The sequence below is a fragment of the Cavia porcellus genome, unplaced genomic scaffold (genome assembly GCF_034190915.1).
Source record: "Cavia porcellus strain 051 isolate PalLab524CR breed Dunkin Hartley unplaced genomic scaffold, mCavPor4.1 scaffold_23, whole genome shotgun sequence".
NCBI classification, from domain to species: Eukaryota; Metazoa; Chordata; class Mammalia; order Rodentia; family Caviidae; genus Cavia; species Cavia porcellus.
In genome coordinates this window covers 14,291,364-14,409,290 of record NW_026947506.1, presented here as the reverse complement: position 1 = coordinate 14,409,290, position 117,927 = coordinate 14,291,364, and the positions used below count along the sequence as shown (strand labels likewise).

General features: G+C 36.6%; 1 protein-coding gene across 1 annotated transcript; it reads left to right on the top strand.

The window, feature by feature from the left end:
* The first annotated feature begins 47,863 nt into the window (after positions 1-47,863).
* On the top strand, positions 47,864-93,768 carry LOC100725074 (zinc finger protein 709-like). The gene is made up of 4 exons (XM_003462349.4): positions 47,864-48,010; positions 86,430-86,556; positions 86,758-86,818; positions 87,436-93,768. The coding sequence occupies exons 1-4, from the start codon at positions 48,008-48,010 to the stop codon at positions 89,333-89,335; spliced, it is 2,091 nt and encodes a 696-aa protein (XP_003462397.3). The 5' UTR covers positions 47,864-48,007; the 3' UTR covers positions 89,336-93,768.
* The last annotated feature ends 24,159 nt before the right edge of the window (positions 93,769-117,927 follow it).

Below are 117,927 nucleotides of genomic sequence, written 5' to 3'. Positions count from 1 at the left end.
TTTTATTGCCCTTTCATTGATTTCTTCTTTTCTCTGAGTTATTTTCCCCCTTTGAGCATTTTCTTACCACTTCACACTCTTTACTGAAGAATTTTTTTATTTAGAGAAAAATAGCAAAACAGAAAATTGATGAATTAAATAATGTTATCTTTTTTATTAAAAAATTAAAAGAAAGAAGGAGTTTAAGATAAAAGAGGACATAACAACATAGTAAGACAGGTCAGAACAGAACAATTTAAGCAACATAGTGCTTCACCACAAGGTAACCTGACATAACAGGAGCTGCAATAGTGTCTCTTTCCTTGAAATATTTGAATATAACTTCATATATTATAGCTTCAAACACAACATGACAGTGTAAAACCATTCAAGAGAATGAAAGTATTACAGGGTATTTAGAACCAAATAACAGAAAATGAACAATGGTTTCTATATTATCTCGTCTATAAAATTTTTTGTTTATAATATCATGTATAATAAAATCCAGTAAGATATAACATAATGAGCCAATGGAGACAGAAGAACAAAAGTTTCATGGGACTTCAAAATAAGATGATATTATATCAGCACTAGCTATTATATTGTCTTGTTTTCTCCAAAATAGCTGTTCATAACTTCACAGACAATAAAATCAAACAACCCAGAATAGAACCATTCCAATTAATGAAAACATTATAAGGCTTCAAAGGAATATAATGGGTAATCATATTTACCACATATGTTTATGTATTCTTACTATTTCTTACACTAGAAAACTACTTGGTATTTTTATATGTGAGTTTGATTTATTTCACCTATGAGTATGATCTCAAGCTGCACCCATTTATTAATAAATATCTCAGTGTGATCATTCTTTATAGCTGAGTAGTACTCCATTGTATAAAAATACAACATTTTTATCATTCCCCTGTTGATGGACACAAATATTGTTATCTTAGAAGTAGTTGTTCAAGTTATGAAATCAATGCATAAAATGGACAAAAAAATCAATGACTGTACATGCTATTCTATTTCATAAACTAACAAAAACTTAGTAGTATGGTTATCTATCTTGCACACTTAAACATGCATATATGTATACATGGATGCAGTTGTATCCTTTAGAACACTTTCTTTCCCTTTCATTATTACAGTATCTATTATGCAGTTTTTGTTTTTGTTTTTTGTTTTTTGTATTTTCCTTTTTATCAGTACCAGGGATCGAACTCACAACTGCCTGTTTTCAAGGCAGGCGCTTATGCCGCTGAGCTAAACCCCCAGCACCTATTATGCAGTTTTTATTAATATTTTTATACTAGAGAGACAATATACTTACAAATGTGAGTCTGATTTATTTCACTCATGAGAGTAGTCTCATGTTGAATCCATTTCACTATAAAGGCCTAAAGATCATCTTTTTTATATTGGAGTAATATTCCATTGCATACAAATAACACATTTTGTCTTCCATTTGGTGGTTGAAGGATATTTTGGTTGTTTTCAAGATTTAGCTCTTACAAATTGCTATAAACATGGGTACACATATAGTTCCATGACATAACATTTTCAATTTTGCTGTGAAAACACTCATTAAGGGAATAGCTGTATTGAATGGAACTTCCAATCCTCAATTTTTCAAGAATCTCCATACTATTTTCCACAGTGGCTGCACCAGCCTCAATTCCCACCAACAGTGGAGACCTGTTCCTTTTTACCCACAGTCTCATCAACATTTGTTATTAGTTGATTTCTTGATGACAGCCATTCTTTCTGCAGTGAGATGAAATCTCAATGATATTTTCATTTCCATTTCATTACGCTGATTAATGTGAGCTCCACTGCTCTCCCTCAGAGACAAGAATGATAAGAGAAACAAATCTCTAACTGCAAGAGTGAAGCACGAAGAAAAAATTGTAACCAAAAGACTTCTGGGCCAGAGGTCTCCTCCATGATGTTGACCTTGCTTCCCTGGGAGGCATTTATGGACTTTGATTCAGGCTTTTTAGATCTGCCCCTGTTTTCTTAAAGCTTCAGTGGGCACTTCCTGCCAAAGAGTTGCAAATGTTTAGAGAAGGTTTCAGGGCCAGAATCCTAGCAAGCAATCCATCTTCTAATGTTAGAAAAGATCCTGAGTCCAGGCCAGGCTAATACTCTATGAAACAGAGAGTGGCCTGCAGTGTGAAAAAGTAATATATGGGAATGAGGCAAGCTTCACAGTAGAGACTTTCACACTGTGTAAAACACTTCACTTTAAGCCAGGAAGATGAATATGTGCCCCTCCAAGAGAAACATAATTATTTCATAAAAAATAAGTTAAATATAGTAATATTCTGAAAAGATTAAAAAGAAAAGAAAGGCATACATTGCTATTTCCTTAAGTCAAGGTTCATACTTCATTCAAAGTCATAAAACATCCTGAAATCTGAAGCTAAACATATAGCTAGACATCAGAAGCAGACTAGATGCTACAATGGAGCCCCATGCTTGATCCACTTAGTCACTATCCAGTGATACAATAGAGACACTTAGGGACTTGAGACTGTAAGTTCTGTATTCCTAGATTTTTCCTCACTCATTGACAATCTCTGCCATTCAACACAAATATTCCTGAAGGAAAAATAATGTGGAGTCATGTGATATTATCATTTACAATGGGTAAGGTAAAAAAGCAAACAGGTATTTGTAAAGCCCACTTATAAATGTATGGCTGAGTCATGCTAGTGTGTCCTCAAAAATTAAATCTGTCTACTTCATTTGAAGTGCCTTCTCTAAACCCTCCAGTTCTTGTTTCTCATATATTAGATATTCTTTTCCTTGGAATTATCATGTTTCTGTATTAGAAAATAATGTGTCAATGCTTTCTCCAAAAAACAGTCCCTCATGTTACTGAATGTGTCAGCATGATACAACATCATGACAATCCCTCAACATGTAAATAAAGATTCATATGCTGTCTCTTGTATCTAGTTATTATTTTCTAGGTCATTTCTTCACCTGCATCATAAACATATGTTTCAGATCTCATTTAAATATTACCACTTCCACACACCTCAATATAACTAACATCTAGGGACACTTGGCTTACCTTATCACACTTTAACCTGTCATGTTCACTATAAGAGAATTTCTCTGAGAAACTGAAGGCAGAGAAGTACTTTGTTCATAGTCACAGAGAGCTAGGCAGAAATAATATTTCCATTCAATTGAGCACAAAACTCACAGTGGTAAAAAAATGATGAACTAGAAAAGTAAAATTCATTGCAGGAACATCAAAAAAAAGAAGTAAGGAAATAACCACTTCAGTGAAAGGGTGGCATTGTGTTCAGAAGTGCTTGAGATACATAAGAATTTCCTAGGCAAGGTTAAAACCAACACCATTGGTAGAGAAATCAGTTTGAAATAAAGACATGTGGGAATCCTGAGAATGGAGAGAAGTCATCATTAAATACTGTGTGAATGTAGACCATGAAGGAGCAGAAAGTCTCTGAGGAATTTAATCCTTTTGTGCCTGTAGGAGCCCTGTAAAAGTTCTCAGCATTATTTAGGTGGATGAGATTCCAGTTGACATAAGGTGAATTTTACTTCAATTCCTGTAAATTTGAGATACTTCTATACTGCACTGCTAATGAATGTTTAGTGAAACAAAGTGTGTCTCATATATATTTCCTGACAGATACAAAAATGTATTAAAGGCCCTAGAGTCAGTTGCAAACTGGTGGTCAGTAATAACAAGTATTGTCTCTGTATGAGCTCACACTTTATTGATAATCCAGGTGCAGAGGCCAGACTGCAAAACCATCAGTGTTTTAGGCTCTCAACTGCAGTTCAGATAGTATTAGTCCATATTATGAAGACTCCCAGGATACTAATTCTTTTCCTCTATGAAAACCACAGTATAATGATTTGATACTGATGTAGAGTCTAATAACATCTTCAAAATCAAAATTTTTTGTTTTTTCTTAGTCTTCACTCTATGTGAAAAGTAATTGATAGCACATGGTTGGATATAAAACTTGTTCAGATTGTAAGAGACACAACTTGATTTTTCCATCAAACTATGTATTTATTTCTTTGGACAGTTAAAATCCAAAAAAGACCTTAAAAAACTCATACCCAAAAGCAGTAATTCAGTCAGCCTCACACAACTGTAGAAAAACCTGAGGCTGATTAGCAGGCAATGATCAGACACAAGAGACTAAATACAGTTCTCACATTTTCCTGAATAGTACCTGTGACTGGGAAGAACTATGAGAACTTTTTTCAGCTACATTCCATAGTGTCCTCATCTGTAGGCATCATGATGAATCAGGAGACAGCTTTGTGGATTTGGACAGCAATGTATAAGCGATGCATCAATTTTGACACTGTAAAATATTCAGAACAAGAATACATCAAGCAGGGTTGTACACAGGACAAGTAAAATGTATCATACCATAGCACTTTCAAGAGACACCATTTTTCTCCCCAGTACAGTGCCTTCCTATTAGCTTTGATTCAATACTCAAGCATTCATTCTACAATATCTACTGTGATCCTACCTCAGAAAGCTTTCATAGGTTACAGAAACAGGATAGACTTTTACTCTTAATTTTTCAGTGCAAAGACAGAAGAATGTAGACATATATACCTCATAGTAGAGCCCAAAGTGAAGGTTTGAGTAGACCATCAAAATAATAAAACCAAATGATAAAGGGTTTTTCTCTAGGAAATAACTGGAGCTATAGAGAAAGATCAAACCACAAAAGAGTGATTGAAGTCATGGGATCCCAGCCTGAGAAGGTTAAAAAGGGGTCAAAGAGGGTAGAATTACAGGCAAATGCTTAAGTAAACAGAATATTGAGAGACATATTAAGACATATAACTGAATACAATGCACACTACACTTCATGAAACATTATTGTACAAAATATTTAATCCTACAAAAGGCTGAAGAAAGATGCAACAAAGAACAGAATGGATATTTCAGTCTATTCCTATTCCATGAGAGTGCACCTCAGAGTGTTTAAAGCTCTTTGGAGTCACTCATTAAAGAAGACCTTTTGATAATGAGTGAAGTACAGTTACCTGGTGTATTCTGGCTCTTTCATTCAAGGATTCCTGGGAGAAATTCTCAATAGTATCCTACTCTTACACCATCACTTTAAGGGTGACCTGCATCTTTTCCAAATTTTTCTCCTGAACAAAAATCTGTGTTGTTTGCTGAGCATTAAACATTTTTCAAATGAGAAATAATGGGCCTAAAATTCCATTTTTACACCACACAGAATTAACACAATTAGGTCAAACTCGGTGGTAAGTACAAATATATTAATCAAAGTATAGACTGCAGGTGAAATCATGTGCTGTTGTATTTGTTATCCTCTTGAAGCCATCTTCTTGAAGGAATCAAGGATATCACACTGACTCACACTATTAACCAAAATGAAGATACAGCCCTGAGCAGACTCATGATAAGAGGATTGACATTGTTAGTATTCAGAAAATTACAACAGTCTAAATCACTGTTCCAGAATTTTCAGGAAATAGGAATATTTGAAAAATAACTTACATGATGCAAAATAAATTTCAAATGTACATAATCACATCTATAGAAGAGTGATTCCAAGGAAAACTTTTAGAATGGCCCTATAATATATGTAATAGAAACAAATTAAACCTTTCTTGATATGAAAACTAACAGTTGATTTTTAAGTTAGTTAAAATATCTCCATCCTGTTGGATTTGGTGACCCATACCTGTAATAACACCATGGTGGATGGCTGAGGCAAGCATATTCCCAAGATCTGTATCAGTCTGGACATCAGCATGAAACAAAATCTCAACATGCAATAAAATCATAATCATTTTGTAAATACCTCATAAAACTCCAGAAAGATATCCTGCTTTCAGCAACCAATACAACACATAGACACAAACATGTACCCCTGGGATCTTTTCTGTCTTTTTATCTGTTAAATCCTGTGTTCCAAGGTGATAATCCCCTGAAGTGATGGATGCATTATGGACTAATCAGATCATAATGTCAGAGCCCTCAATAATGACATGATTGCAATTACAATAAATAAAAGCAGTTCCTGCCTTGAGAGGACATAATGAGCACACCAAGTCTAAGTCATGTCTTCCAGCACAATGAAGCTGTGTGTGCCTTGACCTTGAATTTATAAGTTTCCACAACCCTCAAAACTCATTGCTTGTAATAAATGAATAAAACACTGATATTCATTTCAGGACATCAGAAATGCACAGCCAAAGTGGCTATAATTATTTGCTTACTTAGTCCATGATATACTGGCATACTAGACATGGCCAGATAGTCAAAACAGAAGTTACACTTGCTCTTTCAACCTGAGTAATATAAGTAGCCAGGTGAAGATGTTTTCCAACTGTCTCTCCTTCACTAAATCATATAATTCCTGACAGGGGTAATCAATTAAGTTTCAATGGATTGCTACTTCTCTCTACCAGGGTCAAAATATTTAGATGAAGGCTGTCACAAAAATAAATCTAAACAGGCAGTTCAAAACTAAAGTAGCAAGTGACACACAGGTACCTCTATATAATGTGAAAACTTCTGTATGAAAATCTCCAGTAAATTCAAAAGAGCTTGCAATACTTCCCAAAATGAAAATACTTAAAACTCAAAATTTGTAGAATGATTTCTGTGCTGACTGTCATGGATGGAAAGCCCTGATAACATGACAATTATTTCCAAGGTTATATCCTGCAAGCAATTCCTTTACATTTCTAATAAATGACTTACAAATTGTAGTACTGTATCCTCATATTTGTCAGAAACTAAAGAATTGCCGAAACATGCTCTCTGCAGTAAAGTGTTGAATTATATCACGTGGTCATGGTCGTTGTAACTTTAATTTGATAACTCTTATTTCACTTGATTGAAACATAACAGTAAATAAAACTGCATATATTTCAAAGGTACAATTACATGTTTCAATATATGTCAATATGTCTGCATGGGTAGTGATTCCCACAATCACTCTAGTGTGTCTATCTTTCATATAACACAATTAATTACCTTTAAAGTTGTGAAAACTACCTATTATCTTATCAATTTCAACACTATTTATGATGCTCTAACATTTGACAGACACATCAGGGTATTCGTACATTTTGTTTGCACTGTATAGAGAAAAATCAACAGTTTTCTTTAACATTTCCCTATTGACAACCCCAATATCAACCATCATTAAACTCTCTACATTTATCACATTACTGCAGATGCTAAGTGTGGATGAGCTCGTGACATATTCTTTCTTTTTTTTTATTTTATTTAAGAGGAAAAAGAGAAAAACAAAAAACAAAGCAAAGCAGTGTAAGGTTACACATAATACAGCACTACAAAAAAAAACATAACAGTAAGAAATCACCTGTTAATAGATTACATATTATCATCTTGGAAATAGTTGCTCAAATCACAGTATCAAAGAATACAAAGTAGACATTCAAACAGAGAGACTGCAAACAGCTGTGTTCAATGATCCAAAAACATTAATATAGTCAGCTATTTAACACCCCTAAACACACTTGCTGTTATATCCGTTAGAGCTCTCTTTTTTTTTTCCTCCCTCTCTTTTTTACAACAAAATTTACACATTTTGGATTTTATTACTCCTTATTTCTTATTACTTTTGGGGGGGGAGAGAATAAAGTCAAATATAGCAAAACAAAGCTGTCAGTCAAAACCAAGGATAGACATAGCACATGATGTAGAACAGAGTACAAGGTTATTAACAATGGTTATCAACGTTGTCTCTTGTTTCCTTAAAAAGAATTGTCTATCTCATTAGATATTATAAAGTTGGACAAAACAGTAGAGAACACGACCAATAAAACTTAGGCATTGTAAACATTACAGGACTTCCAAAGGAGACAATAGTCAAACCAGAATGAGCATCTTAGTGAATCTTATTGCCTTCAAAGTAGTTGCCTATACCCTCAAACTTGATACTATCGCACAGAACGGAACAGAGTCTAATCAGGCAAAACAAGATCGTGGGAGTATTACAGGACTTCAAAACAAGTTAATAGGAAATCAAAAAGAGTTACTATTATATATCCTAATTTTTTAAAATTTTTCCCTTTAATTAAAATAAACATAAGAAATAACTAAATAATTTTTTTAAAGAATAGTAGTTACCATAGTGTCTGTCTTTTTCCTTGAAATATTTGGATAAAACTTCATATACTATAGCTTCAAATATTTCCATATCAAGAAGCCCAGAATAAAGCCTTTCTAATTAATAAGTGAAAATTTTATAAGCCTGCAAGGCCACATAATGGGAAATCATGATTACCACATATTTTTGTATATTTGAATCATTACTTACATTAGGGAAACTATTCGGTATTCATACATGCGAGATTGATTTATTTCACTTATGAGTATGGTCTCAAGCTGCGCCCATTTATTGATAAATATCTCAATGTGATCCTTCTTTATAGCTGAATAATACTCCATTGTATAGAAATACCACAACGTTTTTTATCCATTCCTCAGTTGATGGACACTGGGTTGTTTCCAAGATAGGGCGATTACAAATTGTGCTGCTATAAACATAGGTGCACATATATCACTGTGGTATGATGCTTTCAGTTCTTCTGGGAACATGCCTAGAAGTGGAATAGCTGGAATAAATGGGATTTCCAGTCCCAACTTTTTGAGAAATCTCCAGACAGATCTCCACAAAGGCTGTACCAGTCTACACTCCCACCAACAGTGCAGGAGAGTTCCTTTTTCCCCACAGCCTCTCCAGCATTTGTTGTTGGTTTTCTTGATCCTGGCCATTCTTTCAGGAGTGAGATGGTATCTCAGTGTGGTTTTAATTTGCATTTCTCTAATGACCAATGATGATGAGCATTTTTTTCATGTATTTATTTGCCATTTGCATTTCTTCATCTGAGAATTGCGTATTCATCTCAGATGCCCATTTTTGGATTGGATCTTTGAATTTTGGAGGTCTGAGTTTCTTTAATTCTTTATATGTTTTAGACAAGAGTCCCTTGTCTGAGAGAGAGTTCACTAAAATCTTTTCCCAGTTTGTGGGCTTTCTTTTCACTATGCTCGAGATTTCTTTTGACATGCAGAAACTTTTTAATAAGAAGTGGTCCCAGTTATTGATTCTGGGAAGTATTTACCGTGCGGTTTGAGTCCTGTTCATGAATTCTCTACCTACTCCTATGTTTCCAAGGTTTCTACCCAATTTGTCTTCCAATAGATTTAGTGTTTCTGTTTTAATATTCAGATCTTTAACCCATTTAGATTTTAATTTAGTACATGGTGATAGACATGGGTCTAGCTTTAGTTTTCGGCAAATGGAGAGCCAGTTTTTCCAGCACCATTTATTAAAGAGACTGTCGTTCTTCCAGTGAACCTGCTTGGCTCCTTTATCAAAGATAAGGTGGTTGAGTGTGTTTGTAGTTGTGGTTGTATCTTCTAATCTATTCCATTGATCTTTGCCTCTGTTTTGATTCCAATACCATGTTGATTTTACTACTGTTGCTTTGTAGTATAATTTCAAGTTCAGGGATTGTGATGCCTCCTGCTTTGTCTTTGCTGCTTAGAATTGCCTTTGCGATTCTAGGTCTCTTCTGGTTCCAGATGAAATTTAGGAGTGATTTCTCTAGATCTATAAGGTATGTTGATGGTATTTCTTTTGGGATTGCATTGAATCTGTATAAGAGTATTGGGAGAATGGCCATCTTCACAATGTTTGTTCTTCCTATCCATGAGCAAGGGATGTCTTTCCATTTTCTGAGATCATCTTCAATTTCCTTTTTCAGTGTATTATAGTTTTCACTGTATAAGTCTTTCACTTCTTTCGCAAGAGTAATTCCTAAATATTTCATATTTTTGCTTGCAAATGTGAATAGTCCAGTTTCTCTTATTTCCCTCTCTGTGATTTTGTTGTTTGTGTATAGGAATGCTATTGATTTCTGAGTATTGATTTTGTATCCAGCCACATTACTGAATTTATTTATTGTATCTAAGAGTCTTTCAATGGAGTTTAGGGGGTCTTCTATGTAGAGTATCATGTCATCTGCCAACAATGAAAACTTAACTTCTTCTTTTCCTATCTTTACCCCTTTTATTTCTTTCTCTTGCCTAATTGCTCTGGCTAGTACTTCCAGTACTATATTAAATAGGAGTGGTGATAAAGGACATCCTTGTCTTGTGTCTGATTTTAAAGTAAAGGCTTTCAATTTTTGGCCATTTAGTATGATGCTGGCTGTTGGTTTGTCATAAATGGCCTTCATTATATTGAGGTAAAGACCATCTTTTCCAATTTTCTGTAAAGTTCTTACCATGAATAAATGTTGGACCTTATTGAAGGCTTTTTCTGCCTCTAGAGAAATGATCATGTGATTCTTACTTTTGGCTTTATTGATATGGTGGATTACATTTATTGATTTACGTATGTTGAAACATCCTTGCATTCCTGGGATGAATCCCACTTGGTCATGGTGTATAATCTTCTTGATGATTTGCTGCATTCTATTTGCCAATATTTTATTGAGGATTTTTGCATCTGTGTTCATTAGGGAGATCGATCTGTAGTTCTCTTTTTTAGTTGGGTCTTTCTCAGGTTTTGGTACTAGAGTAATATTTGCTTCCAGGAATGACTTAGGAAGGATTGCTTCCCTTTCAATTTCATTGACTAGTTTGAGAAGGGTTGGCATTAGGTCTTCTTTGTATTTCTTGTAGAATTCTGCAGTGAACCCATCTGGGCCTGGGCTCTTCTTTGTAGGTAAGGAATTAATTACATTTTCAATTTCATTAACAGAGATTGAGTTATTCAACAATTTTACATCCCCTTGATGTAGCTTTGGTACTTCATATGTGTTGAAGAATCTGTCTATTTCTTCTGTGTTATCAAACTTTTGAGAGTAGAGGTTTTCCAAATAGATGTTGACGATCTTCTTTATTTCTATTGGGTCTGTAGTGATTTCTCCTTTTTCATTTCTTATTGCATGAATTTGAGCTTTTTCTTCCCTTTTTTTTAAACAAGGTTGGCTAGGGCTTATCGATTTTATTTATTTTTTCAAAGAACCAACTCTTTGATTCATTGATTCGTTGGATTATTTTCTTAGTCTCTATTGCATTGATTTCTGCTCTGATTTTTATAATTTCCTCTCTTCTTTTGGCTTTGGGCTTGACTTGCTCTTCTTTTCCTAGCTGTTTGAGGTATAGCATCAAGTTATTTATTTGTATTCATTCTGTTTTCCTGATATGGGAACTCAGTGCAAAAAATTTCCCTCTGAGGATGGCTTTCATTGCATCCCACAAATTCCGGTAAGTTGTATCTGCATTTTCATTTTCTTTAAGGTATTGTTTAATTTCTTCTTTAATTTCTTCTGTGACCCACTGATTAAACAAGAGTGTGTTATTCAGTTTGCATGTGTTTGCGGGATTTTTGCAGTATCTTTTATCGTTAATTTCTAATTTCAGAGCGCTATGATCCGATAACATGCAAGGGATGATTTCAGCTCTTTTGCACTTGTTTAAATATGTTCTGTGAGCTAATATATGGTCTATTTTAGAAAATGATCCATGTACTGCTGAGAAGAATGTGTATTCTGATGTTGTTGGGTGGAACATTCTGTATATGTCTATCAAACCCATTTGTTCACAGGTATGATTCAGTTCTGTTATTTCTTTGCTCATTTTCTGTCTGGTTGATCTGTCCCTTGGTGTCAATGGCGTATTAAGGTCTCCTGTTACAATTGTGTTCCTGATAATTTGTGTTTTCAGTTCTGTTAATAATTGTTTTATATAACTGTGTGCTCTGGAGTTTGGTGAGTATATATTTAAGATAGTTATCTCTTCCTCTTGGAGTTTTCCCCTTACGAGTATGTAGTGACCTTCTTTATCCTTTATGGTCATTGTTGGTTTAAAGTTCACGTTGTCTGCAAACAGGATGGCTACTCCTGCCTTTTTTTGGATTCCTGCTGCATGAAGAATTGTTTTCCATCCTTTGACTTTCAGTCTGTGAGTATCCTTCTGGGTTAGATGAGTTTCCTGTAAACAGCATATGGTTGGATTTTGTTTCTTGATCCATTCTGCTAGTCTGTTTCTCTTGATTGGTGCATTGAGACCATTTACATTAATGGTTATTACTTTTAAATGTTGGTTAATTGTAGGAAACTTATCTCTCTGCTGTTGCATCTTTATCTTTCTGTTCTGTTTAATTATTTGCTTTGCGTAGTGGTTTTTTCCTTTGTGTATCTAAACTGTCTTTCAATATTTTTTGCAGGGTTGGTTTGGTGTTCATGAAGTTCTTCAGCTGTTCTTTGTCATGGAAGTATCATATTTCACCATCTATTTTGAATGATAGTTTTGCAGGATATATCAGTCTAGGTTGGAAATCATTTTGCTTTAGTATCTGGAATACTTCACTCCATGCTCTTCTTGACTTTATTGTTTGTGATGAGAAGTCTGCTGTGATTCTGATAGGTTTTCCTTTATAAGTGATCTGTCTTTTCTCTCTGACAGCTTTTAATAATCTATTCTTGTGTTGGATTTCTGGGATGGTGATTATTATATGTCTGGGTGTAGTTTTATTTTGGTTATGACTATTTGGAGTTCTATATGCTTCACTGATCCTGATGTCAGTTTCTGATCTCATGGTTGGGAAATTTTCAGCTATTACTTCTCTAAATATCCTCTTGATATCCTTTATGTTGTCTCCTTCTTTTTCATTAATCCCTATCATTCTTATGTTATTCTTCTTTGCATCGTCTTGCAGTTGTTGAATTGTTGTTTCCTGATTCCTTGTTATTTTTAAAAGATCTTTCCTTTCCTGTTCACTAGCTGCAATCCTGTCTTCAAGGTCTGCAATTCTATCTTCACTTTCATTAAGGCAGTTTTTACAACTTTCAGTGGAGTTTTTTATTTCCTGTATATTTCTGTGCATCTGCATTATGTATTCTGTTTGTTTCTTATATTGCTCGTCTAGGGATTCTATCTTTTTGTTTAGTTCCTCCAATTTTTTATCTGTGTTTTCTTTAGATATATTTAGAATCTCTTTCATTTCTTTTATCATTTCTTCTTTTATCTGCGAAATTATTTCGAGTTTGAATTTCTTTAAAGCTTCCTGGAGTTGCTTGTCAACTTCAGTAGCTATTGTGTCTGATATATGTGGTGGATGGGATATATTTTCTTCTAAATACTTGCCTCCTAGGATTTCCTGAGATGGGCAGGAGGTTTGAGGTTGTAATTTGGTCTTTCGTTTTGTCATTTTCCTATATTTCTGTGTTTCAAGTGTTATTTGAAAGCTTCCTCAGGATCTGTTGAAAATCCCTTTCTATGTTTGCAGCTACTGAGACTCTGGCACCATGCTACCCCAAGCCATTGGGCCTGCAGACCCAATGGCCCTCCTCTGCTTGTTCAGAACTCCACAGTTCCAGACAAGCTGGGCCTCAGGGACACTGTGCACCCACCTGCCCCTTGGAAGCTCCACAGCTCTTCAATCGCAGCCGGGTTAGGGTACTCACCACAGGCCGCAGTGCCTCAGGAGCCTGCGATCCCTCCCTGCTTGCAGAGATATCCACAGTCCTCCAGACAAAGGAAGGGGCTGATGCAGGCACTCCAGATCCGCAAAGCTCCCCTCTGCACACTGATGGCTAGGTGTGGCAGCAAAACAGGCTGGGCTGGGTGGGGGGGGATAGTGTGGGCCCACCCACCCGTCGGAAGCTCAGCAGACCTCCAAGTGCAGCCGGGATGGGGAGGCGGATGTAGTGGCCTCTAACCCACTGCTCGACTTCACTGCACCTGGAAGCCTGGGGGGTCCTGAACAGTGTGAGATTTGGGCAGAGTGTGCTGGCACTCACCGCAGGCCGAGGTGCCTCAGGAGCCTGTGATCCCTCCCTGCTTGCAGAGATATTCACAGTCCTCCAGACAAAGGAAGGGGCTGATGCAGGCACTCCAGATCTGCCCAGTTCCTCCTCTGCACACTGATGGCTAGGCGTGGCTGGGCTCGGGGGATAGTGTAGGCCTGCCCACCTGTCAGGAGCTCAGCAGACCTCCAAGTGTAGCTGGGATGGGGAGGCGGATGTAGTGGCCTCTAACCCATTGCTCCACTTCACTGCACCCAGAAGCCTGGGGGGTCCGGAACAGTCTGAGATTTGGGCACAGTGTGCTGGGCACTCACCACAGGCCGAGGTGCCTCAGGATCCTGCGATCCCTCCCTGCTTGCAGAGATATTCCAACACATGAGATTTTTAAACCTTCTTCTCCCCTACAGTATGTGACTTATCTTTACTATAAGCAATATTACATTTAAATTTTGAAATTGCAGGAAAATTTTAAATGTCCTAACAAAATGATTTTTAACAGTTGTTTGTTTGTTTTAAAGTAGAATATCTCTTGGATTTTATGAACATTTGAACTCGTCTCATGTAGTGTCTGAATATTATTAAGTATGTTAAAAATAACAATGCCACCTTGTATTGTATGAATGTAATATAACCCAAGAATTTCTCTTCCACATGAAGTAAAACTGTAGAGAGAACAATAGTGTGTGAGATTTTATTGTTATTTAGTCTTCATTTGTTCTGTAGTATCATGACTGTGGTCTCCATGTTAAAGATCCCCTCTGCTGAGGGAGAGCAGGTGGCCTTCTTTATGCATGTACTGTACCTCACTTTGGTCACCAAGCACTCTGGCTCTTTCCATTTTGTTTACTTCCATTCTATTTTTTTAAAATATTGTAGTCTCTTTGAGGGTTCCAGTATATCTCCTTACGTTCATCCTCAAAAACAAGGACCAGAAAGAGGCCATGAAAAAGGCCTCACCCAACATGTCTTACTATAGATATTTAATGCCAAATGTTCATAAGGAGCACTTCTTCTCTGTCACTCTTCCTTCTCAGTATCCTTTTTATCTCTCCCCTGCTATCCCTACCACTAGTTCTTTTGTTTATTCTTTTTGCCATTTCCTCATTCCTTTTTAAAATTCAGAGACTTCAAGAATGTTAAAAGTATGCAAAATTCCAAGGATATAGCACAGTGGTAATGTGCTTACCTGGGAAGTGTGAGCTTGTGTGTTTGATTCCTGGTACCAAAAACATTAATAATGCAAATAAAAAGTACATGTAAAATCAGGTGTAGTGTTGCATTCTTTAATTCTAGCACTTGGGAGGCAGAGCCAGGTAAGTTGCTGTGAGCTCAAAGTAAGCCTGGATTACATAAGTGAGTTCAAGGTCAACCTTCACTTCATAGCAAGACCCTGTCTCAAAACTCCTGCTCAAAAGATACAAAGATCAAATCCTAGACTATTAACAAATAATGTAGTATTCTGTGTTTGTTGTATTACTTGTGGTTTTATAGAACACTGACAATACACGTAATAAATATGTGCCTACAAACACTTAAAATGTCATTATACGTCCTGTAACACAGCTTCAATCAGTTGATTTAAATTGAATGATGTAGTACAGCCTCAAGAACATTCCACACTATCTTCCACACTAGGGCAGTTTCACTTTTTGAAAAATAGAAGAACCCATAAGATGTTGTGGATATATGATAGCAATGGCTGGATGAGTCAGTAGATATGTGGGAGTAAATTATGTGTTTTTAAAAGGCAAAATGAAAATACTTAGGCAGAGGGAATTTGGATCAACTCTCAAGTGGAATGTTGAAGGAATCACAAATGCAAAGGAAGACATGAGCAATTCACATTGGGTCATCTTTTTTACAAATTGTGTCATATGAAGATGAGCTTTTACCGCCCTCATTTTTTTCATAAGATAAAATTATTATTAGACTTTAATTCATGCATAGTTTAAATGACTGTTGGATATGACAACGTGCAGAGTTTTGGAAAGCAGATGATTTATGAGAAGATGATTTGGGGGTGTTGTTTTTTCTCAAGTCTAAGGATGGCCATAGAGCTTTTACAGGGAAATGACTGGCTTTTCCATACCATTTTTCTGGTAAAATATAATTTGTATAACTGAAGACAATCTTTGAAGGGCAAGCCTAGAAATATAATCATTAGTGATTTGGGATCATTAATTGTCCTATGTCCACTTGACTAGAGTAGGAGCCACTTAACAGATTAGCAAAGCTCTTGATATTTGTGGAATATAGGCCACAACCTAAGGAGAGAAGATTCATGCTGTTTGTGGTTAGCATCATCCAATAAACTTGTATTCTAGATAGAATAAAAATCAGTGGAGAGATATGATTTCCTGGTGGAGAAGCAGTGGTTTTTGTCAAGGCCTTTGGTTATTGGTTTTCAGTTACTTGTGGATTCCCATAGCCTTTCTTTAAAATTCCAATGGGGATTCTTCAGGATGAAATGCAACTGAAATGAAGGGACTGGAGACTGGAGGTAACTTGTAAGTTCATGCCTTTCTGCCTCAGTCAGACACACTCAGACATCCTACACTACTTTCCTAGGCAATGGTCAAGCCAGTGCATTTGACAATAAGGCTAAATGCAATGATTCCAGTCATAAATTTCCTGTGGTGAAATTAATAAGTGTGGAAGAGAAAATTTTTCAACCTATAAGGAAGGAGCAGTATACTACTGAGGGTTTACTCTACAGTTGGTAGGTTTTGCTTCCTTATCAGTGATGTGATCAAAGAAGGAACTACACTGTTCCTCACATTCTGACTCTCCCCATACAATTAGTCTTCAGAATTCTGGTTATCTTCATAACTTTGGACAAACAATTTGCCTGTCTGTGGCAGTTAAAACATTTTCTTTGCTTTCACATTGGTTTCTTTGCATGATACTGTTATCATATTACACAATTTTTTTCACTTTTTGGAAAATTATATTCTCTTTCTCACATGGTTTCCTTTTCTTGGCTGAAAATGTCTAGATGGAGAGATAGAGTTTGAGAAAGTCTGAGCCAGGATGCATCCTTTTATAAATACTGGGCCTTTCCAATAGGTTAACCATTTTAATATCTTATTATCTCAATTTTATTACTATAATTTTTACTATAAATAATAAGATATTATAATAATATATTCTTTTTTATTTTAAATAAAGACCAAACAGGTCATAACAAAGAAGATCAGGACAGAATAATGTAATCAACACAATATTTCACCAGAAGATAACCCATAATTAACAGTAACTACCACAATGTCTCTTTCTTTGAAATAGTTGAGCATAACTTCATATACAATAGTATTAACCATAACAAAATAGTATAAAAACATTAATAAGAAAGAGAGTATTACAGGACACTCAGAACCAAATAAGAGAAAACAAACAATAGCTACTATATTATCTCATTTTTCATAGAAATTTTGTTTATACTTTCACACATAATACAGTCCAATAAGTTACAATATGATAGAGCCAATGGAAACCGAAGAGCAAAAGCATGGTAGGACTTCAGAATAAGACATTATATCAGTACTGGCTATTATAATGACTTGTTTGCCTCAAATTAGCTGTTCATACAATCACAGATAATAAAATCAAACAAACCAGAACAAATCCATTATAACTAATGGGTGTGATCATTATAAGGCTTCAAAACAACGTAATCAGGAATCATGATTACCATAAACTGTTATGTTCTCTTACTATTTCTTACACTAGGGAGACTATACAGTATTTATACATGTCAGTTTGATATATTTCGCTTCTGAGTATGGTCTAAAGTTGCGCCCATTTACTTATAAATATCTCAATTTGATCATTATTTATAGCTAAATAGTACTCTATTATATAAAAATGCCACATCTTTTTTATCCATTCCTCAGTTGATGGACAGTTAGGTGGTTTCCAAGATCAGGCCATTACAAATTTTGCTGCTATAAACATGGGTGCACATATATCACTGTGGTATGATGTTTTCAGTTTTCTCGGAATATGCCCTGAAGTGGAATAGCTGGCTTGAATGGGACCTCCAATTCCAGCTTTTTGAGGAATCTCCAGCCTGATCTCTACAGTGGTTGCACCAGTCTACACTCCCACCTACAGTGCAGGAAGAATTCCTTTTCCCCCACTGCCTCTCCACATTTGTTGTTGGTAGTTTCCTTGTTCCTGGCCATTTTTTCTGGAGTGGAGATGGAGTCTCAGTGTGTTATTATTTTGCATTTCTCTAATGACTAACGATGATGACCATTTTTTCATGTATTTATTTGCCATTTGTATTTCTTCTTCTGAGAACTGTGTATTCATCTCAGATGCTCAATTTTGGATTCAGTCCTTGAGTTTCAGAGATCTGATTTTTAAAAATTCTTTATATGTTTTAGACAGAAGTCCTTTGTCTGAGAGATAGTTCAGTAAGATTTTTTTCCCATTTTGTGGGCTTTCTTTTCACTATGCTGGAGATTTCTTTTGACATGCAGAAATTTTTTAATAAGATGTTATCCCAGTTATTGATTCTGGTAAGTTGTTCCCATGTGGATTGATTCCTGTTCATACCTATCCTTATGTCTTCAAGATGTTTACCTACTTTGTCTTCCAACAGATTTAGTGTTTCTGTTTTAATATTAAGATCTATGATTCACTTAGATTTTAGTTTAGTATGTGGTGATAGATATGGGTCAGGTTTTAGTTTTCAGCATATGAAGAGCATGTTATTTCCTGCACCATTTATTAAAGAGACTGTGGTTCTTCCAGTGAACATGTTTGGCCCCATATCAAAGATAAGGTGGTGGAGTGTGTTAATAGTTGTGGTTGTATCTTCTAGTCTATTTCATTGATCTTCAGATCTGTTTTCATTCAAGTACCATGTTGATTTTACTACAGTAACCTTGTAGTATATTTTCAAGTCAGGAATTGTGATGTTTCCTGTCTTGCCTTTGCTGCTTAGAATTGCCTTTGCGATTCTAGGTCTCTTCTGGTTCCAGATGAATTTTAGGAGTGATTGCTCTAGGTTTATGAGGTATATTGATGGTATTTTCATTGGGATTGCCTTGAATCTGTATAACAATTTTGGGAGAATGTACATTTTCACATATTTATTCTTCCTATCATTGAACAAGGGATGTCTTTCCATTTTCTGAGATTATCTTCAATTTCTTTTTTTCCAGGGTATTATAGTTTTCCCTGTAGAGATATTTTACTTCTGTTGTGAGATTAATTCCTAAGTATTTTATTTTTTGAATGCTAGTGTGAAAGGTGGGGCTTCTCTTATTTATCACTCTGTAAATTTGTTGTTATCTTATAGAAATGTTATTGATTTTTGAGCATTGATTTGCATCCAGCTACATCTCTGAATTTATCTATTGTATCTATGAGTCTTTGAATGGAGTTTTGGGGGTCTTCTATGTAGCATATCGTGTCATCTTCAAATAATGATAATTTAACTCTCTCTTTTCCTATTTTACCCTTTTTATTTCTCTCTCTCTTTTAATTGCTCTGGGTAGTATTTCTAGTACTATATTGAATAGGAGTGGTGATAAGGACATCCTTGTCTTGTGCCTTATTTTAAGGTAAAGACCTTCAGTTTTTAGCCATTTAATATGATACTGGCTGTTGGTCTGTCATAGATGGCTTTTATCATATTGAGGCAAAGACCATCTATTCCAATTTTCGGTTAGCTTCTTATCATGAATGAGTGTTGCGCCTAAACGCTTTTTCTGCATCTAGAGAAATGATCATGTGACTCTTACTTTTGGCTTTATTCATATGGTGGCATACTTTTATTGATTTACATTTGTTGAACCATCCCTGAATGCCTGGGGTGATTCCCACTTCGTTGTCGTGTATAATCTTCTTGATGATTTGCTGCTTGATGTTTGTCAATATTTTATTGCCATTATTTTATTGAGGAATTTGCATCTGTGTTCATTAAAGAGATTAGACTATAGTTCTCTTTTTTAGTTGGATCTTTCTCAGGTTTTGGTACTAGGGTTATATATGCTTCCAGGAATGATGGAAGAATTGCTTCCCTTTCAATTTTATTGAAGAATTTGAGAACTGTCGGCATTGTCTTCTTTGCATTTCTTGTAGAATTCTGCAGTGAATCTATCTGGGCCTGGGCTCTTCTTTGTAGGTAAGGACTTGATTATATTTTCTATTTCATTGATAGAAATTGGGGTATTCAGCAATAAATTTTTCTCTGAGGCCTGCTTTTATTGCATCCCACAGATTTTGGGTAAGTTGCATTTGGATTTTCATTTGCTGGTAGGTATTTTTTAATTTCTTCTTTAATTTCCTTTGTGACACACTGATTGCTGAAGAGTTTATTCAATTTCCATGTGTTTTTGGGATGTTTGCAGTTTCTTTTATCACTAATTTCTATTTTCATGGTGCTATGATCTGATAACATGCATGGGATAATTTAAACTCCTTTGGATTTTTTGAAATATGTTCTGTCAGTTAGTATGTGGTCTGTTTTAGAGAATTTCCCATGTACCGCTGAGAAGAATGTATATTCTGATGTTGTTGGATGCAACACTCTGTATCTGTCAATCAAATTCATTTTTTCACAGCTGTGATTAAACTCTGTTATTTCTTTCCCAATTTTCTGTCTGTTTGATTAATCCCTTGATGTCAATGGTGTGTTCAGGCCTCCTGATAAATTGTGTTATTGTTCATTGGATTTATCACTTCTATTAATGCTTACCTTGTATAACTGGGTGCTCCTCAACATGGTGCATATATATCTAAGATTGTTATCTCCTCTTTTTGAAGCTTTCCCTAACCAGTATGTAATGACCTTCTTTATCTCTTCTGTTCATTCTTGGTTTGAAGTTCACATTGCCTGCAAGAAGAATAGCTACCCATGCTTTTGGGGGGGTGGGTTCCTGTTGCATGTGGTATTGTTTCCATCCTTTGACTTTCAGTCTCTGAGTTTCCCTTTGGGTTAGATGGGTATTTGTAGACAGCATATGGTTGGATGTTGTTTCTTCATCCATTCTGCCATTCTGTTTCTTTTAATTGGTGCATTGAGACCATCTATGTTAATGGTTAAAAGTGTTATATGTTGGTTTATTGTTGACATAATATCTCTCTGCTGTTGCATCTTTATCTTTCTGTTCTGTTTAATTGTCTGATTTGTTTAGTGGATTTTCCCCTAAGGGTATCTAAACATTCTTTCAGTACTCTTTGTAGGGTTGGCTTGGTGATCATGAAGTTCTTCAGCTATTCTTTGTCATGGATGTATCTTATTTCTCCATTCATTTTGAATGACAGTTTTGCAGGGTACTTCAGTATAGGTTGGAAACCATTTTCCTTTAGTATCTGAAATACTTCACTACATGCTCTTCTTGACTTTCATTGTTTGTGTTGAGAATTCTGCTGTGATTCTGATAGGCTTTCCTTTATAGATGATCTGTCTCTTCTCTCTAACAGCTTTTAGTATTCTGTTTTTATTGTGGGTTTCTAGGATGGTGATTATTATATGTCTGGGTGTAGTTTTGTTTTGGTTATGGCTATTTGGAGTTCTATATGCTTCACTAATCCTAATGTCAGTTTCCATTCTCATATTTGGGAAATTTTTACCTATGATTTCCATGAATAGTCTCTTGATATCGTTTGTGTTGTCCTCTTCTTTTTCATTTATCCCCATCAATCTTATGTTGTTTTTCTTAGAGTCATTTTGCAGCAGTTGGATTGTTGTTTTCTAATTCCTTGTTATCTTTAAGAGATCTTTCCTTTCATGTTCAGTAACTGCAATCTTGTCTTTGAGATCTGAAATTCTATCTTCACTTTCAATGAGGCAGTTTGACAAATTTCAACTGAATTTTTTATTTCCTATATATCTCTTTGAGTCTATTTTATGTATTCTGTTTGTTTCTTATATTGCTCATCAAGGGACTATCTTTTGGTTTTGTTTCTCTAGTTTTTTAACTGTGTGTTCTTTAGATGTGTTCTACATCTCTGTCATTACTTTTATCATTTCTTCTTTTACCTGGAGATTATTTCTAGTTTGAATTCCTTTAAATCTTCCTGGAGTTGCTTCTTTATTTCAGTTACTATTATTTCAGTTATTTCAGGCATATGGCATATATTTTCTTCTATGTACATGGCTCCTGGGCTTTCTTGGAATAGGCTGGATATTTGAGATTGCATTTTGTTCTTTCATTTGGTAATTTGCCTACATTTCTGTATTTCAAGTGTTACTTCCCTGGGGCATACTGGAAATTGTCTCCTATGTCCTGGGCTCCTAGGACTCCTCTGCTAGTTCAGTTCTCTCCTTGGGCAGTGATGCCCCCATATTAAAAGAAGGTTACCAAGCACAGCTCAGGTAGGCCTAAAGCCTCCTCAAGCTGTGCAGCTCTGCCTTCTGGCAAAAAGCTCCCTGGACCAAAAGAATCCCACCAGGCCCAGTCCAGGCAGGCCAAAATCCCGCAAAGCCCAATCTACTGTGGCCACAATCCAGGTGGATCCCCAACAACCCAGAGCAAGGATCTCAAACTCTCCCAGGATTTGGATGTTGTGCAGGCATCCACTTCCTTGGGTTGCAAAGCTCCCTAGGCTGAAAGAAGGTCACCTGTGCAGCCTAGGTAGGCCTCAAACCTCCTCCACAGCACAGCTCCCTCCTCCAGATGATGGCAGCAGGTATAATAACATCTTATTATTTGTTTTTAGTTTTGTTTGCCTTTTTATGTTTTTATTCTTTGAAAATATGTAGTCTTATAAAGAGTATAAAACAAAAGAGAATAGAACAAAGCAAATCAGTACAGAACAATGCAAACAACACAGCGCTTCTCAAGACAACTGGACATCAACAGTAGCTATCTAATTTCTCTTTTCTTCAAAATACTTGAGCATATCTTCACACACAATAATATCAAATATAACAAAATAGTATAAAGCCATGCAAAAGAATGAGAGCATTACAAGACTTCAACACCAAATAATAGGAAATGAACAATGGCTATTATAATATCTGATTTCCCTCAAAAATTTGTTTATACTATTACACATAATAAAATCAAATAAAACACAACAGGATAGAACCAATCAAAACAGAAGAAAAAAAAGCATTGTAGGACTTCAAAACAAGATGATAGTAAATCAGCAATGACTGTCATGTCTCATTTTCTTCAAAATAGTTGTTCATACCATCACACATAATAAAATCAAGGAGAACAGAATAACACCAATCAAATAAATGAATGAAAGCTTTAAGACTTGAAAGCAACAAAATAGGAAACTTTATTACCATAAAACATCCCATTATATTCAAAATAGTTGTGCCTAACATCTGACAGCATAAAATCTAACAAAACAGTACAGAACAAAGCCAAACCTAACAAAACTGTGCAAACAATGCAAGAGTTCAAGATAAGACAATAAGAAATTGATAGTAGTTTCCACTTTTCCCTACTGGGTGTTTTCTATCCTTTGCTCTTACATTAACTATTTTGTTTTTGGATCCCATTAACTCCTGTTTCTTATGCTAGGGTTGACTCACATGTGTTGGGACTGTTTCAGGCATGAATATGATCTCTAATTGTGTCCATTTACCTATAGAAGCCTTGAGATTATCCTACATTACAACTAGCTAGCTTTCCACTGCATGAAAATGCTGTACCTTTCTTATCCATTCTGCAGTTGATGGGCAAGTTACTCTTTTTTTTTTTTTTTTTTTTTTGTCTCCAGTAACATGGAACAATTGTTTTCTCTCCTTTGAGTTTCAGTCTATGAATTTCCTTTCCAGGTAGATGTGTTTCTTATATACACTATATCACTAGATCTTGTTTCTTGATCCACTCTCCCTGTGTTTCTTTTTCTTGCTGACCTGAGGCCATCTACATTAATATTTACAACAAACATACATTCATTCATCTCTGCCCTGCTATCCTCCTATTGTTGCTCCTCCACTTTTCCCCTTTTTTCAATTCCCTGTCTTATTTGGTGATCCTCATCTGCTGCTATTCTTCAAATCATGGTTACTTTTATTTCTCTTTAGAATATTCAATACTACTCTCTGTAGTGTTTGTTTAGTAGTTATGAATTCCCTCAGTTGTTGTTTATTATGGAAGTACCTTATTTTTTCATCAATTTTGAAATATAGTTTTTCTGGGTAAATCAATATGGGTTGTGAAAAGTTCCTGCCCTAACATAAATTACTGTATAATTATGGCAGTAGTCTAACATGACAGAAGGTCAAATTGGGAATGCTTACAAATTCTTGCTTCTTCTTCTTCAGCCATAATTGCAACTCCCCTTCTGGTTTGCATGCACAGAGAATTCCAATCAGTTCCTCACATGTCACCAATATCTGCCCCATGCACCACTTCAATCAGAGATCATATAATCCTCTGCCTCTCATTTCTGCTCAAAGGAGACAGCCCAGCCCTCATGGGTTGTGTGCTCCTTTCCACATCCTCACCTCAATAAATCTGTTCATTTTGTATTTTTGCTTCTTGGTTGCATCAGAGTTCTCAAACAGTTTGGAAGTTGTATTCTTTCAAGGTTTGAAACACTTCACTCCAAACTCTTCTTGACTTGATGTTGTGTTGACAATTCTGCTGTGATTCTAATAGGCTTTCCTTTATAGGAAAGCCTGTCTCTTTTCTCTAACAGCTTTTAATACTTTTTCTTGTGCTGAATTTCTGGGATCTTGATTATTATATGTCTGGGTATAGATTTACTTTGGTTATGGCTAGCTGAAGTCCTATAAGCCTCACTTATCTGCAAGCCAGATCCATTTCTCAAGTTTGGGAAGTTTTCTTCTATTACTTCTGTGAATAGACATTTAATTTCATTTGGGTTGACTGTGCTTCTTCACTGATAGCTATCACTCTTAATTTATGCTTTTTTGCATCATCTTGTAGCCATTGAGTTATTATTTCCTGATTCTGTGTTATTTTTAAGAGATCTTTCCTTTCACGATCACTATCTAAAATCCTGAATTCAAGGTTTGATAGTCTATCTTCAGTCTCTTTCAAATGATTTTGCCAGATTTGTATTGAATTTTTAATTTCCTGCATGTCCCTTTGAAAGTTTCATGCATTGTAATTTCTTTCTACATTCATTAAAGGTATCCATCATTTTCCTATGCTTCTCTTTACTATGTCTTCTTCAGACTTCTTTCAGTATATTTGTAATTTTTTTTACCTGAGACATTATTTCAGATTTGAATGCTTTTACAAGCTCATGAAGTTGTTACTTTACTTCAGTTGATTTCCTGTCAGAAATTTCAGGTGTGTGTCTTCCATTTTCTTCCACAACTGTATCACTGAGACTTATTGTAGAGGTCTGAGTTTACCTTTCGCTTCTTTGTCTTGACATTCTCCTTGATTCCTCCCAACAAGCCGGTTGTGGGATCCCAGGCACTTCACACATTAGCTGCCCCAAGTAGTGTAGGTGGATGGAGCAGGCACCTGGGTTCCTTTAATTCCAGATTTGCAGGAAGTTAGTAGGTTGTATAGTGGGATTCTCCAGAGCTTTACAGCTACACTTGGGCTTTGCTGATGATCAGTGGTGCATGTAAGTGGGGCTACTTTTCTCTGCCTGTGTGTCTACACAGGGTTACTCACAATGATAGACACACATATGTATTTATCTGATTCTGCTAGTGGATGACAGCTCTCCAAGAAAACCACAGGGCTCAAATGGTGGCCTATGGATGCACAAAGCTTACCTTCCTGTGTGTCCCTGCTCCTGTTGGCTGCCTGCAGGAAGAAGCCTTCTGGTGGCAGCTCCCTGAAGGTGAAGATGGATCTGCTGGTTCTCTCTGCCCACTGGCCACCTGTAGAATGTGGCCTTTTGGTGGCTGTACACAGCGGGCAGAACTGGATCTGTCTCTGTTCTTTAGCCAACCCTGGGCATGTGGAGGAAAAGGCCTTCCAGTGGCAACACCCAGCAGGCAGGTTTGGGTCTTCTCCTAGTTCTGTCTGCCTGTGCTGGGCATGCAGAGGAAAGGGCCTTCCAGTGGCACTGCCTGGCAAGCAGAGATGGGTCTTCTCCTCATTCTCTCTGCCTGTGCTGGGCTTCCAGAAGAAAGGGCCCTCCAGTGGCAGTGCACAGTAGACAGAGGCAGGTCTTCTCCTAGATCACTCTGCCCACACTGGGTGCATGAGGAAAGGGCCTCCTTGTAGCGGCACCCAGCAGAAAGTACCAGGTCTTCTCCTGTTTCACTATTATCTTTCTAAAATAAAAATTGTTGAGAGAGTTAAGCATCAAAAAAAGCATTTTTCTTTTGGTGCTAAGGATGAATTTATGACCTTGTACCTGCCAGGTAGGCAATTAAGATACTAAACTAAATCCCCAGCTCCTGAAAAAGCATTTTTAAACCCCATAAAATTTTATATTTTGCATACACATGGTTCAATTCTTTCCTATGAAAAGTTTGGAATTTTATCTGATAGATTTTAATTTAAAAATGCCTCTATTCTTTCAAAAGAGACTAGTGCTTTCCTTCTCTGTTCTTTCAAAAGGGACTAGTGCTTTCCTACATATTGTCCTACTTTTGCCTGGAGCTGTATTATTGGTGTTTTGAGAATTTTTACAAGTGGCTTTGAGTTTAGAACTGCAGCAGTTCAGTTGTGATCAAATTTTCAGGGAAAAAAACATAGGAAGAGCACCAGTAAAAAAAAATACAAGCGTCTGTAAAGGACTATAAAATATTTCCTTCAGGCTATGATCCTTCAGGTTGATCAAGGCAACATCAAGGGAAGAAGTTATCAAAGGTGGAGCTGGACTAGACAGGGATGGATTCAATTAGAGTCTAATAGAAGAAGACTAGATAGGCAAGGATTTAATTAGAATCTAATATTTCAATTTCATTCATGCAGGTAAAACACTGACCATTGTGCCTATTGTCTCATTGTACAGGAAACTTAGCAGCCTGGCATCAATGAAGAAGTTTGTGTTATGAGGAGCCTCTGGTGAGGTACACTGGCCAGAGAAGTGGGTCCTCCTCTGTAAGGCACCCATGGCCATTGTGTGCTGAGTGCCTTCCCACCGGGCTGATCCTGACTTGTCTGAGGGCTGCAATGTCAGTGTCTGCATAGCAAAAGCCCTGGGAGACCCTCAAACTACACAATGGTAATGTTGTGGAATGGGAGCTCTGAAGTGAGGTGGAATCTGAAAGAGGTCTGACTAGAATAGTCAGAAGTAACTGTATTGCCTTAGGTTTGGGGATATAGTTCAGAGGCACAGCACCTGCCTGAGAAGCATGAGGTCATGAGTTTGAATCCCTGTACCAAAGAGGAAAAATGTCTAACTGTGTTGGCTGGGGTCCCCCACATTAGTGCCTGATGTAGTGTCTGATGGGCATTGATTCATTCTCTTTTTCTTTTTCCCTTTGCTGATGTAAGGGAAGGAAACTCAACTTACTCGATGAATGTTATGAGTACGTGTTCTCTAAAATGAAAGAATGAATTTTAGGAACACTGGATGTTAAGAGAAGAATGTATGCTTATTCAGAGATAGAAAGCTTGTGTCCTGATAAGATTGTAGTATGATAGAGACAAAAAAGCACACTAGATACTCTTGGAGATCTAAGATGCTTCCGTGTGCCCAGTACCAAGTTGGGTGAATGTGATGTTAGACACAACTAAGCCCTAAGCTGGCTGAATATACCAGGTCAGAGAGAGAAAGAGAGTGAAGGGGGGAGGGAGAGAGGTCCAGAGACAAACAGACAGAAGAGGTGTCCAATGGGTTTCTGAAGACCTTGCTTTTTGTAGGGATTTTTACAGTGCAAAATCATAAAGTGAAACCATTCTAAGGTGGGTGAAAGCGGGAACTCACAATTCAGTGAGGCATGAGGTAGGACAGAATTATGGCCCATCAATAAAATTATGAGTTAAATGCTCAGGTAAAATTGATTAAATTGGGATCCAGTATGGAAGGTACAGAGAGGAAGCATGGCCTTTGTTTTAGGAAGTTGGATTAGTGGCTTCTTCTGGCTTCTTCAAAGTGATATCTATTTAGAATATCCATCCCAGATGTTCATACTTAAGATAATGTTCTGTTTGTTTCCTCTTTTGTTTTTTTTAAATTTTAATTAAGAGGAAAAAGAGAAAAACACAAAACAAAACAAAGTGGTGTAAGGTTACACATAATACAGAACTACAAAAAAAAAACATAACAGTAAGAAATCACCTGTTAATAGATTACATATTATCATCTTGGAAATAGTTGCTCAAATCACAGTATCAAAGAATACAAAGTGGACATTCAAACAGAGAGACTGCAAACAGCTGTGTTCAATGATCCAAAAACATTAATATAGTCAGCTATTTAACACCCCTAAACACACTTGCTGTTATATCCGTTAGAGCTCTTTTTTTTTTTCCTCCCTCTCTTTTTTACAACAAAATTTACACATTTTGGATTTTATTACTCCTTAGTTCTTATTACTTTTTGGGGGGGGGAATAAAGTCAAAAATGGCAAAACAAAGCTGTCAGTCAAAACCAAGGATAGACATAGCACATGATGTAGAACAGAGTACAAGGTTATCAACAATGGTTATCAACATTGTCTCTTGTTTCCTTAAAAAGAATTGTCTATCTCATTAGATATTATAAAGTTGGACAAAACAGTAGAGAACAAGACCAATAAAACTTAGGCATTGTAAACATTACAGGACTTCCAAAGATGACAATAGTCAAACCAGAATGGGCATCTTAGTGAATCTTATTGCCTTCAAAGTAGTTGCCTATACCCTTAAACTTGATACTATCATACAGAACGGAACAGAGTCTAATCAGTCAAAACAAGATCGTGGGAGTATTACAGGACTTCAAAACAAGTTAATAGGAAATCAAAAAGAGTTACTATTATATATCCTAATTTTTAAAATTTTTCCCCTTAATTAAAATAAACATAAGACATAACTAAATATTTTTTTTAAAGAATAAGGGAGAGATTGAGTTAAAACAGGACATAACAATATAACAATAGAGATCAAAGCATGACTGTTTCAGCAACCTCGTGCTTCATCACCAAATAACCCGATTTAATAGTAGTTACCATAGTGTCTGTCTTTTTCCTTGAAATATTTGGATAAAACTTCATATACTATAGCTTCAAATATTTCCATATCAAGAAGCCCAGAATAAAGCCTTTCTAATTAATAAGTGAAAATTTTATAAGGCTTCAAGGCCACATAATGGGGAATCATGATTACCACATATTTTTATATATTTGAATCATTACTTACATTAGGGAAACTATTCGGTATTCATACATGCGAGATTGATTTATTTCACTTATGAGTATGGTCTCAAGCTGCGCCCATTTATTGATAAATATCTCAATGTGATCCTTCTTTATAGCTGAATAAATACTCCATTGTATAGAAATACCACTTCATATGCTTCTAAGAATCTGTCTATTTCTTCTGTGTTATCAAACTTTTGAGAGTAGAGGTTTTCGAAATAGGTGGTGATGATCTTCTGTATTTTTATTGGGTCTGTAGTGATTTCTCCTTTTTCATTTCTTATTGCATGAATTTGAGCTTTTTCTTCCCTTTTTTAAATAAGGTTGGCTAGGGGCTTATCAATTTTATTTATTCTTTCAAAGAACCAACTCTTTGATTCGTTGATTCTTTGGATTGTTTTCTTAGTCTCTATTGCATTGATTTCTGCTCTGATTTTTATAAATTCCTCTCTTCTTTTGGCTTTGGGCTTGACTTGCTCTTCTTTTTCTAGCTGTTTGAGATGTAGCATCAAGTTATTTATTTGTATTTGTTCGTTTTCCTGATGTGGGAACTCAGTGCAATAAATTTTCCTCTGAGGACAGCTTTCATTGCATCCCACAGATTCCGGTAAGTTGTATCTGCATTTTCATTTTCTTTTAGGTATTGTTTAATTTCTTCTTTAAATTCTTCTGTGACCGACTGATTACTCCAGAGTGTGTTATTCAGTTTCCATGTGTTTGCGGGATTTTTGCAGTATCTTTTATCATTAATTTCTAATTTCAGAGTGCTATGATCCGATAACATGCAAGGGACGATTTCAACTCTTTTGCACTTGTTTAAATATGTTCTGTGAGCTAATATATGGTCTATTTTAGAAAATGATCCATGTACTGCTGAAAAGAATGTGTATTCTGATGTTGTTGGGTGGAACATTCTGTATATGTCTATCAAACCCATTTGTTCACAGGCATGATTCAGTTCTGTTATTTCTTTGCTCATTTTCTGTCTGGTTGATCTGTCCCTTGGTGTCAATGGCGTATTAAGGTCTCCTTTACAATTGTGTTACTGATAATTTGAGTTTTCATTTCTGTTAATAATTGTTTTATATAACTGGGTGCTCTGGAGTTTGCTGCGTATATATTTAAGATAGTTATCTCTTCCTCTTGGAGTTTTCCCCTTACGAGTATGTAGTGACCTTCTTTTTCCTTTATTGTCATTGTTGGTTTAAAGTTCACGTTGTCTGCAAACAGGATGGCTACTCCTGCCTTTTTTTGGATTCCTGCTGCATGAAGAATTGTGTTGCATCCTTTGACTTTCAGTCTGTGAGTATCCTTCTGGGTTAGATGAGTTTCCTGTAAACAGCATATGGTTGGATTTTGTTTCTTGATCCATTCTGCTAGTCTGTTTCTTTTGATTGGTGCATTGAGACCATTTACATTAATGGTTATTACTGTTAAATGCTGGTTAATTGTAGGAATGTTATCTCTCTGCTGTTGCATCTTTATCTTTCTGTTCTGTTTAATTATCTGCTTTGCTTAGTGGTTTTTTCCTTTGTGTATCTAAACTGTCTTTCAATATTTTTTGCAGGGTTGGTTTGGTGTTCATGAAGTTCTTCAGCTGTTCTTTGTCATGGAAGTATCGTATTTCACCATCTATTTTGAATGATAGTTTTGCAGGATATATCAGTCTAGGTTGGAAATCATTTTGCTTTAGTATCTGGAATACTTCACTCCATGCTCTTCTTGACTTTATTGTTTGTGATGAGAAGTCTGCTGTGATTCTGATAGGTTTTCCTTTATAAGTGATCTGTCTTTTCTCTCTGACAGCTTTTAATAATCTATTCTTGTGTTGGATTTCTGGGATGGTGATTATTATATGTCTGGGTGTAGTTTTATTTTGGTTATGACTATTTGGAGTTCTATAGGCTTCACTGATCCTGATGTCAGTTTCTGATCTCATGGTTGGGAAATTTTCAGCTATTACTTCTCTAAATATCCTCTTGATATCCTTTATGTTGTCTCCTTCTTTTTCATTAATCCCTATCATTCTTATGTTATTCTTCTTTGCATCGTCTTGCAGTTGTTGAATTGTTGTTTCCTGATTCCTTGTTATTTTTAAAAGATCTTTCCTTTCCTGTTCACTAGCTGTAATCCTGTCTTCAAGGTCTGAAAATCTATCTTCACTTTCATTAAGGCAGTTTTTACAACTTTCAGTGGAGTTTTTTATTTCCTGTATATCTCTGTGCATCTGCATTATGTATTCTGTTTGTTTCTTATATTGCTCGTCTAGGGATTCTATCTTTTTGTTTAGTTCCTCCAATTTTTTATCTGTGTTTTCTTTAGATATATTTAGAATCTCTTTCATTTCTTTTATCATTTCTTCTTTTATCTGGGAGATTATTTTGAGTTTGAGTTTCTTTAAAACTTCCTGGAGTTGCTTGTCAATTTCAGTAGCTATTGTGTCCCATATATGAGGTGGATGGGATATATTTTCTTCTAAATACATTCCTCCTAGGGTTTCTTGAGATGGGCTGGAGGTTTGAGGTTGTAATTTGGTCTTTCGTTTTGTCATTTTCCTATATTTCTGTGTTTCAAGTGTTATTTGAAAGCTTCCTCAGGATCTGTTGAAAATCCCCTTCTATGTTTGGAGCTACTGAGACTCTGGCACCACGCTACCTCAAGCCATTGGGCCTGCAGAACCAATGGCCCTCCTCTGCCTGCTCAGAACTCCATAGTTCCAGACAAGCTGGGCCTCAGGCACACTGTGCTCCTACCTGCCCCTTGGAAGCTCCACAGCTCTTCAATCGCAGCCAGGTTAGGGTACTCACCACACACCACGGTGCCTCAGGAGCCTGTGATCCCTCCCTGCTTGCAGAGATATTCACAGTCCTCCAGACAAAGGAAGGGGCTGATGCAGGCACTCCAGATCTGCACAGCTCGCCTCTGCACACCGATTGCTAGGTGTGGCAGCAAAACAGGCTGGGCTGGGGGGGTGGATAGTGTGGGCCCACCCACCCGTCGGAAGCTCAGCAGACCTCCAAGTGCAGCGGGGATGGGGAGGCAGATGTAATGGCCTCTAACCCACTGCTCGACTTCACTGCACCTGGAAGCCTGGGGGGTCCTGAACAGTGTGAGATTTGGGCAGAGTGTGCTGGCACTCACCTCAGGCCGAGGTGCCTCAGGAGCCTGTGATCCCTCCGTGCTTGCAGAGATATTCACAGTCCTCCAGACAAAGGAAAGGGCTGATGCAGGCACTCCAGATCCTCCCAGTTCCTCCTCTCCACACCGATGGCTAGGCGTGGCAGCAAAACAGGCTGGGCTCGGGGGATAGTCCCCATAATGAAATTTAATCACTTCTTTTTGGTTTTTCTCTATTTTATGCCTCCAGTTTTACGCATTCATTTCTTCCATTTCCCATGCAAACTGTTTAATAAATACTTAGCTTTCTCTGTATATTTTATGTGTGCTGACACTGGATTAAAAATGACTGAGACATATTTACAGTTTCCATGTTAGTTGAGCATAACATAGCTTCTTTATATTGACCTAGCTTTAATGCATACTAAAAGGTTAGTTTTTAAATTATTTTTCTCTTTCTCAAAGCTGTACCTCATCTCTGCTGCTTCCCTTTCATTCTTTGTTGTTAACTGAACTCAAAATATCTCTCTAAATCATTTGAGCATTTATCATCAGCTGGGTGTTGACTTTTCTCCCAGTTTTGCTAAAATATACTCACCATTTTATTCTTTCACGTAAAATAAACATTGAACAACCTAGTCTATTTAGAACATTTTCTTTATATTCTAAAGAAACTTTTCCTACTCAAGTCCTATGAAATGCTAATATGCTGTGTACAGTAGAAACTTTTGTTTTCTTTAAGGCGATTTTGTAAAAATGTAATTCAGCATTGTCTCTGGGTCTATCCTTTGTGCAACATTTGCAATAGGGGCCCAAATTAAAGTAAAAAGATTTTATATTTGGTGCCATTATTCAATATTAGAAAAGAGTAGTTGAGAGAGAGAGATAGAATCTGAGAGGAGGACACGACTGAATTTTTTAAGACTGCCTTTGTGATGCTGTAGAACTTTAGTTCTCTGTGGTAGAAGACCATTACCAGCTAGATGTAAATTTCCCACCTTTGCCTAAGTCACTAAGTCAAAATAAATTTTCTTCACTGTCTCATTAGTGCCAACAATTTCATTTTTAAAAACTAAGAAAGGGAATAAAAAAGTATGGGTAACTCTCATAATTTCAGGAACTATCAGGTTGTGATTCAACATGACTGCCCACTTGACACCCTCAATAACCACTTGGGACTTTTCCTCATATCTTCGCCAACAGCTGTTATTGTGTAGTTTTCTGATTAAAATCTACTTATTGGCATTGTATTTTGATATAAAAATATTTTCCATATACCTAGCAACAAGTTTGGTTTTAATACAAATGTATGAATCAGTTCACCCAGAGGAAAATGGAAAACTATGTTCCATTTTCAAGAATAATCATTGGTAAGATGCAAAATTAACTTTTTGGTCTTTATTTCTTTTTTAGTTATAATGAAAGAGAAAAATGAGTACATAATCTGTTATGATATGTAAAATGAGTGGAAAGAAATATAGTTTTCTGCAGGTGAAAGATTCAAAAAAGCTGTATTTTCTGAACTATTGGAAGTCATGAATATAAACAAGATTAAATTTTGGTGACCATGATTGCCCTGAATCCGCACTGTGAATAGAGTCTTCTAAAGTATGTGAGGGAGATGCCAGTGTGAAATGACTAAGTATCCCAGTGAGGTTGGCTGCCATAATTCTCTGAGCCAAAATAAATGATTTTCTTTATCATTTCCTGAGTCTGAATACTTGTGCTGAGGAAAAGAAATATAAATCCACATTTGTCATCAAATGCCTCAATTTAGAAAGTGTCATCTTTTTAATATTAATAGGAATGCATGCAAAAAGATGAGCTGAGGGCACAAAAGGTAATGAGAGGACTTGCCTAGCATGATAGTAATCTGAGTTGAACCTCATTACCCCAAAAGTTTTGAGATAAAATAGTAAAAACTATATTGGCATAAATTAAGAATCTAGGATAGCTATCTGTGCTTCCACTTGCACTGAAGAACTAATTTTGATAATCATTCTGTGGAAACAACATAAATTACCTGTAAGAGCTCTGTTAGTGAGATTTTCATTGACAGAACGTAAAAGGAAAAAATTAATATAGATCAGTTTCAGATGTTATCCTGTTGCAAGGAAGAAATATTACATGTGCATATCATGAAGAACTCTTGTCACCCTCATTCACCCATTAAATAGAGAGAGACACAGAGAAAACTGAGAGAGAGAGAGACATAGAGAAAACAAACAAGAAAGAAGAATGAAATGTATCATTCAAGAGTATGCCCTAGTAACCTTCTAAACATCAATGTTGATCTCCTTAAGAGAATCTGCATGATGATCTTCGGGGAACAAGACATCTGGCAAGAAAATATACAGAATATGTCATTTAGAGGATCTACTCCACCATAACAGTGTTTAAGTGCCCAAGAAGATGATCATTTATTATACACTGGAATACTGTATAGTCTCAAAAATGGATACCTTGCCTGCCATTCATTGCAGCTTGAACTAATCTGAAGATCATAAGGTGGAATATTCTGTCAGAAAAAAATATATCATGAGCACATCCATACTTAGCATCAGCAGTAATGTGATAAAAGTAGAAAGTTTAATGATAGTTGATATTGGGGTTGTCAATAGGGAGATGTTAAAGAAAACTGTTGATTTTTCTCTACACAGTGAAAACAAAATATAGAAATACCCTGATGACTCTGCTAAATGTTACCCCATCACAAATAGGTTGAAATTGATAAGATGATGGGTAGTTTTCATGTCTTCAATGGTAATTAATTGTGTTATATGAAAGATATACACACTAGAGAGATTATGTGAATCACTGCCCATGCAGACATATATTGAAACACCTAATTGTACTTTTGAAATCTATGTACACCTAATTGTACTTTTGAAATCTATGCAGTTGTATTTGCCATTATCTTTCAATCAAGTAAAATAAAAGTTATCAGTTAAAGTTAAAATGACCATGATATGGCCACACGATATGTCTAATTCAACTATTTACTTCAGAGAGGCTATTTCTGCCCTTCTTTAGTTTCTGACAAATAATAGGATATAGTACTAAAATTTATAATTCATTTATTAGAAATGTAAAAGAATTGCTTGCAGGATATAATCATAGAAATACCTGACATGTCATCAGTGCTTTCCATCCATGACAGTCAGCATAGAAAACTTTCTACAAATTTTGAGTTTTAAATATTTTCTTATTGTGAAGTATCACATGCTCTTTTGAATTTACTGGAGATTTTCATACAGAAGTTTTCACATTATATATAGGTACCTGTGTGTCTCTTGGTACTTTAGTTTTGAATTGCCTGTTTAGATTTATTTTTGTGACAGCCTTCATCTAAGTATTTTGACCCTGGTGGAGAGAAATAGCAATTCATTGAAAATTGATTACCCCTGCCAGGGGTAATTATATGAAGGAGAGAAAGTTGGATAACATCTTTACCTGGCCATTTATATTACTCAGGTTGAAAGAGGAAGTGGAACTTCTATTTTGACTCTCTGTCCATGTTGAGTGTGTCAGTATGTCATGGACTAAGTAAGCAAATAATTATAGCGACTCTTTCTGTGCATTTCTGGTGTCCTTAATTTATAAGTGTTTTATTCACTTATTACAAACAATGAGTTTTGACAGTTGTGAAGACTTGTAAATACAAGGTCAAGGCACACATTGCTTTGTTGTGCTGGAAGACATGATTTAGGGTTGGTGTGTTCTCATTATGTCCTCTCAAGGCAGGAAGTGCTTTTGTCATATTTGCAATCATATCATTATTGAGGGTTCTGACCTTATGATCTCATTCATCCATAATGCATCCATCACTTCAGGTGACTATCATCTTGGAAAATAGGATTTAACAGATAAAAAGGCAGAAAAGATTTTAGGTGTATATGCTTGTATCTGTGTGTTGTATTGGTTACTGAAACCAGTATATTCTTCTGGAGTTTTATGAGACTTTTACAAATGGTTATGATTTTATTGCATGTTGAGATTTGGTTTCACTCTGATGCCCAAACTTGTACAGATCTTGGGAATTTGCTTGCCTCAGCCATTAAAAATGGTGTTATTACAGGTATTGGTCACCAAATCTGATAGAATGGGGATATTTTAACTAAATTAAAAATCAACTGTTAATTTTCATATAAAGAAAGGTTTAATTTGTTTCTATTGCATATATGATAGGGCCATTCTTAAAGCTGTCCCTGGAATCACTCTGCTATTGATATGATTATGTACACTTGAAATTTATTGTGTATCAAAGTAATTTATATTTGAAACATTCCTCTTTTCTGCAAATGCTGGAACAGTGATTTAAGACTGTTGTAATTTTCTAAATACTAACAATGTCAATCCTCTTATCATGAGTCTGCTTAGGGCTGTATCTTCATTTTGGTTAATAGTGTGAGTCAGTGTGATATCCTTGATTTCTTCAGGAGGATGACTCATAACAGACACAGCAGCACATGATTTCACCTGCAATCTACACTTTGATTATTTTATTTGCACTTGCCGCTGAATTTGACCTAATTGTGGTAATTCTGTGTGACATAAAAATGGAATTTTAGGCCCTTGGTTTACTATTTGAAAAATGTTTAATGTTCATCAAAAATCACAGATTTTTGTTCAGGAGAAAAATTGGGAAAGGCTGCAAGTAAACCATAAATTGATGGAGTAAGAGTAGATCACTACTGAGAATTTCTCCTAGGAATGCTTGAATGAAAGAGCCAGAATACACCAGGTAACTGTGCTTTACTCATTATCAAAAGGTCTTCCTTAGTGAGTGAATCCAAAGAGCTTTAAACACTCTGAGGTGCACTCTCATGGAACATGAATAGACTGCAATTTTATCAATTCTGAAATATCCATTCTGTTTTTTGTTTCATCTTTCTTCAGCCTTTGGTAGGATTAAATATTTTTTGAATAATATTTCATGAAATGCAGTATGCATTGTATTCAGTTTTATGTCTTAATGTGTCTCTCAATATTGTTTTTACTGAAGTATTTGCCAGTAATTCTACATTCTTTGATCCCTTTTTTAACCTTTCTCAGGCTGGCATCCCATGACTTGAATCATTCCTTTGTGGTTTGACTTTTCTCTGTATCATTTGGTTTTATTATTTTGACAGTCTTCTCAAACCTTCACTTTGGGCTCTACTATGAGGTATATTTGTCTATAGTCTTCTGTCTTTGCACTGAAAAATTAAGAGTAAAAATCTATCTTATTTCTGTAACCTATGAAAGCATTCTGAGGTAGGGTCATAGTAGATATTGTAGAATGAATGCTTGAGTGTTGTATCAAAGTTAATAGGAATGCACAGTACTGAGGAGAATGGTTTCTCTTGAAAGTGCAGTGATATGATACATGCTACTTGACCTATATAAAACCTTGCTTGTTGTATTCACGTTCTGAATGTTTTGCAATGTCAAAATTGATGCATCACATGTACATTGCTGTCCAAATCCACAAAGTTGTCTCCTGATTCATGCTGATACCCACAGCTGAGAAAACTATGGAATGTAGCTGAAAAAGTTCTCATGATTCTTCCCAGTCAGAGGTGCTGTCCAGGAAAATGTGAGGACTGGTAAGTCTCCTGTGTCTGGTCATTCCCTGCTAATCAGCCTCAGGTTTTTCTACCGTTGTGTGAGGTTGACTGAATTACTGCTATTGGGTATGAGTTTTTTAAGGTCTTCCTTTGGATTTTAAGTGTCCAAAGAAATAAACACATAGTTTGATGGAAAAATCAAGTTGTGTTTCTTAAGATCTAACCTAGTTTCATATCCAGCCTAATGTTATCAATTATTTTTCACATAGAGTGGAGCCTAAGAAAAACAAAAATGGTTGATTTTGAAGACTTTTTTAGATTCTGTATCAGTAGAAAATCATACTCTGGTTTTCATAAAGGAAAAGAATGAGGTATCCTGGGAGCCTTCATGATATGGACTAATACTATCTGAACTGTATTCAAGAGCCTGAAACACTCATGGTTTTGCAGTCTGGCCTTTGCACCTGGATTATCAATATAGTGTGAGCTCATACAGAGACAATAGTTGTTATTATTGACCACCATCATTGTTCAATCACTTCTGAACACAGTTTGCAACTGATTCTAGGGTCTTTAATACATTTTTCCATCTGTCAGGAAATATATATGAGCCACAATGTCTTACTTTTTACTCATTGCTGAGACAAAATACCTGGAGCCCAAGTTGGGAAAGGAAAGGTTTATTTCTTACAGCTTTTGGAAGTTTCAGTCCACACTCAGTTGGCTCCAAAGCAGGCGGGCATGGCTGGGCCGCAGTTCATGGTGCAAACAGCAAGCCTGAACCAGCAAAGAGGAAGACACACCTTCTTCCTGCCATTACATCACATTCTGGCTCCACCCCTTTGTGGGTGGAGCACTGACACCATCAATTCAAGCACTAGACAATGGATTAATAACAAATGCACAATTCAAACTCCTGAGGCCTGGGGGACACAGACATAAACCATGATACACAAATTGTTTCACTAAACATTCATTAGCAGTGCAGTATAGAAGTATCTCAAATTTATAAGAATTGAAGTAAAATTCACCTTATTCCACCTGGAATCTTCCATCCACCTAAATGATGCTGAGAACTTTTACAGGGCTCCTGCAGGCACAAAAAGATTAAATGTCTCAGACTTTCTGCTCCTTCATGGTCTACATTCACACAGTATTTAATGAGGGCTTCTCTCCATGCTCAGGATTCCCACATGGCTTTCTTTCAAACTGATTTCTCCACCAATGGCGTTGATTTTAACCTTGCTTAGGAAATTCTTATGTATCTCAAGCACTTCTGAACACAATGACACCCTTTCATTGAAGTGGTTATTTTCTTACTTCTTTTTTTGATGTATCTGCAACAACTTTTACTTTTCCAGTTCATCTTTTTTTTACCAATGTGAGTTTTTGCTCAATTGAATGGAAACATTGTTTCTGCCTAGCTCTCTGTGACAATGAACAAAGTTCTTTTCTGCCTTCAGTTTCTCAGAGAAATTCTCTTATAGTGAACAGGACAGGATAAAGTGTGATAAGGTAAGTGTCCTTAGATGTTAGCTATATTTTAGGTGTGTGGAAGTGGTAATATTTAAATGAGACCTGAAACATGTTTCTGAGGCAGGTGAAGAAATGACCTAGAAAAATAATAACTAGATACAAGAGATAGCATTTGAATTTTTATTTACATATAGAGGGATCTGTCATGATGTTGTATCATGTTGACACATTCAGTAATACGAGGGACTGTTTTTTTGAGAAAGCATTGACACACATTTTTTTCTAATACAGAAACATGAGAATTCCAAGGAAAAGAATATCTAATATACAAGAAAAAGGAACTTGAGGGTTTAGAAAAGGCACTTCAAATGAAGTAGACAGATTTAGTTTTTGAGCACACACTAGCATGACTCAACCATACATTTGTAAGTGGGCTTTACAAATACCTGTTTGTTTTTTGACCTTACCCATTGTAAATGATAATATTACATGACTCCACATTATTTTTCCTTCGGGAAAATTTGTGTTGAATGGCACAGATTTTTCAATAAGTGAGGAAAAATCTTCTAGAAATACAGAAATTATGGTCTCAAGTCCCTATGTGTCTCTGTTGCATCACTGGATAGTGACTAAGTGCATCAAACATGGGGCTCTGTTGTAGCATCTAGTCTGCTTCCCATGTTTAGCTATAGTTTAGCTTCAGATTTCAGAAGTTTTATGATTCTGTATAAAGTATGAGCTTTGATTTATGGGAGAAGCAGTGTATTACTTTCATTTTTAATCTTTTCTCAGAATATTACCATATTTAACTTATTCTTTATGAAATAATTCTGTTTCTTTTGGAGGGGCACATATTCATCTTCTTGGCTTAAAATGAAGTGTTTGACACAGTGTGAAAATCTCTACAGTGAAGCTTGCCTCATTCACATATATTACATTTTCGCTCTGCAGGTCACTCTCTGTTCCATGGTTTCCTGGCCTGGCCTGGGCTCAGGATGTTTTCTAACATTAGAAGTTTGATTGTTTGCTAGGACTCTGGTCCTGGAACCTTCTCAATACATTTGCAAAACATTGGCAGAAAGTGCCTGCTCAATCCTTTAAGAAAACAGGGTTAGATTTGAAAAGCCTGAATCAAAGTCCATAAATGCCTCCCAGGGAAGCAAGGTCAACATCATGGAGGAGACCATGGCCCAGATGCCTTTTGTTTACAATCTTTTCTTTGTGCTTCACTCTTGCAGTTAGAGATTTGTTTCTCTTATCACTCTTGTCTCTGAGGGAAAGCAGTGGAGCTCACATTAATCAGCAGTAATGAAATGCAAAAGAAAACATCATTGAGATTTCATCTCACTGCAGAAAGAATAGCTGCCATCAAGAAATCAACTGATAACAAATGTTGATGAGACTGGGAGCAAAAAGGAACAAGTCTCCACTGTTCGTGGGAATTGAGGCTGGTGCAGCCACTGTGGAAAATAGTATGAAGATTCCTCAAAAATCAGGACTGGAAGTTCCATTCAATCCAGCTATTCCCCTAATGGGTATTTTGCCAGCAAAATTGCAAATCTTATGTCACAGAAATATATGTGCACCCATGTTTATAACAATTGGTAAGAGCTAAATCATGGAAACAACCAAAATATCCTTCAACCACCAAATGGAAGACAAAATGTGTTATTTTTGTACAATGGAATAATACTCCAGTATAAAAAGGATGATGTTGAGGCTTTTATAGGTAAATGGAGGCAACATGAGACTACCCTCATAAGTGAAATAAATCAGACTCACATTTTTAAGTGTATTATCTCTCTACTATAAAAATACTAATAAATACTATATAATAGATAATGTAATAATGAAAGGAAAAAAGTGTTCTAAAGGATATAATTGTATCCATGTATACATATATGCACGTTAAAGTGTGCCAGATAGATAACCATACTACTAAGTTTTTATTTGTTCATCAAACAGAGTAGCTTGTAAAGCCATTGGTTTTTTGTCCATTTTTATGCTTTAATTTCACTACTTGAACAACTACTTCTATGATAACAATATTTAATTCATCAACCAGTTAGTGTTTTATTACTGTTTTACTTTGGATGTGTTTGGGAAACTCTGTACTATTTCTACCATTTTTCTGCTTTGTTTTTTTTTTTCTCTAAATAAATAAATCTTCAGTAAATAATGTAAATTGTAAGAATATGCTCAAAGGGGGAAAATCACTCAGAGAAAAGAAGAAAACACTGAAAGGGAAAGAAAAAAGAAAATTTTGAGTATATATACTTAAGATGGCTTAGATGACTGTATGAGTAGTTTTATTAATCCTTGGAACAAAACATAACATTCAGAGGAGTAGATCAACTTTTCTTGTCTATATCTGCCAATCTGAGTAACAAATTTCAAAATAACTATGCAAAATAACAACTTTTGTTAAGGTCCTACAACTTTGTATGGAAAGCCTTTAATGTGTCTACTTTGGGTTCTTTGCTATTGTTATTTATTTATCTCTTTTACGTCATGTTTTCCCTTGTAGAGTTTGTTTTGTTTTGTTTTTTGGTATAATACAGAAAGGATAGATGTACATGTACAGGTTTATGGATACCTAGAACTATTCAAGTGTTTGAAAGAACTGATTTTATTCTTTGAGATGGTATGAATAGCCAATTTGATGGTGAGATCATCAAAGAAAATGCGACCTTACGGTGGCCATAGTTGATGTCTTATCATGTTGTTTTGAAGTTGTATAATGCTTTTATTCTTATTTGTGATTTATTTTAATACATTTTCTACTATTCAATTTTAATATATGTCAGGATATGGACAGCTATTTTGAAGACCACAAGAGACATTACAATAGCCATTATTGATTTTTTCTATTGTCTGGTTTGAAGGCATCTAATGCTTTAATTGTTCTGTTTTGATCTGTTTTATACTCCTTAGTTTATTTGAATTCACTGTGTGTGAAGATATGAATAACTATTTCAAAGAAAATATGAGAAAATGTGGTAGCCACTATTGATTTCCTCTGTGTGTTACTTGTACTTGGGACAGGAACAATGATACTCACTTTTGTTATTTTAAATGCTAACACTGAGTCTCATGGAAACTGAGAACCTCTTGCCTCAGCCTTTCATAGTGATGAGACCAAAGTTGTGGATCACCAGGTCAAGATAGGGTGAGAGTTTTATATTCACTCATATACTCAAAGTTCACAAATTCAATGTCAGTATTGGTTTACATGTCAAGAAATTTTAAAATTTGTGCCTTTTGAGAATGCATGATGGCAAGCCTGAAAGTATTATTCTTGTGCATTAGGTAAGTATTCATAAATTTGAGATTAGTTATTTGTAGGTTACAGTTTTTGAAGTGTACTTCTTTCCCCTTGGGCTTTGAACATTTTCTCAGATGATCTTAATTTCCTCAGCAGCAGAAAAGACCATTCCTTCTCACCATCAGCTACTTGGAGGCAGCACATTTATTATTGATAATTGGGTGATTTGGTGCACTTCCCCTTGAGGACTTTAGGATGGTGACTCATGATGAAAGACCACAGCCCAGGATTCAGTCATCTGAACCTGCAATTGTGTACAGTACTAGAACAAGATGCAGAACTTGTTAGAACTGTATAATTCATGTTTATGAATTAAAATTCTTGTCTAAATTTTCTGCTGAAGAATTGTAATTGTTGATCCATTTTGTCAAATTGAGAAGTTTAGAAATTTAGCTAACCCACTCAGCTGGGAGCTGGGGTTGTTTGTATAGAAGCATCCTCATCATGTTCAACAGGAGGGCATGGAGAGTGTGTGGATGCTACATTCATCATAGGGAGGGCTGGCCTTCTTACTATATAAGGAAAGAAATGAAGCTTGAATCCCCCATCCAACATTTTGCTCTTGTTGCTTTTGCTGACTTCTGGCAACTTGAGCTATTTCCCTGTGCCATTCCATCTACATTAAAGCTGATTATGGACTGAAATATCCATAAACTCTGAGCTAAATAAAACTTTCTTACTTTAATTTTGCACATCATGTATTTTGTTGCAGCAATGAGAGAACAGGACATAAGATATCACAATAAAGAGTTATGCATAAAGCTTTTCAATGTGTTGTATAATGACATAGAGACTGTAGCATCTGGAATCTCCTTATATACCTTCTGTATTTACCATAGCCTAAGGAAAACTCTGCCCTGTTGACATCTTGGTAGAGTCAATTGCAATGGTTTTTACAGAAAGGGACATCATGAGTCTTCGTGTTTAAGGAACCTCTTAGAAATCCCTGCACAGCTTGCAAGGTGTCTCAACTCTCAGCATTACTCAGTGAAGCCTCTTTTAGTTTGCTAATGTAGTGCAGCCCAGGTGATGAGGAGCTAGGAAAAAGAGGGTGCAAGACAACGTGACAGACTCCTACACCTTGTGATTCAGTTGCAGAACTATGCCCAGGTAGGCAGAACTCAGAGGTGTTAGTTTTCCCCTTTCAAATACTTTGTCAATAGACAGTTTGTTTCCAAAATTATTGGTGAGTGAACTTCAGTGATGTTATGGATTCAAAACTGGTGATCAATTTAACCAGCTAGATTACATCACCCAGGTGTTGAGCATAGATGTTTCACCTGAGGAAAGTTTCCAGCATAAATAGATACATGAAGAAGAAGCTGTTGCATTGAAGTGCATTGAGGTACTGAGGCATTGTAGGTTCTTCTATACGTTGTTATTTGAGCCATTAGGTTCTCCTGGAGAGGCGATGATCCTCACATCAAGCATTGCTTCCTCTCTGCAGAAGGGAAGACATGTGGCACTTGGTCTCTAGGATGAACTCATCATGCTGGCTTCCTGGTAGGTACATGACTATGCTTGTCATTGGAGGAGCTCAGGGCCTGCATGTTGCTGAGGATGGCTGTGGTGCTTTTCAGGACAGCCCTGGTCTTTGTTGTGAGTGTGACTTCTCAGCTTCCTCAACCTACCAGCACAGCTCCTCACCCTCCTGACATAGACTTTCTAGCTTCCACCACTGACCTTTTGGCCTTCCCAGCATGGATCCATAAAAGAGACTTGCATAAGTCCTTCTTGTGGGATCTAGACCTCTAGTTGGACTCATGGGAGGCATTGTAATGAACTCTGGCTCTTCATCTGGGCTCATGTGGGACATTGCTGTGGGATTCAGGCCCTTGGCTAAATATTCTATGTCTTTGGTGATGTGGATAAATTTCCAGCATTGTATTGTGTTAAGACAAAAAAAAATTTCCTAAAAAATTTGCTCATGTCATCTGTTCATTTTTGGGGTGAAGATTTTTATTTTTTTTATAAAACTGATTTTTGACCTGCTCTACATATTTCATCCTTATTCCAGGACATTTTTCCAATTGAAGTAAATTTCAAATATTATAGTGTTTGGAGTGCATAAAGCCTATATGTATATATATTTAAAATAACTATGTTTTGTAGATTTGCAACCTTATATTTGAAAATTTGATCAATTGTAGATTAGAAAGTTGTTTCCCTGATGCATTTTATATAGTTATCAGACTTGCATTTCATATTTTGTCCAGAATTTGCCTGCATTGACTATTTCCTTGTTGTTCAGTAGCATTGAAATGTACTTGGCCTAAAAATAAGTAGTACTTGTTACCCATAATGAAATAATTAATAGCCTCTTCCTTTGCATTTGTACTGGCAATCTTGTCAAGGTTTGGTTTTAAATACAGCAGAAGTATTTCTCAATTCTTCTTGTAAGTTTAATGTATGTGCCTGCTGCTCCAGGTTACAGTCTAAATAACTTACTCTTTTTTTCTTTTGTTCTTTTTTGTTTTTTATCGGTACGAGGGATCAAACTCATGACCACGTACTTGCAAGGCAGAGGCTTATGCCACTAAGCTAAATCCCAATCCCTAAATACCTGATTCTTAATGGGACCTAGGAATTAGACACGGGAAATGTCTCTTCTCCTTCCTTCTTTCAAAATTTCTGTAATATAGCATTATCTTCTTAGAAGAATTTTTGTTCAATTTTCAATGGATTTACTGTTATTAGAAATAAAATTATATTGATGATAAAATTTTGTAAAGAGGGTAAAACAAAACATAATAAAACAGAATAAAGCTGATCCAAAGAAAACAATGCAAGTGACAGAGAATTTCAAACCAAACAACAGGTGCTCAACAGTGGCTATCATAATGTCTCTTCTTTACTTTGAATAGTTGTCTATATCTTCACACACAAGGAATTCAAACAAAACCAAATAGTATAAATGTGATCAAACCAGAAGAATGAAAGCATTACAAGCCTTCAAAACCAGACAATAGGAAAATAAACAATGGCTGCCATAATATCTTGTCCTCTTTTAAAGAGCTGTGAATACTGAAGATCTAAATTGAAAAATTCATATTATTTCATATATTATCACATGCAAGTGTAATTATTCAATCTGTGTTTAGATCATCTACAAAACTATTTGCTAGTATTATTTTACATTTCAATGTTTTGCAAAGTTTTCTTCTATTCCTGCATATTGTGTAGAAGAATCTACCAAGTAGGATATAGGAAAACCTAATGGTGTCTGAGTCCATGTTCCAAAAACAGAAAAAGAAGTAAGAAAAAAAGGAAAGATTAAAATAAAATTAAAACTTTTTCACCTGAATTATAACTGAGTTACCTAAAATTTAAATTACAGAATGGTGTGCTAGGAGCAAGCTGGTCACCTCATGACAAATTTGAAGCAGTGACAAGCACAGTTATAAATGTTACCCATGGTGCTATTGCATACCTCCCATGACCTCCTTTTCATATTGATGATATTTTACAAGGCATCAGTCACTAAACTAAAGGATGAAAGTAATTGATGCATTTGGAAGGTTATATAGGAGAGACACGTAACTGAATTTTATTTGGTTTTTTATGTATGTATTTATATACTTAGTTACTTACAGGGATAAACTACTTGAGACACAGAATTTAAGAAAAATAGGTTCATTTTGTCTCCTTGTTTCAGGATGCAAATTGCTTTAGGCTGTTTCCAATATAGAAACACCTTGGCAAATAGAAATAAAAAAAATTGGTAACTTACTTTATGAACCTCAGGAACCTAAGCATAGAAGGAGCCAAAGAGAAAGGATGCAGGGACAAGATTTAGTGGATCATACCAAACTCATGATTAACTCACAAGACATATTTAGACACATGCTCTTTTAATATCCAATGCATATCTTAAACTAAATGAGTTAACAAAAGTATCACATGACTCCAGGCAACATATTCCTTCTAAGAATATTAAGTTCTCGAAAGAGGCAAATATTAACTTGTAAGGAGAGCACTGCAGGGCATGAGAAAATTATAGTCTGATGTTCTCATGATTTCCTGCTCATCACAAGCAAATGGTTCAGTGGATGAGCAGTGGGGCTGCACCTCTCCTTCAAGTGTCCAATATGCTTGTTTTCAGAAATGAATAAGGTGGGCTTTGACCTTGGATGAGCAGCAATCTTGTGTGGAAGAGGTGATGTTTGCTTTTTTTTTTTTTTTTTTTCATCTTTTTCTCTTGTAGAGAATATTGCTATGATTTAATCCTAATGTTTTGTTTTCCTTTTATGGGGCAAATATTCATTTTTTTCACCTGAAAATTAACAGATGGAAAGAGATAGTGCAAAAATCTTCAGAATGAAACCAGTTATATGATTCCCAAATACTGATCTTTCAAAGAACCAGTTGTTCCTCTGTTGTACTGTGTCTTGGGGTGGCCTAGATTCAGGTAGTTTTCTGACATAGGAGACTTTGCTAGACTATTGGCCCTGGAACTGTTAGAGGCAGTGGACTTAGAGACATAAAATAGACAGTCAGATAGGGCTGAGCCCTCCAAGGAGCCAGAGCAGAAGTTCAGACATCTTGCAGCCTTGCAAGAGATAAGCTCCTCTAGCTATGGGCCAGATCTCAAGACAAAAGCCAGAGCAAATACAACCACTTCGTAAGCATCAACAGTTCAAATAGTTCTCTATCACCCTGAGGAAGTCAGGAGTCAGTATCTCAACAGCTACAACAGCCAGTGCTGCTAAGTGTGCCCACTTACTAGGAGAGTCACTCCATTTGTTCTAAATTTAATCAATTGTACCTGAGTCTTACTAGTTGACCACAGTTTTGTCCCACCTGGCCAGTTCCCATTTCCCCCAACTAGGACTCATTTAACCTCATGATTTTACTGTATATACGCCCCTAAAAAGAAAGAGTGTTTAGCAATCCACTCAAGCTTCTTTCTCTATCTTGTAGACAGAATCTTTCTCTCAATGAATATATTCCACTATTAACCTCTGTTGTTCCTGAACTTAATTTTAGAGAACACAAACTCATCCTTGACATACAAAAGGTTAGGAGTTTCAGTCCCCTATATCAGAACCTTATGAACACAGTTGTGACCCATGTTCAAGAAAAGTCTCCACTGATTCCTATAAGAAAATACCGTCAACTCTGAGACTTCAGAGTACAGCCTTTAAATGCAAGTATTATTAGTAAGGCGAGATGAGTTTAACATTTTATAAGAGAACCTGGTTCAGAAATCTCAGCGTTAAAGTCTTGGAACTGAGCCCCACTCTTGCAGGTAAAGATTTCTCTTTTCCCGCTGGGCTCAGAGGGCGGGTAATAGAACGTAAGCCAGTCAATGAAAAAGGAGAAAACTGTATAAACTGTCCAATCAGAGGTGGCAAAGGAGGAGGGCTCTTCCTGTGTCATGGCGCCGAAGAACTTTCCCCTCGCACATTGCACATTGTACCCTGGCTGGATACGCTGCTTTCTGTGAACTCTACAAGCTATAGCCTGTATTAGAAATACCCTAGCAGATCCTCAAGCTGCGCAATGGTAACATTTTGGGACGGAAAGACAGGTGGGGCGGAATCTGGAAGAGGTCTAGTCAGAATTAACCAAAGTAACTGCGGTGGCTTAGAGCCTGTGATGTAGCTCAGTGGCACAGTGCCTTTTTGAAAAGTGTGACATCCTGAGTTCGAACTCTGGTACCAAAAGAAAAAGATCTCTAACTGTGGTGCCTGGGTTTCCCCCATTTCAGCTCTGATAGAATTTTCAGCGTGGCTAAAAAGATAGAAATATGAAATAAAAGTGGCCTTTATTTTAAGATCGCGGAGAGAGAAGCCCAGGACCACTGAGATTCGGCTTTTCTCTCTGCCAGGCACGTTTGCGGGAGCATATACATAGCTTACGTTCGGGGTGGTGTCTAAGGGGCATTACCAATGCACAAGTAGCCCTTTGGAATTCATTTCCCACCACAGGTAAATTGCCTAGGGCCAGAGAAGATGACCTCAAGATAGAGCCTCTTGGTTCTGTCGCTCAGCCTCCCACTACTGCAGCATCTCATTCAGAGAAAAATCCCTTCAAGCTCCAGATCCTGATGTAATGTGAGATGATGGGTACTGAGTCCGTTTTTGTTCCTTTTTCCCACTGCTGATAGAAGGGAAAGAAACTCAGGACTTACCAGATATCCGGATTCCAAGAACTGGAACATTTTCTGGTCTTTTTTTTTTTTTTTTTTTTTTTTTTGATACAGGGTCCCTATGCAGTTCAGGCTGCGCTTGGGTTTACTTTGTAGCCCAGGGTAGTCTCAAACTGGCAAAGATCCTCCTGCCTCAACTTCCCTAGTGCTGGGATCACAGGCATGAGCCACCATGCCCAGCTGAGAACTGCGATTTTTGTAGGGATTTTAGAACAGCAAAACCCCAAGGTGGGGAGGGGAGGAGGATGGGAACTTGAAATGTAGAGAAGCCTGAGATGGGTCAGAGAGAATTACAGTCAATCAATAAGATTATGAGTTAATTGCTCAGGTAAAATTGAAGAAATTATGATCCAATAGGGAAGGTTGCAAGGAGGAGTAAGGCCTTGGCTGTAGGGAGTTGGAGTAGTGCCTTCTGTCTACCTCAAGGTGACAGGTACCTATATCAATCCCTGTTGTTTATACTAGGGCGCAGTTCTGTTTGTTTTGTCTTTTGTTTTGAGATCTGGCCTACAGCAGAAAAAGTATTTGTTACTTCCGTAGTTGCAAGATATCTGGTCTTCTGCACTGGCTCCATTGAAGGCTTAGTCCTCTCTTACTCTCTATAATATTACTATTTAATTCAGCTGATTATAACATGGCTAGAACAAGACAAGTTTGGAGTTCTCAGGACATTTTGCCCAGTGTTACACTGCCAGTCTGAGTACCCTCTTGAGAAAACCATTGCTACCTTTGCATCTGCACCATTATGGGAAGAGAAAGAGTCTTGGGGAGATCCAGGCTAAATTGAAAATTGGAGTTGGATACAGTGATGGTGAGCTAGATCTCTGGTTTCATTCCAGTTAGCAGCATTGCTGGATAATTTGAAGGTTATTAATATCTCTGATGTAGGTTCTCATTCCCACAATCCCATATCAAACTTGCTTTTTACCTTTGTGGTGATCTTGTAAATTTCCACTACCTCCTTTCATTTCTAAACTCATATTATATACTGAGAAATGTCCTGAGAATTCAAAAACATGTGGTGTGCTCCAGGGAAGCGCACCTGCCTTATATCTAGTGAATTGCTCTATACAGAGCAATGCTAAAGAAGTTAAAATTTTAATTATTTAGCTGACAATTCCATTCACAATTTAAGTGAGTTCTGACACAGAGTTAGAATACTGAGGAAAAATTAGTGGAGATCAAAATCTTAGGAAAGAAGGGAGAAAGGTGTAACTGCCAGAGACAACTTTCAGAAGCGGTGTCTGTTAAACCCACATTGAGAGACACCTTGAATTGGGGCATTTACATGGACATATATGTGTGATTATGTGTAGGAGTGGAAAGGAACCAGGCATAATTTCTGTATTAAGGGCTATAGTTCTTGGCCTAATTGTTACTTTTATTAAAATTAAAAATGCTTGTGATAGACTTTCAAATTAGTACTGGAGTAGGGGAGAAACTTGAAATAGACGTAGTACAGCGTATCCATGGTTAGGTAGGCAGACTTGTGTACTTGCTTGTTTTGTGAGGTGGGCAAAGGTCACAGGCTTGAAGAAAGGAAGGGAATTTAATTATAGGCAACTGTGCCTTCTGCTGCTACTGATCAGTTCATGGAATCTTTTCTGAGGCAAAATCTGAAAAGAGGAAACTACTTGGCCTTGTTTTGCTTTAAAGTTATTGTAGACACCTTAGCAGAAGTAGAATGGCGGGGTTATCTCCAGTGTGTCAAGTATTTCCAGATGATCTTGATGATTAATTTATTAATTTATTTTTTGAGACAGAATCTCACATTGTAGAGCAGGCTGGCTTCAAATTCATTAAAAACTTCTTGCCCCAGCCTCATTGTGGCTGGGACTACAGGTGTACACCATCCTGCTCAGCATGCTTGTTTGTTTGTTTGTTTGTTTATTATTGTAGAGACTGAACTGTTGAAGTTTGTTCTGAGCTAAGTTTTTAAATTTTTAAAAAATTTTTGTGAACTAATCTTACTACGATGCCTTAAGTGCTGTGAGTTTTTGATAGTGTTTGTAACTCATTTAATGCATACATAATAATACATGTGTATTGCTGTATCAGTTTAAGGTTGGGATGTTCTTATATACCATGATGTACGAAGATCTGAATGCTTGGATAGAGTAAACATCAGTGATGTATGATAATTCACACCTTTACTCTCAGCCACTTGGGAACTGTGACAAGTGTGACAATTGTTACAACAACTGGCCTGAAGAATTCAGCGTGACCCTCTTTCAGTACAATATATGAATTCTGGGACTTATCTACAATAGATAGTAACTTGTTTAACATTCTCTAGGCCCAGTAAAAAACTTTTTGGAAAAATAAAGGAAAATTATTTAATGAAAATTTTACTTTATATTTCCAATTTTATTGTTTTTCTACACTAGTGGTGTATAGTATACTGCTTGTCCATGTCGGAGGACAGCAATGATGAATCACTGCTCTTGAGCAACAGGACACTGATGCTGAACAACTAGTGATTGCAGTGGACTCAATTAAGTGAATTGAGATTTTAAATTGGAGAGATTTTAGTGTTTCATTATGAAATTTGGATTATGTTATCTATATATCCCCAAACATAGATTAAGCAAATGTGTTGAGCAGGCTTAAAGGATCCAATGTGTAGAAATAATGTTTGCTCAGGGCTGGTATTTAGCTCAGCAGCATAAGGGCCTGCCTTGCAAGCAGGCAGTTATGAGTTCGATTCCTGGTACCAATGAAAAGGAAAAAGACAAAAAAAAAAAAAAAAAAAAAGAAGTAATGTTTGCTCAATTGGGTATTTCTTGCACATTCAACACATTTCATTTTCAACATGATTTGGGTTGATCACCCTATTTCCTTTTTTTTTTTTTTTTGATCATCATATTTCTAACTCCAGTAGTGCACTAGATTCATACCTTCTTAAAGTCCTCTATAGAACACAATACTTAACTTATGGTTTCTTGTTTTGAGTGCTATATTAATTGGACTCTCCAAAAACAACTGAATCAGAAGAATAACATGAGTAGTATTTGGAAAAAGGAACACTGAATTTTGGGTTGTTTTCTTTGCTTTGAGTTGTCTTCATGATGATGATCCTTATGAGATGCCCCACTCTGTTCACATTGTGTGGCTTGCATGACCCTAACAAGTCAACAGAGCAGAGATTTTCAATGGTCAGACATGAGCCTGAGCTGTTTGAACACAAACCACCAACCCTGCACCTGGCTGAAGATAAAGCACTTTCATTTGTAGTTCTACTTCATGCTGGTTTTGGAAATCTTTCTAATTGCTTTAACTTTGGGTAACCTGCCTTGCCATGCCAGTTTGCCTGCTCATGTAAGCCCACTTTCATTTCTATAATATTAATGGGCTGAAGGCATGTCTGTCCAGTCCCATGACATCCAAGCTCTTTCACCTGAGCAGTGACATATATGGCTCTGGGACAAGAGATGACCATGAATCATAGTTACATGTTCCATAAGTCAAAAGAGACTGCAGTCTCTGAAATTCCCCTGAGTTCTTTGGGCCTGCCCACTCTATGTGAGTTTACTGCAAGTGGCTATGGGAATGGCGTGTGACACAGCTGAGATACAGCTCCTGCTTCACTTCGAGGCAGTGTTTAGTGTGTCTGAAGCTTCCTGTGGGTGTCATCATAAAGAATCCAACAGTGGAGGCTGTTGTAGATTTTCACACTAGTGACATCTGAAATGTAGTGCAGGTGGATAAAGACATAAGGAGGGTGTGCAAGAACAAGCAGAGAGTACTTTAAACAGACTCACTGAGCCTATGTTTGAGGTGCAGAGGTTAAAATGTGGCAGCTCTTGGGTCTTTGCTCATTCTTGTACCTGGTCCTTCAGGAGCTGTGTCCACTGCATCTGCTGGCAGTCATTTCCATCAGTGTTAATTCTGCACATGCGAAAAGCTATAAATATGTCTCAACTTTTTTCTTGTAATCATGACATAGGTCATGAAGAAGATTTAGATGCATCTCAGGAGTGGCAGTCCAAGATGCTGAACAATGTCACAGAAGAACTGGAACAGACTTTTTTAGAAACAAATCTTGTGCCTGAATTTCACTAGTGCTGTGCCTGAGGAACCTCAAATTATTTTATAGTACATATTCAGCTTTCCCTGTACATTTTGTGTGTGCTGACCTTGAGTGCTATTTACAGTTTCTATTCTTGTTTGATATAATGTAGCTTTATTATATTGACAGTTTTAATGAGCAATAAAAGTATGAGAAAGTATTTTACAGGTAATGTTGTCTTTGGCAACATATGTGTCCTTGTCTTTTTTCTTGCTTTTTCTATCTTTGTTTCTTATCCTTTGTGCTCTGAAATTTTATCACTTTCATTCTTATTTTCTGTTCCCTTTTTGTGTGTCTTGGTGTTAAATGACATATACGTTTTTCTTTTATGTTAGAACACAAAAATGGTATTATCTAGCATTGATAAATTGATAAAAGTGTGTTTTGATAAATTAAAAACATGAATAAACAGCTTAATTATAATATCATCACATTTTTGTTGTGAGTGGTGCTTAAGAACTGCTGAGGGATTTCAGGCTAGAGAACCATGCTATCAGTCAAGTACATGCAAAGATGAGATTTTGCTAAGTAATGTTCTATCCTGGCATTGAAACTGTCTATGGCCATATATGTGACTGTGGTTATAAACATGTTGTCTGGATTTAGGTAAAGATTGTGTCAACCTGGTGGTATAAACTGCAGAGATTTCTTACCCAATTTTGTATTAACTAGACTGTATTTCGGATTATGGCCAGATGATTCTAATTTTTCATTGCAATGTTTTATATGTGTGTTACATAATAAATGTTTATCCTGGGGAATCAGTAATACACACATGGCATCTTTATGAGTGTCCCAAAAGTTTCAGTGAGTCATTTGAAAACCTACTGAGAGATTCATTTATTAGAAAAAAATTTTGACTGCCACTTGAATTATTTGATAGTTTATATTTTATCCCCTCATCTGCCTGTTCCATTTTCCTATTTTTAATTTTGTATGTTTGTATTTATCTACTTTCTAAAATTATGAGATGATAATTCTGTTATAATTATTATTTCCTTTAAAATAACCTTGATTATCCAGGCACAGTGTTAGAAACCTGTAATCCACCATTCAGGTAGCTGATCCAAGAAAATCAAATATTTTTTTCTGTTTTTGGTTTTGTATCTGGAATGGAACTCAGTACACTGCACTTGCTAGTAGGCACTGTGCCACTGAGCTGTTTCACTGGGTCCTGAGGATCAAATACCGACGGCAGCTTGTATGACATAGTAAGCCCATTTCTCTGATATCAATATATCTATACTTTCATAACTGTTCCTCTTTTTTAATCTGTTTTCCTGTTACTTCTTTCAGGTTGTTACTGTCTTTATCTTTTCTAATACATTAATTTATTTTTTTAGTTCTTCTTTGAGTTCTTTTTATGAAATATCTTCTTCATTACATTTTTAAACTTGTATATTTAATTGAGATCATTGTTTTCGTATTATATCCTATAATTATGATCTAATTGTATGTATATTTTGATTTTATTACATTTACAGTCTGTTCATACCTTTGTTTTGGCAGCCATTATGCAGTGCCTTTGACTATATCCTTGTGTCTTTGCACTAAATTTTAAAAGTAAGCTTATTTCTGTAACCCATGAAAGCTTTCTGAATTAGTATCACAGTAAATGTTGTAAAATAAATGCTTGAGGGTTGTATCCAAGTTAGTGGAGATGTACATTCATGGAGAGACAAATGGTTTCTCTTGACAGATACTGTATGTAACCCTCCTTGATGTGTTCAAGATCTGAATATTTTCCCATGTCAAAAGAGATGCATGGCATATATGTGGCTGTTCAAATGCACAGAAGTGGCTCCTGATTGATGTTAATACCTGTAGATGAGGACATTATGGCATGCAGATGAAAAAAAAAAAAGCTCACATAGATCTTTCCAGTCAGAGGTGCTGTCCAGGAGAATGTGAGAACTGTATTGTCTCTTGTGTCTAATCATTTCCTGTTAATGAGCCTCAGGTTTTTCTACACCTGTGTGAGGTTGGCCAAATAACTACTGCTTGATATAAGATCATATTAGGCCTTTCTTTGGATCAATATTTCCAGAGAACCAAACTTATACTTTGTTGGAAAATAAATGTTGTGTCTCTCTTGAGACCTGATCAAATTTTTTCTGCAGCCTAATTTTGTCACTTACTTTTCACATAGTGAAGCCTATGAAAAACAAAAAGAGGCTGATTTACAAGATTGTTGAAATTCTCCATTAATAACAAACCATTATGCTCTGGTTTTCTTACAGGAAATCTTGTTATACTGGGAGCCATAATGATATGGCCTAATACCACCTGAAATCCATACCAGAGCCTGAAACATTTATGCTTTTGAAGTCTGGCCTCTGCATCTGGATTATCAATAGAGTGTGAGCTCATAGTGCCAATCTTGATTTTTATTAACCAACAGTTTTCAACTCGTTCCTGAGTCTTTGACACACTTTTGCTTTGTGAAGATATATACATAAGACACTGTTTCACCAAAAATTCACTAGCAGAGAAGAATAAAAGTATCTGAAATTTACAAGACTTGGAGTAAAATCACTGCTTATTCCATCTAGAAACTCGTATCAATCTCTATATGGTGCTGAAACTTTTACAGGGATCTTATAGGAAAAAATAGATTAAATTTCTCAGACTTTCTGCCCCATCATGATCAACATTCAGAAAGCATTTAATGATGGGTTCTCTCCATGTGCAGGATTCCCACATTCTTTTGTTTCAAACTGATTTCTCTGCCATCAGTGTTGATATTGCCTGGGGAATTCCTTTGTGTATCTCAAGCACTTCTGAAAAAATTTCACCCATTTTTAAAAAAATTTTATTTAAAAGGAAAAAGAGAAAAAACAAAACGAAACAAACCGGTGTAAGGGTACAAGTAATACACAACTACAAAAAAAAAAAAAAAAAAAAAAAAAAACAGTAAGAAATCACCAGTCCATAGATTACATATTATCATCTTAGAGATAGTTGCTCAAGTCACAGTATCAAAGCATAGAAGTGGACATTCAAACAGTGAGACTGCAAAGAGTTTTTTTCAATGATCCAACCAAAAACATTAATATGGTCAGCTTTTTAACACTCCTAAACACACTTGCTGTTGTATCTTTTAGAGCACTTTTTTTCCTTCTCTTTTTTACAACAAAGTTTACACATTTTGGACTTTATTACTCCTTAGTTCTTATTACTTCTTTGGAGGGGAGAGAATAAAGTCAAATATGGCAAAACAAAGCTGTCAGTCAAAACCAAGGATAGACATAGCACATGACATAAAAACAGAGTACAAGGTTATCAACAATGGTTACCATATTGTCTCTTGTTTCTTTAAAAAGAATTGTCTATCTCATGAGGTATTATAAAGTGGAACAAAACAGTAGAGAATAAGACCAATAAAACTTAAGCATTGTAAACATTACAGGACTTCCAAAGGAGACAATAGTCAAACCAGAATGGGCATTTTAGTGAACCTTACTGCCTTCAAAGTAGTTGCCTATACCCTCACACTTGATACTATCGTACAGAATGGAACAGAGTCTAATCAGTCAAAACAAGATAGTGGGAGTATTACAGGACTTCAAAACAAGTTAATAGCAAATCAAAAAAGTTACTATTATATATCTTGCTAATTTTTTAAATATTTCCCCTTAATTAAAAAACCATAAAAAATAACTAAATAATTTTTTTAATGAATAAGGGAGAGATTGAGATAAAAGAGGACATAACAATATAACAATACAGGTCAAAGCATGACTGTTTCAGCAACCTAGTGCTTCACCACCAAATAACCTGACTTATTGGTAGTTACCATAGTGTCTGTCTTTTTCCTTGAAATGTTTGAATAAAGCTTCATATACTATAGCTTCAAATATTTCCATATCAAGAAGCCAAAAATAAAGCCTTTCCAATTAATAAGTGAAAACTGTATAAGGCTTCAAGGCCACATATTGGGGAATCATGATTACCACATATTTTTATATATTTGAATCATTACTTACATTAGGGAAACTATTTGGTATTCACACATGTGAATTGATTATTTCACTTATGAGTATGGTCTCAAGCTGTGCCCATTTATTGATAAATATCTCAATGTGATCCTTCTTTATAGCTGAGTAATACTCCATTGTATAGAAATACCACAACTTTTTTATCCATTCCTCAGTTGATGGACACTTGGGTTGTTTCCAAGATCTGGTGATTACAAATTGTGCTGCTATAAACTTAGGTGCACATATATCAATATGGTGTGATGCTATCAGTTCTTCTGGGAATATGCCTAGAAGTGAAATAGCTGGAATAAATGGGACTTCCAATCCCAGCTTTTTGAGAAATCTCCAGACTGACCTCCACAAAGGTTGTACCAGTCTACACTCCCACCAACAGTGCAGGAGAGTTCCTTTTTCCCCACAGCCTCTCCAGCATTTGTTGTTGTTGGTTTTCTTGATCCTGGCCATTCTTTCAGGAGTGAGATGGTATCTCAGTGTGGTTTTAATTTGCATTTCTCTAATGACCCATGATGATGACCATTTTTTCATGTATTTATTTGCCATTTGCATTTCTTCATCTGAGAATTGCGTATTCATCTCAGATGCCCATTTTTGGACTGGATCTTTGAATTTTGGGGGTCTGAGTTTTTTTTAATTCTTTATATGTTTTAGACAAGTGTCCCTTGTCTGAGAGAGAGTTCACTAAAATCTTTTCCCAGTTTGTAGGTTTTCTTTTCACTATGCTGGAGATTTCTATTGACATGCAGAAACTTTTAATAAGAAGTGGTCCCAGTTATTGATTCTGGGAAGTATTTGCCGTGCGGTTTGAGTCCTGTTCATGAATTATCTACCTACTCCTATGTCTTCAAGGTTTCTACCCAATTTGTGTTCCAATAGATTTAGTGTTTCTGTTTTAATATTCAGATCTTTAACCCATTTACATTTTAATTTAGTACATGGTGACAGGCATGGGTCTAGCTTTAGTTTTTGGCAAATTGACAGCCTGTTTTTCAAGCACCGTATATTAAAGAGACTGTCGTTCTTCCAGTGAACCTGCTTGGCTCCTTTATCAAGATATGGTGGTTGAGTGTGTTTGTAGTTGTGGTTGTATCTTTTAATCTATTCCATTGATCTTCGGCTCTGTTTTGGTTTCAATACCATGTTGATTTTACTACTGTTGCTTTGTAATATAACTTGAAGTCAGGGATTGTGATGCCTCCTGCCTTGCCTTTGCTGCTTAGAATTGCCTTTGCTATTCTAGGTCTCTTCTGGTTCCAGATGAAGTTTAGGAATGATTTTTCTAGATCTATAAGGTATGTTGATGGTATTTCTATTGGGATTGCATTGAATCTGTATTACAGTTTTGGGAGAATGGTCAGTTTCACAATGTTTGTTCTTCCTATCCATGAGCAAGTGATGTTTTTCCATTTTCTGAGATCACCTTCAATTTCTTTTTTGAGTGTATTATAATTTTCCTTGTATAGGTCTTTCTCTTTCATAAGAGTAATTCCTAAATATTTCATTTTTTTGCTTGCTAATGTGAAGAGTGTGGTTTCTCTTATTTCCCTCTCTGTGATTTTTTTGTTCGTGTATAGGAATGCTATTGATTTCTGAGTATTGATTTTGTATCCAGCTATATTACTGAATTTGTTTATTGTATCTAAGAGTCTTTCAATGGAGTTTAGGGGGTCTTCTATGTAGAGTATCATGTCATCTGCAAAGAATGATAATTTAAATTCTTCTTTTCCAATCTTTACCCTTTTAATTCTCTCACTTGCCTAATTGCTCTGGCTAGTAATTCCAGTACTATATTAAATAGGAGTGGTGATAGAGGACATCCTTGTCTTGTGCCTGATTTTAAAATAAAGGCTTTCAATTTTTGGCCGTTTAGTATGATGCTGGCTGTTGGTTTGTGATAAATGGCCTTTATTATATTGAGGTAAAGACCATCTATTTCAATTTTCTGTAAAGTTCTTATCATGAATGAGTGTTGGACCTTATTGAAGGCTTTTTCTGCATCTATAGAAATGATCATGTGATTCTTATTTTTGGCTTTATTGATATGGTTGATTACATTTATAGATTTACGTATGTTGAACCATCCTTGCCTTCCTGGGATGAATCCCACTTGGTCATGGTGTATAATCTTCTTGATGATTTGCTGCATCCTATTTGCCAGTATTTTATTAAGGATTTTTACATCTGTGTTCATTAGGGAGATCGGTCTATAGTTCTCATTTGTAGTTGGGTCTTTCTCAGGTTTTGGTACTAGAGTAATATTTGCTTCCAGGAATGACTTAGGAAGGATTGCTTCCCTTTCAATTTCATTGAAGAGTGTGAGGAGTGTCGGCATTAGGTCTTCTTTGTATTTCTTGTAGAATTCTGCAGTCTATCCATCAAGGCCTGGGCTCTTCTTTGTGGGTAAGAACTTAATTACATTTTCAATTTCATTAACAGAGATTGGGTTATTCAACAGTTTTACATCCTCTTGATCTAGCTTTGGCACTTCATATGCTTCTAAGAATCTGTCTATTTCTTCTGTGTTATCAAACCTTTGAGAGCAGAGGTGTTCGAAATAGATGTTGATGATCTTCTGTATTTCTATTGGGTCTGTAGTGATTTCACCTTTTTCATTTCTTATTGCATGAATTTGAGCTTTTTCTTCCCTTTTTTTAATAAGGTTGTCTAGGGGCTTATCAATTTTTTTTACTCTTTCAAAGAAGCAACTATTTGATTTGTGATTCTTTGGATTGTTTTCTTAGTCTCTATTGCATTGATTTCTGCTCTGATTTTTATAATTTCCTCTTCTTTTGGCTTTGGACTTGACTTGCTCTTCTTTTTCTAGCTGTTTGAGGTGTAGCATCAAGTTATTTGTTTGTATTCGTTCTGATTTCCTGATGTGGGAACTCAGTGCAATAAATTTTTCTCTGAGGACGGCTTTCATTGCATCCCACAAATTCTGATAAGTTGTATCTGCATTTTCATTTTGTTTTAGGTATTGTTTAATTTCTTTAATTTCTTCTCTGACCCACTGATTACTCAGGAGTGTGTTATTCAGTTTCCATGTGTTTGCGGGATTTTTGCAGTATCTTTTATCATTAATTTCTAATTTTAGAGTGCTATGATCCAATAACATGCAAGGGATGATTTCAACTCTTTTGCATTTGTTTGAATATTTTATGTGAGCTAATATATGGTCTATTTTAGAGAATGATCCATGTACTGCTTAGAAGAATGTGTATTCTGATGTTGATGGGTGGAACATTCTGTATATGTCTATCAAATCCATTTGTTCGCAGGTGTGATTCAGTTCTGTTATTTCTTTGCTCATTTTCTGTCTGGTTAATCTGTCCCTTGGTGTCAATGGCGTACTAAGGTCTCCTGTTACAATTGTGTTACTGATAATTTGAGTATTCACTTCTGTTAATAATTGTTTTATATAACTGGGTGCTCTGGAGTTTGGTGCATATATATTTAAGATAGTTATCTCTTGCTCTTTGAGTTTTCCCCTAATGAGTATATAGTGACCTTCTTTGTCCTTTATGGTCATTGTTGGTTTAAAGTTCACATTGTCTGCAAACAGAATGCCTACTCCTGCTTTTTTTTTTTGTTTGTTTGTTTTTTTTTTTTTTTTGGATTCCTGCTGCATGAAGTATTGTTTTCCATCCTTTGACTTTCAGTGTGTGAGTATCCTTCTGGGTTAGATAGGTTTCCTGTAAACAGCATATGGTTGGATTTTATTTCTTGATCCATTCTGCTAGTCTGTTTCTTTAGATTGGTGCATTGAGACCATTTACATTAATGGTTATTACTGTTAAATGCTGGTTAATTGTAGGAATGTTATCTCTCTGCTGTTGCATCTTTATCTTTCTGTTCTGTTTAATTATCTACTTTGCTTAGTGGTTTTTTCCTTTGTGTATCTAAACTGTCTTTCAATATTTTTTGCAGGGTTGGTTTGGTGTTCATGAAGTTCTTTAGCTGTTCTTTGTCATGGAAGTATCGTATTTCACCATCTATTTTGAATGATAGTTTTGCAGGATATATCAGTCTAAGTTGGAAATCATTTTGCTTTAGTATCTGGAATACTTCACTCCATGCTCTTCTTGACTTTATTGTTTGTGATGAGAAGTCTGCTGTGATTCTGATAGGTTTTCCTTTATAAGTGATCTGTCTTTTCTCTCTGACAGCTTTTAATAATCTATTCTTGTGTTGGATTTCTGGGATGGTGATTATTATATGTCTGGGTGTAGTTTTATTTTGGTTATGACTATTTGGAGTTCTATAGGCTTCACTGATCCTGATGTCGGTTTCTGATCTCATGCTTGGGAAATTTTAAGCTATTACTTCTGTAAATATCCTCTTGACATCCTTTATGTTGTCTCCCTCTTTTTCATTAATCCCTATCATTCTTATGTTATTTTTCTTTCGTTGTCTTCCAGTTGTTGAATTTTTGTTTCCTGATTCCTTGTTATTTTTAAAAGATCTTTCCTTTCCTGTTCACTAGCTGTAATCCTGTCTTCAAGGTCTGAAATTCTATCTTCTCTTTCATTAAGGCGGTTTTTACAACTTTCAGTGGAGTTTTTTATTTCTTGTATATCTCTGTGCATCTGCATTATGTATTCTGTTTGTTTCTTATATTGCTCATCTAGGGATTCCATCTTTTTGTTTAGTTCCTCCAATTTTTTAACTGTGTTTCCTTTAGATATATTCAGAATCTTTGTTTTATATATATATATATTCTTTTTTTTTATCATTTCTTCTTTTACCTGGGAGGTTATTTCGAGTTTGAATTTCTTTAAAGCTTCCTGGAGTTGCTTGTTAATTTCAGTGGTATTGTGTCTGATATTTGAGGTGAATGGCATATATTTTCTTCTATATACATTGCTCCTAGGGTTTCTTGAGATGGGCTGGAGGTTTGAGGTTGTCATTTTGTCTTTCATTTTGTGATTTCCTATATTTCTCTGTTTCAAGTGTTATTTGAAAGCTTCCTGAAGGTGTGTTGGAAATCCCCTTCTATGTTTGCAGCTTCTGAGACTCTGGCACCCCATTACCCCAAGCCACTGGGCCTGTAGAACCAGTGGCCCTCTTCAGCCTGTTGAGAAGTCCATAGTTCCAGATAAGCTGGGCTTCAGGGACACTGTGCACCCACCTGCTTTTTGGAAGCTCCACAGTTCTCCAAGTGCAGCCGGGAGGGGGAGGCGGATGTAAATGCCTCAAACCCACTTATCCACTTCATTGCACCCGGAAGCCTAGAGGGTCCGAACGGTCTGGGCTTTGGGCAGAGTGCACTGAGCACTTACCACAGGCCATAGGGCCTCTGGAATTGCGATGCTCCCCTGCTTGCTGAGATATCTGCAGTCCTTTTTTGTAGTGATTAGTTTCCAGCCACTTATTTCATGTTTCATAGCAACTTTCTTTTTCTAGTTCTTCAGATTTTTGTATCACTGTGAATTTTGTGCTTTTTTGATATGGAAATAATTGTGCCAGTCTGGAGAGAATAATGATTAAGAATGAAGCTCTTCTCTGCCTTCAGTTTCTCAGAGCTCAGATTGAGAATTTCTCTTACATTGAAGCCAACAGGTTACAGTATGTTTTGATAAATTAAGCCGTGTCTTTAGATTTTCAGTAATTTTTAATGTGTCTGGAAGTGGCACTGTTTAAATGAGACCTGAAATGTGTGTTTATGATGCAGATGAAGAAGTGACCTTGATAAATGATTTCCAGATAGAAGATTCTGTGTATGAATTTTTATGTACATGCAGATAAACCTGTCATGATGTTGTATCATGATAGAGCATTCAGGGATGTTAGAGGTTTTTTTCTGAAAAAGCATTGACATGCATTTTTTTCTAATGTGGAAACATGGTAAATACAAGGAAAAGAATATCTACATTATGAGAAGCAGGAATTGGAGAGTGTAGAGCAGGAGCTTCAAAGGAAGGGGACAGGTTTGGTTTTTGAAGTCACACTGGCATGACTCAACCAGACATTTAGAAGTGGGCTTTACAAATATCCTCTACATTTTTTGACCCAATCAATTGTAGTGGAGAGTATCACACAGTTCGACATTATTTTTCATTCAGGAATATTTGTGTTGAAGAGCATAGAAAGTCAGCCTGTGAGGAGGAAACCACTAGCATTCAGAGCTTACAGTCTCAAGTTCTTATGTGTCCCTGTTGCATCACTGGATAGTGACCAATTTGATGAATCTTGGGGTTCCATTGTAGCATCTAATCTGCCCCCATGTCTGGCCATGTTTAGCTTCCAATTTCAGGGCTTTTTATTACTCTGAATGATGTAAGAAACTTGTCTTAAGTGAGTTGCAATGTGTGGCTTTCTTTACTCTTTACACTTTGGCAGAATATTAGTATAATTTAAATTATTCTTTATGAAATTGTTGTGTTTCTTTTGGATGGCATGAATTCATTTTCCTGGTTTAAAATGAAGAGTTTGAGATACTAAGAAAATCTTGGTGGTGGAACTTGCTTAATTGCCATCACTGACTGTTCAAACTACCTGCCCTCCCAGTATTCCACTGTGTTTTGGACTGGCCATGACTCAGCATGGTCTCTAACATTAGAAGATTGAATATTTGCTGGGAAATTGACCATGGAATTTTCTGAGCTTTGTGCAGCTCATTTGCACCAAGAACCCACAGAGTCCATTAAGAAAACAGGGGCAGATCTGAAAAGTCAGAATGAAAGCCCATAGATACCTTCCAGGGGAGGCTAGGTGCACATCATGGAAAAGAAATCTTTTGGTTACAATCATGTATTTGGGTCTCCGTCTTTCAGGTAGGGGTTTGTATCTCCTGTCACTCTTCTCTCTGAGGGAGAGCAATGGAGCAAACATCAATCATCAATAATCAAGCTGCATTAACTGTCCAATCATGTGGACCAAAGTAGGAAGTTTCTTTCTGCTATCTTGGCATAAAAGATCGCAGCTTTAGCACATTTCTGAGAGTTAAACTGCATCCCCACCTAAAGCTTTTTGTGACTTCTGCTGACTGTTGCCTGCTTGGAGAGGACTCTGTGACACCATGGTCATCCAGAGGTGATGTTGTGTGACATAGCAGAGGATTGTATAGAATTGAGATGGGGTCTGATAGGAAGCACCCAGAAGTAGCCGCAGGGAAGTACAGCCTCCCTTCCTAGGTTCAGACTCTGAGGTTCTCCTTGTCTTTCATGCTTCTGTTCACTTTTCTTATTTCTGAGTCAGTGTTAGTTCAGAGTTTCCTGCATCCTGTCCCAAGCAGTGTTACTACCAATCCACTATGCTGTCTTGGTTGGTGACAGGCACAGCCACCTATTTATCAGTGTACTGAGAGTGGCTATACTGACTCAACTAAGGTATTGGGAGGAGCTTGGTGTATCTGTGTTGTATTTTATCCATGGCCTTCCTTATAGCAGCAGATCTCAAGGCATATCCCTGGTCGGTTTCCTTTCAGCAGCAGTTTATAATAACTTCCTGTTATTATAAACAAAAAGGAAAAAGAAGTAAAGGAGAGATGGATGCTGATTCTCATGGTCACTTTCTGAAGACACATGGGCTGAGTGAGCATCCCAGTGGCAAGGAGAGCATTGGAGAATCATTTCATATTGGATGGAGAAGAGAAACAGCAGCTAGGTGGTTTCTGTCTGTTTTGATGGTGTATGAATTGTGACAGGTCTCTGGAAACACAGCAGTTAAAGAAGAGAAGGAGGATTATACAGACCAGTAGTCCTTCCAAGGAAGTAGCCATGAGGTTCATCCCCAGACATTAGTGCAGGAGGCAGGCACATATTGTCAAATTTCTGAGACCTTTCCACTAAGATTTGGGGTTGCATCTTGTCGTATGCCTAATTGGCTTGTGTGAAAACAACATCCTTTTCTTGAATGATAATAAGCCAACTTTTTCCACCATTAAGAGGTCAAAGCCTTTTTTGTTTTGGACACTCACTGTTTCTAATGAAGCAATTTATGATTGTACATTCACAGTGGTTGGGGGTATCTCTTTAAGTTTCTGAGAGAGATCTTCACATAAGGAATGATAGTTAAGAGACAGTTTACCAGTTCAACTATTCTTGTCCTCATTGCAGAAGTTATTTTCAGGTCATGAAGAAAATAGATTAATTATATCACATTGCCTTGTTGAACTTCGCTTTCAGTTTAATAGGCAAGCTCTGGTTTCCCAGGCCTATGCCTATATGTGATTTATATGTCCAAGTGCAATTGGTGGGAAGGGACAGAGAGGTGGAGGTCCTAAGGTGGGTGGACAATGTTGAATAGGAATTGGAGAAATATATTTACATCTCCTTTATTAATTATTCCAATTGTTTAATAACAGGTCTGATAGTACAGCACCTGTACATTGTTGATAATTGCTTTTAAAAAAATTTTTATTTAAAGAAAAAAAAAGCAAAACAGTACAAGTAATACATAATTAAAAACATAAAAAGTAACAAATCACTAGTTAATAGATTACATATTGTCATCTTAGAAATAGTTGTTCAAATTACAAAATTAAAGCATATAAAGTGGACATTCAAACAGTGAGATTACAAATAGTTGTGTTCAGTGATCCAACAAAAACTTAGTAGTCTGGTCATCTATCTTACACACCTAAACACACTTGCAGTTTTATCCTTTAGAGCACTTTCTTTTCCTCTCTTTTTTACAATAACATTTACACATTTTGGGTTTTATTACTCCCACAGTTCTTATTACTTTTTTTTTTGGAAGAGAATAAAACCAAATGTGACAAAGCAAAGCAGTCAGTCAAAACAAAGGATAGACATAGTACATGATGTAAAAACAGAATACAAGGTAATCAACAATGCTTACAATAATGCCTCTTGCTCCCTAAAAAGAATTGCCTATATCATCAGGTATAATGAAATTGAACAAAACAGTACAGAACAAAACCAATAAATCCTAAACTTTGGAGATATTACTGGACTTCAAAAGAAGATAATAGTCAAAGAAGAGTGGACATCATAGTGAATCTTATTGCTTTCAAAGTAGTTGCCAATACCCTCAAACCTGATACTACTAAAGAGAATAGAGAAAAATCAGTCAAAACAAGTTGATGACAGCAATATAGGGCTTCATATCCAGTTCTGGTTAGAGAAATCTGAGGAGCAGCTGTTGTTTGATTTTTCGAGTGTGGGAGAAAAATCTCTTGATTCTTATCAACTACTCAGAATAATGATCGAAAGTTAGCACAAAGAGACAGTGAGAATTGGTAGGAGTTTGAATGAGACCTTCTTTATAAATATCTGCATATGGACAATGACAGCCATTGCCTACACCACAGTGTCTGTTATGCAATGAAGCAGTGACCATCTGGGTAGGGGCTGAGAAGCAAGGAAGTTGAATGAATGAGGGTTTTGAAGTTGTTCAGTGATTAACATGACTGATGGAGACTAACAAGATTAGTATAAAATGACACTGCTAGGGCTGGGGATTTAGCTCAGCAGCATAAACACCTGCCTTGTAAGCAGGGGGTCATGAGTTCCATCCCAAGTACCGAAAAAAAAATTTGCACTGGTGGAAGGAAGGTATCTAAACAAAGAACTGGAAGACACTGCAGTGAATAAAAAGGGGGCTTGAAAAATTAGATCCATGTTGCTGGTTCTTGAGTATCTGTAGTTTTATTTGAGTCCTTATAAGGAGTGAAACATGATAAGTATGTACAAAACTAGACTTTTCAGGCTAGTGCGTTATGTGTTTGAATAATATCAGTAAGTGAAAATCACAAGGACAAAAAGAGACCCACATTTCCCAAAGGCTGGTATGTGTAAATGCAGTTTCTACTTGTATTTGGTGATGGTGAAATTTCTGTTCACTCATACCTGGTGCAAAATAGATGTGGTCCCACAAGTGATTGCACATGTGGAGACCCAGAGCCAACAATCCTTAGTCAGAATCTGATTAGAAGAGTAGAGTAAGGGGTGGGTAAACTGTTCTGTTGTGCACAAACTGTGGGACATCAACAGGGAGGCAGACCTGAGACCATCTGTGGGGAATAAGGGTATTATACTGTTGAATGTGGTTGTGTACAAAGGAAGTGATTCCATTCTGGAGGCAACAAGCAACTGAGTTACAGTACTAACATAATGGGAAGGGGAACCCTCAGTAAGAGGCCTAGTAAGAACAGAGAATGTCTGGGCTCTGTCTAATTTGTCATGGGTCTCCACATAGAGTATCAAACAGGAGAAAGGAAAGAAAAGAGAAAGATAATGTGACTCCTGTGAGGAAAAAATCATACATTATAACCTGGAAAAGACAAGAAACTATCTAGGTATACCAAGTCTGGAGAGTAGAAGATTGATGGAGAAAAAAGATTAAATACACATAAACTGATAAAATAAAAATAGTTAGAATGGCATGATGTACTGGGACAGTGCACTTAGGTGCTTTCTGGAGTTTTGGTCAACCTGAATGATGTTGAGGAGATTGCTTGCAACTTCTTTGAAGGGGTGAGTTCAGGTGAATTTTCAGCTGAACATAGTTTTATTGTGGAATTGTGAATTGACTACAAGGAGTATTGCACATAGATCACCATTGGAGTGCTATAGAAGATTCTGAAAAGTCCCTTCCCGTTTGCCTGTAGGGATCAGGAGTTTAATAAAAATCAGTGCATTAGCCAGGTTATCATGTTAAGACAAGTGTCAGAAGGCAGGAGAAGTTTAATAGTATGTTGCATTTCTTTTTGGACCTATTGTAAACCTGGGAGATAATCTCCAATAACCTAGACTTCTAGGATCAGAGATCTGGCCCAATCAGAAAGGTGCAAAGTATGTAAACTCAAATGGATTGCACCCAGTAGGTCTTGTAGGAGTGACTTGCGTTCCAAGGATGGCTATTGGGGAGAGGGGCCCAGTCCTTGTGAAGCCTTAAGGAGAGTGTAAATTCTTTGTAACTTTCCAGATGATTAGGGCAGATATCAAGTGTGAAGTTTCATTTGTATACCAAGTGACCTGGACTATTTCTGTGTAACCTGACTAATGTAAGCAAGACCAGTATCTGATTGAATAAAGATGAGGAGAGCAAGTCAGGCAAGTATATCAGTTAGGAGATAATCATTCAGTTCTGAAACTTTTTTGAACTCATAGAAATGCCTCTACACACCCAGTGAATATGTCAAGGCAGAGCAAAAGTTATCTCAGCTTTTCCAGTGGGGCATGTGGATGTCAGTCATCAGTTAGTGAGAAACATTGGATTTATGTGTGGGAAAAGGAGGTGGCCTCAGGGAATCTGAGTCAGAGTTACCTGGCAGACAAAGCATTGAGCTGTAATAGTCATAAAGGTTGTCTTCCAGGAGGGAAGGAAATAATTGGCTCAAGTAGACAGACTCTAGGTTTTTAACCTGTTTTTGTGATAATGAAAATTATCATGGAGAGATGAAGGCAGGGAAGAAGGATCTTCCTTGAGCTAGGAACCACCTGTCCTGTGTGGGGTTGTTTTGGTATTATTGATGACAAGAATGTGGGTAGGCTAGAGTGAAGCAGGGAAGGGCAAAGTGTTTGCTTTTGTCTTTGGTAGGAGAGGTTAGCTGCCTCCTTGGTGGTTTTATTGGCAAAGCCATTTTTAATGCCTATGGGATCTGAAATTCCTTGGAAATAATTTAATTCCTCTAAAATAAACCAGTGCCACCCATGTTGACAGAACAGCTGGCTGGTGAATGACCTTAAAGTATAGAGTATTGCTGATTGAGGACCCTGAGTGCTGGCCAAAACTTGAAGTTGGCTGTGAATATCTGAAGTATAACTGGCCAATATAATTGCTTCCTAGTAAGTCATGTGTCAGCTGTGAGTGGCGCTTCACATTTATTTATCTGTGGAGGGCCTCAGTTAAGCACCCCAGATGAATGATTAAAGGATGAATTTCTTACTTATCCTGGGCAATTTCTCTTATCTTTTCATTGCTGACTGACCTACTCATTTGCCTTCTGCTTGCATCAATTAAATGAATAATCATTTCCTTGTGTTTTTGTTTGGCCATCATCTCTAGTCAGACATTGTTAGTCAGGGTACCTAACAGGTACTGCAACTTTACCCATGTCCTTGATATTACTTCACACATGCAGTTTGAGATCATAGTATGTGCTGTGCTTCATGGGTGGACCATCTTTTTAATGCTGCACTAATTAGAAAATAGTACATGGGGAGCTGGGGATTTAGCTCAGCGGCATAAGCGCCTGCCTTGCAAGCAGGCGGTCGTGAGTTCTATCTCTAGTACCGATAAAAAGGAAAAAGACAAAAAAAAAAAAAAACCCAGAAAATAGTACATGAAGATCTTTTCAAGCTAGAAGACGTGTTCTTACCAAAACCTGAATGTCTCCCACGGATGCATTAAGTCTGGTTGTTCTATGTGACACCATTGGTATGTGGACACAACTTACTGTGCAAGATCCATGTAATACTGTGTCTTCACATAGGACCAAACAGAAGCCGAACAAATGGTATTTTTTTTAAAGTTGACCTTTTTTTTTTTTTGTCTTTTTCCTTTTTTTTTAATCAGTACTGAGAATCGAACTCAGGACTGCCGGCTTGCAAGGCAGGCGCCCATGCCACTGAGCTAAATCCCCAGCCCAACAAATGGTATTTTTGTCCACTCTTCCTTCATCTTACAAAACAGATTAAGCTGTAATAGTGCACCAAAGTCATGTTGCCATTCACACCCCTTGTCTTTCCACCTTCTAACTCATACTTCTCTGTCTGTGAACTACAAAGAACAGTCCTCCATTTCTGAGCCTTAAATCCTTGCCCTTAAAATGGTCCCAATTGTCCATTAACTCATCCTAAATTTTATGTTTGAAAGGCAGTCCCCAAGCCATCCATGCTCCAGAAAGATGCACTTCACACCTTGAAGAACTCCCCTTTGACTTTCAAACGATGTGTCCTTTTTATGTTCTGTGATGGCTCACCAAGAAATGTGTAATGGGCTGAATCTGTAGGTCTCTAAGTCTGAAAGATAAAACTCAAAACGTACCTTCAAACAGATTTCCATCATTGAAAAGAACATTCAGCTCCTGAGGTCCATGCCATGTTGGAGCTTAGGACTCTTGGAATCCAAGCCAGCACCTCCCCTCCCTGGTAAACGGCAGTAGTTTAGCCCACTGCAGCCCTTCCAGGGGGAGAACTAGCAGTGTCTCCTGACATCCACGCCATGTTGGTGCTTAGGACTCTGGGAAGCCAAGCCAATACCTCCGAAAAAAAAAAAAATCCATGTAAATTATATGTAAGTTGCAGTACACCGAAATGTAATCCACTATTCTGTGCAATTTATATGAGCTTATAAAATCATTTTCAGATTCTATAAAATAAAAAAAACTAATATGATTGATAGTATCAAGTTTGGGATTATAAGCAACTACACTGAAGAAGACAAGACCCTACGATATACATTCTGGTTTGATAACTGCCAGTTTTTGAAGTTCTATACTATACACAAAGTTGTGTTTTTATTAATACTGTTATATACTGATATATTCACTTATACTATGTCTGATGATATAGCCAGTTCTATTGAAGATAACAAGAGACAACACAGGAATTATGGTAGAAGTCCTTGCACAATGGTCTTATATGTTTTTTTTTTGTTTCATGTGTTTATAGGAATATGTTTTGTTTTGTCTTGCTTTGTTTCATTTCTACCTCTAATATAGAAAGAACAGAAATACATGTTAAGACTCATGCATGTGTAGAATCTATAAACAGTTTATGAGAGCTGATCTTATGACAAATGATGAAATGAACAGATACTTTGAGGAAAAAGAGTCACTAAAGAACCCAGTGCTGATTCTGGTGTGTCATAATGTGAAACCCAGCAATAGTATTATTCTCTGTTCAGAGTGATATTAGCCTGCTTGGGTTTTTTCTATCTCAACACAATTGAAGATATGGATAACTGCATGTATGTTTAAGTGTATAGGATTGATAACCATATCTCGATGTTTTTATTGAACAGTTGAACAGAACTGTTTGCAGTCTCGCGGTTTGAATTCTCACGTTACATGTTCCATTTTTGTATCTTGAATAACTTTGTAAAATGACAATATGTAAACATCAACCAGTGATTTCTTACTGTTTATTTTTTCTTTGAATGCATGTATTATTTCTACCTATTTTCTGTTTTGTTTAGTCTTTCTTTAAATAAAATTTAAAAAAAAGAAAAGAACATTCAGGACACATCAGTATAAGAGATATGGGAATGCTTTTTTTCAACTTATAACTGTGAACTAGGGTTTGATGCACATATTTATAAAAATTTGCAATTTACTGTTTTGTAATAATACTCCATTGTTAAAACCTCCATTGTTAATAATACTCCATTGCTATAAACAATATTATTCATCCACTTCTTAGTTGATAGGCATTTGGTTTGTATCCAGATTCTACTATTGCAAATTGTACTGCTGCAAATATGGGTGCACATTATTTCACTGTGTATGATGTTATTAATTCTTCTGGGAAAATGCCTAGAAGAGGAATAACTGGGTTAAATGGAACCATTAATTGTAGTTTCTTGAAAAATCTCCACTCTGGTTTCCACAATGGTTGCACTAGTCCGCAGTTCCACCAACAATTAAGAATGGTCCCTTTTACCCACAGCCCTTCCAACTTTTATAGTTAACTCACTTCTTTATATTAACTAATCTTTCTGAGCTGAGATGGAATCTCAGTGTTGTTTCAATTCACGTCTATTGAAAGGCTAGAGATTCTTTACCAACTGTAACTGTTTGCTCTTTGTATTTCTTCTTCTGAGAAGTATGTATTCATCTCAGATACTCTTTTATGAATTGGATTGCTAAATTTGAGAGGCCTGACTTGGGAGTTGTTTGTATATTCTCACTAGTAATCATTGTCTAAGGAGTAGCAAGAAAACATTTTTCCCAGATTCTAAGTTTTCTTTTAACAACCTAGACTGATTGTTTCTTTTGCTGTGAAAATCTTGTTAGTAAAATAAAATCCCAGTTGTTGATTCTTTATGATACTTATGCAATCAGTTTTGAAGTCTTGCCTACACCCATAGTCTTCAAGAATTTTACTGTTTGTCTATTCCAGCAGACTCAACATTTCTGTTTTAGTATTGGGAACTTTAATCCATCTTATATTTAGCTTAGTGTGTTATGTGAGATATGAATTCAATTTTCATCTTTGGCCAGTGCCAAGCCAGGTTTTCCAGCACCATTTACTGAAGAGGCTTTCTTTCCAGGGAATGCATTTGGAAACTTTGTTAAAGCTAAGGGGACTAAAGATGCTGGCAGTTGTTTCAGGCATCTTTTCATTCATTCCATTGATCATCAGTGTCTTTTTTTTTTTTTTTTTTGTCAGCACCATGCTGTTGTTAAGCACAGTACCTTTATAATATAATTTCAATTTGATGCCCACTCCCTTGCCTTTGCTACCCAGAAATGCATGTGCTTTTCCATGTCTCTTTTGGCTCCAATTAAGTTTAAGAATACTTTTGTCTAATTCTTTGATGTATGTGGTTGCAGTATTGATCAAAATTGCATTATATCTGTTTAACAGTTTTGGAACTCTGGCCACTTTCACTATATTGAATCTTCCTATATAAGATGAGGGGATATCTTTCCATTTTCTGATATCCTTTTCAACTTCCTTTTTCAAAGTACAATAGTTTTCAATGTAGAGATCTTTTACAACCCTGTGATGTCATTTGATTGATTTCCAGATGTTTCATTTATTTAAGTAATATAATGAAAATTATTATATGCTTAAATTCTCTCTCAGTTGGTTTTTTATTCATTTACAGGAAGGCTATTGACTTTTGAGTGTTGATTTTATATCCAGCTACACTGCCAAACTTTCTGATTAATTGGAACAGTCCTTTAGTGGCATTTTTGGTTCTTCTGTATAAAAGATCCTGTGATACACAAATAGTGATATTTTACCTTTGCCATTTCCTAATATTATTCTTTTCATTTGCTTCTCTTGCCTAATTTGTCTGGCTAAGGTTTCCAAAACTATGATGAATTAAGAGTGAAGACAGTGGACATCCTTGTTTTGTACCTGAATCTGTTTATCAATTTGTCCTCTTTCCTTTCTTGGGCTCTCGTAATTTGCATCATTTTCTTAAGTTACTCTATTTATTAACTTTGTCTCTGCCCCAGAAACCCTAAACATGGTTTTCATTGTTCCTACCATTTCTTCATCTATCTGAGAAATTATTTCTGATTTTTTAAAGCCTCTTTCAATTGCTTGGTTGTTACCACTTCAAAGAGGCAAGATGGGTGGCATTCAGATTGTCTCAAGTCTTTGATCCATGAGTTTGCCTGTGCTGAGCTCAATGCCTATGATTTCATCTTTTGTTTTTCTTTCTTAAAGTTTATTTCCAGAGTTGATGCTTGTAAATTGTCTATAGTGAGCTATTTTTGTTGCTAGTATTGAAACCACTTATACAAAGAGAATATGTCTTCCATGTGTAGCTGGCTTGGAGGCTTTAAATCCATGGCAACATTCTCCCTCTTCAATTCTGGAATAATGAGAAGTTGCTACCTGTTCATCTTTGCCACATTTCTTTGGCACTGTTCCACAGTGCCTTCCAAGAATCCTAGTCAATTTCAGGCTTAGAACACTAGGAACAATAGGCACTTAAAACAGCTATGCCACCCCAGGCTAACGAGAACTGCCAGCCACAACATTACCATCAAGCACATCCTTGAAATTGACAACCTGAAGTAACCACTACTCTAGCACCTTTACCTCCATGAAACAAAATCTAAAACAAACTAGAAAATATTATGCAGTGCGTACATCCTTAATATGTCAATTTTATCCTAAGGGATTATAATTTTTTTTTCTGGTACTGGGGATCAAACTCATGACCACCTACTTTTAGGGCAGGTGTTTATGCTGCTGACCTAAATCCCCAGGCCCTAAGGGATTATAATTTAATAGGAGTTAGAGAAACAGAGAAGTAGACTATAAGGAAGTGATTAGAAGTAGAGGACTAAGGAATATCTTACTAAATTTGGGAAACTGGTGCAGAAGACAGAAAGGGGAGAGAAAAGAAAGGAATGAAAAGACAAACAGAACAAGATCCACAGAAAGAAAAAAAACCACTTTCACACTCATAAAAATAAAAATCAAACAATGGAGTGGAACAAGTGAAAATCCACTCCTACATTTGTCTGTGCTGTCACTATGAGGTAATGTGTGGAGGCAGAGTCAAGATCTGCGATTTATCCCAACAACTCAGCAGTAACTTTTAAGTCTGTGTACTGGTTAATCTCAGCAAGTCTACATCTTTATTGCCCTTTGAGTTTAGATTGTATTCTGGAGGAAGGCACCTCTTCCCCTCAATATTAATATCATTAATTTCTATTTATTTCTTTGCAATCAGTCACATTACTTCTGATCTAATGTGACACATTTGAGACAGAGAATACATACATTTCTGATTTTAAAAGTGTAACTAGACAGTGTCTGCGCTCAGGAGCCCATGTATTTGTTATGTGATCCTGTACTGTATCTGGTTAGGAAGTTTCATTTAACATACTTTTCTGTAGAAATCTTTTAGAAATAATGAATAGAAATTGAATTTTAGAAAATAATACTTATACTAAGTTTCAAATAATCAGATGAGGTTTTCATTTTTGTTTCTTGTAATTAATATTAAGATAGGTTTCTACTGCTGAGACATGCTTATGTTTGAGGACCAGCCTTTGCAAATGTGTAGTATCTTTCTTAGATGTTTACATTTCGACACAATAGGAAGCTTAAAGTTTTGAATTAGTGACAAAAATTCAAATATTAAAAATGTAAATCAATGCACTCTAACTTTCCAAGATAAGACAGACTCTTAGGCAAAGCATTTTATAAATATATTCAAATATCATTCATAGAGTATGTGCACTAGGGCTGTGGATTTAGCTCAGCGGCATAAGTGCTTGCCTTGTGAGCATGCAGTTGTGAGTTCATTTCCAGGTACTGATAAAAAAAAAAAAAACCTAGAAGACCTACACTGTGAATTTTACCATCCCTGTTCATCCATTCCTACTGACAATGACTCCCAAACTGCACTGCCCTATGATCTGTATTAATAAGAAGCAACTAGTTGCTAAATATTGGCTTCAACTTTTGATATCCTCTATCTCCATGGGAAATGTTAAGAAATTTATTTGTAAATAGATGTTTTGAAAAACACGTAAGTTGTAACACCTTGTGCAGTTACATACAGTTAGGCTGCCATTCAAGCTGCCCCACCAGCCTAGATTCTCACTTGTGCATCTTTATTCCATTTTAGATCCCAGCAACCACCACAGCCACATTAGAATTATTGTACACCATCTCAGTTGATTTTCTTTGGCATTTTATATTTCCTGTGGTATCTCCAGCCAGTGCTCCTTGTGCTACTCTTGCTGAAGTTCATCTTCACACTGCTAATGAGCGCATAGTTGTGGGGTAAATATATGCTACATACATTATGTACCTACAGTATATTTTCTGTACCTTTGAAATTATGTTCAGTGTCATAATGAAACACTTTCAACCTGCTGTGCCCTTACAACTGTGTCATATACATGGCATAAACTAAGTACATGTTCTCCACATTTTCATACAATCAACCCTTGTCTGTGGTTATGGAGTCAGCCCACTGTGTTTACATTTGCATTTCCTGTGTTAAAATCTGTGGCCTAGCTCTTGCAATCATAATTGTATTGTGGCTTTATATGGAATGTAGTTGTTCTATCAAAGCATCATGGACTCACAGATGGGGAGTTTGGGATATGACCAAATCTTGGATATCGTAAATACATGATGATGTTTGATTATGCCATAGCTGTGTATGATCTTAGGAGGTAACAACTAGTGAAAGTGGTGAGTCACTGTGGATATGATCTGTATGAGCTTATGTTATATCTCCTCCCTCCTATGATGTTTTCTGCTTCCCTGTGCCATGCCATGGATAAGTATCCTGTTTTCCATTCCCTTCTACCAAGCTACCCTGCCTTGGATTCAGCAAGACATGGACTTTGAAAATTCTTTGTTTTCATTTTGAAGAGAGTAAAATCAAATGAGACAAAACAAACCAAAGTCAAAAGAATGAGCATAATAAATGACTTAAAAACAAAATACCAGGTGATCTATAATGGCTAGTGTAATGCCTCTTGTTGTCTTCAAAAGAATTGCCTATATCATCAGGCATACTACATCAAACAAAACAATTCAGAACAAAACCAATGAAAACAAGACAGTGGAGACACTATAAGACTTCAAAAGAAGGTAAGAGTCAAATGAAAATGGGTATCATAGTGCATCTCATTGTCTTCAAAGTAGTTGCCTATACCATCGGACTTTGTAGTATCAAACAAAGCAGGATAGAATAAGATCAGTCAAAGCAAAACAATCAGTTTTTCAAATGAAGCTAATAGGAAATCAAAAATGGTTGTCATAATATATTCTGGTCACTTTGGAACAGCTGTCCATGCCATCAAATCTAATAGAAGTAGACAAATTGAAACAGAATAAAACCAAACTAAACTGACCAATGGAAACAATATGTTGAAAGTCATGATAATAGATTAAATATGGCCACTATCTTCTATTTTTAGACAATTTCTCCCCCTTCCAACTTCACAGGATGTATTATACATTTTGGATCCATCTCCTTTAGTTTTGATATTAAGGAGGAAAGCCACTATTGACCTAAGTGACTACAAACCCTTTTACTCCTGAGCATGATCTCAAGTACTATCCATTTACCTATAAGAGCCTCAAGATTATCTTTCTTTAGAGCTGAGTAGTTTGCTATTGTATAAATGTGTCATGGCTTTCTAGCCTTTCTGCAGCTGATGGAAAAATCACTTTTTTCTGGTTCCCAATCACATAGACAGAATTGTTTGTTCATCTTTGACTTTCAGTCTATAAACTCCATTTTTTACTTCAGTGTATTTCTTCGATAAAGCATACTGATGGGCCCTGTCTCCTCATCCACTCTGCCTGTTTCTTTTTATTGGTAAAGTGAGGCCAACTGTATTAGTAATTATGACCAACCTCCTCTGCCTCATCTCTTCCATGCTATTTTTATGCCATTGTTTGTCTATTTTCCCATTCATTCCACAGTCTGCCCCATTCGGTGGACACCCCTGTCATGGTTTATGTCTGTGTCCCCCAGGCCTCATGATTTTGCATTTTGCATTTGTGATTGGTTCATTGTCTAGTGCTTGGATTCATGGTGTCAGTGCTACACCCACAGAGGGGTGGAGCCAGAATGTGATGTAATGGCAGGAAGAAGGTCTGTCTTGCTCTTTGCTGGTTCCTGTTTGCTGGTTTGTGGCCGCCATGAACTGAGGCCCAACCATTCCCACCTGCCTTGGAGCCAACTAAGTGTAGACTGAAACTTCCAAAAAACTGTAAGAAATAAACCTTTCCTTTCCCATCTTTGGGCTGCAGGTATTTTTGTCTCAGCAGTGAGTAAAAAGTAACTAAGACAACCCCCTTCCCTGTTCCTGAATTCCTTGTCTTTGTTTTCTCTCTCTAGAACAGATGTCCTTCAGTGTTTTTAGTAGGGTTGGTTATATGGTCATGAATTCCATCAGTTGTTATTTGTCATGGGAGTATCTTGTTTCTCCATTAATTTTATTTTATTTTTTTTTTATTTTATTTTTTTTTTTTTTGTCTTTTTTTCATTTTTATCGGTACCGGGGATCAAACTCACGACCGCCTGCTTGCAAGGCAGGTGCTTATGCCGCTGAGCTAAACCCCCAGCCCCTCTCCATTAATTTTAAAAGATTGTTTTTCAGGGTGGATCAATCTGGTTGGAGGCTATTTTCTTTCAGGATTTGGAATACTTCACTCCCAGGTTTTCTTGATTTGATGGTTTTTATCGAGAAGCCTGTCATGATTTTGAGGGTTTTCTTTATAGATAATCTGTTTTTTCTCTGATAGCTTTTAGTATTCTGTTCTTGTGGTGAGTTTCTGGGATATTGATTATTACATATCTGGGTGAAGATTAATTTGGATATAGCTGGCTGGAGTGTTGTATGTCTCACTTATCTGAATATCATTTTCTTTTCCTGTACTTGGGAAGATTTCTTTAATTATTTCTGTAAATAGGCTTTGTATTTCTTTTGTATTTACTTGACACATCCCACAGGTCAATCCAGATCCATGGGGCAGTTTCCTGGGGAAGGAATGGGGATGACAGATGCAGGGTAGTAGACAGAGAGATGGAGACAAGTCAAGAAAGTCAGATCAAGCCTCATTTATTGATAATGCGGTCATGGCTTTTTTAGGGCAGGGGCAGGCTGGTGGGACAGGAAGAGGCTATGGGGTGATCTCTGATAGGTCATCCTCACATCCGTGTACATGACATGAGCAGGACAAGATTATGGTTAATGTAGGTGCATTAAGAGGGAGAGGCAGGGAGACAGCAGTGGGGCGGTCACTCTGCTCCCTACATTTACTCTTGCTTTTGTGCTCTTATTTTTATTCTTAAATCATAAATTTCCTGTCATCTTGTAGCCTTTGTATTGTCATTTCCTGGTTCTTGGTTATTTTTAAGAAATATTTCCTTCATGATTGCAAGCTGCAAACCTGTCTTCAAGGTTCAATAGTCTGTTTTTAGTTTCTTTCAAGGAGTTTTGCCAGCTTTTGATTTCCTGATAATCTCTTCAAATCTGATTCATGTAATCTAAATGTTATTTATATTTGTCATTGAAAGTTTTCCTCATTTTCCTGTGTTCCTTTACTCTTTCATGTGATTCTTTTTTAGGTTTGCTTAGCATTTCTTTCATTATGTGTGCATTTCTTTTTTTTTATTTATTTAAAGAAAGACAAAACAAAATAAAAAACGGGCAGAAATAATACATACTTTCAAAGAAAAGAAATAAAGAGTCACAAATACTAGTTGATATATACATGTTGACCCCCGACAAATAGTTGTTCAAGATACATAAGTGGAACCTATAAAGGGAAATTGAACCAGGGAGACTGCAAACAGTTCTGTTCAATTATCCAAGAAAAACTATGTTTTATGGCTATCAATCCTATACACTTAGACATGTACACATTTATACATATCTTTATGTTGAGACCTAACATAACTTATTAGACTAAAATCCTTCTGAACAAAGATTGATAATATTTCTGGATTTCACATTATAACACTTTGGAATCAGCACTGGGTACTGCAGATCCCCTTTCTTTCCTTCAAAGTATTTGTTAATTTCATCATATGTCATAAGATCAGTTCTCATAAACTGCTTATAGATTTTACACAGCTATGAGTCTTAACATGATTTCTATCCTTTCTATATTAGAGGGAGAAACAGAACAAAGCAGGACAGAACTAAACTTTGTCCTATAAACGCATAAAACTAAAAAGACATAAGTCTGCTGTATAAGGAATTCTATCATGGTCACTGCTATTTCTTGTTATCATCAACAGAATTGGCTATATCATCAGATAAAGTATAATTGAACATATCAATACATAACAGGATTGACAGAAATACAACTTTGTAAATAGTGTAGAGCTACAAAACAGGTAGTAATCAAATCAGAATGGATATCATGATAAATCATTGTCATTTTGAGTATAGTTGTCTATACTCCTCAACTTGATTCTAGCAACATAACAGTTTTGAATAAGATCTGTCAGTAATAAGCAGCAGTCAAACAAGTCAGATTTAACTAAGATCAGTCATGATACAACACTATAAGTCATACAAGGATCCTGATTGAGTTAATCAGAAATTAAAGATGTCCACTGTGCTATGTTCTTATATCTTCGGAAAGCTGTCTATGTCCTCAGATCCAGTGCTTGTATACAAACTAAGACAGAACAAGTTCCAACCAAGCAGAATGGTGCAAGTAAAAGTGGTTTTAATTCCTGATACACTATTAGCTATATCTTCTTCAATTTTTTTAAAGAGAGTATTCCTCCCCTTTACTCCTGCAGAATGAACTGTGTATTTTTGGGTATTCCCAATATTTATGGTTTTGTATTGTGGGAGCAACCTGCTATTTACCTAAGTGTTTCCAAACTGAGCTGTATTTCTAGTTATTTTCTTCATTTATTCAGCCTGTCTGTTCAACCTATCCATAAATACTGATCTAGTTACCCTTATTACCCTCTGGTTCCCTATCACACCGAGTTCATTTTCTCATGTTTGATTTTCATCCATATAGTCTTCTTTAGGCTAATTATATTTCCTATAAAGAGCCTCTCATTGGACGCTACCTCTTGATCCACTCTGTCTGTGATTCTCTCTTTTTTCCCTTAAGTTAATATATCTAGGCCGTCTATATTAGTAATTATATCCAACCTTCTTTGCCTCAATTCTGTTGAGCTCTTTTGCTGTCATTAGTTGTCTGTTTGTCTTCTTCATTTCGCTTTCTGCTCCATTCATTGTGGCCTCTCTGCCACTGTTTCTGGGATCCTCTCTCTCTAGAATGTCCTGCAGTATTGTCTGTAGAGTTGGATTGGTGATTGTGAATTCCCCCAGTTCCTCTTTATCTTGGAAGCACCTTGTTTGTCCATTAATTTCTAGGGATAGTTGTGCAGGATATATAAATCTTTGGAGGTTATTGTCTTCCAGAGCTTGGATTATTTCACCCCACGCTCTTTGAGATTTGATGGTTTGTGCCAAGTCTGCTGTAATTCTGATGGGTGTTCCCTTGTAAGTGATCTGTTTCTTGTCTCTGACAGCTTTTAATATTCTGTTCTTATATTGGATTTCTGGAATCTTGATTATTATATGCCTGGGTGTCATTCTGTTTTCATTGTAGGTGGCTGAAGTTCTGTATGCCTCATACATCTGAGCATCTTTACATTTTCATATGTTTGGGAAGTTTTCCTTGACGATTTTTGTGAATATTTCTTTGCAGTTCCTTTGTTTGTATCCCTGCTTCTTCATTTACATTCCTTTTTCTTAAGTTATAAATCCTCTTGTTATCTTCTAGCCTTTGTATTGTTACTGCTTGTTTCCTTATTATTTTTAAGAAGTTTTTCCTTTCATATTCCCACATTAGAAGCCTGTCCTCCAGTTAAGATAATCTATTCTTAATTTCTTTCAAGTTGTTATGCCAGCTTTCAATAGAGTTTTTAGTTTCCTGGTAATCTTTTTGAACCTACTTCATGTATTCTATGTTTTCTTTATTTTGTCCATCAAACAATTCTCCCCCCTTTTTTGTTCTTACCTTCTACCATATGTTTTTTTCTTGTTGCTGCTTAGCATTTCTTTAACTATTCTACTTATATCTTGCTTTATTTGGTTAAATACTTCACTTCTGAGCTTGTCTATGAGGTCCCAAAGATTTCGCTTTATGTCTATTGGTGCCATGCCTGATATTGCATGTTTTCTTTCCTCATTCTCCTTTGCATTACCTTTCCTAGATTAGTGTTCTCAGGATTGGGAACTGAGAAGCATTTCTTGTTGCCTCCTCTTAAAAATTTTTTGTTCCTTCCATACAGGTGTATATAGGAGGCCCAGTTTCTGTTTTTGTCAGTTTCTGTTTGTCTGAAGCACACTGACTCTCTCATTTCTTCTTTTACCTCAGATAGTATTTCTGTTCTAATTCTTTTCTAGCCTCTTGAAGTTGATTCTTTACTTCAGTTACTGTTACTTTGGAAACTTCAGGTGTGTGATTCCCTGTCTCTTCTGTGTTTACATCTCCTTGACCAATACTGCTTGGGTTGGAGGCCAGACTGCCTTTTGCTTCTTCCTTTTCTCATTTCCTGGTTTATTCTAGACTAGTGGACAGTAAGGTCCCCAGCTCTTCCTGTGTTGACTGCCATTTCTCTGAAACAAGATAATTTGCATTTTGGAGCCCATGCTTGCTAGGGATATTTAATGGTGAACATTGGTTATGCTGGTATAAATCTGTTTGCTGCTTTTCCCAGAATGCTGTGGCTCACTTGTGGCTGCTGGAGGGCAAAGAAGGTGGGGCAGGCTCCTGCCTCCCTCCCAGGCTGGTAAACGTGCAGGAAGCATCACTACATATAGTATACATAGGGGGAGAAGATGGTTGGCTTTAGGAAAACCTCAGTGATGCCTGTTGGAATGTGTACGGGAGCAGGACTCACTCCAAGGAATTTCTACCAGTCTGCTCAGAGCTGGGAGTTGCTGAATGAAACCAGCTACAGTTCTGGCTACCAACTTGTACTAAGACCCATTTTTTCAGTAATAGCATCTTGATGACACTAGTAGTTATTCTTCTGGACTTATGTGAGTTTACAAGCAGTTGAAAATTGTGTGTCAGCCACATTTTGAAATTAAGGTTGAATTGCCATGAAAAGAAATATTTCACACTATATATCAGATTTCTTCACTCTTTAGTTATCCTTGTGTTTTCCTGTGTCTTTATGCCCCTGTCTGATGAGTCAACTGCTAAAGGACAGAAGATATCCTCTGAGAGTACAATTTACCTTCCCTGAACATAAAATCACTTTGGGTCTTTGATAGTTCTTGTACCTCAACCCAAACTGGTGTGAGCTCTTATGAAAACAGAAGAGAAGGACCGCTGAAATTTGATGTTCAAAGTCAGTAAAGACATTTTCTCAAACAAATAAATTTTGGGTCCTTGGTTCCAAAGGGATATATAAAAGACATCTTTAATATCTATGACCGAAAGCCATTTGCATGAAGCTGGGATTAGGGTGAATAAGTTACAGCATTACATTAATGAGATGGAAGTCCTCTACCAATCTCCTTAGGTTTCGACCTTTTTTTACCCCAATAATATGATTGTTATAAAAGCTGATTTTTTTTCTCTAAGAAGCCTCAGTATTACAGGTTGCTGGGAAACATTTCTTAGGCCACCCGAAGCTCTTGATGATAACAATTAGGAAGGATCTTTCAATAAATCCAGATCGGAATGAGAGTTCTGTTCCCATTCTCTCTCAACATGGAAGGGATCATTCATAATTCTAGTAAGGGAAACATTAGATAGCCTCTGTCCTAGTGAGAACAAGAGTTCTCCATGGCTTGCACAAGAATTGTCTCCACAGGAGTACAGTGGGGGTCTCATGAATTCTAAGAACTATGGAGCTGAAATGTACTTCAACACAAGAAATATAGGCCATAGGTTTACAGAAGTGTTCTAACGGGTGCCCTGAGACTCCCATAAATGTGTTAATTTTTAGAGGGAATGTCATGGGAGTAAATAATGAGAGAAGCTAGTGACAGTACCAAATTCAGAAATTAATAGATAATTCCCAGACACACAAATAAAGATTTTTAAGGCCTGAAATTGATAAATAGAAGTTAAAGCATCCATGATATGATATGTCCCCTATCCCCTGCACTGAGAGATCTTTACCATAAAAACTCTACCATTGGAACCAGTAAACAGGCTTAGGCATAGATTCTATACTGTTGCCCATTAGTGGCTATGTTAACCCACATTTTCATGTGTATCTGAAAAACCTGCTTAAACCATTGCTGGTAATAAAAATGTTCCCAGTGTACTTTCTTGTTAAGAAGGTTAAGGAGGAATTAAATGGTCAAGTGCAGAACAGTTATGAAGCCTTCTCTGATGAAAAGGCTATAATTATCTTGGAGTGTTGAAATACAGGCTATGCAGCACCAATAGTCTGATAAGACAGGGAAGAGTAATGCTGCATGAATCAGGGCCATTCAAATTTTCTTTCTAACTCAGAAATCCAAGGGACACACAAACTAGTTCATCTTGCTGTACTATTGTTGTTTCTCATGGCTTTCTCTGGATCCTTTGTTCTCTTTACAGTTAAGAAATGAGAAAATGAGGCAAAAGTGCTGCCCTTGTCAAAACCAATGTATCTGGAAGAAAATCAGAAAGTTAGGGTTGAAGTAATGAGTGTCAAGGTTTCTTTATTTTGTGGCAAATACAAAAAAAATATGCTGTCTTAGCTACAGACTGGACTGTAAGACAAAGGATGTTTGTCTCATGGCCAAATTGGTTTCTGATATAGTCATTTGGGTAATCCAGCTTAAAAAAATAACATTTTCTGGCTGGTACAATTCCAGGCCAGTCAGGCTCTTAGCCTTTGTTTCTGCAGAGCAAAAAATATCATTTAGATCTCAAACACACTGTAAATGCATGTGAGAGTTTTACAAGGGGCAGATAGTGCAAGCAAATGGGACACAATAAACATGGGATGTGCACGTAAAATTCCATTCCTCACCATGCAGTGAGTGGGAGGGTTGATGGGATACTCATGGCACATGTGTGAGGTTTCATTGAGGGTGAGACTGCTGTGTTGTGTGCTTATTTCTCTCCCATCAGCAGATCAGCTATTTTGTTTTATATCTACAATGTCTTCTAAATTTCACATGACCTTGCAAGTTGGTTGGTTTGAATGAGCCCTCTCTTCAATGAATTCATTCACTGTTGATTTTAGTATCAACATGTGGTGTTAGGTGGTGGGGAATTTTGGAAGGCATATTTCTAAGGACAGGACCTGGAAAAGTGTGTTCTTGTTTGCACATGCTACCAAATTTCCCTCCATCCATACTGCCGTGACTTAAATATCCTTCCTTCACCTTCCTATTTTGTCAACTACTTTGCATCCAGTAGACAAGTTTTTGAATTTGTAGAGCAATATAAATTCCTCTGAGTATATTTTATTATTTTTCTCAGTAAAAGAATAGGAATTAGGACACCGAATTACCATATGCTAAATTAGTTAAAAGTTTAGATACAGGTTCCAAATAAAAACTGTGAATAGTGTTCTCTCCCCTATCCAGCAATGTGGCCCAGATATTTACAAAAACAAAAGAAAGCAAAATCAGCAGTTCCCAGGGATCTGGGATTACCAGTTGTTCTTACTGAAAAGGGGACCATGAATCAGAGTGCGCAAGACTTTTATGAGTACTAATTGGGGAGGTAGGCATGGGTTATGGCAGAGTGCATGGAAGGAAACGTTACAGGTGTGGCTTGTATTAGGGAAACAAAGCACTTTTTTACCAGGCACAGAGGCTCCCTAATTAGTGGTGCAAAAGATAACTTGATGTGGGGAAGGCTGGCACATTTACTGCCACAAATGTATAATTCTTTTTGAGTCTCATAGATCAACTGAGGTGTTATCTCATATTTTCATCCTGGAATCTAACATCAATTTAGACAACAAATTTTCACTGGAAAAATGAAGAGTGAAAATAATTTTTAAAGAACAACTTCCATAAGGGTTTGAGTAATAAACACAAGCTGATTCTCCTTGAGATATGGCATCTACAAATGCTTTGTGTATGCCTTGAAAAAGTAGAAAAAACAAGTTTTCTCACATAATTGCTATGTTGCATGGATAGGTTATAGATATTATTTCAAAAAATGAAAATTCTAGCTGGGTGTGGTGCCACATGAGTGCCTTGCTAGTATTCAGGAGGCTGATGCAGGAGGATTCTCGGGTGTTCAGTTTCACACTGAGATACAGAATAAATTCAAGGCCAGTCTTAGCTACAAGGGAATAACCTGTCTCAAAAAAAAAAAAAAACCTTACATACTGAAAGAGGTAAGACAAAATGTAGAAGCAGTGTTACAGCAAGTGAACAGTGCCAAGTGTAGGTCTGCAGGCATGTCTGTAATTAAGTGGAGAATGGTATTCTGTCTATGGAAGAGCACATGAATATACATACAACATGGGAAAGCAGTGGATGGTGGTGGCAGGCAAAATCAGCTCCTGAACCAGGAATTTCCCTCTGAAAACTGCCTAGTGTGGAACTGAACTATGACTTCTATGCTCGTCAACTTGGAAAGTGATTCAGACATATAGGCTAAAAGAAAGTTACAACTTTAAATCATTATATACGCAATTGTCTTGTTACTACTACATTCACCTAATCAATTTTATGTTGATAGTAAATTGTTTTCTTTTTTTAGCTTAAAATTCCTTGGGCAACATTGTCTCTGTGTAATGGAGATAGTTTTTCATAAAAACAGGCAAAATTACAGGTATTTGTTGTGTTGGTAGAAATTGAGCTCAGGAACTTCTTTTAGGGAGTCGCTGACCTTTTATATTTTGACTTGTCATTATTTGGATTTTGTCACTTCTTCTCAGTATATAGACCAGGCTGAGCTTAAAGGCCTTTTAATCCTGTCACAGCCTCACAGAATTATATGATCACATGTGTGTATAAATAATATCACATATGTGTATAAAAATATACATTATAGGGGGCTGAGGATTTAGCTCAGTGGCATAAGCACCTGCCTTGCAAGCAGGCAGTCATGAGTTCGATCCCTGGTACCAATAAAAAGGAAAAAGACAATATATATATACCATTATAATAGTTCTCAGTTAAATTCAGCATAATATATTATAATTTTCGTGTCCAAAATGTTGTAATTTTTGTTGTTGGGAATATGCAGTGGCCATTTTGAAAGGCATTCTTGGGGGATTCCTTCTCTCCATAAGTTTCTGAATTAGACATTAGTTGTGTGTTGTATAGCTTTTATTGGAATGCATTATCCAGCACTGTGATAATTATTCAAGCTGCAGTTATGTCCACTGCTTTTTGTCATAAGCCACCATGAAGCAGCTTTTTTTGTTGTTCTGTTTCATTTTTTGAGCCAGAGTCTCACAATGTAGATCACACTGACCTTGAACTCACTCGGTAGCTCACAGTGGTCTTGAAGTCATAATAATCTTCTTGCCTCAGCCTCCTGAGTGCTGGGATTACAGACATGTACCACCACACCTTGCTTTCAGTTACAATTTTTTATGAGATGGGATCACATAGTCCAGGCTGTTAGTCTCAATTTTCTTTCAAGAAATATATGTATGATCCTGTAGGAGTCAATGACCTTTGAGGATGTGACTGTGAGCTTCACCAGTGAGGAATGGACTTTGCTCAATGCATTCCAAAAGAAGATCTACAGAGATGTGATGGAGGAAACCTTTCAGAACATTGTAACAATAGGTAAGAATGAAATCTCTTTCTTACTGATACATTCAGAAGAGATTGTTTTGTGCTCTTCAGTGCAGATTCATTAAACAGAATGTGCAAACAATTAGAAAAATTAATCTGGCCTGCTTATGTTATATCATGAATCTAACTGGCATGTATTAATTTTTATGTAATAATGTAGTGACTACTTTTACTTCTCTGTCTATAATTCAGAGAGACTCTTGGAAAACCAGAAAGTGGAAGAAGACTGCAATAACTATTGCAGAAATATAAGGTAATTTGCACTTTCTAGAAAAATACTCCTTAACATGAAATAAAAAATCCAACACCATCTTCAAATTTATTTAATTTCAGCAATACTCTCCAAAACTATATGCAACTTGAGTTCTACAGTCTGAAAGCTAAACACAACAATATTCCAACATAAGAAATGCAGTTACAACTGAAATTATACAAATAATGCTATCAGATTTGTAATATAAAAATGTTCTTTTATTAACATCATAAATATGTATGACATTGCCTTTAGGTGTTTTAAATAGCTGTGGTTGAGAGGTGATAGATAAAGAAAAGTAATATATTAGAAGAGGGAAGACAAATGGGATAAGACTAGAGCATGTAGATTGAATAGGAAATGGTATTAAAATTAATCAATATTTGTTATACATAAGTTACTCAAAATGAAACTAAAATTAGTGTATTATAAAATGTACCAATTGAAAATTTTTGAAAAACATACCACTTTTTAAGAAAAAGCTTTCTCCAAAGATCTCATTTTGTATTGTTTTAATTTATTATCAAATTTCTTAGGATGCATTAAAAAGCATGTGCGTGCATTAAAAATCATTGATATGGAGAGCCACTTTATATTGTCTTCTTTATCTTTTACAGAAATGATGACAGTGAGAAATGCCATCAATATGAAGGTTGGAATCAGCATAAAGAATGCTTCCTCTGCAATCAAGATGCTAATGTCTATTTGAAATTATGTGGTTTAATTCCAATTGAAAGTCTTTCTTGTAGAAAGCTTCAGATTGGGCCTTTTTCAATAAATATGCCCATCAGAGCTCACAGTGGAGTAAATCCAGATGAGTATTTTGAACTTAAAGGAAAACTGTTTAAATGTAATGAAAATAGAAAAAACTGTGATGATTTGCCATCCATTCAGAATCGTGCAAGGACAGAGGCTGGCAAGAAACAATGTGAACATGATCAGTGTGAGACATCCTGCTCTGGTCTTAGTGAAAGAACTCATCTTAGAAACAAAATGTTTGTATGTCCCAAAAAGCTTAATGTCTCCAGCAACCCCAGTGATGTTGAGATCTATCAGACAAACCAGAAGGGGGATATACCCTCTGTAGGTAAGCAATGTGGGAAAGCTTTCAGCACACATACTATTTCTCAACAAGATGAAACAATTCAGATGGAGGAGAAAAAGTATGTATATAAGCAATGTGGGAAAGCTTTTAGCACACAGAGTTCTTGCAAACTACATGAAAAATCTCACATTGGTGAGAAACCTTATGTATGTAAGCAATGTGGGAAAGGTTTCAGCACACAGAGTTATTGTAAAGTACATGAAAGATCTCACACTGATAAGAAACCTTATGCATGTAATCAATGTGGGAAATCTTTCAGCACACAGAGTTACTGTAAAGTACATGAATCATCTCACACTGGTGAGAAACCTTACATATGTAAGCTATGCGGGAAAGCTTTCATCACACAGAGTTCTTGCAAACTACATGAAAAAACTCACACTGGTGAGAAACCTTATGTATGCAAGCAATGTGGGAAAGCTTTAAGCACAAAGGAGAATTGGAAACTACATGAAAAATCTCATACTGGTGAGAAACCCTATGTATGTAATCAATGTGGCAAAGCTTTCAGCAAACAGAGTTATTGCAAATTACATGAAAGGTCTCACACGGGTGAGAAACTTTATGTATGTAAGCAATGTGGAAAAGCTTTCACCACACAGAGGAATTGTAAAGTACATGAAAGATCTCACACTGGAGAGAAACCTTATGTATGTAAACAATGTGGGAAGGCTTTCAGCAAACAGAGTTATTGTAAAGTACATGAAAAATCTCACACTGGTGAGAAACCTTATGTATGTAAGCAATGTGGAAAAGGTTTCAGCACACAGAGTTATTGTAAAGTACATGAAAGATCTCACACTGGTGAGAAACCTTATGTATGTAATCAATGTGGGAAAGCTTTCAGCAAACAGAGTTATTGCAAATTACATGAAAGGTCTCACACTGGTGAGAAACCTTATGTATGTAAGCAATGTGGAAAAGCTTTCACCACACAGAGGAATTGTAAAGTACATGAAAAATCTCACACTGGTGAGAAACCTTATGTATGTAAGCAATGTGGAAAAGCTTTCAGCACGCAGAGTTATTTTAAAGTACATGAAAGATCTCACACTGGTGAGAAACCTTATGTATGTAATCAATGTGGGAAAGCTTTCAGCACACAGAGTTACTGTAAAGTACATGAAATATCTCACACTGGTGAGAAACCTTACGTATGTAAGCAATGTGGGAAAGCTTTCATCACACAGAGTTCTTGCAAATTACATGAAAAATCTCACACTGGTGAGAAACCATATGTATGTAATCAATGTGGGAAAGCTTTCAGCACACAGAGTTATTGTAAAGTACATGAAAGAACTCACACTGGAGAGAAACCTTATGTATGTAAGCAATGCGGGAAAGCTTTCAGTATACAGGACTATTGTGAAATCCATGAAAGAACTCACATGCATGAGAAGTCTTATATGTAAGCAATGTGGGAAAGGGTTCAGCAGAAGCCAGGATTTTCAAATCCATGAAAAAAATCCCATTGGATAGAAACCCTATGATTATAAGGAATACTGGGAAAGCTTTCAGCAGTAGCAGTAACAGTAATGGTCAAAGACCTTGAAAAGGCTCACAATAGAGAGAAACTGTACGTGTGTAAGTTGGTAAGGCTTTCAGTACACAAAATTATTGTCAAAAATGTGAAAGAGTACACAGTGTAAAAACCCTATGTATAATAAATAAATTCAGTAGTGTAGCTGGATAGAAAATCAATACTCAAAACTCAATAACATTTCTATACACTAACAAAATGACAGAGAGAGAAATAAGAGAAGGCACACCCTTCACACTAGCAACCAAAAAATGAAATGTTTAGGAATTATTCTCATGGCAAAAGTGAAAGATTAATATAGGGAGAATTATAATGCACTAAAAAAGAAATTGAAGAGGATCACAGAAAATGGAAAGACATCACTTGCTTATGGATAGGAAGAATAAATATTGTGAAAGTGGCCATTCTCCCAAAGCTGTTATATGAATTCAATGCAATCCAAGTTAAAATACCATGAACATACCTTGTAGATCTAGAGAAATCACTCCTAAAATTCATCTGGAACCTGAAGAGACCTACAATAGTAAAGACAGTTTGAAGGGGGATGGGAATTTAGCTCAGCAGCATAAGCACCTGCCTTACAACAGGCAGTTGTGAGTTTGATCCCGGGTACCAATAAAAAAAAAAAAATTCTAAGTAGCAAAGGCAAGACAGGAGGCATCACAATCCCTGACTTAAAGTTATACTACAAAGCAACTGTAGTAAAATCAACATGGTACTGGAACCAAAACAGAGCCGAATATCAATGGAATAGATTAGAAGATACAAGCACAACTAAAAACACACTCAACCACCTTATGTTTGATAAAGGGGCCAAACATGTCCACAGGAAGAATGACAGTCTCTTTAATAAATGGTATTGGATAAACTGGCTCCTCGTGTGCCTAAAACTAAAAATAGACACATGCATATCACCATGTATTAAATTAAAATATAAATGGATCAAACATCTGAATGTAAAAAATAAACACTAAATCTATTGGAAGACAAATTGAGTAAAAACCTTGAAGACATAGGTGTAGGTAGAGAATTCATGACAGGAATCAAACTGCATGGGAAATATTTCCCAGAATCAACACCTGGGATAATGTATTATTAAAAAGTTTCTGCACATCAAAAGAAATCTCTAGAATAGTGAAAAGAAAATGTATAAACTGGGAAACAATCTTAGTGAACTGTCCGTCGGACAAAGGACTTCTGTCTAAAACATATAGTGAATTTTTAAAAATCAGATATCTAAAATTTAAAGATTCAATCCAAAAATGGTCATCTGAGATGAATACACAATTCTCAGATGAAGAAATACAAATGGCAAATATTATGTAAACAAATATTCATCATCATTACTCATAGAGAAATGCAAATTAAAACCACACTGAAATTCCATCTCACTCCTGAAAGAATGGCCAGGATCAAGAAAACTACCAATAATAAATGGTGGAGAAGCTGTGGGGAAAAAGGAACTCTCCTGCACTGTTGATGGGTGTGTAGACTGGTGCAACCATTGTGGACGTCAGTCTGCAGATTTCTCAGAAAGTTGGCATTGGAGTTATCATTTGTTCCCGCTATTCCTCTTCAAGACATATTCCCAGAAGAACTGAAAATATAGCAAAGTGATATATGTGCACCCATGTTTATAGCAATACAGTTTGTAGTAGCCAGATCTTGGAAACAACCTAAGTGTCCATCAACGAGGACACTTGATAAAAAAAAAAGTTGTGATATTTTATACAATGGTGTACTACTTGGCTATAAAGAATGATCACATTGAGTTATTTATAAATAAATGTGCACAGCTTGAGACCACACTCATAAGTGAAATAAATCAAACTCACATATATAAATGCCAAATAGTTTTCCTAATGTAAGAAATGGTAAGAATACATAAAAATATGTGGTAATCATGATTCCCCATAATATTGCTTTTGAAGCTTCATAATTTTTTCATTCATGAATTTGAATGGTTTCCTTCTGGGTTGTTTGATTTTATTGTCTGTGATGGTAGGAACAGCTTTTTTGAAGAAAACAAGACATAATAGCTAGTGCTGATTTAATATCATCTTGTTTTAAAGTCCCACTAGGATTTTGTTCTCTCTGCATCAATTTTATCATGTTATATCTTATTGGATTTTATTATATGTGATAGTATAAACAAAAATTTTTATAGATAAGGAAATAATATAGCAACCATTGTTCATTTTCTGTTAGTTGGTTCTTAATATCCTGTAATACTTTCATTCTCTTGAATGGTTTCACATTGTCTTTTTATATTTGATACCATGGTATATGAAGGTATACTCAAATATTTCAAGGAAACAGACACTATGGGTAGCTACTTTTATGTCGGGTAGTCTTGTGATGAAACACTGTGTTGCTTAAATTGTTCTGTTCTGACCTGTGTCCTCTTTTAATCTTTTTTTCAAAATAAAAATTAAAAACCCTATATATGCTAGCAATGTAGAAAGAGATTTTCTAAGTGTTAATTACATACACATTATGAAGCTAATTGAGGAGAAGCCCTGTGTGCATAAACAATGTGGAAGAACATTCAGTGCACACAAGTTAACTACATGACTATATATATTTTATGTCAAATCAAAAAGCATCATGGGAAGAAACTATATGTAAGCTGATTAGGAAAAGCCCATAAAGATGTTTCATTTAGTGAAATTCTGTAGCAATAAAACAAAGCATTCTATGTCAATGTTTCCTCACAAATGTTCCAGAGAAAACAAATCCCAGCTGAAGATATGAGAAACTACATACATTGAGTGGTTTCAATATATCACATATATGAATTATTTATGTGAAGTGTTTAAAAATATTGAGTAGACTGAATGAGGTGTTTTTATCTGAGTGTCTGAGCTTAGTCCGTAATGTCCTAATGAAGCATGGTTGATCCAAATGTAATTTTTACTTTCAAGTACCATTTATGTTTCATGTTTGTTTTTATTTTATCCTTAATATTGGGAAAAATAGGCCATTAGACATCTTTTGTAATTGTTACCATTAGAATTTTGCACTATTTTTAAAAATTTTTGTGTGGGTTTTCTATATTCTGTGTAAGGAACATTTTTAATTAGATGCTATATTTTCTACTGATACCTATTTTCAAAGACATGTCAACATGAGTTTTTGACAAAGTTGAATTGTGTTCACACACCTTGTAGATTAGCAAATTTTGTTTTTCATATGACATGACAAAGTTCCTGCTTTTACACCAACAGTGGTGTATATTGTGTCATGTAAATATGTTGCATCCTTTTCTTTCAATACATTCATTTCCATAAAGTTTTATTTTTTTCTCATAAAATTTTTTATATTTACATTGCAATGCCTTAATTTTCTTTTCTGGTATCTTTTAAGCACAGATACCAAACATAGGCTATATTGCTCAATGTTTTTCACTGCCAGTATCCCACTGTTGTAGAATTCAAGATATCAGACCTCGGGGATTGGACTTTAGAACCTGGCTGGGGGCAATCAGGGGCATGAAAACAATCAGCAAATTATAACAATGTTGGAAGAAGACAGAATTTAGGAACCCCGTAAGAGCAAGATGACATAAACTCTTCACAGTACATAGCTTTCAATCTTGCCTCTAGAAGAACAACAACATATAGATACAGTGGAAGAGGGGCAACTTTGGGGGGAGATTATCTCTAACTCCCATTTCAACACATGACCATAACTTGCCTTTATAGGAAATCATTATTTACAGTAATCTGTCCAGAATATATCAATCATGGTATAACACCCATGGTTTCAATGCAATGTTCATCTTGTTGGACCTTTTCTCTGGAGCATGTTTGTTACTGGATTTTATGAGATAATGCCTTGTTCTATTCCATGATACTTTGATGCCATAATGTATTTTGTAATTGTTTTTACATAGGAAGCTATAATATTGACATGAAGGAAAACCAGTGTCCTCACATGTCAGTGAACTCATTAAAAACACAAATATCTGAAATTGTTATTTATACTGTGTTCTTGCCTATTTTTGGATACATTTCTATGATGATATTTTTAATTGATTGTAAGGTCAATCCTCTAAGGTTTTTTTTTAAAGAGTAAAATTAAACATAACAAAGCAGATCATAAGATAACAATGTAAAAGACACAGATTTTAAAGCAAGAAAACTGGAGATCTTCACTGTGTATCATTATGTTTTCTTCTGAATAGTTGTCCATATCTTCACATGTAATGAATTCATACAAAACAAAGTAGTAAAGACCTGACCAGAACTGGATGATGAAGGCATTTTAGATCTTCAAGACCAGATAATAAATAATTCAAAAATAGCTACCCTAATGTCTCTCATTCTTTCTAAAATAGCTATATATACCTTCATGTATGTTGAAATTTACAAAATCAGAACACACTAAAATCACTTTAAACAAAGGATAATAGTATTACTTAATTTCACATTATGGCACTATGGAATCTGCACTGCTCTTTTTTCTTCAAAGTAACTGTTTCATCATGCATTATATTACCACTTCTCATAAACTTTAGAAGATCTAGGGATGTATAGGTATACATGTATACCTATCCTTTCTGTATTAGAGGGAAGAACAAAACAAACCAAGACACAACAAAACAAATTCCTAGACAAATATGAAACAAAGACACATAAACAACAGTAACAAAGAGTCCAAAACACTGATAGTTTAAGCCTTAAAAACAAGATGGTATGGTCATAACTAGGGTTTTTATTTTACATAATGATCTTCAAGAGTTCCTCAGATCACTATACAAAAATATGCACAACTGTTCCAATTCTATGAGTGTTAACTATTTTGTTTCAAGAATTTATAATTTGTGGTGAAACTGTCTTAGCTATCCTAAGTGTGTTTATATAATTTTAGACATTGTTTCTTTTCCCTACTTTCCCCTGAGATATTATTTTTCCCTTTTAAGCAGATTATTATCCATTCACTGTAATCATTGCATTTTTGTATCTTATGTACTCTTACCAATTCTTACACTCAAGAGACTATAAGGTATTTACAAATGTCTGTTTGATTTATTTCACTTATGAGTATGGTTTCTTACTTGTAAATATCTCAATGAGATCATTCTTTATAGCAGAGTGGTACTCCATTGTATAAAAATACCACAACTTTTTTAATCCATTTCTCAGTTGATGGGCACATAGTTGTTTCCAAGATGTGGCTATTACAAATTGTGCTGCTATAAACATGGATGCACATATACCACTGTGGTATGATGTTATCAGTTCTTCTGGGAATATGTCAGAAGTGGGATAGCTAGAACAAATGGGACTTCCAATCCCAGCTTTTTGAGGAACCTCCAGACTGACCTCCACAGTAGTTGCCCAGTCTACACTCTCACCAACAGTGCAGACGAATTCCCTTCTTCATACAGCCTCTCCAGCGTTTGTTGTTGGTAGTATTCATAATCCTGGCCATCGTTTCTGGAGTGAGATGGAACCTTTGTATTGTTTTAATTTGCATTTATCTATTGACCACTGATAATGAACATTTTTTCATGTGTTTATTTCCCATTTGTATTTCATCTGAGAATTGTGTATTCATCTCAGATTCCCATTTTTGGATTGGATCTTTGAATTTTGGGGATCTGATTTTTTTATCTTCATATATTCTAGACAGAAGTCCTTTGTCTGAGGGACCATTCACTAAGGTCTTTTGTTTCTTCCAAATTTGCGCGTTTTCTTTTGGCTATGCTGGAGATTTCTTTCAACATGCAAGCACTATTTAATAGGGTGCAATCCCAGTTAATGATTCTGTGAAGTATTTTGCATGCAGATTGATTCTTGTTCATGAATTCACTATCTATTCCTATGTTAAGAATTCTACCTAGTTTGTCTTCCAACAAATGTAGTGTTTCTGTTTTAATATTTAGATCTTTGATGCCTTTTGACATTAGTTTAGTATGCAGTATGGGTAGGCATGGATCTAGTTTTAGCTTTTGGTGTATGGAGAGCAAATTTTTGCAGTGCCACTTATTGAAGAGACTATCTTCCATTGGATGTGTTTGGCCCCTTTATCAAAGATAAGGTGGCTGAATGTGTTTATTGTTGTAGTTGTATCTTCTGATGTACTCTATTGGTCTTCAGGTCTTTTTTATTCTAGTATCATACTGATTTTATTACAGTAGCTTTGTAGTAGAACTTCAAGTCAGAGATTGTGACGCCTCCTGCCTTGTCTTTGTTGCTTGGAATTGCCTTTGCTAATCTAGGGTCTCTTCTGGATCCAGATGAATTTTAGGCATGATTTGTCTAGATCTGTGAGGTACACTAGTGGTATTTTGATTGGAATTGCATTAAATCTGTATAATAATTTTTGGAGAATGGACATTTTCATAATGTTTTTTCTTCCTATCCAAGAACAAGGGATGCCTTTCCATTTTCTGAGATCCTCTTTGATTTCTTTTTCAGGGTATTTTAATTTTCCTGAACAGATCTTTTGCTTCTCTGTTATATTAATTCTTGAGCATTTCATTTTGTTGGCTGCTATTGTAAAGGGGTGGCTTCCCTTATTTCTCTCTCTGTGGTTTTGTTAATGTATAGGAATGCTATTGATTTTTGAGTGTTAACCTTGAGTCTAGCTACATTGCTGAATTTATTTATTATACCTAGAAGTCTTTCAATGAAGTTTTGAGGGTCTTCTATGTAGAGTATCATGTCATCTACAAATAATGATAATTTAATCCATTTATTTCTTTCTCTTGTCTAACTGGTCTGGATAGTATTTCCAACACTATATTGAATAGGAGTGGTATTAATGGAAATTCTTGTCTTGTTCGTGATTTTAGGGTAAAAGCTTCAGTTTTTGGCCATTTAATATTATTCTGGCTGTCGGGTTTTCATACATAGCTTTTATCATATCAAGGTAAAGCCCATCTATTCCATATTTCTATAAGGTTTTTCTCATGAATAAGTGTTAGACCTTATCCAAAACTTTTTCAGCATCTGTAGAAATTATCATGTAGTTATTATTTTTGGCTCTGTTGATATGGTGGATTACATTTATTGATTTGAATAGCTTGAACCATCCCTGTATTCCTGGGATGAATCTCACTTGATCATGGTATATAATCTTCTTGATGATTTGCTGCATTCTGTTTGCTAAAATTTTATTGAAAATTTTTGCAACTATGTTCATTAGGGAGACTGCCCTGTAGTTCTCTTTTTTGCTTGAATCTTTAACAGGTTGTGGTATTAGAGTAATGTCTTCTTCCAGGAATGAGTTGGGGAGAATTGCTTCACTTTCAGTGGCATTGAAGAGTTTGAGCATTAAATCTTCTTTGAATTTCTAGTATAATTCCACAGTGAATCTCTCTAGATGTAGGTATTTCTTTGTTGGTAAGAATTTAGTTACATTTTCAATATCATTAATTGAATTTTGGTTATTCAGCAGTTTTCCATATTCTTAAGTCAGGTTTGGTAATTCATATGTTTCTAGGAATCTGCCCATTTCTTTTGTGTCCATTTCTCAAGCCTTTGAGAGGAGAGGTTTTTGAAACAGGTATTGATGATCTTCTGTATTTCCACAGGGTCTGTAGTGATTTCACCCTTTTCATTCCTTGTTGCATGAATTTGAGATTTTTCTTTACTAGTTTTAATAATGTTGGCTAGAGGCATGTCACTTATTGTTTCAAAGAATCAACTTTTTGATTCAATGATTCCTTGTATTGTTTTCTTAGTCTCTATTGCATTGATTTCTGCTCTGACCTTTATAATTTCCTTCCTTTTTTTGTCTTTGGGCTTACTCACTCCTCTTTTTCTAGATGTGTTAGGTGTATCATCTGGTTGTTTATTTGTGTTTTTGTTGTTTTCCTAATGTGGGAGTTCACCACAGTAAATTTTTCTCTGAAGACTGCTTTCTTTGCATCCTACAGGTTCCAATAAGATGTATTTGTATTTCCATTTGCATGCAAATTTTGTTTAATTTCTTCTTTAATTTCCTCTGTGACCCACTTGTTACTCAGTTTCCATGTGTTTGTGGTATTTTTGCAGGTTTTTAAACCTTAATTTCTAGTTTTATGGCACTGTAATCCAATAATATGCACAGAATTATTTCATTTCTTTTGCATTTACTTATGCATGTTTACTTAAGCATGCTAGTAGATAGTCTATTTTAAAGAACATTCCATGTGCTGCTGAGAAGAATGTAAATTCTAATGTTGTTGGATGGAACACTCTGTATGCCTCTACTAAGTCCGTTTCTTCACAGTTGAGATTTAATTCTGTTATTTCTTTATTGATTTTCTATCTATTTGATCTGTCCCTTTGTGTCAATGGCATGTTAAAATCTGTTATAATTGTGCTTTTGCTTATTTGATTTTTCATTTCTGTTAATATTTGTTTCGTGCATATATATTTAATATGGTTATCTCTTCCTCTTTTTACCCTAGCTAGTATGTAGTGACCTTCTTTATCATTTTCTATTATTCATGATTTGAAGTTCACATTGGCGGCAAACAGAAGAACTACTCTCACTTTTGGGGGGTTGTTGTAGTCTGGGGTTGTACACAGAGAACAATTCAGGTCAGGACATGGAGTTTGTAATATTTTTATAATGGTCACTGGAAGTTAACACAGGAGAATGCAGGAAATCTATCCACAACACCAATGACATAGATTATTTAAGTCAAGAGCCTAAACCCCATGGCAATGTCCCACATGAGTCCAGATAAAAACCCAGAGCTCAGGACAACGCCTCCACGAGTCCAACTGGAAGTCCAGGGCCCACAAGGACTCATGCCAGTCTCTTTTACGGATTCGTGCTGGGAAGACCCAAGGGTCAGTGGTGGAAGCCAGAAAGTCCATGCCAGCAGGATGAAGGAGCTGTGCTAGTGGGATGAGGGTTCTATACTGGAGCTGAGAAGTCACACTCACAACAAAGAGCAGGGCTGTCCTGAAAGGAACCACAGCTGTCCTCAGCGACACGGAGGCCCCGAGCTCCGACGACAACAAGCACAGTCGGGAACGTGCCAGGAAGCAGCATGCCGAGTTCACCCTGGAGACCAGGCAGCACATGTCTTCCCCTCCGGAGCCAGGAAGCAATGTTCGATGTGAAGACCAAAGCTCCTCCAGGAGAACCAACAGCTCAGACAGCAACTTGTAGGAGAACTAACAATGCCTCCATAATGCCTCAATCCCTCTCCCACCTCTCTTCTTCTCCACCTATTTATCCTGGCAACCCTCCTCAGGTGGAGCATCTTCTCTCAATACATGCTGATGTAATCCAGCTGGCATTAAGTTGACCACTAGTTATCAAACCATAACAGGGGTATCTTGTTGAATGGAGTATTGTTTTACATCCTTTGACTTTCAGTCTGTGAGCTTCCTTTTGGGTTAGATGTATATCCTGTATGAAGCATATGGTTGGATGTTGTCTCTTGATTCAATCTGCCAGTCTGTTTCTTTTAATTGGTGCATTGAGGCCATTTACATTAATGGTTATAAATTATATAGATTGGTTTACTATTCACATGTTATCTTTCTGCTGTTGATTGTGTACATTTATAATCAGTTTAACTGTTTGCCTTGCTATGTGGTTTTTTTCCCTATGTCTTTTTAGAATGTCTTTCAGTATTCTTTGCAGTGTTGGCTTGTTTGTCATGAAATTCTTCAGCTGTTTGTCTTGGAAGTATCTTACTTCTCCATCCATTTTGAAGGACAGCTTTGCAGGGTACATCAGTCTAGGATGGAAGTCATTTTCCTTTAGGATCTGAAATACTTCACCCCATACTTCTTGACTTTATTGTTTGTGTTGAGAAGACTGCTGTGATTCTGATAGGCTTTCCATTATAGGTGATCTGTCACTTCTCTCCAGCAGCTTTTAATATTCTGTACTTAGGTTGGGTTTCTGGGATGTTGATTATTATATTTCTGGGCAGTTTTATTTTGGTTATGGTTATTTGGAGTTCTATATGCTTCATTAATCTGTATGTCAGTTTTGGGCAATTTTCAGCTATTTCTTCTGTAAATGGCCTCAATATAATTTGTGTTGTCACCTTCCTTTTCATTTACTCCTATCAGACTTATGTTGAATTTTTTTTGGCATCATCTTGCAGTTGTTGAATTTTTATTTGATAGTTCCTTGTTATTTTTAAAAGATTTTTCTTTCCTGTTCACTATCTGCAATCATGTCTTCAAGGTCTGAAATTCTATCTTCACTTCTGCAGAGATGGTTTTGCCAACTTTCAATGGAATTTTTGACTTCCTGTATATCTCTTTGAATCTGATTCATGCATTCTGTTTGCTTCTTATATTTTTCATTCAGAGTTTCACTCTTTTTGCACTGTTCCTCTAATTTTTTAACTATGTCTTCTTTAGATATGTTCAGCATTTCTTTCATTACATTTATCAGTCCTCCTTTTACCTAGGAGACTATTTCTGATTTGAGTCCTTTTATAGTTTCCCAGAGTTGTTTCTTTACTTCAGGTGATATCATTTCAGACATTTCAGGTGCATGGGTTATATTTTCTTCTATGTCCATGTCTCCTAGGCTTGCTTGGGTTGGGTTGGAAGTTTGAGATTGGATTTTACTTTTACATTTTGTTATTTTTCCATATTTCTGAGTTTTGAGCAATGTTTCAAGGGTTCTCCCATTTTCTGAGAATCACCCAGTAAATGTTTGGCTCCCAGAGCAAACAATAGCCAAAAGCTAGTAGCTGGGAGTTCACTAGGCTTGGGCTAATTAGTCCTGTGGGGACTGCCTTGTGACCTCCTGTGATTTCAGATGTGGGGTGTCATCTTATCACCTGTGAGTAAATTTCCAAGGCTTCCTTGTGTGCTGAGTTTCAATCAATGCCTACTCTGGGCACAGGACTCAATTTGGGCCCCTCTCAGTTGCTTGGATTTCATGGTGCAATTCCCATTTAGGCCCCCTTGGACCTCCTAAGCGTCCTTGGGTGATTTTGGTCATGGGGCATGGTCTTACCACCTGGAAGCAAACTTCCAAGGCTTTTCTATGTGCTGGGTTTCAACCTGCACACACTCTGGGTAACCCATTCTATAGGGTTTAATATATGTTTAATGTATTGTTGAAAGCAAATGCTTGCAAATGTATTTTGAGCAAAATGTATGGATGAGTCTTCTGTTCCTATTTATTACAATACATTTAACATGGAAATATTTTTGAGGTGTTTTATACTGTGTTCTCTATTATAAAAGCTGCTTAAAATCTGATATGATTGTGTTGTTACAAACCTATAATAAGAAAACATAAGTAAACATTGCATTAGATACTCATAATGCAATCAACAGTATAGCTTGCCCAAGTCTTAATTATAAATAGACAGATAAATTGCCAGTCCTGTAGGATCTTCTAAACTTAAATCTATTTCATACCTATGTTATGTACTTCATGGATATAATACACTGGACAGCACACTCTCAATTTTTACAACCCACAACATGTGGCCTACTCTCCTGCAGCCTATTTCTGGTTATTGCTATAAGCAACATAAAATGTAGTATTTCTATGCCAGTATATCCAAAAAGGAAAGAAAAGACTCGGGTTCATTCAATTACCAATGAGGATAGTGAAATCAGCAGATCCCTCATAAATGCAAAAGAACATATTTTGAGAAATGTTATCTGAATAATATGGAAAACTGAAGGAATGGACAGATTCCTATATACATAGGAATTAACAAAGCTGAATAAAGATGGTGATTGAGCCAATGTCAGTCAATGAAATTTAAATTTATTTCCCTGTTTTTGTTTTTTTAAGATAGGATCTGATGAGTCGAGGCTGGGTTTGACCTTACTATGTAGTCCAGGCTGGACTCAAACATTGATCATCCTGCCTCAGAACCAGAAATTCTGGGGTTACAGACATGTGCCTCCAGGCCTGGTTGAAAATTCAAATGCACTTAAAACTTACTGAAATGGTTTTGGCCCAGACAGGACACTATAGCCAGTAAAGCCAAGGAGCTCTTATCTCCCCCACCCTTCGGAATTTACCTATGGCTCCAAACAAAGACCAATGGGCTTCCTGTGTATCCTAATGTTCCCTTAGGTTCCACCCCAAACAGAGGCTACTTATGTGCCTCACTCCACAAGTTCCATTGAGAGATCTCCGACCCCGGGGTGGAGATGCTGCACTCCAGGGGATCATGGGTGTCTGTCCCCGCATTCTCAAAATAAAGGTCATTTATATTTCATACTTCTTATCTTTTCAGCTGCCACCAGTCCCCCACAGTTCTATCATATGGTTCCCTGACCGGGAATGGCAGATGAGACTCCTGGGACTGGTTCCCAGTTTGAGTCCCCTACTGTTCAGAACCAGGACTGGACTGCATCCTGCATTAACTCCTCACTTCTACACTCAGGAGTTGTAAACTTGTCGCTGCCAGTTCACAAACAACACTGACCCAATTTACCACAGGTGAGCAACTCTCTGAGATTGCCACTGGATCAGGCACCAGGCAGGTTTTTCTCCCCCTTTCCATGGGTTCATGTAAAGCTCTCATGTCCTCACCCAAGGCAGGGTCTTTCTGGGCAACCTGTGTCCACACTCGAAAACCCTCATGTCCTTTGAGTTCAGAGAGCACAAGGCAGAGTTTTCTGGACTGCCCACACTGAGAGACATGTCCTTTACAGCTTTTTAAGTTCGCATGGGGAGAGCTGTTATTAGACCCATGTGGAAGTCCACTCATAATATTGGTGACAGCAAATTATTAAGAGTTTTGGAGCCATATAATAATCGATTGGTCTGCAGTAAAAAAGTGATGACTTTGAACTTGGCAGACCACCATCTATTGCATCTGGCTGTAACCCCATGGGCTAGACCCCACATCAGATTTTATCTTGGGAACCACTTCCTCTCCCACCCTACCTGCAAAAACTATACCTCTCTATGGCTTATCACATGGCCAACAAGTTTACAAAACTTTATCTTTAAGCCTTTGTTTTGAGAATGTGTCCTTTCCCACCAGCATCCCCACCCCTTTGTCTCCTCACTGCTTCCCTCATCCCATCCCCCACCACTGCCACTGCAGCACCAACTCCACCTTGCAGGGGCTGCCCTGGCCCCTCCCTCTGCCATGTGCTGTGGTCACTTCTGCCTTGTGCATTTCCGGGGTGGTCCCAGCCCCACCCCCTCACCTTGCCCACTCTGCATGTTCCACCTTCGTGCCGCATGCGAGAGAGTACCGGCCCCTCCTTAACCTTGTGCACTGTTGTTGCCAACACCTTGCATGTTTCTGAGGACCATTTCAGCCTGTCCTGCGCCCTATGCCCTGGCATACACTGCCCACACTCCGGGCATGCTGTAACTGTGTGCCAGACCAGTCCCCACTCCCAAGCTCAAGCATGGCTCTGTCTGCCCATGCAGGCAGGCAAAGCAGACAAATCATTGTATCGCTGATCTGATGCTGTTCGTGTTTTCAGATATTAAGTTCAGATTGTTTCTGCTGCCTTTTTTGTGTGTTCCAGCCATGACAAACCATTTTCTTTTAGATCCAGATAATTATAAATACCTTTTTGCTGGGAACCACTAGCTCTGTTCCAAGATAAGGGTTTTGTTAAAAGTTTTAACATTGTCTGAGAAGCAAAAACAAAGGTAATTGACTGGTAAGTTGAGGGTATATAGTAAGTTGTAATTTGAAACAAGAAGACTCGAGAGGATGTGAATTTTATTTGTCTTGGTTAATGTGAAAGAAGACATGAGGGTGTATAGGAAGTGGTGGAAAGCTCAAGAGGATGTAAATTTTACTTGTCTTGGTTCATAGTACTGCAAATAACAGGTTTGAAAAGAAGTAAATGTGTTCAGAACTTGACAGTATTAGATCAGTTTTGATAAATTTATTCATAAGATTGGTAAACATTTGTTGCAAAATGTTTCTATTAAAATGAGATTATACTCCAAAAGAGGGAGGGCAGACTAAATCCTTTTTTGTTAAATGTGTAATTCCACAGGGCACCCTAAAAAAAAAAAGCAGTGTGCCATCCAGATAAAGCCTGCTCTCTGTTCTAAAATGCCAATATTAAACACCTGCATACTTGCTTAATTCTACAGATACCTGCTACTGTAGTCCTAATCCCAAACAAAAAGGTAAAACTTGACCTTCAAACCTTATAGATATCTTCATATGGCCTTTTCATGTTTCCAACAACAGAGATAATGATAACACTTTTGACACTTGGAGTTCTGAGACAGGTAAACCTAAACGAGGTGGAGCTGCCTGGGCCCCCGCTCTCCCTTGGACCACGCTCAAATACAGCAGAAGACATTGGGCAAGAGAATGCCCCATCCTGGCATTCTATGCGACCTTACTCCAGGACTACTGGACTTTTCTAGCCACCAAAGAGTGGGTAAGCCATCCTAACTTCTAGCCCTCACAGGAAATGTCAGCACTGCCACATTCATTGCTGAGAGATAAACTTGCTGCCAAAGACTGAGGGGGCTCAGGGCCAACAGCCCCATTTGTGGGTGTCCATCTCAGAGTCCAAGTCACACTAAAACTCTCAGGTAAGACATTCTCTATATTTGTGGACATAGAGGCCATATGACAGAGTTCTTCCTGAGTTTTCAAACTGCTATAGTAAATCCTTGATCTCTAAGAGGTATTAAAGGTCAACCTATGCCACTTACAAACAGAGTCTATTTCATGCATGTCCCAGTCCTAAATCTTAAAATGCCTTTTATATAAGACCACCTCCTTCCTTTCTTATTCACCAATTTCTCAGGCAACCCTGGACAAGACTGACAGATACATTTTGTCTTCTCACTTTGTTTATACTTTTTCAGGATACATAAAAGCTTTTCCCACAACCAGGGAAACTACTGATATACTTGCTAAAGTTCTGTTACAGAAAATCATTCCAAGGACTATAACCAGGTTATAGCGACCCATACCTGATATTCTTGGCAACCTCAACAGCAATCAATGTTGCTAGACTGCCATTCTGGTTTCACATCATTCAGGCCCTAGATCTAACCATCCTGTTGCCTACTCATCTCTGCCTTATGAAGGCCCCACAGACATGACTCTCAGGCTGTCATGTTTTGTTATCCACTTTGGTTCCTAATTTCTTACATTCTATTAATGATCATTTTTTACAGTAGGACTCTTAACAGTATTTCCTAAAGATTCCAATGTCATGCATACCAGAGACAAGCCTTACCTACCTACCCTTTTAACTTTTAGCCTTTCAGTTGAGGGAGTAATCACCTTTTGTAACTTCACTCCTCCTAACCCCACGTTTAATTTTCAGAAGTCTGCCTTACTGTGGAAATGTTCCTACCTCAACGTCATCCTGATATAATGACATGTCTAAATCAAAGGCACCTTCCCTTCTACCTCACCTGGGTCCTTAAATATGACGGTGCCATGCCTCCTCAATAACATCTTGTCTCTTTGTTTCTCCAGTCCAACATACATGCATTCACCAGTGACATCCTGGCTAAAACACCTGGCACCAGCTTCTACATAGGCATCAACCATCATCCTATCAACTCCCCTAGACACCAGTACAGCATGCTCTGCCAGCAGAAAGCACCTAAAGATCGAAATCTTCACCACTTTTCATAATAATAATCATAAATGGGATATGAAATGGTTTTGGCCCAGACAAGACACTGAAGCCAGTAAAGCTAAGGAGCTCCAATCTACCCCACCCTTAAGAATTTACCTATGGTGCCAAACAAAGACCAATGGGCTACCTGTGCATCCCTAATGCCCCCTTAGGTTCCACCCCAAACTGAGGCTATTTATGTGCTTCATTCCACATGTTCCATGGAGAGATCACCAACCCCAGGGTGGAGATGCCATGCCCCAGGGGATCAGGGGTGTTTCTCCCTACATTCTCAGAATAAAGGTCATTTATATTTCATGCTTCTTATCTTTTCAGCTGCAGCTGGTCCCCCACCATTCTATCACTTACCCATGAAGAAAAGCTCAGTTCCTGATGGGCTCATTGTTGAACTTTCCAAGAAATTTAGAAAAAAATGTAGTGCCATTACCTGTCAAACTCTTTTTAGCCATATTCCCAAAGTAAGTGCTAGAAGTAAGTATTACCCTACTCCTAAAACAGAGAAGATCCAACTAAGGAAACAAAACTACAGGCAACTTTCCCTAAGGAACATACATTGAAAAATTCTCAACGTGATACTGGAAAGAAGAATTCAGCAAATGACCAAAAAAAATTATATGCCATGAACAAGTAGGGTTCACCCCAGGTATGTAGAAATGTCTCAAACTATGTAAATCAATAGATTTAGTATACAACATTTACAGAAACAAGAATAAAACTGTGATAATCTCAATACATGAAAAAAATTCACAAAGTCTGAGATACTTGTGATAAAAAATACAGAAAATTGGAATAGATGTTTTCTATCTTAACCTGGTAAAAGCCATTGATACATTCCATCAACTTGAGAAGTTTAGAAGTCTAACTGAGCATTCAGCAGGGAACCAGGGTTCTCTCTTTGTAAATATCCTCATCCTGTGCAGGAGGAGGGCATAGAGATTTTGTGAGTTCTATGCGTGATCGTGGAGAGGGAGTGTGGCATATATACAATCTAAGAGAGGAAAAGAGGCTTTCTCTTCCTCACTTTCTGCTCTGGCTATGCTTTTTTTCTGGCAGCTGCCTGGAAATATTCCTGTGACATGCCACAGTGCCTTCAAGCCAGTTGATTATGGACTGAAACCTCTACAAACAGAGAGTTAAATAAACCTTCCTTCATTTTCAGTCCCATGTGTTTTTTCCCCAAAATGATTGAAAACCAAAATTAGCCAAGATTCTATCTATGCAAAACCAATAGCCAATTAAGTGTTGAAAGACTGAAAGTTGTCTCTTTATACCAAGAACAAGACAAAGATATTCAATATCAAAACTCCTGTTCAATAAGATCTAGAAACAGTAGCTAGAGCAATTAGACAAAAATAAAATGAATAAACTAGAAAAACAGTAAAATAAATTATTTGCAGGTTAAACTGTATATAGATGATCACAAAATCCTTATGAAAAGATTCTATATCTAATAACCAAATTCAGCTGAATACCTAGATCAATACTAAAAACTGGTCAATACTAAAAACAATATCATTCCAGTATAAAACTAAGAACAATGCAAAGGGACAGAAATTAGGGAAACCACACACTCACTATAGCTTTCCCCAAAAATGAAGTACTTGGGACTCAATCTAACAAGGAAACTAAATGGTCTCTCCATTTGAACTACAGTACTCTGAAAAAGAAGTTTGAACAAGTTATGGGGAAATGCAAAGATAACCTTTGCATTTTCATAGGAAGGACTAACTTGGTAAAAATTGGTATAGTCCAAAAGTTGTACAATTTTAAGTGAATCCCCAAGCCAAGCCCATTAGAATACCTCACAGAACCAGACAATACAAACATTCCTTAAATTCTTTGGGAATCAGAAGAGACCTTAGAATACCAAGAACAATTCTGGACAACAAAAGTAAAGATAAGGGCATCAAATTACCACATTTAAGAGTATACTACAGATAAAAGCAGGAAAGTGCCATCAAAGCAGCAAACATGAGGACAATAAAAAGAAGCAAAAGCTATTTCAAACACATTCAGCTTTTTTTCTTTGACAAAGCAAGTAATAATACTTGCTGGAAGAAAGAAATCCTCTTTAATATATAGATCCGTAACACCCACCTTTCCACATATCAAAGCTAAACCCAAACCCATGTTGATCATGATGGATTGAAACAAAGTTATAGTGGGTCAATGATCTAAATGTTATGTTAAGGCACAAACACCTAACCTGCTGGAAAAAAGAAGAGCTAGAATCATTGAAGATGTATTCGTAGACAAACACTTTAAGAAAACTTGCCCTGTCTACATGGAAAATACAAAGAATTAACAGGGATCTTGCCTTAATTAAAATCTTCTGTACAGCAAAACAAGTCACCAAAAGAATGAATACATGCTCCGAAGTGGGAAAAAGTCCTAGCCAGTTGAGACGCAGCTGAAGGAGTAATACATAGCACCCATAAAGAATCAATAAAAATCAGATGCTCCCAAATTTAAAGACTCAACAAAGAAATGGGTATCTGCAATGAGCACACACTTCTGAAAACAAACACAAATATAAATTAAGATGTGAAAAATTGTTCGATGTCTCTGATCATTAAACAGATGCAAATTAAAACACTGATATTTCATCTACAAAAATAGAGGTATTATCACCTATCAACCAATAATAAGAGCTATTGGTACTCTGAGGAAAATAGAACCCATTTCCAGTGTTGGTGCAAGTGTAGACTAGAGCAGCGATTTTGGAAATCTGCATGAAGATTCCTCAAAGGTCTAGGATTAAAGGTCTTTTTTTAAAAAAAAAGTTCTTTCCCTTCTGAGTCCCTAGTGTGGAGAATTAAAAAATACATACCATATAAAATATATGAGCACATTTTGTAATAGTGAAATATTGGAAACAACCAAATGTCCATCAAACAAGATATGAATTAAACAAATTTCTTTCATGATGCAGTATTACTTGGCCATAAAGAAGGAAAACCTTGAGACATTTACAGGTAAATGGATGCACCTTCAAAACATATTCTGAATTAAACAAATCAGACACTTATATGTTAACTTCAAACTTTTTCTGTTCTGAGAAATTCAGTGTCAATAAATACCAAAATACATTATTAATATTGTGCAATAGGTAAAAATGTGAAAATTAATTTGGAGGATTATGGAAGAGAAAAAATAAATGAGAAAATGAAAAAAAGGGAATCATATGTGTGTACATAATGAGAAGTTTTGAAGAAAAGAGAAAGAGGAAAAAGAGGAACTCAAATATATGATATGCAGGTAAACATTGCCTGTGATGAATTGTATCTTGGCATAACTGATGCCATCTTGAGCCTTGCATTTATCTAGTGCTTGTTTTTGACACAGGAAAATGGAAAAGTACTCAGGCTGTAAGTCCCATGAAAAAAGGAAAATGAGTTGTAACCATAAGAAAAAAATTAACCTGCTCAGCAAAAGAAGCAGGATACAGGTGTCAACCAAATGTTAATGTGAGATTCTAGCTAAATTGTTTATAAGAGGATATTTTTTTTTTCTGTTTAAGAGCTTTGTAATTTTCCACTTCAGGGCCAGTTGGTGATGCTTGGAAATGGGTCCATGTGGGTGGTCAGTGATCTCAGCTAATTAAATATCTAACATCAACTTGGCTGCTTGAAGTTCGATATTCTTTATGAAGCCATTTAAGAATGTGATCACTGTATGTCACTAAATTTTACCAATAATCTTACTTTACTAAGAGAAATACCTAAAAATAAAAATTATACAAAATTTATACATTGCAGAAAAACCAATGTGAAGGCAGATTTTCTGGTTTGAAAACACATATCAGGTTATTCTTAAATGCTTGAAGAAGCAAAGATGAAAAGACTATTCAGTAGCTACTAGACAAAAGGAATACAAATTTTACAGAAATTGCAGGTACATGAAAAATTAGATGTTAGCACAGTTCAATCCACTAACATGCTTAGAGTAATCCTGAAAGGAATATTTCAAAACAAGAAATGAGTTTAAAATCCAATAAAGCAAATCTGGAAGGACACTAACAAATTATGATGGGAAAAGCATCTCACCAAGGCATATGCTTTTAAAATAATCAGATATTTAGACAAAAGACAGAATTTGAAAAGCAGTCAGGGAAGAACAAAAACTTACCTATAAATATCAACTAAATAGAAGTACAGCAGAATGCATACCACAAACCATAAAATCCACAAGACTCTAGTGTGAGTTATTTCAAGGCAAAATAGCAAAAAACTTCCAATTCAGGTGGGCTTTTCTCTTTTTTCTCTTTAAATGAAAAAAGGGTTGAAATTATACAGAATTTCAGAAAAATAAACAGTAAGAAATCACTAGTTGATAACTTATATATTGTCATCTTAGAAATAGTCATTCAAGTTACAAAATTAAAACATACAAAGTTACATTCAAATAATGAAACTGCAAAGTTTTGATCAATGATTCAACAAAAACCTAGTAATATGGTTATCAGTCCTACACACTTGTTTTTTATCTTAAAGAGGTAAGATTAAACATGTCAAAACAGAACAAAACAGTTCATAAGGAAAGAATTTAAAGAAACACAGATTTCAAAGCAAGTCCACTGGAGATCTTCAATGTCTGTCTAGTTGTCTCTAGATTTCTTCCAAATAGTCATCCCTGTCTTCACACACACTGGATATGTACTGAATATTATAGAACTAATTAAATCATTACAGGATGATGAAGGCTTCTTAGGTCTTCAAGACCGGATTTTGGGGAAGTCAATAATGACTACCATAATGTCTCTCATTCTCATCATAGTAGCTCTATTTATTTTTATGCATGCTGAAACTGAACATAAGAAACTAGAATAATATCACTCTGAACAGTGAATAATAGTATTGCTAGATTTTATATCATAAAGCTACAGAATTAGCATTGGGTTAATTAGTGTCTCTTCTTCTTCAGAGGATCTGTTCATTACATCATGTATTATATAATCTGTTCCCATAAATAGTTTAGAAATTCTTCCTATGTGTGAATCTCTACATGTGTATCTGTCCTTTCTGTATTTTAGGAAAAGCAGATCACAACAAGACAACAAAACACATTCCTAGAAAAACATGAAATGACAAAGACATATAAGACCACAATATTAGGTAATCTACAGTAGTTACTATGCTCTCTCTTGTTATTTTCAATAGAACTGTCCACATCATCATGCATTATATAGTGAAGCATAGCATCACATAGCTATTTTTATAAAAACACAACGTTGAAGACATTTGTAGGACTTCAAAGCAGTTAATAATCAAAACCAGAATGGATATCTTTTACATGTTGTCATCATCACAGTAGTTGCCTCTAATCTTAGACTTGACACTATCAAGCATACCAAATTTGAATAAAATCACTCAAGGCAAAATAGCAGCCTAATAATCCAGCTTCAAATAAGATCAGTCATAGTAAGATAATGTAAGTAATACATGGTTTCAGTTTAAGTTAATAAAGATAGTTACTGTGGTATAACCTGTTATTATTAGGTTAGCTGTCTGTGCCCTCAAATCTCATATGAGTAAATAGACTGGAATAAAATATAATCAAACTAAACAGAGCAATAAGACTACTGTGGCTTTTTAATCCTGATACACTTCTAACAATGTCCTCTGCCTTCCTTTCTTAGGCAATTCTTCACCTTTCCCCTACTTAGGATGCTTTGTATAATTTGGCTCCCATTAGCTCCTTTAGTTTTTAGACTGGGGGGGTCAACCGGTTATCTATCTGAGTGTTGCTGAACCTTTTTACCCCTAAGCTTAATCTTGAGCTGTACTCCTTTACTTACTAAAGCCACAAAGGTTTTCCTTCCTTCCAGCTGTGTACATCCACACTTCACAGAAGTGTCATAACTTTCCAACCTATCTGCGGCTGCCGGACAAGTGGTCTCTGTTTCTCTCTGGTTCCTGGCACATGTAGCATTGTTTTCTCATCTTTGACTCAAAGTTTACTAACCCTTTTTCAAGTTGAGAGTACTTACTATTGAGAGCATCTCAATGGATCCTACCTCCTAATCTACTTTGTCTGTGTTTCTTTTTTGTTAGTGTATCTAAGCTATCTATATTAAGATTATAGCTTACCATATCTGCCTTATCAAGGCTATTCTATTATTCTGCTATTATTTGTCCACTTTACTCCTTCATTCCACTGTCTGCCCCATTCATTGAGGCCCCTCTGCCACTGTTGCTGGAATCCTGGTATTTTTTCCTCTCTCTCTCTCTGGAATGTCCTTCAGTATTTTTTTAGGGTTGGGTGGGTGACAATGAATTCCCATAGTTCCTCCTTGTCTTGGAAATATCTTGTTTCTCCATTAAATTTAAGAGAATTTTTCTGGGTTTTTCAGTTTTGGCTGGAGGTTATTTTCTTTCAGGGCTTGGACTATTTTCCCCCAGTCTCTTCTCAATTTGAGCATTTGTGTTGATAAGTCTGTCATTATTTTGATGATTTGTCCTTTGTAGGTGATCTGCTTCTTTTCTATGGCAACTTTTAATATTTTGTTCTTCTTTTGGATTTCTGAAATCTTGATTATTATATTTCTGGGTTTTCCTTCAGCAACTTAGGCTGTGCCTTGTGGACATCACAAAGTTGTGACATTTTTGTCCCTGGCTATTGGGTCTCAACCAGAGGTGTAGCTCAGCCCCAACAGAGCCCACCAGTCCTCAATGTGCCAGTGATGGCTGACTGATACTGCAGTGGTGCCAGGCTGTGCCCAACCCCAAGATGTCCTCCAGCCAGTGACAGCAGCCACAGGATCCAATCCCTAGCACTAACTGGGAATCAGTGCAGTTTTTCCTCTTGGCTCCACTCCACCCTATGCCACATCCTCCTGCAATGGGCTCGAGACTCAACAATTCCTGTTATCTGCAGCTGTGGCTTCAGCTTGACCTTGAATTGCCTGACTCCATGGTGCTCCTCGTACAGCAAGGACCGGTTTCAGTTTGTGTGCAGGGCTTCAGTCCTCCACTTGCATTTTTCCTTCCTCTGTAGCAGTAGATTCTAGCTTGATGTGGTTTTTCAAAATCTAGATCAGCATCCTGCTTCTTCAGAAAACTATGCAGTGTCTGGCTTTGGAATTTAGGTGCATGATCCTCTCTGTGGCCTCCTCTGGCATGGGGCCCTGGGACCCAATTTCCAGTACTCACCAGGGGCCAATAAAGCTCTCCTCCTTGGCTCCACTCTAGACTGTGCCGCATCTTCAAGTCAAGGGCCCAGGACTCATCAACATTCATTTATTGGCAGCTGTGGTTTCAGTGCGACTTTGGGTCATCTGACTCCATGGTGTGCCCAGCACAGCGTGGAATGGATCTCAGTGAGTGTGTCCAGGTTCAGCCCTAAATCCATGCTTTTCCTTCCTCTTTTTAATTTTATTTTTCCCTTTGGTTTCCTCCTGGCTTAATAAAAATCATTCTCCAATCATCTGATCCTCTACATGTTGCAAATTCTAGAATCTGAGATGTTTTCCCTACAGAGGTTCTCTATCCAGCCTCCTATCAAGCCACCATTTTTTCCCAAACCTGCCGTGGTTAGCTTTTCAATAAAAGCTAACTTTTAAAACAAATGGAGGAATAAGGTATTTTCATGAAAAAGTTCATCTCACAAGATATGTGAGTGCTAAATCAGCTGTAGAGAAAATAAGCATAGTGTTGAGAGAAAGAATAAATCAGAGCTAAACTAACTAAAACACACACAGGATACTAGTAAGTCAATACATATACAGCAACAAAAAATCATGAAAAAAATTTCTAAAGCACAAACCAACAGATAAAGAATTCAATGATAGTAGATAACAAAAACATCTTAGTAGTATCACTCAATGTGTACAGCCTGAACTGAAAGAAAAAACACAATAAGGAAATGTGTTGCATTCAAAACTTCACCCAATTCAAAGAGATATTCATAGATTAAAAATTAAAAGTTGGAAACCATTTCATGCATCATGTTATGCTTTGTGTCTAAATGTTTGCTCAGAGACTCAATTGGCCATAGATGGAGCTTCTTTGGGGGTGGATGGCTTTAGATTGATTGAGACTGGGATTGATTCATGCTTGTCACAAGGATAGTAGGAGTAAGGCAGAATTATCTGTCCTATGTAGGCTAATGAAATATAAGGGATAAAAAGAGTTGCAGTCTTCATGTGGTTGCTTTTGCTGTTTTTGTTAGCCCTGACAGGACAGAGAGCTTCATCTTGCCTTCTACAAGCAACTGGAATTCAGGCTTGCAACCACAAATAAGAATTGATGACCATGAAAAAATTTAGGAGCGGACTTGCAGTTTTCCTGAGGATGAATGATCCAGGGTTATACACAAAACTATGCTAATCATCCTGTCAGGATTGGCCTCAAACATTCAATCCAGATTTTTTGGTAGTTTCACCCCAAACATAAACGCTACTATAGTAGCCTCCATACAATACTTGCTAATATCACTCTGATTTCAGTCTGCCTGTAATAAGAATTCAATTCATTGTTTACCATAATCTCAGTCAGAGTGTTTCTTCACATGCCATTAATTAACTTTGGATGCAAACATGAGATAATAGAGAGCGTCCCTCTGGTGAGAGTAGTACACCCTGTCTAGAACCTTTTTCCAGTGAGCCCATATGATGATCTTAATTCCAGACATTGCTCCAGTGCTACAAGGAGGTCCCAGTATCTACCACACTGACAAATTCAGACAATGTCTGCCCCCTTTCTGGCCGTAGGATTAGAAAAAACATATGAACTCCTTCTCCTCAGATTCCATGCAATACATACAAGAGTGGGAATACCTAACTCAATCATATAATCTAAACTGGAGTGATTTAAATGACATCATTGTTTCTACTCTTTAGAAGAGCAGAAATGAGTGATCTTGGTTCAGTCCCATTTGGAACAATGACACCTTCTTCAGGCCCATCTTTTTATAGTTGTGCACTGGAAAACCCTGAGTCAAACTATCAGTCAGAACCACATGTCATATCCATCCAAAATCACATGTTTTTTTCCTTTTAAGAAGGACTTCAAAAGGTGATTGTTCAGGAAGATAATTTTAATAAACTAAATGAAACCACTTAAAACAAAGAAGACCACGCAGCTCAGCTTATAACTGGATTGGTCACTGCCCCTAGTCACATGCCAGGAAGCAAGCTTGATGAGTTCATCCTAATGATTAATCAGCACAATATACAGTTTTACATAAAGAAAGATAAGAGTGACCACTCATCCTAAAATGATTTTGCTATAAATTATAAACAGACATTTGTGAAAAAAAAACAATACAATGATACAGAAAGTGAAACGTGACCATCAGAGTCTACAGCAGAAAGTTATTAATTTGGCTTTTAAAGATTTAAATAATAGAAATGAAAGTACTCAAAACATGAATTTCTGAGCTGTTGATGTTAGCCTCCAGTGTGAGAAACCCTCAGATTGGACCAGAACCACAGCCCAGAGATAACAGTGTTTATAAGAATTTTGGACCCCCAGAGCCATGTTTCACATGCTGCAAGAATGGTGACTAGGCTAGAACATGCCCATAGTCTAGGATTTCCCCTAAGATGTGTCTTTTCTGTGGGTATGCCCTCTGAGTGTCAGGTTTTCCAATGCTCACAGCTCTTTTGCTGTCTCTGGATAATGGCCCCAGGACTCTTCTCCTCCAACCAGTGCCCAGACCTTCTTGGCTTGGCCCCTGTTGTAGTCAGATGTTGGGAAGAAAACAATTAAAAGCAGGACATGAAATTTATAATAGTATTTTATGGTAGCCATCCAAAGTTAATACAAGAAAGTGTGGGAAATCTATCCACAACATTAATGATGTAAAATATTTTTCCAAGGCCTTAATCCCACATTAAGGTCCTACATGAGTCCAGAGGAAGACCCAGGACTCATGGCTATGCCTCCCAGGCTCCAACTGGAAGGCTAGAACCCAGAAGAAGGACTCAACCCAGTCTCCTTTATGGATCCTTGCTGGTAAGGCCCAGAAGTAAGTGTTGGAATCTACAAAGTGTATGCTAGCACAGTGAAGGAGCTGTGACGGTAGGTTGAACATTCCATGCTGAATCTGAGAAGTCACACTCAAAACAAATACCAGAGCTGTCTTGAAATGAACCACAGCCATCCTCAGCAACACGGAGGTCCTGAGCTCTCCTGACAATAAGTATAGTTGAGTACATGCCATGAAGCAAGCTTTATTAGTTCATCCTAGTGATTAAGCAGCACACGTCTTCCCCCTGGAAACAGGAAACACTATTGGACATAAGGACCAACTCCAGGAGAACCAAAGGCTCAAACAGCAACAGGTATGAGAAGCCACAATGTTTCAACATCTCAATGCCACTGTTTCCCTTCTCCACATCCCTATTTATGCTGGCAACCATCCTCGGGTGAAATATCTATGCTTAGCACCATGGTGATTTAATTCTGCTGGCATTAAATTGACTAACAGTTTTTAATCTATAACATCCTCTGAAGACTAAATAGCCCCCAAACTTATGGAGTTGCCTGGAACAATTCAAATGTCAAACTGCAGTTGACTCTTATTGAAGACCGTAATTTTATCTCATTCTTAATCAGTACAGGTCCTTATCATTTCACTTTGCCTTCCTTACGAGGACTAACTTCCCACACCCCAATTACTGTTGTGGATTTTGATGTTAAAGATTCATAACCTTTAAAAACTCACTTAATGTGTGTTATTTGTGTCAACACATTTTCCTGCACTCATTTTTACTCATGCCTAATGGTCCCACTCTGCTTTTAGGGTAAAAGATCTTAACTAAGTTGGCAGGTACTCTGGCCATTACTGGGACAAAACCAACCCCAATACCACCCAAATTTCTGCTTCCCTCCCACCCTTGACACTGCCATCATCTCCCCTAATCTCAGCTCCAGACCCTGACATACTCCCTCCCTACCTTGGGTTCATTCCAATGGCCACTTAGTGTCTCTCTCAAGTCCAGCTGCTGTCATCTTGCTCAAAAGCAGTACCACATTTCTGACCCAGGTCTGTGATACTACAGACTGCTTTTTCTTTCTTACTACCTCATGGTCTTTTAATTCCTCTCAACTGCTCTTTTAACACTACAGTTCTCCCAGTGTGAAAGTTACATGGCACTTACAGGCTAATACCAAATCTCCACACCACCAGATTGACTTTCCTATACCTGCTATTGTACCAAATCCCTATACCCTGTAATTTTCTATCCCCTGATCTACCAATTATTACTCCATTTCATATTTCACACGTGATAGTTTAATATTCCTTTTCATTCCTTCTCACAGCTTCTGTTTACCTTCACCTGAACAGGTACAGACATCCACCAGTCCTAGGAGTTACTCTGGACTCTCTTGTCTCAGGGATTCTGTGTCAGCCTCACACTGCTTCAGTCAGGTCCAAGCTGTGATTTACTTCACTTTCATCTTCTCTGCTCTCATCTTATACAGTGTGTAGATGATCTCCTTCTCTGTACACTTTCCTACTAGTCATATTTTAAGGACAACCTCTTACTACAGCAGCATCTAAATTCCAAAGGATATCAAATCTCTCTTCCTAAGGCCTAAGTCTCTTCCCTGTCAGTCACTTATTTGTGCATCATTCTCCACAAATATACTCGAAACAAACATCTGAACTTTTTGAATTTTCTTACAAATTCCAGCTGTAACATGAAATAACTGGTCCTCTCCTTTCGCTACACAATAGGATATTTTTTCTTGTGGGTTCCCAGATTTACCCTTCTCACTAAAGCATTATATTAAGAAGGCAGGTACTGCTGAGCCCTTAGGTCATGAGACCTTTCCTTTGATATCTTAAAGAAGCCCTAAAATCACTCCCTTACTTGCATTTTCCAGACCACACCCAACCCTTCATTCTGCATAGACCCAAACACAGAGAATGTGCAGGACAAGTTCTGCCACAGGGTCTAAGCCTATACCCCATCATATTCCTGTCCAACCTGCTTGTCCCCACTGTCTTAGGCTAGCTAGTATGCACACTTGTTGCTGCTCTGTGGCAGCCCTAATGTTCTTAGAGGTATGGGAGATCCCTATATATGTTCCTTTCACTCTTTATTATCCTTATAGTCTACAGGGACTCATGACTTCATTCTAGCTCTTACATTTTCAAATCTTCCTTCAACTCTTCAGCTCTGTGTGCTTTTCATACAAACTCCCACAGTTAACATTGCCCTGTACCCTGCCTTTAAATTCAGCACTCAACTTATTAATCCAACTACAATTAAAGGACCAGAGCCACACAAATATTTATCCCTAATCCATTTATGTTATCTCAATTTCCACACATCTATACTTTGTAACCCAAAATAAGGCCCAAGATATTGCTCAAAAAGAAAGGCAAGTCATCTTAAAAAGGCTTTATATTAGCTTGTACCCAGTGTCACATACCCTGTTGTTGGACTCTGCATAGCTGTGCAACCAGGTTAGGTTACTAGGGGTTTTTAAAAAATCAAGATGGTAAGGAGGGAGAAAAAGAGGGGTTAATCTCTGCAAAAATGTTTTACAACCAAGGCCAGTTGGTCCCAGGACTGAGTGTTTTACAATCAGTGGCCAGTAAGTGTGTTACAATCCAGGGTCAGGGTTGCGGGACCAAATTGCTGTTTTGGAAGGGGATAACTTACAAGAAACAAGAGTTGAAACACAGGTCAGGGTAATGACACAGAACAGGATAGCAATGCTAAAGCAGGTTATGACATTCCCCACTGATTTTAGTCAATGAGTCAAATCATTGACTCATGGAAGGGGCTTCAATTAGTGGTATCTGTCCATAGCCTTGTGTCCTTAGGATCATTAATTTAACTGTTTGAATTCAGCCTTTCGTATAGTTTACTACTTTGTTTATAACACAAGGTCCAATAGCTACACAGATGAGGATTAACAAAGGCTCTGTGACTGTTGTTACCAAAGTTGTTAATCAAGGGAAA

Coding starts and splice junctions, on each gene's coding strand:
- LOC100725074 (XM_003462349.4), top strand. Junction 86,557..86,757: donor TCAGAACATTGTAACAATAG/GTAAGAATGAAA, acceptor TCTATAATTCAG/AGAGACTCTTGGAAAACCAG. Junction 86,819..87,435: donor AACTATTGCAGAAATATAAG/GTAATTTGCACT, acceptor TATCTTTTACAG/AAATGATGACAGTGAGAAAT.